This window comes from Myotis nattereri (assembly GCF_964212035.1).
Source record: "Myotis nattereri genome assembly, chromosome: 9".
Lineage (NCBI taxonomy): Eukaryota > Metazoa > Chordata > Mammalia > Chiroptera > Vespertilionidae > Myotis > Myotis nattereri.
In genome coordinates, this window is record NC_138084.1 from 9,142,194 (window position 1) to 9,285,885 (window position 143,692).

A 143,692-nucleotide genomic window follows, 5' to 3' on the forward strand; every position below is an offset into this window, starting at 1 on the left:
CAGTAAGCAGGAGAGGGGACTGTTTTTCCTAAACTTAGTTCTCAAACTATGAGAACTCCTACCCCCAGTATTTGCTAGTACTATTTTGTTCACAATTACTTTTCTTTTTTAGAACTGAAAACATTTGTGTCGAGTGTCTTTGAGGTTGGCGACACATTTGCACTTCTTTAAGTTCCCAGCTAATGGAAAGTTGGGAGCCACTGTGATTTTCTCAGGAAGCTTTAGCATGCCTCATTAGAACCACATTCCATATTAAGTGATATTTGACAATGTTGGGATTGAGAGTTTCAAAATACATATTAGTTTCTCAACAAAAGAAGTCATGATTAGATGTGTCATAGTTTTTCCCTTTTAAAAAATATTTTTATTGATTGCAGAGAGGAAGGGAGAAGGAGAAAGAGATAGAAACATCATCAATGATGAGAGAGAATCATTGATCGGCTTCCTCCTGCATGCTCCCTACTGGGGATCGAGCCTGCAACCCAGGCATGTACCCTTGACTGGAATCAAACCTGGGCCAATGCTCTATCCATTGAGCCAAACCAGTGAAGGCTCTTTTTGCTTTTCTGATGCCTGTGTTTAGAAGTGAAGTTCAACACCATGGCATTTGACTTCCATTAACATTCAGATTAACCAATTACTGATGTATCATTAGCTAACTTCCAAAAGTGACTCAAAGATAATCATTATTTCTTTTAGTAAACATGGAGTTACAAATGAAAGAATTTAAATATTAGTAATATTCTTCATTCTCTTGTTTGGACCTTTTGTTTAGTAGGTAGGAAAACTGTGTTTTCAAAGTTAAATAAGCCCGGCCAGTGTGGCTTAGTGGTTGAGCATCAATCTATGAACCAGGAGGTTGCAGTTCGATTCCAAGTCAGGGAACATGCCCGGGTTAGGGGCTCTATCCCCAGTGTAGAGTGTGCGGGAGGTGGTCGATCAATGATGTTTCCATCTCTCTCTCCCTCTCCCTTCCTCTCTGAAATCAATTAAAATCACCTTACTACTGGGAATGCCATTGAAAATTTATGATTTGTTGTAAAATTTGGGAGAATCAATACCGACTTTCTTTCATATAGGATTTATAAGATTTCAGGGCATTTCAAGTTTTCTTATGCCATAGCTGATCCTAAATACTTTTGAATTGATGATATGCTGTGATTCTGTGCTATTAGTTTTATGCAGTTTTTAGTATCATCAGTATTCGCAGTTTACAACACCTCCATTCCTGGAGGGGAGGCCCTGCTCCAGTTCCTATTTCACAGCGTGAGATTGGATCTGACTCTCCGCTGTGCTTTTGGTTCCTGCTGGCCAGCTCTGCCCCGCCCGAAGGAGATCCATCCAAAGCTTTATCAAATTGCTTGATTTAACTTCGACAGAAGGACTCCTGGGTGGTGTTTAATTCTCTGTTAGATCTGGATAATAGCTCCACATGGTTGGATGAATTACTGCTAGATGATGTTTGATACCCTAATATACCTCCAATATCCTACTATAGAATGGCGAAAAAGGAAAGAATCTATCTATCTATCTATCTATCTATCTATCTATCTATCTATCTAAAAGCCTAATATGCAAAATGTCCCCCTCGGGAGTTTGACTGACCTGGAGTTTGATTGCTCACTATGATGTGTGCTGACCATCAGGAGGCGGCGTGGAATGAAGGAAGGCCCCTGCCGGCAGCCGGCAACCACTAGGGACCCTACCTGTGCACAAATTTCGTGCACTGAGCCTCTAGTAACTACATAACAACAACTTAAACTCATTTAGAATAAGGCAACATAGGAAACATTACACAGCAGCTATGGTTCCATAGCACATGTTTCTCAACAGGCAGGAATAACAAGTTTCCTTTCCTTGCCAGAAGTGTGAGCTCCTGGGTCAGTCACTCTGGCTACCAATGGAGTATTTGGCCCTTGTCCATTGGCAAATGTGGCCATATTTAAAAAGGCTTTGAAGAGGAAGTTCTTGTGGGAGCTGTATCAATTTCAAGCCCATTTGATATCTCATGGGTTTAGGAGTCTGAGGTTGGCTTTAATGCCCAAGTAATCACAAGCTCTTATTGTTGGCCAGGCATGCGTTCTCTGGAAATACACCCATCTTTTCCTACCCAGCACTGAGCATTCAAAGCAAAGACAAGCGGTCTAACCTGAGGGCTTAATGGGGCCTTTGAAAAAATATTTTCAATCCTATTTCCATTTGCTTAGCTCCTAGGTCAAGTAACCAGGGATTAGTCAATCTTTAACTCCACAATCCTGAGAATGTCTTTCTTCTAAAAATAGGATGGGGCTCTGCCCGTCCCTCAGTCCTCAGTTGAACTTGGGTTCTGCCTCCTTGTTCTAGCACATGCCGTGAGGGCTAAGCTTGGTCCTCTTTAGACTCAGCTTTCACAGGGACCCATCTCAACCGAAGCTCTCCTACTTCTTACTGAAATTTGACTTACGGTTGGAAGACAAAAAAAAAAAGGCAAATAAATGCAAGAAATAGCCCTGACTGGTTTGGCTCAGCGGATAGAGCGTCGGCCTGCGGACTGAGGGTTCCCAGGTTTGATTCCGGTCAGAGGCATGTACCTGGGTTGCGGGCACATACCCAGTAGGGGGTGTGCAGGAGGCAGCTGAATCTATGTTTCTCATCGATTGCCGGGAGCCGGTCCATCCTTGCTGTTTCAAAGGACCTGGAATATATGGCATACTGTTCTTAATATGTTTGCTCCCCTTAGCGCTGTGTGTTTTAACCAAGGTCACCTCTCCGAGAAAGGTTGTTTCCCCAGGTAGGAATTTTTCCCTGAAGTCAGGGAGGGGATGAAACTCCTTAACTAAGTGCCAGGCGGGTAGTTAATCACTACAAACAATCATGCTTAAGCTACATAATCTTTACTCCCTGGAATGGAGATAAGAAACGCCCTAACCTTTGTAATAGAGATTGATAGGATTGAATCAACTGGTATAAATACAGTTGTAACAAGACAGAACTTAGAACACAGAACTTAGGAGACAGAGAGAGAGACAGAACCTAGGCACAGAACCTACAGAGAACGTTCTCTAGAGACAGAAGAACTTCGCTGGAGAGAACATGGCAAAAGATCCTGGACTGAACCTGACTACAGAAATTGGCAAGAGAACCTGACTAGAACCTGGTGACTGAACCTGGCTGGAGAACCTGGACAGAACCTGGCTGGAGAACCTAGCGAGGGAACATGGCTACAGAACCTGGCTGGAGAACCTGGAGAACCTGGCTGGAAAACCTAGCAAGAGACCATGGACACAGAACCTGGCTGGAGATCCTAAGCAGAACCTCTCTGGAGATTGAGACCAGAACTTGGCTGGAGATCCTGGCTAGGCTGCTGATCAACTGAACGCTGTCTCTGTGTCATTCCTTCTTCGCCGACTCCGTCCACACCTTTGGGGACCCCTGGACCTGCTGGGGTTGGACCCCAGCATATGGCGCCCGAACAGGGACCCGTAGGTAAGCACCCCACACTCGGGACGGATAGGACTCCACCTTTGGAAGAGGGTGGATAGTCTTCGCTGACTCTGTCCACACCTTTGGGAACCCCTGAAACAGGATTCCCATAGGTAAGCCCCCCCATTGAGAACCCCCACATTTAGGACGGATAAGACTCCACCAGGGTGCTGCAAACCCCCCTACAGAGGATAAGTAGGGTAAGAACGTGGATAGTACAGACCTTAGATTGAGAAGATGTGCCATACTGAGTCCAAAGAAAGAAGACTCTGTATTGATTCTTAGATTGAGAAGATGTGCCATACTGAGTCCAAAGAAAGAAGACTCTGTATTGATTCTTAGATTGAGAAGATGTGCCATACTGAGTCCAAAGAAAGAAGACTCTGTATTGATTCTTAGATTGAGAAGATGTGCCATACTGAGTCCAAAGAAAGAAGACTCTGTATTGATTCTTAGATTGAGAAGATGTGCCATACTGAGTCCAAAGAAAGAAGACTCTGTATTGATTCTTAGATTAAGAAGATGTGCCATACTGAGTCCAAAGAAAGAAGACTCTGTATTGATCTTTTAACACATATGCTTGCTAGCAGAGGAATTAAGGTTACTCCCAGTCAGATGGAACATTTTATACAAGAAATACATCCATGCTTTTCTGAGGAAGGAAAGGTGCCCGAAAGGTAAATGTAAAGGCATGGGAGAAGGTAGGCCCAAGGAGCCTTATTCTTAACCCCACTGCAGCCTTTCCACCCCGGGAAAGTGCAGGATTGGCAAGTTCTCCCTGGGGTAATCAGGACTCAGGTAATAGCAGAAAGCCCCAATCCTACTCTTAAAATGGATACAAGAGAGCATTTGGGGTTTTTCTTTTTAATGCCTGCTTTTAAAAAATAAAAAAGGGGGAATTTGCCGGGAGCCGGTCCATCCTTGCTGTTTCAAAGGACCTGGAATATATGGCATACTGTTCTTAATATGTTTGCTCCCCTTAGCGCTGTGTGTTTTAACCAAGGTCACCTCTCCGAGAAAGGTTGTTTCCCCAGGTAGGAATTTTTCCCTGAAGTCAGGGAGGGGATGCCTCTCCTAGAAAGGTTGTTTCCCCAGGTAGGAATTTTTCCCTGAAGTCAGGGAGGGGATGAAACTCCTTAACTAAGTGCCAGGCGGGTAGTTAATCACTACAAACAATCATGCTTAAGCTACATAATCTTTACTCCCTGGAATGGAGATAAGAAACGCCCTAACCTTTGTAATAGAGATTGATAGGATTGAATCAACTGGTATAAATACAGTTGTAACAAGACAGAACTTAGAACACAGAACTTAGGAGACAGAGAGAGAGACAGAACCTAGGCACAGAACCTACAGAGAACGTTCTCTAGAGACAGAAGAACTTCGCTGGAGAGAACATGGCAAAAGATCCTGGACTGAACCTGACTACAGAAATTGGCAAGAGAACCTGACTAGAACCTGGTGACTGAACCTGGCTGGAGAACCTGGACAGAACCTGGCTGGAGAACCTAGCGAGGGAACATGGCTACAGAACCTGGCTGGAGAACCTGGAGAACCTGGCTGGAAAACCTAGCAAGAGACCATGGACACAGAACCTGGCTGGAGATCCTAAGCAGAACCTCTCTGGAGATTGAGACCAGAACTTGGCTGGAGATCCTGGCTAGGCTGCTGATCAACTGAACGCTGTCTCTGTGTCATTCCTTCTTCGCCGACTCCATCCACACCTTTGGGGACCCCTGGACCCGCTGGGGTTGGACCCCGGCAATCGATGTTTCTAACTCTGTATTCCTCTTCCTCTCCCTTCCTCTCTGTAAAAAAATCAATAAAATATATTTTTTAAAAAAATGCAAGAAATAAATACAAAAAAACAGGTCAAGAGTCCAGCCCAGAAGAAATAGAGTAGTTTTCTCTCTTTTGATTCCATCTTTATCCCAGGGGAGAGGGCATTATTAAAAGGAGATTGCCTAACCCCGTGGTCGGCAAACCGCGGCTCGCGAGCCACATGCAGCTCTTTGGCCCCTTGAGTGTGGCTCTTCCACAAAATACCACATGCAGGCGTGCACGTACAGTGCGATTGAAACTTCGTGGCCCATGCGCAGAAGTCGGTATTTTGTGGAAGAGCCACACTCAAGGGGCCAAAGAGCCGCATGTGGCTCGTGAGCCGTGGTTTGCCGAGCCGCAGTTTGGCGACCACTGGCCTAACCATGCGGGTGGAGGAAATGGCCTGCAGTGAGGCTGTGACAAGCTTCTGAAATAGTGAAAGAAACAGGGGCTTTGGTGTCAGGGTGACCTGGCTTAGACCCCTGGGCCTCACCCACTACCCCGGGCAAGTCCCCTCCTAGCCCCTCCTAGTCACGGAGCCTCAGGTATATCATCTACCCGTCCCAGGATTGTTGCAAGGATTAACTGATTTGTGGTGCCAAAAAGAACCTGTCAACCTTCATGACCAACAGTGGGCACCAGTTCATCTGTTTGACACTTGGCCCCAAGTTGCCCCATGAAGAATCTGTCTGTTAGAAAAGAGAGTGCACTCAAGTTTGTCAAATATTTAGACATGTTTCCTACCCAGCATGAGCATTCAAAGCGAAGACGAGGCGTCAAACCTGAGACCTCAATGGGGCCTCTGAGAAGGCGCAGACGTCTACTTTAGGACTTAAAAGTGCCCGTTTTATTATTCGTCATTTCTCACAGCCTCTCTCTCAGGCCACCATTTTGAAATCCTGTTTCATACAGACAATACTTCTACTTTTTGCTCAGCCACATTCCATGCGTGTAACACGAGTGGCCTGTGAAACAAGCTGCCTCGCCTGAGACTAGCCAGTGGCAGGATGTGGACGAAAGTAGGTGGATGGGAGTGGGGGAGGGAAAGACTGGATGCCTGACTTTTAAGGCTGGTATGAGGAATGTCTGGCCAGTGTGGGAGTTTTATGCATAAGAGAGGGGAACTTTGCGATTCAGTTTCTAGGAATTTAAGCTACGGGAAGACATACAAAAGTACACAGAGTTGTTCACCCAGGATATCCGTGACAGCACTGCTTGTAAACACATTGGCGGCCACCCAACTGGTGGGATTTAGGATGATTTTTGGTTTTGGTTAAGTTTATATGATTTTCTCTGTTTTCCAAAGCATTTGAAATGAGCATATGTGGCTTTTACAAAACCCAGCAAATTAATGTCCATTTTGACTTTTTAAAAGCGAGCTTCTGGTGAGATTAAGAAACTTCTTGAAAGATTTTACTTCTTTCTTTTCAAGAAAGTTATCTGGAATAATCATTGTCTGGAAGTATCCCTACCATTTAGCATTTAGCATAACACGTTGGCAGATTTTCAAGTAAAAAAAAAAGCAGCATTCTGCAGGGTACCTTGGTGCACACATATTCGACAGTTGCAGTGAGTTATTGGTACAGGCCACAGCGCTCAGGTGAGACAGTGCGGGTCCTCCCAAACCAAAGGGCATTGGTGAGATGGCGAGATCTGGCCTGGAGGCCACCCTGTGGGGAGGCAGGATGGACACAGAACTGTCATGGAGAGTTGACTGAAGAGAGGAAGTCCCACTTCCCAGGGCTGCAGAGTTCCATCCGGGAAGTGAAGGGTTGCGAGTCTCTCCAGGGGCCCCGCAGGGCATTCAAAGTGGAGGAGAAAGCTGCCCCAGGGGTTTTTCTTAGGACAGAAATACGTGCCTGATTCCACTGTTCTCACCTTGAGGTCTAAGACACAAGATGGTGGTTGGTAGTGGCAGCTGTGGCCACTATGGTGGTAGGATGACACCTTGGTTTGCCTGGGACTTCCCCATTCTAGTGGCGCAAGTCCCACATTGAACCCCGGGAACCCCTCAGTCCCAGGCAAAACCAGATGGATGGTTGCTCTCCTTAGATGGTGGGCACATCAGCAGTGATCAGGGGAGGTACCAGGATGGGCAGCAAAAGATTGTGGAGGCCATGGCAACCAAACGAGAGAAGATGGCAGTTGCCGTAGTGACAGGGATGGGGTCTATTAGAAGAGATGTTAGGATACAGTGATGCCATTGGCAACAGGGAGCTGGGCTCCAAGTTATCAGCGGTGCTGACAGCTCCAGCAAGAAGGAAGGGGTTTCCAGGTTTCCCCTCTTGTCACCAGGAGATCGAAGGCATTGGGATGGAGGTGGAAGGCTGGTACTGGTGGCTAGGATTCCAGAAACGGCATTCACGGAGGCCACATATTCTTATCATTCTTATCTGCCTCTGTCTCTCCAGTTGTCCTCCTGCACAGGAACTGGAGCGCACTAGCTGGTTCTTTGCAGAGTTTATCTGGTTTTACTAGTCTTTTTGGGGCTACAGTCACCTTTAGGTCATGTACACATTACCACTTATCTTTCTTGTTCATGGCCCTGTGTAACAAAACAAACAAAAAATCCCTAGCATTTAAAAAAGTCCCTCCCTTCCCCCCACCTCCCTCCCTCCTTCCCTCCCTCCCTTTCTTTCTTTCTCTCTCTCTCTCTCTCTCTCTCTCTCTCTCTCTCTCTCTCTCTCTCTCTCCCTCTCTCTTTCTTTCTGTTGCCAGGCAATGGAGTGCACCTTAGACAATAATTCACTGAGTCGTTTTGCCAATGGGGATAAGTCAAGGGTTGGTAACTGCTCCAAAGTAAACATTGAAAACTAGCGCTTGGGTAGTAAACAAATCCACAGGCTCTTTGCTGGTTAAAACTAGGCCCCTGGTTCACTGGTGGGGAAACAGGTTCTAGTTAGATGCTCTGAGGGCCCCGCATACCTGGGGCACTCGAAGTTCATGGTCTTAACCAACTGCAGTGGCCGAGAACAGGTTTCGCAATGTTCCGTTTTGCTGTCTCCCAGGCAAGTGGCTCTAAGTGGGAATTTCTCTGAGTAGAAAGGTCTCCTATTTGCTTCCTCCGCTCTCCATGCTAGGCCCCTGCTGCAGCCACCATTCCCTGGGCCTTGCTGCAGCAAATAGTACTTCCCTCAGCATTTCCGAGTTGAGATCGAGTCTTGATCACCATTTCCTCCCCCTTTTTATTTGGTTAATAACATCACATAGGTTTCAAGTGTAGATTTCTATGCTCTGTATATTGTTGCATTGTGTGCCCACTACCCGAAGTCAAACCACCTTCCATCATTATATATTTGCCCCCCCTCCACATTAATTGCCATTTCTGTTTTTCTGTCCTCCCTCCCTCCCTCCCTCCCTCCCTCCCTCCTTCCCCCCTCCCCCTCTCCTTCCCTCCCCACCGTTTTTCCCTAATGAGGGCAGCTCTGTAATCTCCATCATCTCACCACCATCTCTTCAGTTCCTTCTATTCCTTTACAGCCCAGCCCCCACAGCTAAAGCTGTCTTCACAGCCAGTGTGTGGCTTGGGGCTCTCTCAGGGAGGCGTAGCCTTGCTCCCGAGATCTTTGTTTCTTTAGATCCACAAAAGTATAACACGCCTGGCCAGCGTGGCTCAGTGGTTGAGCATTGACCTAGGAACCAGGAGGTCAACATTCGGTTCAGGTCAGGGCACATGCCTGGGTTGCAGGCTTGGTCCTGGGGGTGGGGGTGGGGGTGTGTGTGTTCAAGAGGCAGCCAATCAATGATTCTCGCTCATCATTGATGTTTCTATCTATCTCTTCCTTTCCCTTCCTTTCTGAAATCAATAAAACATACTTTTTTAAAGAGTATAACATACTAGCACATCTGCATTTTTCTATGATTCAGCGTCCCTGGCTCCACATTCACAAATTTCGAATGCTCTGGAGGGAAGGGATGTTCGCTACAACATTGTCAACAATGACAATGCTTCAATGTACTTTTCATTCCCTAGATATAGTCACGAACAGAGGCAAGCGGCCGGCTGCAGTGGTTGGGCGTGGAATGTTTGGGCCATGGGCATGGTGTCGGGAAGGCTCCCGCATGTCTGTACTCATACTTGTTTTCTCCTTTTCAGTTTCTATCTTTGAAAGTGTGCTGTTCTTTTTCTTTTCTTTTTTTTTTTTAAACACTGGCATGGAACAAATAGAACTTTGACTTTGGTTTCACAATTTACATGGCTGATTTCATAAACTACCATGTTTCACATTACATAATGTTCTCACAGTTTACAAGTAATTTTTTTTTTCATTTTTAGGGCATAGGGCTTTCACGTTGGTATGCTTGGAGGGGCAAAGAGTAAAATACTGGAGGGGAATCTGATGTACGGGGATATGCACTTTCCTGGTGCAAACCACACACCTCCTCCCCTGCCCCCACAGTTTATGTTGAATGGCCGGTCCAGGCAGCCTGTGGTGAGCCTTCTCCCAACAGGGATGCTGCCAGTGGGTTCACTGTGGTGTGACAGATTTTTGGCACCTTTTGCTCATCTTGGGCTTCTGCTGCCTCAGCCCCATTCAGCCATCATGGTACTTTCCTTCGTTCAAGGTTTACTTTATGATTTGATTTTTGCTAGAGACCCTTGGATATCAGGAGCTCAGACTGCCTAAGGAATGCGTGTTGTTGTAAGTACTATGCTTTTCTCATGCTTAATTAACTTCAGACATAGACTTGTGTGGTAAGGGTTCCTGTCAACAGAACAACAAATAGGATAATCTCTAAACCACATGATCCAACAGCAAGATAGGTCATTGTTCTAAACACCATCAAAGGCGGCCATAAAATTGGTACCTATTTTGAAGATAATATCCAATATTTACTAAACTAATATCAACTAATTATACAGTAATAAACAAGCCAGGAACAAACATTTCTTACCCCGGGATAATAATATGAAGTAAGCTTACAATGCTTTTTGTCAGATGGCCTCAGGGTTTCATAAATGGGAATATGTTAAACTTTGTTATATATTTGAGAATTAAGAAAAGTCATTTCTCTGTATAGCCTGATTGTCTAACTGAGTTTATACCTTCTTATTTTTAACTTCTGTCTTTGTGTCTTAAAATTGTTCCTACAGCCCTACCAGTTTGGCTCAGTGTATAGAGCGTCGGCCTGCGAACTGAAAGGTCCCAGGTTCGATTCCGGTCAAGGGCATGTACCTTGGTTGCAGGCACATCCCCAGTAGGAGGTGTGCAGGAGGCAGCTGATGGATGTTTCTCTCTCATCGATGTTTCAAACTATCTCTCTCCCTTCCTCTCTGTAAAAATATCAATAAAATATATATATTTTTAAAATATTGTTCCTACAAAAAATCACACCACTTGGGTTCAAGGCAAAGCTATGACATAGGTGAAGTTTGAATTCAGTGGCTTCTACCTCCTCAGGTTTCTTTTCCTTGTTCCTGCTACTACTTCACTTCCTTATGTAGCCTAAACTGGGCCCCATTCAGGCTTTGTCTGAAGAACACCATAGAAAAAGAGTAAACCCCATTATGATTCCAAGGAAAATGGCAAGAAAGCACCAAATCAAAAAGCATAAGGAGAATATGAACAGGTACAAGCTAAGTGTACTGCTTAAGAAACAAGAATTTGAGAGAAAAGCTCAAAGACTCTACAAAAAGAAGAAAATAAAAATGTTCAAAATATTGAGCAAAAACACTAAAAAGGGCCAACCAAACTTGAATTTACAAATGAAGAACCTTCTTAAAACATATTTAAAAAAAATAAATCAGACATTTTGTGCTTAATCAAGGGTTAAACTACCTGCTGTCTGTTGAGTTCTTTGGCATATGTAATGCATGTCCTCACAACTAAAGTTGTCAGTGTAAACTGGATCACTAAGCTATACTACATATAAAACACCCAAATATTTTTGCTCCTGTAAAAGACAATTTTCTATATACGCCCTACACAATATAACGTGTCTCTCATTTATTTGCCTTGGAAGGGAGGTTGGCCTGAGAATGGAAAGAACCTTCTACTAGTACCTAGGTGACAGGTTCAAGTGGGTAACACTTTTGTACCACATGAAATTCAGGTGGAAGAAAATGTTTTGAAAATTTAAAAGAAGCAGGACACAAAATTACATATTTGTTATGACTGTCTCTCTAACACACACACACACACACACACACCCACACACACTACATATGCACGAGAGAACATATTGGTTAAGAAAGATATCTATTACCACAATAGATGATTATTTATTATATATACCAGTGGCCCAGTGCACGAAATTTGCACACTTGGTGGGAGTGGGTCCCCCCCGAGCCTGGCCTGTGCCTGTCACAGTGCGGGAGCTCCGCGATCCATCGCTCCAAAGAGGTAGGCCCTGCCCACCCATCCGGGGCTCCTCGATGGATTGTCCCAAAGAGGTAGGTCAGAGCCAGGGGAGGCCTGCGGACCTCCAGTGCAGGCACGTGGAGAGGCCTCTGCTGCGCCTTGCCCCTTCCCCGATGCTGTAAGTCCCGCCCACTCGCACCTGCTGCGCACGCAGCCTCCAGCTGATCGGTCGGTACATGCGAGGGCGTCCCGACTATTTGCATATTACCCTTTTATTAGTATAGATTATTCTGTATTTTCCAAGCCTCCACTAGTAAGCATACATTCCTTTTAAAAAAAAATAAAAAAGAAGTTAAGGTACTAACAAATTCTAAGTTCTTGTTTCTGTGTTTACTTTTTCTCAAATGCCCAGGTCAAATGGCATAGAATATTCGGCCTGGGGGAGAGAAGGCACATGTATCCACCCTCCTTCTTCCCCCCCCCCCGCCCCCCCCCCCCGCCCCCATCCCCCAGGACAGTTCCAACTGTGGCCATTACCAGACCCCAAGGGACATCTGGCCTACCTTCTTCTAAATAATTGTTCTTATTAAAGTAGGACTAAGATGTGAAGATATGGTAAAGTAAGATAGCTCAGCAGAGGGTTCATGCCACTGCTGCACCTTTAAATGCAAATGCCACCTCCTTCTCCTGCCTCCTCAGGCCCAGTCACAGTGGTTGAATCACACAGCGGTGGTGGCATCCACCTGCCCTTTCCTAAGGGCTTCTGAGTGGCAACACGCCTCTCTCTCTGACATTGTGTTCTTTTTTCCTCCTTCCTCCTGACTTTATCTCACAGGGACATTGGGAAGAGAATAAAATTGAATTACGTAGAATATTCTCAGCTCCTCTGAGGGTGAGTGGAATCTGAACAGAAATAAGAAATTATCTAGGTTTCTGTTGCCCCTCATTCTGCTTTATATACGTGTCATTCAACAAGACTTAGTTCATTCTCTCCATTTTTTTTCTTCCAAATGCTGGTGAAAGAAAATTTGTCTATAAAGGTTCCTAGTTGACTACCCAACCTTTTCTCTTAAACATTTATTATATGGCCTACTTTGTAAGCTTAGTTTTAGGTTTAGTGATATCAAGATTAATATTATCTTTTGTACCAGTACATTTTGTTTTATTAGGTTCTGAACAGAGAACAGAATTTTCTAAATAACAATTCCATTTAACACCAACAAAAATACTTATGTGTTTATATTAATAAAATATAAATATCTGGGACCAAATTTGTTTACTGAACCAATCATTTGGAATTGCCTTTAGAAGTTAAACAAATATGGTTTAATGTATTTTTAAACTAGGGCTGATTTTTAGAAGTGTTTACATTTAAACTATATGGAAATTATAGTCATAGAGCCAATGAATAGAATTCTACCTATGAAGCCATTATAAATTCATTGTCGTTACTTGTAAGCACATGCCTTATTTCAACATACAAGATATGACATGATCTGAGTGTCTTGCTCTCCATTTCTCATTCGCTGAAAATAATTCCTCAGGAACCCAAACCAACAGTAATGGAAACAGAGAAAACAAATAAAACACAGGACAATCTATAATAATACAAGTGTAATATGCTAATTAGACCAGACTTCCTTCCAGCCAGGGCTGCGAGGGAAGCCCAGGTCCTGGGTGCCTGCTGGCAGCCAGAGGGAAGCCCGGGTCCCAGAGGGAAGCCAGTGCCGACAGCTGGGGGAAGGAAGGCCTACTCTTGCATGAATTTCATGCATCGGGCCTCTAGTGTTTATATAAAGAACAAAGGTTAACACATGACTCCAGGTCACTTTTTATTTGTCGATATTTATCTTAGTTAATAAAGAAAATGATTAGCTTAATTCTTTCAATGTTTATTTATTAAACAAACCATGGACCCTGGAAATGAATGGACAATGCTAGAATCCTAGTTCTATCTCTTAATAATTGTGTAACCTTGGGCCAGTTATTTATTTAACTTTTCTATGCCTCATTTTCCTAATCTATGAAATGAGGCATAGAGAAGTTAATCCTAACTTATAGGATTGTTGGAAGGGTTAAGTGAACAAATGTATACAAGAAATTTAGAACAGTCCCTGGCATAGAGTATTCAATCAATTCTAGGTGTGCAGGAGGACGCCCATTGTCTTCACTAGCAGAGAAGTGCAGACAAGAATCCCAGAACGCTGGTGAACCTTGGACCCATGGCAAGGGCCTGAGTTATGCACCGATTGTCTGGTCCTGACAATGGGGGCTCAAGCTATTTCCTGATCAAATAGTCTCAGAGTAAATCCTTCTAATATTTACTGACCTTTAAGATAGTCTGTCTGCTACTGCAATTGCCTACCTGACTGAGGGCTTTATGTGTAACCAACGTTGAATAAAAGGCTGGCGAGGCCTGGGCACCGGTGGAAGTCCTTCCCCTTGAGTAGGACTTGCCCGCCTATCCCCCCAATACTTTCAAATTATCTCTTGTCTCTTCTCTTTCATTTGTGTGCGGCTCCTCTTCCAGATCCTGAACCCTGAACCACGCGGGATGTGGGGGAACACATACACATAGGTGCCCCGGAATACAACAGGGAACAAGTCAAGAGTCCCTCCTCTCATGGAGTCTCCACTCTAGTGGCAGTGTGGATGAGGTAGGTAGCAAAAGACATCACACAAATGACACAGCTAATAGCATCTTTACAATTGTGTTGAGTGTAATGAAGGAAAAATATAGGGCACTAAAGATCAATATGTAGGCTGCTTTTCCAATGAACCTCAGATGTTAAGCTTTTATGATTTAGATCAGCTATTTCATTCGGTGTGCCATGGCACACTGATGTGCCACAAGAATTTTCAAAACATGCAATGCCTATTTAGTCAGGGGCACTAACCTCTTTTCTCTAAGATTGTCAAATAAAAAAAAAATGACAACTTCCAACACCACAACAGCTGTCTGGTGTGAAGGAATCAAAGTATACCTATTTTTTTTTGTCAGATTGGCAAAAAAGATATCTTTTTTGGTGTATCACAGAATTTTAGTAATTAGTTTCTGTGTGCCATGAGATGAAATAGGTTGAAAATCACTGATTTAGAATCATGATATCACCCTTTGGTAAAATCAAGAACATCTGAAATTTACACTACTATTTATCCACCCATTATATGTAGTGTGATTTAAAAAAAATATATTTTATTGATTTTTTACAGAGAGAAAGGGAGAGAGATAGAGAGTTAGAAACATCGATGAGAGAGAAACATCGATCAGCTGCCTCCTGCACATCTCCCACTGGGGATATGCCCGCAACCCAGGTACATGCCCTTGACCGGAATCGAACCTGGGACCCTTCAGTCCGCAGGCTGACGCTCTATCCACTGAGCCAAACCGGTTTCGGCTAAAAAAAAAAAAAAAAAAATCAAACTTAAAAGTTGAGAACTTTTAATTTAAAGATGATAGTATATTTATATATCAAGATGTTTAAAGATAAATCTTAGCACCTGAGGGGAGAAAAAATTCAATCCATTTGACTTAGAAGACAAACTAGTCCATGACTTATTAAATATTTTACTTTTCAACTATATTGTTCCTTAAAGACACATAATAATCTTAGAAAGGCAGGCTACTGTAGTGATTTAGGTTCTGAAATCAGAAGACCAAGGATCTAGCGCTGACATTTGGTTAGCTTTTAAGCGTTAGGCAAGTTCCTCCACCTCTTTAGCACCAGATTTTTCATATTTAAAATGGGAACAACAAAGTTTACATCATGAGATTGTTAAGATCAAGTGATAGTCTGGCAACCATCTAGCAGCCTCTAGCACATAGCAGTCACTGAAAAAAGGGGAGCTGGGATTCTGCCAGCCTGGCTCAGGAGGTTCAGTTCCCGGTCAGGGCACATGCTCAGGTTCTGTCTTGATCCCCAGTTGGGGGTGTGCAAAAGGCAGCCAATGATTCTCTCTCATTATTGATGTTTTCATCTCTCTCTCTCCCCCTCTTCCTTCCTCTCTGAAATTAATAAAAGTATACACTGAGTGTCCAGATTATTATGACTACCTGACATTTGTAAGCAAATTAGCTATAATTTCACGCTGAAGTTGCTAGAAGGCCAGACCATTATAAATAGGGAAGCAGGTTGTTTACCACGACAGTAGAAGTGATTTTTTTCTGAAGATGTGGGTAAACAATGCGATTTAACAGCCTTTGAACGTGGGATATATTTGAACTCGAGTGGCCAGATTATTATGACCGCCCCATCAGTACTTCGTTGGGCCACCTTTTGCCTTCAATACTGCGGCGATTCTTCTTGGCATTGACTCCACGAGTTGTTGAAAGGTGATTCGAGGAATCTGACACCATGCCTGATGAATAGCACTGTCCAGTTCTGTGAGATTTGATGGTTGCGGAACCAGCTGCCTGATGGCTCTTTTAACTTCATTCCACAAATGCTCAACTGGATTGAGATCTGGTGATTGTGGGGGCCACCTCAGCAAGGTAAAGTCTCCCTCATGTTCTTGAAACCACTCCTGCACAATACGAGCACGGTGGCATGGCGCATTGTCTTGTTGGAAGAAGCCATCTCCACTGGGATACGCCATCAACATGATAGGATGAACTTGATCAGCAACGATACTTAGGTATATTGTGCTCTTCAGACGTTGTTCCACACGAATTAAAGGGCCCAAATCATGCCAGGAAAACATGCCCCAAACCATAACACTGCCCCCACCAGCTTGAAGGGTTGTACTCATGCATGTGGGGTACATACTTTCATGCTGTTTCTGCCAAATTCTCACTCTGCCATCTGCATGATGCAACTGGAAACGTGATTCATCGGACCACATGACTTTTTTCCAATGCTCGACTGTCCAATCCTTGTGTTCCTGTGCGAATTGGAGACGTTTTATCTTGGTAACTGCAGACAGCAAAGGTGTTCAAACAAGCCTTCGGCTTCCATATCCCATACGATGCAGTGTACGGGTAATTTGCTTACAAATGTCAGGTGGTCATAATAATATGGCCACTCACATTCAAATATATCCCACGTTCAAAGGCTGTTAAATTGCATTGTTTACCCATATCTTCAGAAAAAAATCACTTCTCCTGTTGTGGTAAACAACCTGCTTCCCTATTTATAATGGTCTGGCCCTTTAGCAACTTCAGCGCGAAATTATAGCTACTTTGCCTACAAATGTCAGGTAGTCATAATAATCTGGACACTCAGTGTAGATTAAAAAAAAGGGAACTGCTAATCCAAAGGGGACCCTAAAAGGCTGATCTTTCTTGCTATGATTTTAAACTATTAAGACCATCAAGACGCCGACCCGTGAGGCTCAGTGGATAGAGTGTGGGCCCAAGGACTGAAGGGTCCATCCATGTTTCTCTTTGTCTCTCCCCCTCCTTTCCACTCTCTCGACAGAAAAATATTCTCTGGTGAGAATTAACAACAACAAAAATAAATAAAGACCACGAAGAACTTGTCAATGTTTCATTTTCCTGTTTTTCAAAATGGTACGTTTTTCTGTGCATAGTCTGTCTCGAAGAAAAAGCAATGACACATCCGAAACTAAGATTACTAGAGGAGCCCAATTGCAGAATCAGTGTCGACATTTATTCTAAATTCCCATCAATCCTTCAGTTGCAGATAATACTAACATTAGGGTATGTATGTCAAAACCTCATTTTGCATGGGGGAATTCACCCCAGGATTTCTTAAACGCTGAGAGCCTACTGACAGAGTTCAAAGCTCCACCCAGCAGGGCCTCCCCAAAACTGGCAGGCCACCAGCAGCCGCGTCCCAGGGCGGCCTGCAAGACGCTGATAACCAGAGGTCACCCAGGTCCGCGTAGCGGGGGTCCGCCCAGGGCTCACTAATCCCGGGGTTTGGCGGCCGGAGGGGTGTGGCTCCCCTATTTTTCATACCGCTCCCCAGCCTGACCCAATCCTGGGGTCGCGGCCAGGCTCTAGAAGCCCCAACTCCTCACCCCGCTGCTCCCGCCCCTATTTGGCTGCCTGGCCAATCAGGAGGAGGCTCTCCCGAGGGGGCGGGACGAGGGGCGGAGCTGATTGGCCGAATCTGAAGTCTCGTACTTGAGCTCCGGGCAGTAGCCGCGTTGGCTGCAGAAGGTGGCGTGAGCCGAGGCCTCCTGCAACGTTCTGCAACCCAAGCCTGTCGCCATGGGGGACTCCCGGGACCCAGCCAGCGACCAGATGAAGCATTGGCAGGGGCAGCGGAACGCGCAGGTACACCCCGCGCCCTCCGAAAGCGGGGCGACCGCGAGTAACGGCCCCGAATTCCCGAGCGCGGCGATGTGCCGGGGCGGAACCCCTGATCGCGGCCTGGGGCCGGGGCCGGGGCCGGGGCCGGGGCCGGGGCCGGGGCCGGGGCCGGGGCCGGGGCCGGGGCAGCTTTTCCGTCCGGACCGAGTTGCGTTCGCGGGGCGGAGGGGAGAGGGTTCCCGCGGGCCTGCAGGGCTGGCTGGCTGGCTCTGGGTTTTGCACTTTTGCCAGGCAGGACAGAGGTCGCAGCTTCAGGGAGAAGTGGAGGCGCGTGGAGGGAGAGGCCGAGAGCTGCAGCTGCAAGGAAGGAAGTGGGGGTGGGGGTGGCGGGGCGCGGGGCCGGCTCTGTTTTGACCTTGCTCACGCAGTGATACAGGCTTTCGTGTTTGCGGGCTGCCGTGGGCTCAGGGACAGTGTTCTGTGCTCTCGCGGAACCCAGCACCCATGACGGTGACGGATACTTAGTACCGCACAGCATTTGAAGGACTAAAGGAAGGAATTTTACCTCCGTGATTTCATTTGCATCGGGAAAACATCGAGCCCAGCATTTGAGAGGTGGAAGCGACATTAGGGATTAATTCATGTGTGTTTTCACACGTATTCATTGAGAGCCTGCATGTGCCAGGCAGTGTGCTGGGAGGAGGCGTACAAATACCAGTGAAGCCAGAACTCTGACGTGGTGAAGCTCCAAGTCTCATCTGGGAGATAAGATAGACAATCAGACGATTATTTATTCCACTGTGGGGAGGGCTCTTATAAAGATAGTTATATAGGTATCTGTAAGGTGTAAAGGGAGAGGCTGACTTTGCCTGGCAGGCTTCCCAAAGCAGGTGACATCTGAATCAGACCTTCAAAGAAGAGTAGGATTTCACCCAATGGTGGTGGGTCAGGCATTCCTGGCCGGTACCCAGAGGCTTAAGGGGCATCTGTGAGGAGGTTGGATTACATGAGAGCACATCTGCTCTGAGCTTCCTTTTATCAACTTGGCCCAGAGAGTCTAAGGGACTTGCCCAGTTCTGGTGGTGGCTGGTGCATAGCAGAGAGAGGACTAGAGCTGAGCTTTCCCTCGCTCTTGCCTAGGGCTCTTTTTCAAAACTGGGTTACTAGTCCTGAAATGGGGTATTCATGCTGAGTGCTCATGGATTGCTTTATCGTTACTTTTCAGTTTGCGAGAAGGCTGCCCTTCTCCTCTAAGGGCCTGCATAATCTCTCGTCTCATCCTGGCCTTTATTGTATGCCAGTAGCTAGTTCAGTTTTTTTTTTTTTTAATTTATCTAGATTGTTGGAAGTATTACAGATGTCTCCCTCCCCCCCCCAGTTGACCCCCTTCACTCCGAACCTGTCTCCCCCCCCCCCCCCCGCCTTCACCACACTATTGTCTGTGCCCACGGGTTATGCATATATACATAAAAGTTCTTTACTTAATCTCTCCTCACCCACCCAACCAGTCTCCCTTCCCCTCTGAGATTCATCAGTCTGTTCCATGCTTCTATATCTCTGGATCTATTTTGTTAATCAGTTTATTTTGTTCATTAGGTTCCACATATGAGTGAGGTCATGTGAGTTTTTTATGAGCTTTTCATCAGAGCGAACCCGAGAGAGTTGGAGTCTTACTCATCAAGCACGTGCTCCTAGTTGTGGCAGAGTCAAGCCCACACCTCGGCTCTTGGAGACAGGACTCTCTCCATACCCAGTGGTTGCTACATCTTGGTTCACACAGAAGTTTGCATGAACACTCGGTGAACTGCAAAAGATACGGGCAATGTAATGAGTTTTACATAGAACAAAATTGACTCCTTTTGAAAGGATCCCCTTTATTCTGAGACTAGCTTGCCTCTGTCTTCATGGTTTGGGAGAATCATGAACTGTTTGTTAGATCATTGAGACGCTGCTGATGAGTTACCCTCCATGGTTTGCCCAGGTCAGACACAGCTGGCCCGCAAAGCACATCTGTACTTGGGGGACTCACGGTTGGAATGCTGCTGTCTCCTCTGCCCGTGGCATTGTAATACACTGTGTAATTGTCCCGATTGGAATGTCTTCGTACTCCTCCTTTTCGCTGCTCTGAGTGAAAACAGCTTATTTTTTTGAAATGGCCTTCACCCTGTGCCCCCCAAGAGGAATTTTGCATATGTCATAAAGCCTGTATAATTTTCCAGTGTTTTAGTATAAAAAAGTTTCTAACATTCAGAAAAGTTGAAAGAATTGTGCAGTGTATCTCCCTACCCTCTGGATTCTATACTGAACATACATGTTTTATTTCGTGTATTCTCTCTGTCTATCCCTCCATATACTCATTCTCCTACTTTTGGGGGGTGCATTTCAGAGTAAGTTGTAGATATCAGTAGACTTGACCCCATGAACACCAAGCATACACATGAACAGAATTCAATGTTAATGTTTTTAAGGTAAATACTTATACACAGAGAAATACACAAATATTAAGTGGATCATTCTGTGATATATACGCCTGTGAATCCTATTCCTTTATCAAGATATAGAAGATTATCACTGCCCTGGAAAGTTCCCTCATGCTGTTTCCCAGGCATTTCCTTCAATCCCTCTGCAGGCAACTACTGTTGATTTTCTTTTTTAACTTTCGATTTTTGTACTTTTTGTTAAAGCTTCATTCAGCAAAAGTGTTTTAAGACTGTGTTAGCTGGTTTGGCTCAGTGGATAGAGTGTTGGCCTGTGGACTGAAGGGTCCCAGGTTCGATTCCGGTCAAGGGCACATGCCTGGGTTGCGGGCTGGATCCTCAGTGAGGGGGTGGGAAGGAGGCAGCTGATCAATGATTCTCTCTCATCATTGATGTTTCGGTCTCTCTCTCCCTCTCCCTTCCTCTCTGAAATCAATAAAAATATTTTTTAAAAAAAGTGTTTTAAGACTAAAAAAGTGTTTTCAGATTCATTCATATTGTTGCATATATTAAACTTTATTTATTTATTTTTTTATTGCTGAGTAGTATTCTGTTGAATAATATACCATTTGTTTATCCTGGAGCTGGTTACCTGGGGTATTTTCAGTGTTTGGCTATTATGAATAAAACTGCTATGAAAAATCTTATGCAAGTCTTTTTGTGCACATATACTTTCATTTCTCTTAGGAAATACGTTGGCGTAGAGTTGCTGGGTCATAGAGTATGTGAATGTTTTAAAATATGTCTTTATTGATTTCAGAGAGGGGGAGGGAGAGAGAGAATAATCAGTGAGAGAGAACCATTGATCAGCTGCCACTAGCACAACCCCTAGTGGGGATCGAGCCCTGACTGGGAATCGAACCATGACCAGGAGGTTCACTGATTGACGCTCAACAATAATGAGCCACACTGGCCAGGCCAGGCTTTTCCTGCTAGCTATTCCGGTGGGTGTGAAGTGGTGTCCGAGTGCAGTTTTAATTTGCATTGTTCTGATGACTAGTGGTGCTGAGGAAAAGTAAACACAGAAACAAGAATTTGGAATTTGTTATTACCTTAACTTCTTTTTCCCCGAGTGGTTGTACCCTTTTATGCTTCCATCATCAGCGTGAGAGTTCTAGTTGCTCCACTTAATATTTGTGTATTTCTCTGTGTATTCTGTCGGCTTTTCGTGCCCATCTTTTTCTCTCTCTTACATGATGAGCCGGAGTGGTTTGAGGTTGAGGAGGGGGGTGAGTAGCTGCGGTCATTGAGGGCTTCGGGCTGAAGGAGGTCACCCCTTTGTGGACACATGACCTTTAAGAGTGCCCTGGGCATCGCTGTCTAGCTACAGAGGGTCAGGAGCATGGAGGAGTGTGTGTCAGAAGTGGTGCAGGTCACTTCTCATATTCCATTGGCCTGAACTCTGTCACATGACCACATCTAGCCCTGAGGGAGGCTGGGAAACATAGTCTACCTCTGTGTCCAGGTAGTTTACCCTATTGCATTATCCAAACCATACAAAACATGTTTGGTGAAAATCTATCCAGCCATTTTCTTGTGATGTGATGAAAGGCTGGATAGATTTTCATAATGTGTTTGTCTGCCTCTCCCTCCCTCCCTCCCTCCCTCCCTCCCTCCCTCCCTCCCTCCCTCCCTCCCCCTCTCTCTCTTCCTCTTTAAGGAAGGACATGATCTCTTTTTAAAGATTATGTCCTCTTTACTTTCTGACATGAAAATATTCTTTCTGTTAGAAAATTATGACAGTCATGGATTTTTAAAATCTCTCTTGCTTGGCCCACGCTTTTGCTCACATGGGCAGCGCTGTATCCGCATCCTCCTCCTCACTCCCCAGGCTGTGTTTACTTTTATTGGACTGTGCAAGCTTTACGTGTCGGAACTCCTGTCGGAGTGCACCATGCTGCCTTCTCCTCCTCCTTCAGGACCCAGGCGCAGAATGCCAAGCTGGGTGGATCCTCTGTTGGAACCAGAGTGTCAGCAAATGTGGAAGCAATTTATTGGGCGTCTTTCCTTGTGGTCAGATTTTGTTGCTGTGAAGTGAACTGGGAGTTTTGTAAACTTGAATAAGTGAGCGTCGAATCGGATATGTTCCTAGGTACGACTTGGACCGTCTTAAACATCTTTATTTCTCGTTCTCTCGGAATACATTGAGGGGAGGGAGGTGATGCTGCAGGGGTTCCCAGGCTCTTTGGTTGGAACTTAACCGGGAACTTCGTTGCTCACTGCTTAGAATGCCATGGGCTGGCTCTTCCACCGGGATACTTTGGCTTCCTTAGTGGCCTCTGCTCCCTTAAAGATGGGAGGCTTTGCATGTCTCAGGCCTTACCTTTTTAACCAGTTAACTGCCATGAGTCCAAAATGGAAACCATCCCACTTGCGTTTACAGCAGCTTAAAGGGTACAAAGGGTTAAGAAGTCTCCTTTTTTTACCTGGGAGAGAGGTTGGGTCTTAGCTCATTCTTTCCTGTCAGTGAGTCATAAGACAGTGCCTGCAGGGTCTCTGCATTTTTTTTTTTTTTTGAGTAATTGCATTGATGTGATGCTGCCGATATCTGGGATGGAGAAAGGGTAACTGATCATTTAATTCACTGTGCACATGTGCTTTCACTTCTCTTGGGAACTACCTAGGAATGGAATTGCTGGGTCATAGTGTCGGGGAGAGAGAGGGAGAGGGAGAGAGAGAGAGAGAGGCAGGCAGACACATGATGAGTAATGGAATAAACATTTCTAAGCTTCTATTTCTGTTTGTCGAAATCTAGAACACTTCATATGTTTTCTCCAGGTAAGAAAAGAGAGGCTGATTGCAAAAAATAAAATGAGCAATTCTGTGTGTTTTTTTTCCCACTTTATGTTTTGTTCTGTATTTTCTTTCTGAGTATTATGACCACTGTAGTTTCTATTACAAAAAGTAAAGGAATATTTTACATTTGTGGATCAATTATCCTTCATTTCTTGATCCTCTTTTTCTTTCTTCCTCTTATTCCCTACTTTTTTTTTTTAAAGGACCCTGCCAGTTCTCAGCGCTCCCAGACGTATTTAAGAAAGACAGTCTCAAGACAGAGAAAACCTCGTTTGCAATAGCTATTATTCCGTGCATTTTAACGATTTCATTTTCCAGAGTGTTATCCTAAATGCTTGCTGGTTATTGAAAACCACTAGCGATGTTGTGATCATTTCGTGTTGGCAACTCACCAAGAACAGAGGAAAAAAGTTCCCCTGGTGATTCCACGGATAGCTGGGGCTGAAAAATTAAGGTTTAAGTTTAAACTAAAGGTTAAATTGCACAAGTTCACTCCTTTTTCGGATTCATTTTTCTACTTTAAGTTTTAAATGGACGTGTACAGTGTCACATGTATTAGCACCTGTGTATCTGCAAAAGAGAGTGGTGCGATTGGCGGTGACTGTGGACCCTTAAACTGTTGTCCAGTTCGGAGGGTTTGCTGCTGGATGGGTAGGGAGAGGGCCTGACTGGATGCCTGCACGTCTGTCATGGCTGTGGGTCAGTTTCTCACAGCCAGTGAAGTGGTAACACACATGTGCTTCCACGTGTGCGGCCTGCATTTTGCAGACATTTAGCTCTTTTAATCCATGTATTTACTCTGGGAGGTAGTCATTTTTTTGTTCATTCTGCAGGTGAAAAGTTGCAACTCAGAAATAATAAGTCAGTAGCTAGTGGCTGCTCATCTGGTAACTGGCAGGGCTGGAAGTTGGGCCCAGGCTCTGTGGGGGCGGGACACAGGATTTCTCCATGGTGCCGAGTTGACCTCTTCCCATTTCACTGGGAGCAGAACGCTAGCAGCTAAGGGGATTGTATTAGTGGGTGTGAGGGTCTTCTTTATTAATTTTTCAAATTCCAAGATCTCTCTCTTTTTAAAAAATATATTTTTATTGATTTCAGGGAGGAAGGGAGAGGGAGAGAGTTAGAGAGAGAAACATCAGTGGTGAGAGAGAATCATTGCTCTGCTGTCTTCTGCACGCCCCCTAGTGAGGATCGAGCCCTCAACCCAGACATGTGCCCTAACCAGGAATCCAACTGTGACCTCCTGGTTCCTAGGTCTACACTCAACCACTGAGCCACGCCAGCTGGGCCCAAGATCACTTTTATTCGGTGCATTTTCCCGAAGAGCTCCCGGTACTATTATGGTTTAAGTGACTTCCCTCCCGTCTTGCCTTCTAGAGCAGAGGCAGATATTAACTGTATCTTAAGTTCAGGACGGATGCGCACTAAGTTATATTATCCGCTCCTGGTGGTGGAAATTCTGAGCGTAGTGCTTTTTGGGTAAGTGAGGTCGGTACCGTTAACTTTCCTCAGCAGACGGTTTTGAGTCGTTCTCCCGGGACAGAGGTGGTGTAGCTTTGTTTCACCCACACATCTCCCCTGCCTTCCTGTGAGGGGGCCGTGGAGAGGCGGTTGTCGGAGTCAGAGATGGAGCGTGTGACGATGGAACAAGGGTCATGTGGGGCTTAGAAAAACGCTGCTCCCACCCTAGAGAAGGGACAGCTTCGGATGTCGCTGAAATCGGAGAATTGAGTGGATTAAAACATGCTTGATTATGGTAAAATAACCTATTGTTCTTCAGAGACATTTGACATCTTTAGAAAATTACTACTGTTTTCCATCTTACCAGTAACAGTTTGTTTTCAGTGACAATGAAAGCTGTTGACCTTTCCTACTTGGGGAATGGAAAAGAAATGTTGCCAACCTGGTGAGGCCGAAACGGCCCTGGTGAAGTTGGGACGGCCCCGGTGAGGCCGAAAGGACCCTGGCGATGTACGGCACCGGCAGGGTCAAGACGGCCCCAGTGAGGTTGAAATGGCCCCGGTGGGGTAGGGATAGCCCCGATGAGGTCGGGACGGCCCCAGTGAGGTCAAGACGGCCCAGGTGAGGACGAAACGGCCCTGGTGAGGCTGGGATGGCTCCAGTGAGGTTAGGACAGATAATGGGGACCAGTATAGACTGATGAACAGGGTAGATGCAGAGGCAGAGCAGCATTGGACAGACTGTCAAACTACAGTGGGAAGCCTGGGGAGGGTTTGTGGGGGTGGTTAAGAGATCAACCTAAGGACTTATATGCATGCACATAAGAATAACCAATGGACACAAGACACTGGGGGGTAGGGGAGGCCGGGGGAATGTCAAGGGGGGGGGGGGAAGGAGACATATGTAATACTCTTTGTAATACTTCAAGCAATAAAAATTATTAAAAAAAAAGATTTAGGAAAAAAAAAAAGTGTTGCCGATAGCTGGGATACACACTGCTTGAGGGATATGGGCAGGGTGGCCCACTGTGACATCCGTAGTGTAATAAAGCATGTGTGAGTGCTGAGTACCGCGCTCACTGCCATGGCTTCTCAGAGACCACCTTCTCGCTCTTTGTTTGGACACTCGGTGTTAAGAACGTATGATCCCTTCTTTGGGGATCCTTAGCTGGGGGTGGAGCCTGATGACTGGATTTGCAACAGGAGCTGAGCAGGTTCGCAGGTTATTTATCTTCCTGTTCTTCAGAGCAGACTTCTTAGCAGATTGGGGTTGAGATTTCTCAAGGACTTCTGAGACCTGATTATAAATTCCAGGCAATGGCCTGACTTGTATTTTAGTACTTTGGACACAAGAAATGTAAAGAGTTTGGGTAGAAAGTATGAACATTGCAAAATGATGTACCTATGGCAGTGCAAATGACCGTCTTTTAAAATTATTATTATTATCACTTTTTATTTTGTACTGACTCGCCTGCACTCTTTTCCTTTCATGTTTGCTTAGAAACCTGATGTCCTCACCACCGGGGCCGGTATTCCAATAGGGGACAAACTTAATATTATGACAGCAGGGCCCCAGGGGCCCCTCCTGGTTCAGGATGTGGTTTTCACCGATGAAATGGCTCACTTTGACCGGGAGAGGATTCCTGAGAGAGTCGTGCATGCTAAAGGAGCAGGTGAGAGCTGTGTCCACTTGTTGTCAAAGGGTTGTTTCAGAACACTGGCGTTAAAAATGATTTCTCATTTCATACAAGTGCCAGATCTCCATCCCTGGGAGAAAGGAAAAGGTGTCCATCAAAATAGGAATTAGTAGTTACGTGATGCTCATTTCCCTGGATGGAACATTATGTATAAAATACTTTGTTTTATTGAAAACAAAAGTAATCTCCCTTTTCTGCCATTACGCAGTTTAGTGAAGAAATACAAATATGATATACAGACATGGACATAGCATAACTACGTTTAGATGTTGCACTAACTGAATAAACAATGGCACAGACTGTGCAGAATTGAGGATAGTTGGGTTAGGATGGTGGGTTTGTGGTGATTTTTCCTTTTTTGTTCAAAATATCTGTAAAACGTTTACCTTGCTTTTAATTACAGAAACAAAAGATGGAGGTGGTATTGAAAAGAAAGCTAAAAACTCAATAGGAAAAAGGAAGCTTGATAGAAAGGAAGAAACAGTCTTTCTCTTAGCTGCTTACTTGGACTTCCCTGATTTTTTTATTTCCTCTTCTTCCATCTTCTCTAGTTTTTTCATTTGTTTTTTTTGGCCTGGCTTTCCATGGTGACTTGGGTGTGTTGTGCGGTTTGTTGTTTGGCGCTGTGCTGTCCTTCCTAAGTGTTTATTCTTGCTTTCCCTGCGTTTTCTTCTCTTCTCCTGTTCTTTTCTCTTCTAGGTCCTCCCTGTACTTCAAGGCCCTCTCAGGCCCTGTGTCCTTGGGGCCACCTTGATCAGTTACTGCCAGCCCCACCCCTGTCTTCCTGCTCTTGGCTCCAGCTGCACAGCCCTCAGTTTAGCACTGTAATAGGGCTTTGACTTTTACTCCTGTCACTTTGTGTTTGGACACCTCCCCTTGGCCTAGCATCAGGAATGCCATATTGGTAGGTGATACAGGAGTTTGCGCTCTACAAATGCTGTTGGTTTAAATTGATTTCATATTGGAGGCTCCCAGAAGGCCCGTTTCAAGGCTAACCCATCAGTTTCTCTGGTCGCCCAGATGCCTGTTGAGGGCCTGATAGTCTGAGTGACGGGCTCATGAGAATGTCTGTGTCTTTCTCGTTAGGGGCCTTTGGCTACTTTGAGGTCACGCACGACATCACCAAATACTCCAAGGCGAAGGTGTTCGAGCATATTGGAAAGAGGACTCCCCTTGCAGTTCGATTCTCCACTGTTGGTAAGTCAGCCTGTTTGCGGGACTTGTATTCCCGCACCTTATTTGGGGCATTTGTAACGTAATTTCAAGAAAACCTTGTTAAGAAGACAGAAAACAGACACTTCTTCAAATTATTGCCACGTGTTACAGTAGAAAAAATACCGTGCAACATGTAGGAAGTTACTTATATATCTCTTTGTTGAGGTCTAAGGAAATCACACTTGATCCAGGAGGTCACGGTTTGATTCCCACGGTCATGGGTCAGTCCATGCAATGCTGTGCCATTTGGAAAGAACTTTGCCACAAGTGGTTGCCTCAGATGGAAGCATGGAGTTGGTGCTCCAGTAACCACGATGACAGCTGCCCTTTTTTGAGAATCAACTCCACACCACCTATGCTTTACGGACATTAGCTGTAATCTAATGTGTAGTTTTACTTTGCAGAGAGGGATTATTTCTGTTGCAGAGAGGTTAAGTGATTTTTCTCATGTCACGGAGCTAGTGAGAATTACATCTGCCAGGCTACATCTTAACACACCACAATGCTGTGATTCTGTTCAATCTGTTTAGCACTTTTAAAATTCTTTGGAATGCAAATCTAAATGAAATCAAGAATAAGAACCTATATGTCAGCTCATTTTCTTAATATGAAACTCGTAATTCTTCTAACTTGTGTTCTCTTTGCTCACCACCTTATCTTCATAATTATTCTCTCCCCTTATTTTAATTTAAATTTTAATTTCCTGTTCGAACAAAGCTTTCTCATTATGTTGGATGAATAATCTTTTCAGCTGTTATTACATACACGGGCAGACCTCCGGATATTGTGCTTTCGGTTCCAGGCCATCCCAATAAAGCAGTTATCACAATAAAGCCGGTCATAGTCTTTTTGCTGGTGGAGGGTCTTGCCTTCCATTTGTAAAAATCGAAACATCGGTGCTATAAAGTGCAATAAGGCGAAAGCGCAATAAAATGGGGTATGCCTGTCTTGCTCTCCATTAATTCTTTTGTTTAATTTGTAGACCAACTTAGCTGGTGGGTGGTAGAAATAATAACCTAGGCACTTCCACACCTAATTTACGTCTAGGAAATGGATTGGAAAGGCTAGGTATCAGCGTTTCTTTATGACTCTAGGCTTCTTGGGGGCAAAGTGCTCTGCTTCTGCTTTATTTTCCCCATTTGAATCTTCTAGCTGGAGAATCGGGCTCAGCCGACACCGTTCGTGACCCTCGTGGGTTTGCAGTGAAATTTTACACTGAGGATGGTAATTGGGATCTTGTTGGGAACAACACCCCCATTTTCTTCATCAGGGATGCCATATTGGTAGGTGATAGTGTATTTTGCACTCTACAAATGCTCGTTGGTTTAAATTGATTTCAAATCCTCTGTATAGATTGGCATTTGAGGGGCAGTCCTGGGAAAGACAGGAAGAAGAGAATTCGGTCGAAGGGATTGCCTTCTAAGACACATCTTTCTGTAGTTAATGTCTTATAAGATCAAATTATGACAGTTACCATTGGGCTTGGATTTGGCATTTTAGTCTTCACTGACTTAATGGGAATAGTCCAGTTTTCCTTGCAGAGCATGGAAGATTAATAAAAACATGCACTTTGCCCTAGAAACAGGAGGAGGGTAAATTTAATGTTAGGGTTTAGCAGTTTAAAATTCTAGGATGCTGTTCGGAATTATAATCCATAAACCTAGCAACAGGCATTGAATAATATTCGATACCATAATTCCTGTAAGCGTAATTTGTTTTTTATTCTCTCTCTCTTTTTCCATTTAGTTCCCGTCCTTCATCCACAGCCAAAAGAGAAACCCTCAAACGCACCTGAAGGACCCGGACATGGTCTGGGACTTCTGGAGCCTGCGTCCTGAGTCTCTGCATCAGGTGGGAACACTGCTTGTCCCTTAGGTCACAATATGGCGCCTGGGAGGGAACTGGGATCATGCCTCAGAGTGCGTTTCTCCAGTTTTGACTGTTTCATTGGAATTGGTTTCTGACTTTCTTTTTGGGAGGCTTACTCAGATTTCTTGATCTTGAATAATTTTATAATGACCGATCTTATTAATCTTGCCCTGATCATAGACCTTAAGTGATGCTAGAAACATTATCCATTGATATTTAGTAATATTAAGGATTAAAATCTCTAGTATGAAATATTAGGGAAATGAGGGGAAAGTAGTGCTAAACAAATTTACTATTAAAATAAATCTTAAATAGCAAGTTAGGCTAGTTTTCAGGTTTATTTTAGTGTTTCTTTGTAGAGGTTAATGATTTATCTGTCATTCTGCTTTAAAAGTCTTTTTTTAAAAAATAAATGATGGTAATGGTAACCCTTCTTGTGGGTACTTGGTTAGTATGTTTCACGCTAGGGACTTTCTGGACATGTAGGAGTGTCTTAGAAACCTAGGATGTTTTAATTTAAATGGAAAAATATTTTTGTTCCTTAGGTCTCCTTCTTGTTCAGTGACCGGGGGATTCCAGATGGACACAGGCACATGAATGGATATGGGTCTCATACTTTCAAGCTGGTTAATGCGAATGGAGAGGCAATTTATTGCAAATTCCATTATAAGGTACATGCTTTCCTTTGGGGCAAGGGATAAAAGGCTCCCACCACCCACATCTCGTTACTTCTGCGGGTTAGGCAGAGATGCAAAAGATCAAGGCCTCTCCAACCTTCCCCTTACTTCCACCCCCAAGGATGAGAAGTATTTATCTATTTGATTAGTACCCTGAATCTTTTGTTTTCTGCCACCTGTTCACCTGCTTAGTCAGAAGAACTGTGTGTAGTCTCCTTTTCATGTGGCTAGAAGACGACACAGCTGCTGTCCATTATCAAGCTTTCTTCTCCTTCTGGACCCTGGGCTTTCTGCCATACATATTTGGGAAAATGTTTTTTTTTGTGCTGGCTTTCTGGTATGGGCAGGTGCACATTGAAATTCTTTTCTCCCTGGAGAGGGGAGATCTAAGGTTTTTATTTGGGGTCAAAAGTAATAAGATATTACAGGCCTCCCGAGTAGGCCAATGGAGATTTCTATCTGGTTGAGCCTAGTTCTCTGGAGTGCTTTGTTGGAGTTTTAGAGTCAAGCCTTTGCAAACAGTGAAGTATCACGCTTTGCCTTTCCTAGCCCTTAGGCATTGTTCTGAACATAGATATATATTGGGGTCCAGTAGGGGACTACGGCAGAAGTGGGGCATTCTGTCGGCAATACCTAGCTCACCGTTACTTTCCAAATCCGATGCTATCTTTCCAAATACATTTCTCCTAACATTTTAATTCATCCATCCATGTATTTAGCATTTATTGAGGGTATATGGCGAACGAGGAAAATAAGTAAAATCAATTACAAACGTCAGAAAACAAAAATTCTGTTTTTTAAATTTACTTTCGTACGATCAGTTACCTTTGGGGAAGTTTTTGAGAACCTTTTAATTAACGGAAATGTTTTAAAGGGCTCTCTCTTAATCTTGCCATTTGTTAGAATAAGCAGTGTCCCATGAGAAATCCAGAAGGTTATTAGAAAACCTCTGGTTGTTTAAGAATTTGTTTCCAAAACTCCTGCTAAAATAAGAAGAGACAGAAGTGGACTCATGACAGATGGCGTCTCCCTGTTAATGACCTCACAAAGACCTGCTTTCTTCTGTCCTGTCTTAATATTTACCAGAACAACTTACTAGTATGTAGGTATATCAAACAGAAAAACCGTCACTCCTCTTTATACTTATGACTTGGATCTATAATCTTTGGCAAGGCATACGTTGGTTTGTGACTGGCTTGAACATGGCCCATGGGCTTGTCATTGCCAAAAGAAGTGTTAGAGTAGTACTAAATCCGTGGTCGGCAAACCATGGCTCGCAAGCCACATGCGGTTCTTTGGCCCCTTGAGTGTGGCTCTTCCACAAAATCCCGCATGCGGGTGTGCACATACAGTGTGACTGAAACTTTTTGGCCCATGCGCAGAAGTTGGTATTTTGTGGAAGAGCCGGTAGTTTTTGGAAGAGCCACACTCAAGGGGCCAAAGAGCCGCATGTGGCTCGCGAGCTACGGTTTGCCGACCACTGGACTAAATGATTGTATCTGGGACGGCTGGCATGGTTGGTGGCTTTGCAGTTAGACCAGTCCGAACTCAGATTTTCCTTCTTCTAGATAACTGTGACTTGGGCATGTTATTAAAACTTCTCTGAGCTCCAGTTTTGTATCTATAAAATTGGGATAATAATACCTGCTGTCCATGGTCCTGGAGAGATGGGCTTGCTTATGGGTCTGTTCAGCAGAGGGCCTGAGGTAACCTGAGAGCTACATAGATTCATGTCTTGGTGATTCTGAACTAAGAGAACTCATTATATATATATATATATATATATATATATATATATATATATATATATATTATTGATTTTTTACAGAGAAGAAGGGAGAGAGATAGAGAGTTAGAAACATCGATGAGAGAGAAACATCGATCAGCTGCCTCCTGCACATCTCCCTACTGGGGATGTGCCCGCAACCCAGGTACATGCCCTTGACTGGAATCAAACCTGGGACCCTTCAGTCCACAGGCCGACACTCTATCCACTGAGCCAAACCGGTTTCGGCCTAAGAGAACTCATTTCTAAGCCCAACAGATTTAATTAAAATCAGGAAGGTGTTGCAATATTATTGCACAATTTAATGTGTTAGCTCTCTGGATGATCTGCCGATGCGAACCTCCATTTTTTAAGTCCTGGCTTTATTTCTAATAGTAGGAAGGGTTCAAATCTTGCCTCTGGCTAGAGAGTTGGGATTTCTGTGGTCGTAATGGGTTAGTCTTTCAGAGTTGGTTTTTGCTAAGGAAGTCTTTCCATGGAGCTTGGCGTGATGGAGATCTTTAGATTAAGATACAGGTGGGAAATTTATTAAAGATCAGTATGGTATGAGATAATAGGAGCACTTGTGCAAGTGACTTAACTTCTTTGGATCTTGTTTGGAAAGTCAGAATACTAATTTTATCCACTCATAGTCAGAGAACTGCTTCAGAGTGGCTGTACTGAATGAAGTTCTTTCAGGTCTGTGAACTATGATTCTATAATTTCTTTAAAGAAAAAAAGGAAGAGTATGGGGGTGTAGGAATACTAGCTGAGTACAATCTCGTAATTGACTTGAGCTATTAAAAGAAAATTTAAAAATTTCTTCATGCAAAAAGAAAATTTTTTAATTTTCTTATTTGTTCATTTAAAAAATACATTTTGATTTTTTCTGACTTGAAAAGTAGCATGAGTATAAAAATTCAAATAGCAACCACTCTGGAAAACCGTTTTGAAGTTCCTCAAGAAATTAAATGTAGAATTACCATATGACCCAGCAACTCCATTTTGAGATATTTACTAAAAAAATCCACTGAATTGAACACTTTAAAATGATAAATTTTATGCCAAATGTTTTTATGGGGCTTGTCTGAAGACATTAATACAGCACTCTTTATATGGGAGAAAATTAAAAATAAACTGTATGTCAACAATTTAAAAAATTTAAATAGTATGGAATAATAAAGGGAAGGATATGACTAATTTTAATATGAATTGCAGAGATGGATTCCCTAGACATTTAAAAGAATCAGATTAAGTAGAATTTCTTGTTGAAAAATTCATATTTGTGTCAGATTTGAACAGTGGGATTCCAGTTAGAAGGGAAGGCCAGTCTCTGAGTAGTGTTACTCAGAATCCTACAATGAATTCCTGACTGACTAGAGTTCGCTAACTGTGCCAGTAAGTTTCAGTTTGAACGTTTTCTTTTGTTCTGTAGACGGACCAGGGCATCAAAAACCTTTCGGTTGAAGAGGCAGCAAGACTCTCCCACGAAGATCCTGACTATGGCCTCCGGGATCTCTTCAATGCCATCGCCACAGGCAACTACCCCTCCTGGACTTTTTACATCCAGGTGATGACCTTCAGTCAGGCAGAAAGTTGTCCATTTAATCCGTTCGATGTTACCAAGGTAAGTCAGTTAACAACTAAGCGGTTTTCTTCTTTAAGTCTCTTTGTACCTAATCTTAACAAATTTCCAGTCAAACACTCATCATGGCAGGGAAGTCTTTCCCAGCATCTTGCTTCTAGTTCCCGATTGTAAGCTCTTGAATTCGCCTAGGTCAGGGGTGGGCAACTTTTTTGTGAGTGCATGACAAAACCAGCAAAATCTCTGATTCAGAATTCTTCTGCGTGCCAGCCCTTATTTTTTGAGAACATGTTACACCTACTTGATATCTCTTAAGGTGTATGTATGTGAAGAACCTTGAAGAAATAATAAAATTCATTTGAGCGACAAAAACACTATATGGTGATGAAAAATACATTTATTTTTAATGTATACATGTACACTGATAGTCCGACAGAAAACTTTATGACTCCGTTTGATATTATCAGTGGGACTTTTGCTGCTGCATCACTGATGACAGAGATTTTACATCAGGTTTATATTTCATGGCCTTCAGAGATATGCACGAGCTACTACTTTCATCCGTCAGGCTACTCCTATTACGAGACTTAACAAAATTCATCACTGAAAACAAAGATTCACAATTGTAAATGGAAGATTATAAGAGAGGGTTTTGCGTGCCAGCAAAAGTTACTGGCGTGCCATGTTTGGCACGCGTACCAGGGGTTGCCCACCCCTGGCCTAGGTGGCTTGTGATACATTGTTGTTGTTTTTTATTCTCACCCGAGGATATGTGTTTATTGATGTTTAGAAAGAGGAAGAGGGAGAGAGAAACATCGATGTGAGAGAGAAATAGCGATTGGTTGCTTCCCATAGGTGCCCCAACCAGGGATCTAACCCGCAACCTAGGTATGTGCCCTGACCTGTAATTGGACCCACAACCTTTTGGTTTATGGGGTGATGCTCCAACTAATTAGCCACCTGGCCAGGGCTTGATATATTGCTATTAGCAGGGAGCAAGTTTTGAAAAGCTGATGTACTTTTGCCCAGGGAAAGTGTCAATATTTACTGTTCACTGTTGTGAAAGATTTAACCAATGCACTTATCTTAAGTTCTTATCATCTTATTGGATTAAACATTATTATTTTTACTTATCATCACTGGCTTCATTCTATTTGAAAGCTGTCATTTTTTGTGGGTGCTTTAATTTGCTTCAGTTGGTTGTCTGGTAATTGTGAATATCACATTATTTTTAGGTTTGGCCTCACAAGGACTACCCTCTTATCCCCGTTGGTAAAATGGTCTTAAATCGGAACCCAGTCAATTACTTTGCTGAGGTTGAGCAGCTGGCCTTCGACCCGAGCAACATGCCGCCTGGCATTGAGCCCAGCCCTGACAAGATGCTTCAGGTAAACCTGTGGATCGGGAGGTACTGAGGCAGGAGTACCTGCAGGTATACGCATGCGCACGGGTACACACACACACACACACACACACACACACACACACACTCAAACACACCCTGGAATTTGGTGTGATCTTTTGTATGAAGAATTAACTAGAACATCACTTAAACTTTAACCTGGGTCCTTAGCTTTTGTGGGACTGACTGGAACATTCTGAGATGGACATTACAGTATAAACTACATTTCATGGTAAAGTCCCTGAGTGTGCTAACACTGACATTTAGTCCCTTAATCTTCAAGAAGTTATGTTAGAAAATGCCACAGGTATTTGTAGGGTATAGAAAGCACTCGCTGTTCAGTCTGTAACTGAAAGTAGGGAGTATTTTTTAGTTGATTATAACACCTTGGTCACATTGATTTTATTCATTTCCTCTTCAATGGTGATGCTTGAAGAGACCCGGACATGGCTTTTCCATCTGTAAAAAGACCGGACATGGTTTTTCAAACTAAATTTATTGTTGTCAGTGGTGAAAGGCAGTGGGTTAATTTAACCATTCATCTTGGTAACGAACCTAGGCATTCGGTCCTTTTTCTTCACTCTCCGATATGCCCTTTTGAGTGTACAAAGAGTGAAAACTTTCCTGTGGGCTAGACATTATAGGAGAATAATTGACTTAACAGTTACTGAGTAAACCAGTCCTTTTGGATTTTGGACTGTGATCATGAAACAGAAGTGAAAGCTTGCACCCGGGTCAGACTGCAGTGACTGATGGCTGCTGCTGGACGCGTGTGGTTCCAGTTCAGGTGTCACTCTTTTTTTAAAAAAATATATGTTTATTGATTTCAGAGAAGAAGGGAGAGGGAGAGATAGAAACATCAATGATGAGAGAGAATCATTGATCGGTTGCCTCCTGCATGTCCCCTATTGGGAATTGAACCCGCAACTCGGTCATATGCCCTGACCAGGAATTGAACCTTGACCTCCTAGTTCATAGGTTGATGCTCAACCACTGAGCCACACAGGCTGAGCAGGCACCGCTCTTTGGAGGCACGCTAAGAGTTCCCTGTTCTATTGAATAATAACTTTTTTCACTTTGACATTGAGAACATCTGAGACTTTTATAGAAAATACGTTTTTCAATAGTTTTAGTTATATTAACTAATGTACATTGAATACCTACCGTCGTGTACAGTTGATTTTGTAGAATTTTGCTTCTTTTCGTTACTGCTCACAGTGTCCGTGTCATTTATGACTGCAGGGCCGCCTTTTTTCCTACCCTGACACTCACCGCCACCGCCTGGGACCCAACTACCTTCAGATCCCTGTGAACTGTCCCTACCGTGCTCGAGTGGCCAACTACCAGCGTGACGGCCCCATGTGCGTGGTCGACAACCAGGGTAGGCCTAAGACTCTCGGCTCCCTGGGAGGGCGAGGGGCACTGCTGAGCAGAGGGTGGGACAGTGGTTTCCAGCCTGGCCCCGCGGGACCTCCGGCTCTAGGAAGGGGCTCACAGAGGCACTCCTGCCAAACACATAATTTTTGCCCAGCAGCAAAGGTCTAAACTGTCTGAGGACTCTCCATACTGTTGTATGTTTTATTGAGAATTCCACCTCTGGCTTTCCTTGCTATCCATCCTGTGGTGAGAGGCAGGGAGGAAGAACTTGCACAGTGACTGTAGTAGAGTCACGTCTAACATAGGGGTTAGGTGTTAAAGACTCTTCAGAAGTGGACAATTCCTTACATTACCCTGGCTTTCATTTCTCTGAGCTTCTGCCGGGCTGTGGAGGAGAAGTCTAGCTAGAACTTGGAGGGGGTAGGGGGAGCTAGAAAATAGGGGATGCAGAGGAAAATGAAAGGGTTCTCCCCACTGTTTTTTGTCAAGTGAATATAGTTGAATTCATGTAAATCAACTGGTGAGATGAGACTCGGCTGCATTTTGGTTTTTGGAGCTCATTTGTCACATTTATGGGTTTTTTTCTCTTTAAGTTACACTTTTGGGTGCCATGTACAAATAGCATCTATTTCTAATTATTGTTCTAATTAGAGAATGCTTAGTGAATGTTTTTTCCTTTTAATGTTCCACAGTTTAGTAGAGATCGTGGTTTCCTTTTTTATTTTTATTTTTAGGACGTGTGTTTTAGTAATAGGCTGCTTACATTGATCTTTTCAGAAATTTTACTATTCAGTTATATCTATAGCCCTAGGTGTCTATATTCAAACAAAGTTAATTTTTTCTAAATAAGGATTTTACATGTGCCCTAAAGGAAATTTGGAAACTGTAAGATAAAAGGGAGAAGAAAGACCCACTTGCGGTCCCAACCCCCACAGGCCACAACGGTTCCATTTTGTTACATTTCTTGCCAGTCTTTTATGAATTTTTTTATACATTTACGATTGTTTTGCATATATAATTTTGGGCCTTGCACTTGTTACTATTATCACTAAGCCTTTTCCATTATTTAACAAGTTTATATGCTCACTAACCGATTACATTGGGGGGTTACCCTGTTTCTGCTCTCTGAGGTTTATAGAGGTATGGAGTGTGTTATCGCCCAAAGTAATTGATACTTCTTGTGTTTGTCTTGTGCATCTTTTTTCTAAAGTGATTTTTTTTATTTCATTCGTATCCTTTGGTCCTTTGTTATTGAGACTGGCTATTACTGAGAATTGTTCACTTGTGAAGAGTCAGAGAAGTTCATGCATGTTTTGGAACTTCATTAGTAAGTAATAGCTTCTTTCTCTCTCTCTCTCTCACCTGAGGATATTTTCCCATTGATTTTTAGGGAGAATGGGGGAGAGGGAAAGACAGAGAGAGACATCAATGTGAGAGAAACACATCGACTGGTTGCCTCCTGCACGAGCCCCGACAAGGGCCTGGGCCAGGGAGGAGCCTGCAACCTAGGTACGTGCCTTTGACCGGAATCGAACCTGGGACCCTCTGGTCCGCAGGCTGACGCTCTATCCACTGAGCCAGACCAGCTAGGGCAGTAATTGCTTCCTGTTTACCATTCTAGTGGTATACATGTGGAAAACAGTGTGTGTACAACCTTTGCCTCCTTGTTTTAAAAGTGTAACATTTGGGCTGTGCTCTTAAAGCTCAGTGAAAGTGCTTAATTGTTCCCAGGAGTCAATGACTTGAAGACAACTCCCACTTTGAGTAAAGGCCAGAGCTTATTTGGAAATAGAACTTAAACATTACTCAATTGGGCACATTTTGAAGAACTCGCACTTAATGCAGAAAACCACTGCGGTGGCTGGTTATTGGGGCACTTTGCTTTCCATGGAGATGTGGTTGGCCTGCAATGCATTTCTGGAGCTAATGACTGGGCTCCATAATCATGTGCTGTCCTCCCTCCTTCTGCATGCACTTGATCGATGTGAAAGGAGGCACCTCTTAATTATCCGCTCTGGGCAGTCAATGTATTCTGGCAATGTGCTGGGTAAAATCCCAGCCCCAGACTGGTTTGCTCAAGCCATTTAGCATGTTTCTAAGCCCCTCCTGTAGGCAGTTGTGTGCGCAGATAATTCAGGCTTCTGCTAATATCGGCTAAAGCAGAGTGGAGTTAGAAAAATAAATATGCCAAAATGGGAGGGTGGGGGGGGGGGGAGGGGAGCTTCATTTTTTTTTTCCAGAAGTCATAAAATTTTTTGATTATATTTTTCACTTCTTTTCCTATAAGTCCAGATAAATGATGCTGATATACTAGGAATATATCAAAGTTTTAAAAATTCCTATTTTATTTATCTTTGGAGAGAAGTCAGAGTGAAGTAGAATTGAATAAAGTCATAATAATACAGGAGAGATACTCGAGGATCCAAAAGCCTTAACGAAAAGCAAAGCAGAGCTGTGTCATGGGAGTATAGTGTGTGCTGGAATGGAGGAGACAAACGACCCAGAGTTCTAATCCCTGACCTACCACTAATTACTGCGTAGCTTTGCAGCGGTTAAGATCTCAGGGCTCAGTCATTGAAGGAGCGGAGCTGGAACTTGGAGTTGCTCCCAAGAATTCTGTGACTCAGTGTTGGAATCGAACCTGAGCCCGCATGAAATCCTAAAGTTTGGAACGTGTCCTTGGGTCTCATTTTCTATTGGGGGGGGGGGGGGGGGCGGCGGGGGTGTCAAATCAAACCTGAAGAAATGTATTTGTACTGACAAGCATCAGATTTCACAGATCCGATCATTGACGTGTTCAAGGGGAATTTGAGATCTCTTCATTAAGACCTAGAGCAGTAGTTCTCAACCTTCCTAATGCCGCGACCCTTTAATACAGTTCCCATGTTGTGGTGACCCCCAATTTCATTGTTACAAATTGAACATAATTAAAGCACCGTGATTAATCACAAAAACAATATGTAATTATATATGTATTTTCCGGTGGCCTTAGGCGACCCCTGTGGGGGTCGCGACCCACAGGTTGAGAACCACTGACCTAGAGTGAGGCAGCCCATGCGAACGTTTGGAAGATGGCAGTATTCTCTAAGAATCTGAGTATTGCCTGTGGGTAAATATGGTGCATTAAAAATAACATGTGCATGACAAGTAGATGTATGTGTATGCATGTATGTATGTATGTGCATGTGTGTATACATATACTGTACATGTAATTGAATGTATTTCATATTGCATTGTATGTGGACTCCCTTCATTTTTTCTCCCCTTAGTGAATCTGTGTGGTTTGCCTTTAAAGGTGGTGCTCCCAACTACTACCCCAACAGCTTCAGTGCCCCGGAGCATCAGCCGAGGCTGGCCCTGGAGAGCAGCACCCGCGTCTCCGGGGAGGCGCGGCGCTACAACACTGCCAACGATGATAACGTCTCTCAGGTAGCGCCTTCTTTGTCTGCTAGGGGAGTCTGCCAGTTCCCCCTCTCAACGTGTCTAACAGGTCTCCTGTCGAATCCAGGGAAGTCATCTCTAATCGTACACCAGTCCCTTTACTGGGCGGAGTGGGAGAGCTGTGTTACTCTGCTCTCTCAGTACGAGGGATGCTTCATTTCAGTTCTCCCAAATGTCACCTAAGGTACAGTGGGGGCCATTGGGGAAGAAGTGAGTCCATGGCAATCTAAGAAATGGGCAAGTTAAGCTTGAGGGTAGCAAATCTCAGAATCCGGGCAGGGCTGGCAGATTTAAGGGACTAGAGCTGGATTCAAAATAGCTCTGGGAGCCTCAGTAGCGGGAGTGGAGGTGTGGGGCGTCCCGTTCACATGACTCTCTTACTCTCCCTCCATCTGTTTTTGCTTTCGAAGCTTTTCTCCTCGTTGCCTCATAGCTTCTGTTGTGACATGGCTGCGGTTTTGCCACCACCGTGCTTGATTTCAGAAATGAGCAGAGGCTCTTAGAACTCATGCCTGGCACTTAGCTCCTGTTTTCAGTTTTAATCTATTACTATTAATTTTAGCGGCAAACCCAATAATCTAAGGAAAATATCACTTAACATCTATCTTCTCCAAGAAATCTTGGCTTTTGAATAACTAAGGATATAAATGAATGAGTTTCTTTTTTCCCTCTGGTTCTGGGTGAATTGAACAAAGGTTGTGCTAACTGGATATTTGATGATCATTTGCACAGTCTGGACTTCTCAGTATGAAGAGTGTGGTGCGATTTTTAACTGTAGGCTATGCCTTATACTTTATAAGCGATTTATTAGCAGTGACTACAAAAGACATTATTGAATAGCAGTTATGAGCTATTATCAACAACTGAATTCCTCCTAGTTTGCTTAAAATAAAACAAAAAGTGAAGAACTCAACACAAACGACAGTTTTAACTGTAATTTAAGATTATTCTTAACTTCTAAAAACTTCCATTCTTCCGCAAATGGAAAGTCTCACTTTTTCACCTAAAAGTGGCATCTGGGTGAGTTTTGCGTGGGATAACGCGGTGATTCCACTGCGCCCACCCTGTGTATGTTCGCTGGGCAGGTGCGGACGTTCTATACGAGTGTACTGAACGAGGAGCAGAGGAAACGGCTGTGTGAGAACATCGCGGGCCACCTGAAGGACGCCCAGCTGTTCATCCAGAGGAAAGCGGTGAGTGAGACCTTGGCAGCTGAAGGGCGGCCTCTGCTGGCTGGAGAAGAGAGTGCAGCTGCGAGAGAACCCGTAAAAGGAAGTGTCCTTTCTATTTTCTTTGAGCCAAATGGACTTAAGAAAATGGGAACTAAGCCCCACTCAGCCTCTGATTACTTTCTCTCCAGTGGATATGGCATATCTCCTGCGGAGAGCCAGACAGTTGCCCCGTGAGGTAGCTGGGGCAGGTTGGATCTTAACTTCTTGATGAGAATGACTTGGGCACAGCGTGTAAGGAGCAAACTCTTCGAGTTCTTCTCACATGTGCCGAAGCTGTAAGGCTTCCTGTGGATTTATGATGCCCCTTCTCATCCTGCTGCCTGCTGGGGCCCAGCCCAGCAGGGAATTCCTGCTTGAAGTGTGTGTGGAATTGCCCAGCACGTGGCCATGACTTTGTATATTTTAAATTCAGGCGGCGTCTGGGCCCGTTTCTGAATACAAATCTCTGTAACTTGTGTTCCCTGAGGTCGGCTCTCTGCACGCAGTCAGCGCAGCTTGCCTCCTGTGCGTTTTCTCACGGGCGTGTGTGAGGGAGGTGCACTATCTGACTCACCTTGTGGGCGGTGGGCACGCGCAGAAGAACGGCCTGTCTCAGGTTGTGCAGTGCCCGTCAGCGTTGGCACCGGACCCCAGCCTTACTCTGTGTTGTGGACCGCTGTGTGGTTCCACTTCCCGAGGAAGCATTCCTTCTCCCCGGAGTGAACGCCACGAACCAGACGCTGTCCTGGGGGGGACTAAGGTAATGTCTCCGTTTATTTTCAGGTCAAGAACTTCAGCGATGTCCATCCTGACTATGGGGCCCGCATCCAGGCTCTGTTGGACAAGTACAACGCCGAGAAGCCTAAGGTGAGCCCAGAGCGGGCCGGCTGAGGCAGAGCGTGTGTGCCTGGGCTAGACGAGGCATCGTGTGGTTTCCTTCTAGGATGGCTCTCCGCAGGCACAGCTATTAGATTTCTTAAAGCAGCTGTTCAGAAACTCACTTGAGATCTAAAGAACTCACCTGCAAAACACGTACTCTTTATTTTAGCTCTGGACAATATAAGGCAGTTTAAGGTGAATGAGTTCTGAATTGTTGTTATTTTTATTTGAGCACAAATGAAAGTTCAGATAAATACCAGGTTGCTGCTGCCCAGCGAGCTAATTAATCTGTTGGTCTTCTTTTAAAACAGAACGCGATTCACACCTTTATGCAGCACGGGTCTCACCTGGCTGCAAGGGAGAAAGCGAACCTGTGAAGGTCGGGGCCCTGGTCTGGAGCCGAGCTGCTCTCCGCCTGTGAAGCAAAACATGGAATTCACACCCATAATCCACTCACCCACTCACCGCTGGATAGATTCTGCTGTGCTAGATGTGCAAACGCAAGTCTCTCAGATGATGATCCTGTTTCCATAGCAAATAATGTAATAATGACTTTTAATGAAAATGAAGGGAGCGATGAAGATTAGGGCTTAAGAATCATTAAAAAAACAACAACATGTGTTTGCTTTGGACAATTGGTTGGATTCTTCACTTGAAATGATCAGAATGAAAGTTTCTAGCAGAAATATAACTTTGGTAAGAAAAAAACATCTTGGTGAAATTAGTATGTTTACATATCATCTCATGGCCTATTATTTAAAAATATGGTTGTTATATATATGAAGAAAAGATAAAGATAAGCCACTCAGAATTTTTAATTTTTCTGAGTTCCTAATAGGAAAAACACATTTTTAACACCTTGGTGGTGTCTTTTGAAGATAACCTCAACACCATCATGGCTTAATGCTTATTTCTGCTTGGAACTGATCAGATTTATAAAAACAACAACTTGGAATTACATTTATGCTAATACTGCATTGATTTTACAGCAGACCGATTTATAATTATTACATTTTTACAATAAAATAATCTGTTCATAAGACTAGAGGAGTGGTATTTGATTTCTTTCGGCTCCATATATAACTTGGGATGTCCCACCAAACTCTTTTTTATTTATTTATTTATTTATTTATTTATTTTTTATTAGTTAAGCAATTACAAATGTGTCCTCATCCCCCCCTTTAACCCCCAACCTCCCCCCCACACACAAACTCGTGCTCCCATCCCCCCGTTGTCCATGTCCATTGGTTTGGCTTATATACATGTATACAAGTCCTTCTGTTGATCTCTTCCCCTTACCCCCGCCCTCCCCTACTTTCCTTCTAGGGATTGATAGCCTGATCGCTGTTTCTCAGTCTTTGGGTCTGTCCTTTTTCATCAATCTATGTTGTTCTCTATAATCCACAAATGAGTGAGATCATGTGGTATTTATCTTTCTCTGACTGGCTTATTTCACTTAGCATAATGCTCTCCAGTTCCATCCATGCTGTTGCAAAAGGCAAGAGTTCCTTTTTTTTTACCGCAGCATAGTATTCCATTGTGTATATGTACCACAGTTTTCTAATCCACTCATCTGCTGATGGGCACTTAGGCTGTTTCCAAATCTTAGCTATGGTGAATTGTGCTGCTATGAACATAGGGGTGCATATATCCTTTCTAATTGGCGTTTCTGGTTTCTTGGGATATATTCCTAGGAGTGGGATCACAGGGTCAAATGGGAGTTCCATTTTTAGTCTTCTGAGGTAGCTCCATACTGTTCTCCACAGTGGCTGCACCAGTCTGCATTCCCACCAGCAGTGCAGAAGGGTTCCTTTTTCTCCACATCCTCTCCAACACTTGTTGTTTGTTGATTTGTTGATGATAGCCATTCTGACAGGTGTGAGATGATAACGCATTGTTGTTTTGATTTGCATCTCTCGTATAATTAGTGACTTTGAGCAGGTTTTCATATGTCTTTCTGCCTTCTGTATGTCCTCTTTCGAAAAGTGTCTATCTAGGTCCGTTGCCCATTTTTTTATTGGATTGTTTATCTTCCTTTTGTTAAGTTTCATGAGATCCCTGTATATGTTGGAAATTAAACCCTTATCGGGTCCCACCAAACTCTTAATCTGAATATCATCTGTTATCAGATGCTTACCTTTAAAATTGGAAACACCAATATCATGAGGATACTATGTTATTTGCCTTAAGACCCTGTGGACCAGAACTTTAATTATATTATAAAAATAGCAAACTGCCCACCTTTGAAAATTACTTCGATCTCTTGTTCATTAGCTTACTTCCCCATCTGCTTATGAGTTTTTAAAATAAGGGCTCAGAACCTCAAGTTCTTTTCTTAAAACCCATGTTTGCTCGAAAGTCAAGTGGAATACTTCAAAGGTAAATTCTGAATACTAAGTGAAAACCTATTTTCCTTAAATACTCATTCCCTTCATCTCAGATCTTCAAAACTGGTTTGTACCACTCTTAGGAATGCCCTGAGACCTTCGGCTTTCATGAGACCTCTAGCAATACAAATTCTCAGTCTTTGAGCTCAAAGTTCTTTATTCTTCTATCAGACTCTCCTGCCTGAATTCCTCCGATGTTTGAGTGCACTTGGAAACTGTTGTATTTTTACACATAGAAAGTAAATGTATCCATTTGTACCCACTTTCCAAGTATTGGTGAGTACTTTCAATATAGTAGCTTCACTATAGTTATATCTCTCTATAGTATGAAATATAATATATAAGATAAACTGATAAAAATTCATATAACTTGACTATGGGAAAGAGGTTATTGACTTAAATATTGGTTATAAACAAAGACAGAAATTTTGAGATAAGTTTCTGCTTTGTTCTATTCTGTGGTGTAAAAATAAGTCCATAGTTAAAATCACATGTATCTACCATGTTTCTTGTATGTAAAAGTCTGACACATGGGAGTGCCTCGAATTTTATTGTAGAGACCTCTTTTGTGACTTTCAAAGATAAATACTGGTGAGGTTAACTTCCCCAGGTAACTTTTACTTCCTAGGAAGCACTATCTAATTATATCCCTTTTAAGTGACATTAAGATACATGCCATGGTGATGGCTAGCCAGCAACGATGGCAAAAGTGCAAGAATGCAAGAAAAGGAAACCTACAGTTTTTCCTTTCTCGGGAAATTGGGATGACAGTTGCACAGGTGTTTCAAGCCTTGATTTTAAAAAAATATATATATTTTATTGATTTTTTTACAGAGAGAAAGGAAGAGGGATAGAGAGTTAGAAACATTGATGAGAGAGAAACATCGATCAGCTGCCTCCTGCACACCCCCTACTGGGGATGTGCCTGCAACCAAGGTGCATGCCCTTGACCGGAATCGAACCTGCGACCCTTGAGTCCACAGGCTGATGCTCTATCCACTGAGCCAAACCAGTTAGGGCTCAAGCCTTGATTTTTATGATGCTCACCGACCTTGGCCAACACAAGTCATATGGCTAAGCCCAAAGTCAAAGGGTGAGGAAGTGTACTCTGCCCATGGAGCTGATTGTTGTGTGCATGTGTGTGAACATATCTGAACAATTTAGCACAGATTTCCCCTCCCATCAGTTTTCCACACTCCCGGAAACTTCACTGGTCATCACCCTCTTCATGCCATTACTTTCCCTTCTGACTGTGTTTACATTTTATACTTTAAAGTCCTAGTTACTCCAGACGCAGCCTGGTAAAATACGCCTCTTCCTGGGCTGAGATGACTGTGGCTGGAGCCAAACACAGCCCTGCTGCCTGGGCTTTTACACACGTGACCACAAACCTCAAGTGGGCCCTCGGCGCTGTGCGGAAGTTAGTCTCTCTGTCCTCAGCAAGCTCTCCACGTGTCCCCCTGCCCTCTCAGCTCCTTATTCACCAAGGATAGAGTAACTCCCCCATCTGTCCCTCCACCCGAATCCCCAGCTTGCCAGCATCGACAGCCACGTGCTCTTCTTTCCTTCCCGTTGACAGAGGGGAACTGTGCTCCCACCGGAGGTCAGACCCACACACGCACCGTCCTCTGCCTCCTCAGGAGTTACCCCTGCCCTCTCTCGAATCACCAGTTCTTCCCTTCTTTCCGTGTCAGTCCTCTTGCTGTGCAGACCTGCTGTCACGCATCCACTCAGATCTTCTCCATCTCCCAGGCTTCTCCTGTCATTGCCCCCTTTATTGAAAAGTATCTGAAAAGAGTTGCCTTTACTTCGCTATCTCCACCATCTTCTCTCCTAGTAACATAGGGGAAGTTTGCTATGGAACGCTCTATGGTGATCCTTTTTACGGAGGGGATCTGTATTCTCTCATTTGACTGTTTGCTAAGCGAATTTTGCATTTTCTGTTGTTTTTAGTTATTTGGTATTGCTTGCTTAAAGTGTGCTATTTTAAACAGTCCGTTGTATTTTCTGTTCTTGGATGAATTGTCTTATGAAACTCTCTGTTTAAGTAAAACCCTCATTTTTTTTTTTTTTTTCGAATTAAAGAGTCACATTTATTGCAATCCGGGACTATGAGGGGCCATTTTGCTTTCCCAAATCTCATAGTGATAAGATGGTGGCAGAGCCAGACTTATATAGACAAAGATCACAAAGGTATTGATTACATCTCAAGGTTTGGAATGAGGAACCTGGTTTGCAAAAAAGCAGTTTACAGAAGCAGAAGCAGCATGTTAATTATAGTTTTGGGTCTGGGGGTCACTGAATTGACAGAAACACTTTATCTAGAGCCCTCGGGTCTGGAATGAGGAACCTGGGTTAAACTTAGGCATGTGATCTAAATGACAGTTTTGGGTCTCTGGAACACTGACTGAGTCAACAGGGACCCCTTAACTGGAGCCCTCTGACCTTGGGATAACTGTGCTGTCCTTCCCAGATAAGGGAAAATGTGCTTTCTAAGACCAGTATGGCCACTACAAATGGGATTTCACATTACAATCAATAGGGTATTTAATCGAATGGGATGATTTATATAATTCAGAAAACCAAAATAACTTTTCTATTGTTAAACAAAGCAAATAAGTACAGAAGCCAAACAGCGGGGTTAAAGTTAAACTATCTACCATACTTCATTCCCCTCATTTTAAAGGGCAGAGCGGGCTGAATGATGGCCCCCACCCAAAGGACATGTCCATGTCCCAACGTCCGGGACGTGTGAAGGCGACCTGCTTTGGAAAAATGGTCTTTTCAGGTCATTAAGCTAAGGGTCTTGAGATGAGCTGGGCCCTAAAACCAATGATAAGCGTCCTCAGAGAGCAAAGGGAGGAGGAGGGGCGGGCCGTATGGAGAGGGAGGCTGAGATGGGAGCTTTAGCCACAAGCTACCGAAGCCTCCAGGAGCTGGAATAGGCCAGGAGGACCCATCCCGAGAGCCTGTGGCGGGAGCCTGGCTCTGCCAACACCAGACTTGCAGCTTCCAGAACTGTGAGAAAATAAATTTCTAGGTTTTTAACGGAATTTTTAAAGATTTTTAAATTGATTTTTGAGAGAGGAAGGGAGGAGGAGGAGAGAGTGAAACATCGATGTGAAAGCAAAACATGGATTGGCTGCCTCCTGCATGTCCCCTACCGGAGGCTGAGCCCACAACCCAGGCGTGTACCCTGACCAGGAATCGAACCAGCAACCCCTTCAGTGCACCAAACAAACGCCCAGCCAACTAAGCCACACCGGCCAGGGCAATTTCTGATGTTTTAAGCCACCAAATTTGGTGATTTGTCTTGGTCAGCCTTAGGAAACTAATACAAAAAGGATTTAATGGTTTTATAAAGCGACAACTTCTGGAGTAGCAGAGGGATTCATTGTTTGAGTTCTCTGAGTTGCCTGATGCCCCCTCTGGGGGTAGGACAGCATCTCCTAGGTTGGACGTTGCTCCCCAGTCCTGTTCAGTGCTGCCTCCTCTGCCCCCACCCCAGTCCCTGCCGTCCTCTGAGCTACTTGGTTCTGCCAAGCTCTTTGCCCGAAAGCTCCCAGTGCCCCTCTTGTTCCCTCCGTTCCAGTTTCCTGGACACTCTCAGCCGGACTGTGGACTCTGATCCAGAGCATTAATATGGTACCTACCTTTTTAGGTGGCCAGGACAGGGAACCCAAGTTAAACATGTGCAAGCTCTCTGTATGCATGAAACTAACAAACCAACCACAGTAGTGCAAGAGCAAGGCTGGAAGGCGGAGGGAGGCGGTGCCTGGAGGCTCTGCCCAAAGGGAGAGTTCCACGCAGCTCCAGACACCGGGAAACCAGTGCTGCCAGGTCTGGCTTTTTAAGAAATGGGAAAAGTGGATTTTTCTGTAAATCTCCTGATTTATAATCAAGGAAACTAATTCACAGTAAGACACAGAATAAAAATCAGAATAACAAGCAAAAAGGAGTTTTTGTGTATGTGTGCACCACACAAAAATGTATCTAGGCCTCACTAGCCCCTGCGTGTGTTTTGTTTGTTTGTTTGTTTTTTAAATCCTCACCTGAGAATATTTTTCCATTGATTTTTAGGGAGAGTGGAAAAGAGAGGGAAAGACAGAGAGAGAGATATCGATGTGAGAGAAACACATCGATTGGTTGCCTCCTGCACACACCATGACCAGGACCCAAGTTGGGGAGAAGCCTGTAACTGAGGTATATGCCCTTGACTGAAACCAAACCTGGAACCCTTTGGTCCACAGGCCGACGTTCTATCCACTTAGCCATACTGGCTAGGGCTGTTTTTTGAGGAGACCTCTGTCTTATGGAGGTAGGATTACTCCATGTATTTCTTGCATATCTTGGGGCACTTTAAAAATCCCCATCTCCTATGCTACGAAACCAACGGAAGGGTCCTCAAAAGGTTAGGCTGCCAGTATGTACCTTAGCTGGGTATGTCCAGCTGAAGTTAACAAACAGAGACAGTTTAACATGTTAAATATTTTATTCACATTGTTTACAAACTATATCCACCTGGGAAACACATGAGTCCAAAAACAGATTATTTTACAGTCATTCACATTTTTTTAAAAACAAGTTCCTTTTTATTTTTTTAAAGCCTCACCCGAGGACATGCTGAGAGAGAGAGAGAGAGAAAGAGAGAGAGAGAGAAAACATCAATGTGAGAGAGAAACATCCATTGGTTGCCTCCCATATGTGCCCTGACCGGGGATGGAACCTGAAACCCTGGTATGTGCCCTGGCTTGGAATTGAACTGGTGACCTTTAGGTGCACAGGACAACACTGAACAAACTGAGCCACTCTGGCTGGGCTCACACAAGTTGCTTTTGAAGTTAAACTGTAAGCATGGAGGTCCTCAGCGCAGGACTGTGGTGCAGTGCCTCGCCACACGAAGCTTCCTGCTCTGGTGACATAGAAGTCCCGGCCGTCCACCTAGTTGGAGGTCACTAATGGCGTCCCTACCAGTGGCCCATGAGACTGTCAGAGCACCCTGTAACCTGTGAGCGTTCAGTCGCCATTTCTGTCAAGGAAATATGTTTTGGAGCTTGAGGACACATCAGGTAGGAAGGCAACACAGAAGAGACTCAATTTCATTGGCTGTGACTGAGCTGTCAGGACCTTTCCATTGGGCACAGACAGAATCAACGAATTACGATTTCATCGTGTTGACAGCTCGAGTCATAGAACCAGCCGTGATTTGGAAATTGATGCAAGTGCCTTTGCCTGTCGGATGCCCCCCCCCCCCAACCCCCTCCAGGCCGCCCCAAGCAGGAGAAGAGGGGAAATAAACTCAGCAAGAATGAAGAATGTGTCTAATGGTAGGTGTGTTATTCGGTAAGGATGCTGTGGGAGGGTTGATGAGTGGCCATGAAGATGTGCTGGTTGAGAAACGTCTTGTTAACCTACGCTCAGCTGGATGGCTTAGCCCTTCCACTAATTAAGAAGCTTTTCTATGGAATTTTAACGATGTAAAACCTACAGCATGTTTGTCTTAGCACGTCACCCCTTCCTGTTACATTAAATACGAACGAATCGCTTCTTCCCTTTGTGAGCTGCCACAGCTCAGTGTGTGGAAACTTTGGAGCTTTGGGGATGGGAGCACCAGGTGAGTCTAAAGGCAGAGCTGGGTCCTTTCCTCTGAGCTACACCCGTGGCTCTGGCTGCTGAGGTTCTGCGCCTCTCGAATAGGGAAGCCATGTTTGCTCAAGGTACCAGGAAAGATACCCCCGCCCCCCCCCGGGAAAAAAAAAAGCAGTGGGATTTCTTAAGGGTTGCTGCCATCACCCGTGAGGAGACAACAACAACTCTGAATCCAAATGTAAGCGGAGATGTGGAGAAACTTTATCAGCATGTTTGCACGTTTAAAAAACAAACAAACCGAAAACCAAGACTTGCAAATGTCTATTGCGGCGTGATTGCTTTAAAACAGAAATCCATCAGCAGGAGCCAGACGATGGAGCCGGTCATAGCTTGTCTTCCTGCCACCCGTGTGCGTTTTTTCCAAATTTGTACACTAACCTTCGGTCGACCCGTTCCAGAATTCCCGTTTTATAGTAGTACCTGAGAAAGACAGCAGACGAGAACCAGGGGGTGGGGGTGGGGGGGGGGAGGAGGGCGTGCACCCCAGGCCAGCACCGGAACATAAACACTCTCCCCATTCTTCTCAGGGGACAGCCTGGGCTCTGGTTACCCTGGTATTTTCACACCCTGGTCTCAGCTTACACTGAAACCTTTCCCAGACACCTCAACTACAGAACCTCCCACATTCAGCTCCCAACGTGTTCTGTGTGTGTGTGTGTGTGTGTGTGGTGGCCGGATTCACAGTGATCCCCGGGAACACCGCCAAGAATGGAAAGGACGGCGTGTCCGTTTACAGACCATAATCCCACCTGGAACTAAGAAGGGGAGTGTTGTCTCATGACCTTTGGATCATCACACACACACACACACACACACACACACACACACACACACACACACGGCTGCAAAAGCAGTTTACCGTCCTAGGGCTGGCCATTTGATGCAACCGCCCGGGGGCTCGTGGCATTTCGTGGCCGTTAACTCACCTCAGAGCTCTGCTCAGCTTCTCGTACGTCATTCTGTCGTTTTTCTTCCTTTGTCCCCACATCTTGGCCAGGGCCTCGGATTTCACCACCCGGAAAATGCCCTGCTCCCTGTCTTCCCACTCCAGGATGCCGCAGTTTTCTTCGGGAGACAGGAGCAGGTCGCGCACAAATTCCCAGAGGTGAGAACTTTGGAGGCCTTCGGAAGGAAAGGAAGTGACTTACTTTTTTTTTTTTTTAAATTTTAAGAGAGTTGTGCCACTTCTCATGAACCCATGAGAACATGAGAATTGCTGCCTTGTGGGGTTAGGACGGAACCTCGCCGAGCTGGGAAACATCTGTCTCAAAACTGACATTTGGGGACGCACGGATGAGCAGTACCGTGGCCTTGCCCCTGCTCTGTGGCACCACGGGGCCATCCTTAGGGAATTCATGAAATGACCGTCAAATAATCTTTTCATTCTTTCTGACAGGCGGTGGGCTGTATCAGGCTCCCACAGCCACAACTGTCCGGGTGGACCAATCCTACAATTATATTTTTTCACAAAAAGCTGGTATTTCCCTTGTTCCACTGTACTGTGGCTTCGGCTGGTTCTGGAGTCCAGCTGCCTGGGATTGGGGCGTGGACTGACCTCTTCCTAGCTCTGTCATTGCCACCTCTCTCCTCACCTGTAGAATGGGATAATAAGAGTGCCTACTTCATAGTGGAGGTAGAGGGTTAGGATTTAATACAGATCAAGTGGCCGGAAGCAAGCTCAGCAGGCGGGTGGCACTGGGTAGGTGTCTCAGTTCTGGGAAAGGCTAACAGGACTGCCAACTCCTGGTGTTTTTTTCTGCTGCTGCCCCCGAGCACTTCAGTGTGAAGACCTCCCCCCTAGCCCTCCCACCAATAGACCAGGACAAATAAACCTTTCCTCTTCATGGTTAGACACTGTCTTTACTTCCTCATTTTAATTCTTATAGTACCATTCCCAAGTGAGAAAGAAATAAACGTGAATTTGACAGCATTCATCAAAATCCTTGTCAATTTCTGTCCTGACTCCTAAGCGGGAAATAACGGGTCCCACGTAAACAGCCAGTTTCAAAGCCTATGAGCCTAGGTGGCCTTGCCTCGTGAATGGCTTTAGGAAGTTAGAAATGAAAAGGGTGTCTCCGCACTTACTCGTTCGACTGTGACTGTGACAGTCTTGACTTTTGATGCCACTTGTTTTCAGGCAGCTGGACTCAGCATCTGGAACAGAAGGAGTCACAGCTGTAGGAAGGAAGGGAGAGGCCACATGCAGGCCTCAAGTCACACCCGAGTGGGCACATGGATTGAACACCTCTCTGGGAGGCGGCACCACGCTAGGCGCTTTGGGGGTGATTAATAGGCGGGAGGTGCAAAGATGCCGAAGACTCAGTATTCGTCTTTCAGGAGAGTTTGCACCCAACACTAGGGACCTAAGCGAAGCACAGCTCATATCATGCTCATAGTAGGTGATCAATAGATGTTTATCGAATGAATGAATGAAAGAAAAGAAAGAGATGGACGAGGAAGCAAAGCAATTCAGGGCTTCAGATTTAGACACACCCGGGTCATCTGTCACCTTCTAACTTTGTCACCTCAACCTACTGAGCGTTCGTTTCTACCCCTGTGAAAAGGCTATGGTACTAGGACTTGCCTTATAGGGTTATAGGAAAGATGACCCGAAACAATGTCTGTAAAGATTCTAGCACAGGGTTTGGCTCACAGTAAGCACTCAATAAAAGCTAGCTGCTATTGTTAGTATTCTTGTCCTGACTCTAGTTATGGCTAGTTATATATTCAGTATATATTCTAAAGAACTTATGGGACACAGTGTTCCTTCCTAGCCCCTCCTCCTCCTATGCTGTGAGGAAGGCAGGCTGACAAATAGACACCCCTTTATATAGTGGAGACCTGACCCTGAGAAAGGAGTGGTCAGGTCAAACTCACGGCTGCTTAGAAAAGAGAGCAGGGGCCTGCCCTGGGCTCCAGCCTTGGGCCTCAGACTCAGGAATGGCCCCTGGGCCTCGGTAGGATTGGGCTGGGTGGTGAAAGCTGGGGTTCGATGGCTGCAAATGGGTGAGAAGGGGCTCCACCAGCACCAGGGAGCTCTGTGGAAGCTTTGTTCACTGGGAATGCAGAGCTGCTCTTGTGAGGGCTCCGTGTTCCGTGGGGCACAGGGCGCCTGCCTAAACCCACAGCACGTGGTGCCTGCACCTGGCTGCCTGCACTCAAACTGAAGAAAAAGCCCTTCATCAACCAGACCATCTGAATCCTCAGGTGACTGCTTGGGACTTTCAGGAGAGAAAAAAATAAATTATAAGAAACGATCTGTCCGTCTGCCCCTCAGCGTGCACCTCTCTGGAGTCACCATACGCCCTGTCTTTTTGCGGATGAATGAGCTGAAGTCCGGGAGGGGAGGGGCCTGCCCAGGGCCTACATCCTGGTGCCCAGGCCAGAGCCTTTGCGTGGGCTCAGCAACTAACAGCAACCACCACTGTCATCATCATTGTCATCGTCTTAAAAAATCAAAGCCACAAAATTGTCTTTCCTGAACCTCCATCTGCAAGAGCAAAACAGCGAGTCTAATTTTCAGAATGAACCAAACCATTTGAGGTCCTCCATCACCTTATTATTATATACTCGGCCTGCTAAGCGAGCTCGGATTCAACCACAGGCCTCTAGTGGTCAGTCATTAGGATGATTGTTGCTCGCGGACACCAGTTTTGGAGCATCTATGCTGCTGGCGCATGCCAGGCGCTCTGTATGCACTGTTTCTGGATCTTACGCACCATGTTCAGACAGGGAAACTGAGTCTGGGGTAGGCTAGGAGATCACAGGCCCCAGCCCCAGGCTCTGTCCACCCCATTTTTTCCTGCTTCTCCTGGGCTGGGGTTGTCTCAGGCCGTCACCCTCTCAGGGTGGTCCTGAAGAAGCGATCAGGCCCCTGCCCAACAGCAGCCGCAGCAGAGCCCCGGGCAGCTGGGCCTGGGCTACTCACAGTCTTTGATGCCGGCCTTGGTCTCTTCAGCATCATTGAAGAAGGAGTAACCTGGGAAGGAAAAAGCAAAGCACAGCTCATATCATGCAATCCCGGTTTCCCCTGGCCAGGCCCCAGAGACGCCAGGAAGAAGGGGAGGGATTGTCCCCTCTGTGGGATCTCGGAGACCACCTGGTTTTTATAGGGCCACGGGAAGCCAGCCCTGAGAGGTGACAACCTTGTCTGTAAAGGCCACCTGGAGAGAGCCCCCTGGTGGTCAGTGCGCTCCCAGCAGCCTCTGAGATTTTCCCAGTGGGCACTGGGGAGTGAGTCCTAGCTTGAGTCCAGGAGGCCCGGGCTCTGAGCTGGGCTGGGCCACTGACCCCTGTGAGGCCTTGCCCAGCCACAGTCTCCGGGCTCGTGGTCCTCATTGGCAAAGCCACCGCAGAACGCCCGTTTGGCTCTAAGAGTCTGTGGGCTATGACTTGGCTCTAATTCCCCGGGGATTGGGATGCGTGTTGGGTGCTGGTCAAAGGGGGAAAATGGACGTAGGAGGCCACGAGAAGAGCACAACCTGCTCTGTGGATTGAATGAGGATTCGGGACACTGCCGGGCCTGTTTGCTTGTCTGAAAAATGGGTGGGTTGGGGGTGGATTAGGAGTTTCAGACCATGTTTTCATGAAGCTGCATAGGCCAAAGCACTCCTGCTTTCTGGCTGGGGGATCGATGTGAGGACTACCTTCCGTTCACGAAGGTGACTGGCACAGGGAGGGCACATCTGTGACTGTGCATTGCTAGTGCCGCTCTCTGATTGGTTCTGGTCAGCCACGTGCCTCAGCTCACTCTGCCCAAGGGGCTGCCGAGACCAGAGGGGGACTGGTGAGGGGCTGCTCCTCTCCTCCACCCTCCACCCTGCTGCCTGCTGACCTCGCCTGCCAGTGACCCGTGTCCCATGTTTCCGGGCCCTTCGGTCCTCCTGAACCGACTGAGCCAGGCAGCACGTGGGGCCCCGGAGCTCCCTGTGGCTGCTTTCCCGTTGAGGAGCATTTGTTTTGTGTCCTTGTCTGCCAGAGCCCTAATCTACGGGGTAAGATAAGGCCTAAACCAGGTAACAAGCAGTTCTCCCTGTAATTTACTGTCCAAAATGGAGAATGAAACATAGCACTAATAGTAAGTGTTCCAGGATAACAGGTAAAAACAATGTACCCTGGGCAGACTGGGACGTGGTAAAGGTCGGCCACGGTGCATGTATTTCAATACACAGCAGTGCTCCTGTCGGAGGAGCATTGAAGGAGGAATCCGAGAGGGGGGCAGGGCGGTGGAGCCAAGGGCTTTGCTGCCCAGCATGATAACTGCCCTGGCCCCGTGTGCCTGAACCCCACCGTTCCAGGTGGCCCCCTGGCTCCAGACATTTCTTAGAATGAGAAGAGGCCTGTTTCAAAAAGAGTTGGTTCTTAGCTTATTTGTTCTGCTCAGACCCTGAGGTAATGGGACCAGGTTTGTGTGTGTTTGTTTTTATGTAACAAGTGCCAGGACAGGGGGGTGTCCGAGCTGGGAGACCTCAGCACAGGGCTGCTGGGGCCTGGAGATGAACTTGATCGACCTGACGTTTGGCTACGGCTGGCAATGCCGGCCGCGCTCACCTCTAGGATGGCATACCCTCTCCCTGGCCTGGGATCCGTGTGCCAGGCCGCCCCTCAGGCAGGTTCCTCCCTGAGCCGCTGTGACCTGCTGACTTGCCCCTGTGCAGGGAGGGCTTACTCTAAGTGCAGCCTCTGCTCCCGGCTCCTGGCAGGTCACTGTCACGGGCGATAGTGAGGCAGAGGCTGGACAACGATGGACGGCAGGTCTGCGTGTCCTTTCCACGCTCCTGGTGGGCCGTGGCTCTCAGGGCAGAAGCTTAGCAGTGCCCAACGGCCACCATCCTTAGCTCCCCTGCCCTCGGACAGGCGTGATGGGAGACAATCAAGGCGGAGGGCAAAGTCCCCCGACCCCGAAGGTCTCTGTGGGTTTCTGTTCAAGCAGGAATCCTGCCACAGCAGCCCCACCATGCAGGGGGCTGCGAGGCTGCTTGATTATCTCCAGGGACAGGGAGCTTCCTACCTTTGGTATCTTCTGAAGCAGCTTTTCCAAAAGAAGGTGCTAACTTTCAGAAAGGACTTTTCCTCAAGTTGAGCTGAGATGTGTTTCCTTTATTTGTAAAACTGTCTGCCTCTTGGTTTTATTCACACGGACAAGGACAAGCTGTCATTTACCCGGCTGGCGCCCCTGTCTGCTGCGCCAGGTAACGTTTCCCCAGCTCCTGTCTAGGGGCCTGTGGAGGTGTGTACCATCCATCATACAGACTAGGTTTGAGATCTTCCTGATCCCAAAGCCCTGGCTTTGTACTGACTTCCCATGAATCAGCCCCCTTTGCTGCGTGACCTTGGAGAAGCCACATGACCGCTCGGGACCTCTGTTCCTTTATCTGCCACACGGGGACACAGAATTATATGTGCTCAAAACCCCTGTCCGCTTGCGGAGCAGGCTGGAGCGGTGAGTCATGCGCCTAGAGCCACCTTCGGGCTGTTTGGTCCTGGACCATTAGGAATGGGATCAAATAAAACAACCGTCTGACTCCCCCGGAAATGGGAAGGAGAAGGGTCTAGTTGGTTTTCTTCTCTTTCTGTGTAATGAAAGGTCAAGCAGAAACCTCTTTGTGTCCACCCTTTATAGCTGCCAATCTTTAATATATATATATATTTCAGAGAGGAAGAGAGAGGGAGAGAGCAATAGAAACATCAATGATGAGAGAGAATCACTGACCGGCTGCCTCCTGCACGCCCCCTCCTGAGGATCAAGCTGGCAACCTGGCCATGTGCCCTGTGACCGGAACCATGACCTCCTGGCTCATAGGTCAACATTCATAGGTCGAGCCACGCCAGCCAGGCGATAGCTGCCAGTCTTTATGAACATAATACATTATTTTGTTGTATAGCCCGGGTGGTCCCTGAATGCTATTTTCAATTTCCCTTTTTCTTTTGAAAAATGTACCCAACTTGCCTTCCCGTATCCTGCTCCCTTTCACCTACAACCTCTGATCCTGTCATTCTAGAGCTTCCAGTTTTCAAGAGGTTTTGGTTAATGGGATTTGGCCGAACAGAAAGTGCCAGTGAGGGAGGTTTGCTCTGGGAGTCCCAGGGCAGGGAGGGACCTGACGGGTCCTGTGGTCCCGGCTGCCACCCCACCCTCCAGGCACCGACCTTGGGAGCGGATGTTCTGGAGGATGAAGTACAGGTACTCCCCGCAGAGGCCCGCCGCCTCCACGAACTCCTCCTGGGTCATGCTGCACAGCTGCAGGCCGCTGACGTTGAAGTGGCAGAAGGAGATGCAGTTGGTGTCCAGTTTGTACTGGTCGCAGCAGAACTGGAGCCATTCCCAGACGTGGCGCTTCGTCCAGTACTCGGGGTGGACGGACGTCCAGTAGGAGTCGCAGGCTGCGCCGGAGGAGAGAGAAGTGAGGGACGACGCCCCTGGGAGAGCCTTGGGAAGGTCCCCGAAGGCGGCCCCGGGTACATCAGCATCCACATCCCTTGCCCACGAGTTGAAAGTGGCTCCAGCCCTGGGGTGGTGGGGAGTGAGAATGGGTTCTGCTGGGGCCCAGGCCACCTTCCATTCCGCAGTAAAAACCAGAGGGGACTGCATCCTGCGGGTGGACATGAGGGCAGAAGAGCGAGTGACAGGGGCACTGTGGCCTTGGAGTGTCCAGGCCTAGTTGGGTGCCTAGAAAGAGGGGAGTTAGAGGGGAAGGAAAGATCAAGGCCCTTCAGTGATTCCGTGTCAGACGACATGGTGTCAAGATGACAGGCTTTGGAGCCTGACAGGCCTGGTCCGAATCCTGGTTCTGTCGCTTCCCACTGGGGCCAGGTCCACAGCAACTTAAGCCTCAGTGTCCTCATCAGTAAAATGAGGATTATGTGCCCAACACACAGGGCTGTTTGCAGGCGGGGCTAACACATAGAGGCTGTGTGGCACACAGGAAACTATCCGTCCGTTCGATAGTTGCTAAATGCCTCCTGTGTGCCGGGCACCCTCTGAAGCTGATTGGATTCGCTCTGCTCTTATGCACAGTTGCCAACACTCACTCCTGGTCTGGGCACCGCCTCTGGCCACCTGGAGGCAGGCGCCGAGGGCTGGCGCGACGTTGCCCAGAGACCAGCAGACTGTGGGTCTCCATAACAGCTTTCTCTGGAGGAACGGGGGCACTGGTTGCAGTATTGTTTCACGGTGGTTCTCAACCTTCCTAATGCCGCGACCCTTTAATACAGTTCCTCATGTTGTGGTGACCCCCCAACCATAACATTATTTTCGTTGCTACGTCATCACTGTAATTTTGCTACTGTTATGCATCGTAATGTAAATATCTGATATGCAGGATGTATTTTTTCCAGGGGTCGCGACCCACAGGTTGAGAACCGCTGCTAGGGTGTTTTAAAGAAATTCTATCCTAAGACCAGTGCCCCTTCCCTCCTTCAGAGGACCCCCTGTACACACTCAGACAGAGGGGGCGCCATCCTCTCTGGGAGGCCGTGTTGCCTGGCCTGGGGTACAATGCGGGAGAAACAGAAAGGATGGTGGACACAGGATACGGAGGAGGTGAGGTACCAGTACCCAGCCAGGCTCTTGGACATAAATAATTCTCGCGATCGCCATCGTACTCATTCATGCGGCCCTTCATTCCACAACAAGCCCCGGCTTCCTCACTGGTAAGATGGGGAGAATGGCGGCGCCTGCATCCTAGAGCTGTTCTGTGGATCAGATGAGTGAATCTATATCAAAGCACTTAGAACGGAGCCCGGGAGAGTTTAGTGCCTCTATTAAGATGATCATCGAACACCTGCTCTATGCAAAGCAAGAACTCATGTTGGAAGGAGTCAGGGTAAAGAAGAGTTTGGTCGCCGAAACCGGTTTGGCTCAGTGGATAGAGCGTCGGCCTGCGGACTGAAAGGTCCCAGGTTCGAGTCCGGTCAAGGGCATGTACCTGGGTTGCGGGCATATCCCCAGTGGGAGATGTGCAGGAGGCAGCTGATCGATGTTTCTCTCTCATCGATGTTTCTAACTCTCTATCTCTCTCCCTTCCTCTCTGTAGAAAATCAATAAAATATATTAAAAAAAAAAAAAAAAAAAAAAAGAAGAGTTTGGTCCCTGTCCCCTGGGAGGTCACAGATGAGAAAGCGGACGGTCGCGGAGGACGTGCCTGCGATCCCACAGCCAGTGTGTGGCGGAGCTGGGGTTTGAACCCCAGTCTGAACTTGAAAGCCATTACTCTTCCCATTCCATCACCCTGGTCCTCAGAGGCTCAGTGCAGAGAAGAGATGAAACAGGGAGCGAGGGGGGGGGGGCAGTTGGGGAGCCAGAGAGATAAGAAGGCCCGTGGAGAGAGGCGGGGAGCAGAGTACAACACCACTGACGTCCCAGGTCACGGGGACGACAGAAAGGGTTACTCACGAGTTAGTCTGCAGAGCTAATGGCAGTGAGGGTGTCTGATCCCCCCCTTAAATGCTGCGTTGGCTGCCACTGTCCCCAGGGGATGGTTCTCTGCCCTGGGAGGTGTACCGCTCCCCGACACCCCCATGCCAGCTTCCCAAGTTCCTCAAATCCCCCCAAATAGGTAGGATTGGGCATTTCAGAAGACGGAAATGGAAGCTCCCCTTAAAGCTCCGAGTCCTTCCAGAAGTTGATTTTCCTCCCCTAGAGTGGATTGAGGGGCAGTCAAACTTAATAAATTTTTTTAATGTATTTATAATTTTTCATCTGAATTCGATGTGCACGTGGCTCAAAGGCTCGATACCGTGCCAGGTGGCTGAGGCCAATGTCACTGCCTCTATGCCCGCTATGCCTTGGTGGGGAGAGTGAGGGGCCTGCTGGCACTGCCTCTCTGGCCCCCTGGCCGCTGGCTGGAGCTGGCCTCCTGGCCAGGGGGGTGTGCCTGGCGGCCAGCAGGGTCTCCTGGGACAATGGTGCGGCCACTCCTGAGTCTCTGTGTGCTTTCTGTCCGCTGATTTCTGACTTGAGACAACCTAAGAAGGGCCCTTTTCTTGCCTGGTGTTCTGACGAGAGATTTTTATGAGCCTGACATTCTCCCGTCCTGGTTCCGAGCTGAGAGCTGACAGAGGTGCCCTGCAGGTGGAGGGCACAGCTTGCTGCTTCTTTTCATGGAAAGGGTTCTCCGAGCCTCCATGCCCTCCCCTCTCCGCCTCCACCCCCTCATTATTTTCTTTGGCCCTTGGAGAGGGCCATGTTGTTTCTGGAAGCCAAGCTAGAGGGTTCGGAGAAATGCCTGGGTGGGGTGGGTGGGCACCGACACCCGGGAGGTGCTGCTGGCAGGGCTCCCTCCTCAGCTCTCCCCTGCATCTGGCCACAGAGCCGGCTTTGTGTGCTGCTCGGCCTGGAGGGAAGCCAGGACCAGGACAGCCCCGGAGCGGAGAGGAAAAAGCTCTTCTCGGGGGCCTGGGGCGCTTCTGGGCTGTGGTGTGCCTCGCGGTCCTGTCCTGGCAATGCTGAGGCCGCAGCGGTGAGGCTGGCAGGGGTGAGGAGGCCCCGTTGCTCCCTCAGGTTGCCTCCAGCTCAGCACCTTTCCACAGGCGCCTCCCTTGCTCAGGACGAGGCCCCCATCTGCCTTCTTCTACTTCCTGCTCCTCCTCAAGGCCACAGCGCAGGCCCCCTCTCAGCCAGGCTTCCCTCCCTGCACAGCCCCCTCAGGTGCCCTTCTCATTCGGACACCCCCCTCGCTCTCTCTCCAGACCGTGGTGAGCCCCAGGAGGCGGGGCCACCTCTGCTTGCCTCACCTCTGCTTGGCTCTCCCAGGATCAGAGGTGTGGGGGCCCGCCCTGGCCCACTGTGGGTGCTCAGTGAGGGCAACCGGCTGGCCGAACGACCGGTGGTTAATACCTCCACTTTCCGGTGGGGACACTGAGGCTCTGGGAGGTTCGATGGCTTTGAATACACCCGCACAGCTGGTCAGGAAGGGAGCCAGCCCCCACGCTAACCCTGACCTCCTTGGCTGTGGGCATTCTGCATCCTATCACTTTGGTTGAGGAGGACCAAACTGGATACACACCTTGAAGTCTAACTAAGAAGGATTTGGATGATGGCAGGTATCAGATATATCATCTAGGTTTGAAAAATCAGAAAAAGGGTGGAGAGACTGGTGATGACAATATTTGCAACCCAAGGGAAGGACCTGAAGCAGACGCTTTGCCCTTTGGTTACTTGGAAGAGATAAACTCAGGGCCAAAAAAAAAAGGGGGGGGGGGTAATACACTCACAGAACATGTTATCTTTAATAAGTTGTATCTTTTGAAAATATAAAGTGTTTTCCTTCATGCGTCTGCCATTCATAAAATAATCTAAACTGTTTGGAGAAGCTGAGGTCTGAGGCCCTTTGCATACATCTACCGGTTAGAGATGGATGGCATCCAGTGCCCGGTAGACTTCATCCAAATGTCCACAGGCCACTGCTGAGCAGCAGGCTGGCCAGCTCCTTGGAAGTCAGAGGCAGGCCAGGACACTTGTGTAAGGGCCAGCTGTGTTGGGAAGAAGAACTCGGGACGTAACAGGGACAATTCTGGAGGGATTCCGACCAGGATGTGATAGCCTGGGATGCACATGCATTTAGAAGGAGGATTCGAGCTTTCGGAGCGGGGCTGGCACGCTCAGATGCCCACAGAGCCAGCAGGTAATGTCCATGCCCGAAGAGCCCCCCGTGGGGAGGTTGAGACATGCCATGCGGGAAGGTGGGCCCTGTGGTGCCAGGTCCAGATTGTTATGTGAAATCGCATGATTTTTTTTAAGTGCTGGCAAGTGATTTCATTTTTAACAAACACCCTGAAGGCCGAGGAAGACTCGTTCACAGGCTGGGCCTCCCTGGAAGTCACTTTGTGGTGGAGAACTTCACCTGCTTTGGGACAGTCCTCTCCTTGGAGATCATTGTTTAGAGTGGGCGTGCTAAGAGTGTCAACTTTTGTAAGTTGAGTAGCATTTCCTTCCAATTAAAAGTTATTTGGAAGAAAAGTAGCGCTGCTTTGCTGGGAGTTGAGGTGAAGGGATGAGACAACGTCCCCTCCATAGCACCACAAGGCAGCGTGGAAACCCTGCTCTAGAACACGAAACTGGGTCTCCTGCTGTTTGGATTCCCCGAGAAGGTATGTGGTCTCACACTTAGTGGTCCTGACTTCTTGGGATTTATCTGCAAAATAGGAATAACAGGACCTCCTTCTCCTGCCCTTGAGAGGATTAAGTGAATCAAAACACAGAAAGAACTTACAACAGGGGCAGGCATGCAGTAAATGCTCATTAAATGCCACCCATTTATACTTGCTAACATTCCGGCTACCCATACCACTACTCTAATTGCATTTCCCCAAATACTTCTGACATGTTCTCTCTCTCTCTCTCTCTCTCTCTCTCTCTCTCTCTCTCTCTCTCTCTCTCTCTCCTCTCTCTCTGTAGGCCAGCACCTCTGTTCCCTTCCAGAGCTTTGGGTTCATTTTCTTTATGAAATAAGGCTATTATATTATTAACCATGCTAATCCGTCCTTGTACTGCTAACATGAGTAAGGTAGCCAGTGCTGTTCAATACATGGGGCACAGGTGAGTCTGTGTGACTTTGTAAATGCTCCATGATCAGGACATACCCCGGGCCCTTGCTTCTGACACGGGTGGGAAGGCAGGGCTAAGCCCCCGGTGGACAGCAGGTGACGGGGTGAGCAGGCCATATGTGCATCTTTAGCGGAAATGCCAGAGAGTGGGCCCACTAATCCCCCACCTCCATCTTTTGTTATGCAAGTCCCCTCGCCTTCTCCTCCATAGGGATTGCTGCCCCTGTGCCCTTCCTATGTAGACATTTTGGAGCCAATGCTGCTTATTTTCTTGAAGACTTTCTTGGAGCCTCACTTGAAACAAAAATGTGGGGGGAGATTCTGACTCTTTAGAAATGACAACGAAATAGATACGCAGCAGAATGCCAAGTCTGTGCATTGCAAAAGTAGTGTGAGCTTAGAGATTTATGGTCCCTGGATCCTCTGCCGGAGAGCTTGACCTTTCTCCTTTGCTGATGGGGAGCACGGGTGGGAAAGTTGGTGAAGCCACGTGAACCTGCGGACTCTGGTTCCCACCGTCCACTCTGAGCCTCTGCCAACTGACCTGGAGAGAACGGGACCTTCCGATGGGAGGAGCAGGACGGTGTGGAGTCACTGAGCTGGGGCTGTGGGGAGGGCCCTTCCTGATGTGCAGTCCTGGCTCTTCAGCTTATTAGCTGTGCAATCCTAACAGAGTTTCCTAACCTCCCTGGACCTCAGCTTCCTTCCTGTGTAAAGAGGAATCACGATAGCGCCCAGCTCTTAGGAAGTTTGCTGGGAAAAGGAGAAGAAACGATGAATGTCAAGAACTTGGCTCTGTTCATCTGGACGATAGTAAGCTTTTGATATGCCGCCTGAGATTCGTTGTTATTTTGGGGCTACATTTGTTGTCAGGGAAACGAGGCCTTCCCTACCCGGGCCTCAGTCTCGCCGCGGGACAACAGAACAAAGTGAGCCCAGGGGCCGGGAGGGGGAGACAGACAGCCGGGGTCAGAGGAGGCCGAGGTAGGCGGCTGGACCACGATTAGCATGATTGATGAGCAAAGGGAGCTGGGGGAGTTTCTGGCCCAGGGCAGCCGGTGCGTGAACTGGGCGGCTCAGGCACCATCAACTGCGGCTTTGTCACCGAAAGGAAGGACCTTCTGCGGGGAAACCTGAAATGATAAATTGCTTCCAGGTTTTCTCCCGGAGCTGGTCTAGCCCCGTCCGAGAGCCCTTCTTGGCTTTCCTTCTAAGCCTGTGGAATGATTTAGATGAGGAGATGGGGAAAAAAATACACAAGAAACGAAAAACCTGGGCAGTGTAAGGACCTGGATGGAGAAAAGAGGAGAAGGGATGGTGGGGTGTCAGCAAAGGGCTGTGGTCGGAGGTGTGTGCGGAGTTAGGAGGTGGGACAGGGAACGCCAAGCCGCGAGTGGTCCCGGGGCCACGGCTGCCCAGAAGGCTCAGACTTGTGTAGGATAGGGGAGCAGTGGCGAACGTGAGGCCTCCCCCTGGGGGTCCTCTGGGGTGTCCAGTCACTTTGTATTTATTTATCTGCTTTTGATTTAGAAATCATTACTCTTTCTTTCGCATGTGCTCTCAAACTTCTATACCCAGCACGTGAATCTTGCTTAGAAAAGCCCCCATGGAACCCAAATGCCTTTCTCCCTGATCACCTGGGAGGAAGCTGATAGCTAAGATCAGTGGGTTTAGCACCTTTCTTCAAATAAAATGTCCCATTGGGTTACAATCGCTAACATGTTTACGGAGCGCTCAGTGTGTGCCAATTACTGCTCCACTCTGCGTTTTCTCATGCTGTCCTCAACACCACGCTGCGAGGTCTTAGATTAGCGGTTCTCAACCTGTGGGTCGCGACCCCTTTGGCGGTCGAACGGCCCTTTCACAGGGGTCGCCTAAGACTATCCTGCATATCAGAGATTTATGTTACGATTCATAACAGTAGCAGCATTACAGTTATGAAGTAGCAACGAAAATAATTTTATGGTTGGGGGACACCACAACATGAGGAACTGTATTTAAAGGGCCAGAAGGTTGAGAAGCACTGTCTTAGATCCTGCCACCCATTTTACAAAGTAAATGAGGAAAGTAAGGCACGGGAGGGTGAAGTCCCTACTCCAGGTCACACATGAGCAAGAGGCAGAGCTAAGGTCATAGAGGTCTCCTCCCGCTCCTGCAGCCACGCCCTGATAACCGCTGTGCCGTACTGTCTTCGGAATGAAAGCACGGCAGCCTTCCCGGAGGGTGGGGATGGAGAGGAAGGAGCTGGAAGCCGGTCTTCTCAGCTGTCACTCCAGGTTGCCAAGGGACCTCCCAGGAACCCCCAGAGCTGCCCAACCTAGAAACCTCTACTGCAGACTATAATCCAGATTCCAGAGCACAGGGGGTACCACATGTGGAGTGGCCACCTTGGCAATCGGGGGAGAGAGAGTGTGTGTGCGTGTGTGTGTAGGTTGAGGATGGAACTCTAGCACGTAGGGGTGAGGCCAGGAGACTTCATGACTCGTTTGATGCTTGGCCGCTGGAATTTGCTTGGAGAAGTGATCTTTTGAAAATATCCTATGCTTGTGAAATATTTGCAGCATCCCTTTGATAAAATTTTCCAGTATTTGCAATTCTTTTCTTCTAAGAGCCGAAGGGAGGGCCAGGGTGCGTTCATGAAATTCTAAGCATTTTGCAATCTGATGGTCCAGTCCCAGCCCGCAGTCCGGCGACACCAGAAGTCCTGCTTCAAAGAGCAGGTCACCTTTTGGTTCGCGCCGACCCCGCTGCCCTCTGCTAAAGCCGTGTGGGGAGGCTGTGAAGACCGCGGGCTTCCCGACGGGGCTGAGGGTCCCTCCCTGCCCTCTCGTGGACACCACCCATCTGCTGGGCACTCCATTTCTTTCTCCCTTTGGTCTCAGAGCATCTAGCCCGTCAAAGATTCCGCATTGGAAAGGGTGGGACCGGTGTTGCTTTTGTTCAACGTGAAAAAGGAAGAGAGATGAGAAAAAGCTGTTTTTCCATGAGCCGGGAGCGCCTACCCGGTGCCAGGTGCTATGCTACACGCTCGCTGGGTGGGATCTGCCGGTGCTGTTCCAGCTGGGAGAGCGATGTTAGAGAAAATGTGGGGCCACGGGCTGGGGAGTGGCAGAAGCTAACAGGAAGCTGCCCTGGGACAACTCTGAATTCAAGATGAACTTCCCGTGAGGCAGGAGATGACCTCTGAGCACGTAAGGTCTGCAGAGCCGTGTCCAGAGGTGGAGCTGGCTGGCTCCTGACACATCCCTCTCGGCGGGGGCATGTGCAGACACTTAAAGCCGTGTGTCGTCTGTCTGGGTGAGAACCTGACGGAAGCACCCCCTGGCCCTCCGCCCTCCTCCGCAGATGGGGCTCGCCCAGCGCGCCAGGCGCTCACTGGGACCACCAGCCTCGGCCTGTGGGAGGTCTGACATCCCACTGAGCTCCGCAGCTGGCTGCTCCCTCGGGGAACACCAGGAAGCCGGATCGCTCCTGCAGGCCGTTTCATTTCCACTGGCCTCCTGCCTTGGCGGTCTCCTTCCTATTCTCTCGATGGGTGACGGAGGACGAAGGCTACGTCTGTGATACCGCCTGATGCGGGAATCAGAGAAGCTTCTGGAAGGGATCCTAGAAATGACCTGGTCTAACCCCTCATTGCATGATGGGAATGAAGAGTCCTCAGACAGGAGAGAGCTGAGCCAGCATCTAAGACTGCTGGGTCTTAGCAGCACTGGCAATCCCATTGGTGATCACTTAGGTTAACTCTTTTTTAAAAAAAATTGCAGTAAAATATTCATACTGTAAAATCTACCATTTTTTGAGTGTACAGCTTAATGGCATTAAATACATCCACACTGGTGTGCAACCGTATCACCACTCTCCATCTCTAGAACCTTTTCATCCCTCCTTTTTAAACAACCACATGTGCTTGTCATGTGCCCGACTGTGTCCCATCCACTTCGTTCTCTGTGAGAGGCACCATTACAACCCCGTTTCACAGATGAGAAGACTGAGGCTTGAGAGGTAAAGGTGGTGCCTGGCTCCAATGACTACAGAAGCTGCTGCGGAGACGTCCACAATTGCAGAACAGGCAGGGCAGGGCCTCCAGGATGGCAGGTCTGCGATGTGCATGGGTGAGAGAAGGACAGGACCTGGCCTACCATCGTGCCACAGGTGGGGAGGGGACAGCGCCCTGAAAGCCTTCATGTTCCTCCTTCAAATTTAGCCTCTTCACCAAATATTGAGGAGAGAAAATCAGACACATTTCCCAGCACCTTTCTGAGAAACCAGGTGCTTCTTAGGCCCAAAGGAGAATTGCAATATGTATCTGAGTGAATCAGGTTCAAATGCAATGACCTGGACCCTGCCGACGAGGGTGCAAGATGTCATGGGTGCACTTGTGCGCATGGGGCCGGGGTTGGGAGTGGGTGCAGGACTGAATTAGGTAGGTAAGTGCCTCCAGGCTGTCTGTGCAGCCCTGGCATCTGGCCTGCAGGCAGGGGCTTCCTTGGGGTGGCGGACATTTCACAGCAGCCTCAGAGGCTGGGCCTCCCCTGGCCTCCCCTCTCAGGGAGTGTAGCCCCCTGACCCTGTCTCCTGACCCTGAGTGGGGACCTGCTGGGCAGGGCACACAGGGTTAAGGACCTTTGAGGGCTGACAGCTGATCAGCAATTGCGTCACCGCCCTCCCCAGCAGGGTGTGCACCTGCCGGGCTAGCAGTCAGCCAGGTTTGCTGTGAGGTGCAGTCACCCGAGCACCTGGGGACAGAGGCCCTAGAGGGTTTCTGGGGCAAAGCTCAGCTGGCCTCCCTTTGGCATGGGATTTGCACAAGGACCCATCCTTGCATCCCAGTGGGGAAAACCAGCTGAGAGAGGAGGAAGGGTGCAGAGGGCAGCCTGGGGGACCACCGCAGGACTCATATTTGCTGAGCACTTGCTTGTGCCAGGCTATGCATTTTACACACTTTGGCTTCTTGATCCTTACAGTAACTCTCATCACCCTTGCTTTAGGGATAAAGGAGATAGAATCTCAGAGAACAACAACAGGGTTAATATCAACGACCCAGCGTGATGTCATTCATGAGCTGACCGAGTGGGATAGTTAAGACTACAGTTGCTCCAGTAAATGTGCATGAAACCCAACAAGCCGTGAGCCAGTGGGAAAGTCACCTAACCTCTCCGTGCCTCAGTTTCCTCATCTCTAAAGTGGGGATCACAATTGTTTGTTTCTCATAGGGCTTCTCTTTGATGCAGGTAGCGTTCAGCCAATGTTAGCTAGAACCACGAGGCTGGAACCATCACAATACACTAGGCTCCAGGCTAAGGGTTCCTTTCTACTACAGTGTTTAAATACAGTGACTCCAGGAGATTGGCCATTACCCCCTGCATGTTACTTAATAGCAAAATGAGGCTCCGAGAGTTGAGCAGAGCCCCAAGGCCCCTGAACTGGGCAGGTCGGGGTGAGGTTCCAGTGCTTTCCTTCCTTCCACTCAGGCCTCCCCTGGCCCCCTGCCCTCGACACGGGTGAGGGGTGGCATTTCCAGGCCCCTAGCATGGTCTTGTCACCAGCCCAGGCCAGCACCACCTCCTGCCCCAGCCCATCCCAGCTCAGATGGCCCTCCCCAGGTGTACCTACCTGTCTGGTGCTCAAAGGCAGGATAATACTCTTCATTGCTGAACAGGTCAGTCCAGGACATCAGGGGGTCGCAGAAGGACGCGTTGGGCAGGAAGGTGCTGTGTGTCACTGAGTCCAACATCACCCTGCAATGACAGGAGAGGATGTGAGGAGGCGGTGACTGCTGGAATCCACTGCAGGACCCCAGCGGGCCACGGTGGCTTAACAAGGACAGCAAAGACTCGCAACCGGCAGCCTCCTGGGAGCCAAGCCCCCCTCTACGTGCTTTCCACGATTGACCATTTCTAGATGAGGAAACTGAGGCAGAAGGATTGAGACAATTGCCCATAGAATATGACCCGCAAGTGGCAAAATGGGGATTTGAGGATGGGAGCTCTTATTAGCCAATACTGCCTCTTTCGTTACTTCTCGTATTCACTCACATCTGACCTCTGAACTCTGGCTTATAATGTCTAATAATGTGCTTCTGGAAACACGGCCAGAGTTGCTATCAATGAGCGCACTCACACACCCTTATCTACAATTCTGAAATCCCAGAGCTCTGAGACCAAAAGTGTGTGTGTGTGTGTGTGTGTGTGTGTGTGTGTGTGTGTCTTTGGTGCAAACGTTTCTGAGCAAAAAACAGTTGTGAATTGATCTTATGTAGTTTTATATACTGTTACAGAAATGTTACATCTATATGTATATAAACTATACACTATACATATGCAGACCATGTATAAAAATTACACACTATAGACATATATAAATGAGATATGTGCTATATAGTTTTGTAACCCTAGTTGCAGTGTGTTATTCTGCCTGATCAATGTTCATGTGGTGTGCTGCAGGAACGTCGATGGGGTTAAGTGGAGCCAGAAGAGACACCTGGAGAGGGGTGGACTGTCTTCTGCTGCATGCACACCGTCACCTTCCGGTGTCTGAACCAGAGTGAGTTCTGCAGCACACCCGGCCCAGGGGTTTGGGTAAGAGAGTGAGCACCAGTGACTGTAACACACAATCGCGTTGGACTCCAGGCTGAGTACTTCAGGACTTCCATCCATTCCTCATGGGCTCCTCAGAACGTGAGCTCTGAGGCGGGGCCTGTATCATGGATGAGGAGGGGACTCTCTGACATTCCCGCTAACGTGCCCACACCACCCAGCTGGCAGGGGTGGAGTCTGAGTGACAACTCAGGTTTGTGTATGTGACGTCAAGACCTGGTGGCTATGCTCTCGTCCCTGCTCACACTGGCAGAGGGGACACTGGGGAGACGGTGTCTGGTCGAGGCTGGGGTGGGGGCAGAAGAGATGGGCCTGGGGCCCCCCACTCTCGTGCACTCTTGCCCACCAGTCTCATCTCTCGAGTTTCTCTTTGCTGCTTCCCATGTCCCCACAATTCAGACAAAAAAGAATTCGTACCTGGTGGATTAAAAATATGTGTTGGCCCCACTTCTCTTTTCTTCTTATGGAAGTAATGTTGATGAGATATGGGGGTTCTACCCCCATTTTGTGAAGGGGACCCTGCAGCTCAAGACCACACAGCTGGTAAGTGTCAGAGCAGAGACTGGGCTCTGGGTCTCAGGGAATTTAAGATGGGCAGTAGCTTATCAGTCATCTAGCCCAGTGTTTCCTGACGCGAGTCATGTGTCTTCCATCACCATAATTTACTTAATACATTCAACAAAATCACCCCTTTTTTGTTTGAACATAAATACGTTTACTTAAAAAGAAAACTTGATATTACCATTATCCACCAAAAGTCACTATTCCTGAACATACGTAAAAATGGAGACATAAGCACTTAAATAAAAATTGTTCATCCATGCACCACCTAAGTCAGAGGTTAGCAAAGGACAACTTGCAGGCCCAGTCCAGCTCACCTCCTGCTTTTGAATGGCCTGCAGCTAAAAATGATTTTACATTTTTAAATGGTTACGTATTAAAGGGGTATGTAGGTGCTTACACAATAGCCTGGATTTTGCCTGTTGGCTCACCAATCCTATAATAGGTACTCTCTGCCTCTTCACGTGAGAGTGTGCCTACCTTCGACCAGATTCACCTCCTGTAGGTACCATGAGTGCTGGAAAGTACTGAGTTAGTGCATCGCTCCCCTCGCTCTGTCATCCAGAACTGAGAAAGCTTAGGCCCAGGGAGCTTGTGTTGCTTGCTTCAGGTCACAGGGCCAGTCGGTGGCAATGTTACCTTGCATGTAGAGAGTTCTTAAGTTTTCCAATCCTCCACTCTCAGCCCATCAGCTTCCCTTTCTAAAAACACAGTCACGTCGCCCTCAGGACATCCCACGCATTCTTACGTACCAAGTAGGACCTCAGTACTGAGAGGGGCAGGGATTGTGTGGTTCCAGAACCAAAGACCGATTCTTTGGGGGCGTTGGCAAATCTATCATCATCATCATCATCATCATCATCATCATCATCATCATCAAATGTTCATGAGAACCATGCTCCTGACATAGATAAGCAACCAAGTTCAAAGCCTCACATGCAGGTCCCTTTCTGTGCCATCCATGAAGAGTTGCCAGACCCCACGGGGAACCTCCTTCCGAGGCCCACAGAGGGTTAATGCTGCAGGCGGATTATCGTGCCCATGGATCTCCCCCTGGGAGCCATATCAAACAGAGGTCAAGGCTGCCTGCGTTCGGACTCTGATTTTCCCACGGATTGGCTGGCTTTATACCCTGAACAGGAGGCAGGCTGAAAAGGGATAGGGGTTATGAGAAAGAAAAGAGCCCCTGGAGCCCAAAGCCCCTTCCATTTCCTGGAATCCACATTGGGAATTCTCCTAAGTGAGGGCTCAAGGGGAAAAAGGATCCCTGCCTTTCTGGGCCAGAGGCTCAGAAAACGGAGGAAGAGGATGGCACACCTCTGACCTGACTTCATGGTGGGTTTGGAGAAAGGCCAGGTGGGCTCCACATAGAAGAACAGAGAAAACCATCCCCAGGCCTGCAAAGTCAGTTAGAAACCCTCCAGCTACAAAATACGACAGTAGGAGTGAGCGGTCCATCTACACCTGACAAACAGCTCTCAAAAGTCGACCATTAAATTCAGTTGAGTCATATAAAAATTAGGGCTATGTTTGATCAATAGGACATTTACCTCCTTTAAGTATTTTTCTCCCCTTACACCAGTCCACTCACTTGCTCTGTAATTTCCCTAGTTTTGGACACAGGGCTGTATCTGATTCCCTTTGGTAACTCCTTCTATGGCCAATTACATCCTTTAAGTTTCCTTAAAGGGCTCTCTCACGTGAACACTGTGTTATTTTTCTTCTGTAATCATTTCTTACTTTGGGGGAAAATGCCTTTTATAAAAGCAGCAGAAGTTGTTTGTTTTAGGAGAGGGTTTCATTAACTCTGGGCTCTCCACAAAAGACCTTGGCCCCTTCGCCAGCGTGCTCCAGGTGTGAGTTCAGGAATAATGGCTGCTTTGTGCCCAGTAGCTCAGCTTCCTCGGCCCTCTAGGGTCCTTGCGGTAATTGAGCATTTTAGCTCTTAAGATTTTTTTTTTTTTTTAGGATTTTTAAAATCGTCACTCGAGTATATGTTTATTGATTTTACTGAGAGAGAGGAAGCAAAAGAGAGAGAAGGAGAAAGGGAGAGAGGGAGAGAGAGGAAGAGAAAGGAGGAGAGGGACACATCGATGTGAGAGAGAAATATTGATCAGTGGCCTCCCCTGCACACCCTGACTAGGGATAGAACCCACAGCCTAGGCATGTATCCTGATGGGGAATCGAACCCACAACATTCTGGAGCCCCATTTCTCAGTGAGAACATTGAGACCCAGGGACAGGTAGGCCCCACCCTGAAGGTAGCCCATACATCCCCAACAGGGGGTGACATTGACCCCAGGGGGGAAACATTTGGTCTATGGCGGGGGTGGGGTGGGGGAGTTGGTGTCAAAAAATCTTCGATGTTATTATGTTTCATGAGCCTCCAAAGGGCCACAGCATATTAAGGACTTACAGCATTTCTGTGGCATTAACATTTCATGGAGGGGGGAGACGACTAAGAAAAATTATCTCAAAAAGCTCCTTAGTGGGGGCAATAACGAAAAAAAAAAAAAAAAAAAAGGTTGAGCAGCACTGGGCTAGACTTAGAGTCCGCAGCTCGACAAGGAGGGCGTGCAGGGCGGGTCCTGGGCCTGCTGCCCCGGCCGGCCGCGCGTGTTTGTTCTCCCAGAGGCTGGCGGCCGTGTGATCTTGGAGAGAGCACTGGGCTGGGAGTCACGATTATGCCTCGTGCACCTCTCCAAGCCTCAGTTCCTCTTCTGCTACATGAACTCACGGAGGCGGTGGACTCCACGCCGGGCCCTGGCTCCATGGCTTCTTCAGGCACCCACCCGACCGGTCGACACCCAAACACATGCCCGCACCCACAGATGCATAGGTGCGGGTGCTCTTTCAGTCAAGCAAGCTCATCAGACTACTGCAAACAGAGGTTAAAAGTTTATCTCTGAGAAGGCCCCCTGCTTTCCTCTTCTCCCTTCCCTCCTGTGCCCGCTGCTTCCAGCAGTGGGTCCTGGGTTTGGAGCCAGGCCCTGTGGGTACTCTGGTCCCTCACTTACTGCCCGTCATCAGACCCACAGCTGTGAGAGTCCGCTCCCCCCACATGTTGTCCCCATGCTGGCTGCCTTGGAAGTAGAGAAAGTTCAAATACATCCACACAGGGGTGGTTCCCTGCCAGGCACGAGGAAGGCTGGCCGCAGGTACCTTTCAAAGTGAGACCTTGAAGGCAGGGAGGCTGAAGTCCCCGCTGACTCCAGGGGCTTCCTCGCCCTCCCGAGAGCCGGCTCACTCACCACGTCCGCCCGGGGAGGGTCCGTGCAGCCAGAGGGACTTCTTGCCCTGCACGAGTCAGAGGCAGCAGCGGCAGGTGCGGTGCCCATGGCCTGCGCAACCAGCACCTCTGCCCAGCCTTCCGGAGCGAGAGGGGAAGGAGCAAACCACCCAGCCTTGGCCAGTTTGTCAGAGGAGGAAAATTCCTGCCTGACCCTGGCAGAGATCATCAACTTCACTCTGGGCATGTGACCAAACATTTTACCCATTTAAGCATCGACGCATTGGCTGTTTATGCACCAAAACATCACCGGGCAGAACCAGGCCGTCGGGATATAGCCTATGGGAAAGGGGGCCACGAAGGGCCTTCGCTGAGCCCATCCTCTGAGCAGTCTCATCGGGAAGCAAAATTGTTTTCCTCCTTCGATGCTTCCGTGACCCCAGAGTGCCCACTGGGTCCCCAGCCCTGCGGGCCCGGCAGGTCCATTTCCCACTCTTCGGATGCCCCCAAGAAGGGACCCATGAAAGGAAACCCAATGGACTGTGTCGACACTTTCTATTAAAGGATCGTGGGTGGGGTGCTTGAGTGTTTGCTCTTCTGGGAGAAACCAGAGCGGCTGAGAACTGCCTTGCTGACGTCTTGCCAAAGTCCTCGTTTTCCCCCGGCTTGCTCAGGGAGTTCGCCAGGGGGTGGGTGTTGGGTTGCTTTTCTGAAGGTGCAGCAGAGACCCATAGGAGGTCTGCCGTATGGTTTACGAGGGGCTCCAATGCGAAGCTCGTTGGTTTTGGATCACACCCATGGTGGGGCTCAATGTTACTTCTGCCCGCACAAGCAAAGAAACATGGGACCCCGTCTTAGGGCTCAGCCAGCCAAAATGATTTTTGTTTCATACGAGGTGTGGTGCATACAAATCCACGACCCTCTCTGAGCTCATCTCTAAAACGGGATCCTCAGGCTTTCCTGAGGATTTAATTAAATTAGTTAAATATGCAGAGGACACAACACATATATTCCCTGGGCACAACACATATATTCATTTCCGGGGGGGATCAGTCATCATCAACGCGTCTAAAAGTTTGTTATACAGGGGGCTTGTGAGAAAACCAGACAGCCAAACTTCACAAACTCCTGTGGAGAACACCTTGAATCACGAAAAACATTGTCGCAGAGAACACGAGGCCACAGAGGTAAGCCTTCACTCTGCGGGGCAAACCGCCCCTCTCCACGGGGCCTCTAGACTAAAACACGAAGCAGTCTCTCTAAAACACGCTAACTGTCTAGGCCTCACTTTCCCCATCTGTAAAACGAAGAGGTTGTACCTAAGGGTCTCTGACATCCTCTCCAGTTCGTAAAATGCTTAGCACAATCAAAGGTGGGTCCCCAGCCGCCAGTTAGAGAGGGAGCATGTGCCACCAGTGGCCGCCAGCAGGGGGCGGACGAACAAGAACCCTCTCACAGCAGAGTCTGAAAAGGTCTGAGAACACAGTGGAAAAACCCTAATCACTGCTTTTCTGGAAAGATTCTCTATATACGAAGGTGGCGTGAGAGGGCAAAATGGGTTTCTTTTAAGCTGTTACATACACATGAATTCCTGAAAAAAAAAAAAAATCCCCAAATTGTAATAAGGCAGCGCATTTTCTCTGTATCAAGAGGCAACTGAGCTGGCCAATGGGGAAAGGAGGAGTTTGGCCAGCGGGAGGTGGGCTCTCCTTGAAGCTGAATATTTTTGGGGTGTAAAACCCAGGCTTCCTTCCTAAAGATAGCTTTAGGAGGCGTAGGGCAGTGAGTGCCTGTCTGCGTTCTCTTGGTTCCCCTTGGTGTAGTCAAGTGATCCCAGAGGCGTGGGGGCTGTGGAGAAGGGGGTGGGTGGCTCCACAGCCTGTGGGGGCAGAAGTGTCCCCCCCTGCTCCCCCAGACAAGCAGTTAAATCCCAGTCACACAGCTCCCGGGAGGCACTGTGACTGATGGGACCTGCAGGGGAGCTGGCAACCTGGAGCTGGAGACCGACCCACCGACCCGGGCCCCCAGCCCCAGCCTCTAAGCCCTGACACCCCTTACAATTCATCCAAAAAAGCAAAGAAAGGGTGCTTACGTGAGGACAGCGCTGACTAGGTCCGAAGAGGAGGCTTTCAAGGCAAGAGAAAGCAGGTGCTCCCGGCACCGGCGCCCGGTGGAAATAAAGGCACCTGCAGCCTTGTGATATAAGTAACACCTACAGACAGGTCCGTTTGGTTTTTCAGGTTCACGCACAGCCCCTTTGATGACGGTGACATACAGTGTGACACGGCTCCTCGGAGGGGCGGGGGGATGGTTCTCACGTGCGGAAAGTTTACCTTTATCCTGCTTTTGTGCCCAGCTCACCACCCTCCCTCGTGGCCCAGGGGATTCAGTAAACAAGCCCAGAATTCTTGCCCCTGTGCTCTGCCCAGCCCTGCGTTGGCTGGGGATTCTCACTCATGCAAGCCGTGGGGGGGAGCTCTCAGAGGCAGCCAGCCTTCCCCCTGGTTTGGTGGAGCCTCGCGATTTTGAGTAGGAGTTCATTTCCCTTTTCCCTTGTGTGGCCAGGAGGAAGGGCAGGATGGGGCAGTGGTTAAGAACACAGGCTTTGTAGCTAGATGGCTTTGGATTCAAAGTCTAGGTGCATCATTTTCTAGCTGTGTCGCCATGGATAACTTAATCAGCCTGTCTGAGCCTCATCACTCTGGTTCAAAGAATAGTACTACCCACTGGGCTGCTCTGAGGGTCACAGCAGGTAATGCAGGTGAAGCCCCGAATAAGCTCTTTGTTAGCGATGATGATCATCGCCTTTTCCTAGATGGAGCACAGGACCCCTGCTCTACCATGTCCTCCAATCTGTGCCTTTGGACCAGGCGAGGGGAACCAGCTTGCAGAACCATTGTTGGGTCTTTCTTCCACTTTTTCGCTCATCAACAGGGCATTGGACACATGAACTTATTCAACTTCTAACATCTCTGGATGTGATGAGCCACGTGATGGCTTTCTCCCTCGTTCCAACCCCGCGCCCCGCCTTTGCCCCCCGCCTTACCGATGGAGAATTGAAGAGATTTAGGGAGCCAGTCAAGTGTCACGAGGTGGGACCTGGCTTGGATGCCAGCTCTCAGGTGTCTAGCTAAGGACTACCTGATTTTGGGGATTTCCCTGAGAAAGTAGAAACCCCACCTAATTTAGGCTGTGAAATAATGTCCCTGGTCAGCTACGGGACAGAATTTATGACCCTATGCCTTTCTGCTCTGGGCTTCCAGCTCTCTTGGGCAGTCAAGACATGTGTCCGACGTGCAGACTCTAAGCTTTAGAGTAAAAGCGGGGACTGGTTTGTTAGGTTTTCTTTGGAACACCGGGCACTGGGACAAACATGCAAATACAAAAACACGTACAGTCCGGAGAAACAAAAGGGAGTTCATCTGAGAACTCAGGTGTCATCATGGAAAAATAGTTGAAGGAAGATAGCAGCCTAGGCTGCTGACTTGCTGTGTAACCTCAGCCAAGTCACGTAGCTTCTCTGGGCTTCATTTTCCCCAGCGATAAAAGGAGGAGGTTGGATAAGAATAGTGATTTTCAAACTGTGCTCCAAGGAACCCCCAGAGGTTCCCCAGAGCCCCCATCAGGGCTGTTGGGCGCGGGGTGGGTGAGGGGGGCCGGGGGGGGGGGGGGGTGAGGATGAGAGTGGAGTGGATTAGGCTCTAGGCCTCTCCTCCCTGCTTCAATAAGAGCATCTCATCTTTTATACAAATCTTCAGGATGAGATTTCATTTGAACAAAAGAATTTGTACTTAAAAGAATTTGCAATGAACTAGATTAGATGGCCTTTGAGAAAGAACTAGATTAGCTGGAAAATTCTGTGATCTGCCTCTTCCTCTTCTGTGTCTCGGGGACCCTGATGGTCCTATAACCACGTTCACTGTTGTTGGGCATCTTCCCATCTTGTCACAGGCTTCTGAAATGCTTCTCATGTTTGTACTGTGCATGCACGCAAGCATTCTTCTCAGTAGAGAGATGTGCAAGGAAAACATATTCTTCCATTGTTTTTAGAAAAGAGTCTTTTGGAGAAATTACACTTTTTTCTACACTGTCGCGGCTGAAAAGTTTCAGAGTGAAAAGTTTTCTGGCATTGAATGTGTATGACAACAAACTGTCTCATGGGTCTGAATGTATAGTACGGCATCTCTGAGTCTGGGAAATTACAGGCCTGTGGACAGTGGAGGGAAGGGGTGATTAAGATAAAACCAAAATAAAAGAGGAATTTGACTCTAATTAAGTCTAATTACCATACAGAACCTAAATTTGATTGTAGTGGAGATCTTGGATGATATCAAACACTAAGCTTGTAAAAAACTTGTATTATGGATGTCAATCAAAGACAAGAGATGGGGGTTGGGGACAGGGAGGAGGCGGGCAGAAGAAAAGGAGCATTTTAGAATTTCCAGCGGACCCTCCTTCTGGTATCTCAGCCACACAGTAATGACAGGTAACACTAGGCTTATGAGAGCTACTGGCGACTAAGACCAGATTCCGGGGGGGGAGACTTCTTAAGTTCGAATCCCTGCCTTGCCATTTGCTGACTGGGTGAGACTGGAAAGTTTGTTATTTAACATCCTTGCATTCCAGTTCCCTCTTCTAAAAATGAAGAAAAGGAATACATCTCTTCCAGGGTTGTTGGGTGAATTAAATGAGCTCACACCTGGCATGTGTTGAGAACTCTTATGCTCTTTATTACCTTGTGCTGGCCTGTGACACTTGTTACCGTGACCAAACAAGGAGGCCATTAGTCTCTGCTGGTTCTAATGCCTTGGTAGCCTATGCAAGCAAACTGAGACCCAAGCCAGAGTCGATTGTAAATGCACTTGTATCCGGAAAAAAGGGAATTTAAAAACAACCAATCACAATGAACTAGGCTTTCCAAAATTAGGCAATGGCTTAAAGCTATAGCCAACCCAGCAGTTTCCTTGCATTGCTTTCGTGTCTGCTCTATAAAAGTCTTTCCCCTATCAGTGGCCAAGCCGGTGGAACTCAGGCCTGCCCAATGTTAAAAACACACCATAGACACTGGCGCTTGATCCAGTTGGCCCCTCTCCTTTTGCTCTGGCCTCAGAAAGGACCCTTCCCTCTCTGTTGCTTCAAGATCAGTGGCCATCACAGGCACAGTCTGCCTTTCAGTGCAGAGGGGGAATTCTGGCACTTCCTTGACTCTCCCTGGTGTCCAGTATGGTTCTTGGGACAAAGAAGACACTCCATCCATGCATGTACCGCAGAGTGAACGAAAAGACAAGTCACCTGGGAGGGCCCAAGGTTCCTATCCAATTCTTATCTATGTTATAAAAACCCAGTGGCCCTAATGCTGTAACGACCAAAGACTGGCACGGGTAGGCAGGGCTGCGTGATTTCATGTGCTGGGCTTCTAGTTAGATATAATAGATTCCATGCTTTTCAAACCTGCCCTCTTTAAGCTAAGCCAATTTTTAAAAGTCATTTCTTCTCTCCTCCAGTCTGCCATCTTCACCACCACCCCAGCAGGCAGCAGAGGTTGAGGACAAAAGTGAGTTAAAAAAATACATTTAGGTAAAAACTTCATAGATGATGGCATTAAGCAGGAAAGATTTGCAGGGTGGTAGTGAGACATATGACCTTGAATTAGGCCCCCTGTTCCCATTATCCTGATACTATTAGAATTACAGTTGTTGCAGAAATTACATTTTTCTATGCTCCCTTCATCCAGATGTTTAAGAATAAAAAGCTTTCTAACAGTGCCTGCGTGTAACAACAAACTCCTGGCACCTGCCACCTGGAAGCCACTAGATGCGGCATCAGCTTTTCAGGGCCTCGTTTCCTCATCTGGAAGGGCTTACTGTGATCTCTGGTGCATTGTAAGTTCTCACCAAATGGCAATTATTGTGGTTGATGGAGAGACATGCAGATATTGACTGAGACGCCACCTTTCAGCATTACCATAGGAAGTAGGATAATGGTGTCCTTCTACAATCAATAACCATAACTGCTACTCTACATCGATCATTTAGTAGGTGCCAAGTACTGTTTAGGCATGCTATGTGTATTAAGACATTTAATCCTTATATAATTTCTCTGAGGTAGGTGCCATTATTATTATCTAACATTTACCAATGAGAAAACAGGCATAGGGAGTTTAAGTAACTTGCCCCAAATCACACATCTTATAGAACTCAGCAGGATTTGAGCCTAGGCAGCTGGCATTAGAATCCACAAGCCTCACCATTAGGTTGTCATGTGGTACCTCTGAAGGAATCAGAATCTAAGTTGAAGAGATATCAATTTTCTTAGGCGTCTCAAGTTGCTGGCAAGGATAAGTTATAAACCTATTGTCTCCTAAACCACGTAACCACGGACCAAAGCACAAATAAGTACTCAAGCAATTCTTGTTGGCTGATTGTGTGTTTGCTTTATTTCCTATTTGGGTTTATTTTCCCAGTCTCCTATATCCAACTCATCATTTAGCTGCTCGTGCTGTCTGTTCTCCTAACCAGGAACCCTAATTCAGTATACAGCAACAGTGAGGTGGCCCCCCTGATAATTCCTTCTTGGCTATGAGTCTCATGGAAGTAATGGAACTTTGTGAGATTTCCAGCACTAAGATAATTGTGGTGGGTCAGCATGGCAAAGTCAATGGTTGGCAGAAACATAATGAAAAGGAGGATAAGAATACTGATTTTGTTGTTACTAGGTTAAATGATCATAACACTCATGAAAGAGCAGACACAAGGACATGACTATTTCTAGACTCCCTTCTTCCTGTAAGGGTTCTGGAAGTTAACCGAATCAAAGCATTTGTGTTTTGGGTCAGCTTGAATAAATCTGAAGCAATGTGGTTGTACAAAGGCACAGATTTTGAGAGACTCGAATGGAGGGGTTTTGAAGACAGAATTTTCTCTAGTTGTTTTCCTGCTAAACACCAGTCCCTTGGCAGGCACGAGGGTTTGCTTCCAGAGGGAGTTGCAGGGGGTGAGGAATAGATGACATGGACTCATGCGATCGGTGCTAATGGTGCTGCCCATGGAAATCTTGGGTATTGAACAACCCAGTCCCTCCAGCCATGGCTAATTAGCTTGGTTAATCTGGAAATCACACTAACGAAGGTCAGGCTGTCAGTAGATAATTGATCAGTCTTTAGTTAAAGACAGTCTTCTTATGGGTGAGCTGACATTGGACTTGCTGGGTGAGCTTAACTATTGGAACCTCAGTTTTCTCACCCATCAGTGGGAGCGCTCACACGTGCATTTTGACAATGTGTGCGGCCGCATTGACTTCCATGTCTCCAGACTGAGCGCCCGCCTTCTGCCAGCTAAATACACATGGAATTATATATATATATGAGAGGCCGGTACTGCCAGGTATATAAAAAAAAAGACGAAGACCTAGTTGTGGCCTTTAAGTAAGAGACATTTTAACAGAGAATTCATGAGGAAACATTTAGAGGTAGTTTATGATTCCAAGCCAAATTTCGAGTTAGGGGCTATAGGATTTCATGAGAAGGAGGTCAGTAAGGGCCGGAGCAGCCAGAAAAAACTTCCCGTGAAATATGGCACTTGACTGGGCCATGAAAAATTGGAATGACTTGCTAAAAATGGTTGGTTATTATGTGCCAAGCACAACAACTGTCGGAATAGGAGCTGTTATTATCCCCATTTTACAGAAGGGGAAACTGAGGTTCAAAGAATTTCAATAATTTGCCTAAGGGCACACAGCTAACAAATAGCCGAGTCTGGATTCCATCCTAGGATTGACGCAAAGGCCACCCCACTGCCCACTATGCTCTGTGACGTCTGGGATGACCAGAAGGAGATGCTCTTTCAAAATAAGAGGAAACCTGGGGGTGTGTGGGAGGAGGGAAAGAGAGTGGGGTAGCCCAAGACTGCTCATGTGTCACCCAGGCTGCCCTGGAGTTTTGAATTGTGGTGCCTTGGGTATCAGCCCTTATGAACAAGGAAGGTCTCCGAGTTTGAGGAGGCCTCAGATCTTGTCTGCTCTTCAGGGGCGCGTGTACAGGGCAGCAAGATGAGACACGGTGAGAAACACAGATTTTGCTCTCTCTCTTTGCCTATATATTTTCCCAGGATCATACTGTTGTTTCTTAATGGAGGTTGTGGCTGGGTTTTCTTCTTCCACCAACTGTAAAATAATATTGTTACTATTGTTAGCCTGCCTTCTTGTACTATCTGCCACAGTTTAATCTGCCATTACAAAGTATAAAGATCTGACGCACTTACTGAATTGCCCTGAGTTTGGTTCTGTGCAGGAACTAATTTAGAGAAACAGTCTTGGTTGTAAACACAAGATGGTCTAAGAATCTAGGCCTTATGCTTTGTATAAAACTCCAGTCTGTCACTATTACGAAGTTTTCTGCTTTACCACTTTATTCCAGAGGTTGTCATCAAATCCTATCAGAAATCCTGGTACTTATAAATCTGAGGGCAGAACCCTCAAATTTGGGAAGCTGCCATTCTCACTAAAAGGTCACATCCACACGGACTCACCTGAGCCTTAAACTTGCAAACATGGGGAGGTTCCAACTAGGAAGTTTCACTCCCCAAGGTGACATTGTCACTGAACTATTGGAGTTAAAGTGAAGACAACTGTCTTCTTTGGTCCTGGACGTCACTCTCCCCTGTGTCTCTTTTCATAAAATTGTGTTTTAATCCCTTTTTAGCGTGGGAATGGAGATGGAGGAGGTCGGTTTCATTCTATGCTGACAACTATCTCTTTGGTTCCACGAACAGTGAGATATGGGACTTAGCTGAATGTCCTCAGGTGGGGCAGTAGTGAAACAGGTAACCATGATGTGCTCTAAGAGCAAAAGCCAGACGAGGCAGTAGCTAAAGAAAAACCAGTGTTGGAAAGAGCACTGGGTTTTGAGTCTGATGGATGTGGGTTCAAATGTCTGTCACATGGTAGCCATCTAATTATCTCCTTGAGTCACAGTTTCTTCACCTAAAAACCTGGGTAAATAAATTGTGACTTCATAGAGTTGTGGTGAGGATTAAATGAGATAATGTAATATAAAAAGTACTTAGCTCAATGCCTGGCATATATTAAATTCTCAAGAATAATGGCTATTCTTCTTTTTCTTCTTCTGATTCTGATTATTATTATTAAACTCATTCAAGTCTCGCTTTTCTAATCAGCAAAATGAGAATAATATTAGCTGCTCACTAGGTTAATGGAAATAATACAGGCGTATGCACTTGGCACATAGTAGACATTCATCCATCCATTTGTTCACTTTCAGTCTATTATCTGGTATCTATCAAAAGTTTATCAACCTTGGGAGTTAGGAGAAGGACACTCTGTTTGACCAACAGACCTTAATCATCTTAAATGGAGCAATGCTTTTGTGACATGCTCATTCCGTCATCCACACCTGTTTTCTGAGCTCCAATATGTCCTTCTGGGAGCCAAGAAGATCCAGGAATGTCAACAGCCCACTTTGTAGAGTGGCCGACAGACCTGCCACATGACCATAGAGATCTCAGCTGGCCCACTCTGCATCTTTCCACAGAGCTCTATGAGTGGGGCTTTGGCGAGTTCACCTCTCTGTAGCACCCATGGGAGCGTGGGCGTCACCTGCCTCTGTGGGAAGGAAACAGCTGCTGGGTTTTTCTGGGGTGCAGCTGTCACTTTGGGCAAAGTTCAGGCAGTACCTCTGTGTTGAGGCAGAGGGCAGGTTTTTCACAAGGCCTCCCGAAGGAGGAAATAATCAATTGGGGTCAAGTGTTTCAGTAGAGCAAGCAGTGAGTTGCACAATCGGCCAGCAGATACGGGCTGTGCCGAGAGAGGGCTGGTCCGGGTATCAAATGCTGCCAGTAGACGGGGGGCACGGACAGGGAGGACCAGGCTGGCTCTGTGCCTGTTGCCCAGTCTCTGGGCAGTTGCTCACCTCTCTCTGTAGAGGAACCAACTGAGCCTTGACCACTAATATTGAGTGAAGTTTAAATCAGAACTGGTGACTTTGCAGGGGATACCTTTAGTGTCTGGGCCCCAAGGAGTTCATTTCTCCTGCCTTCAGGTGAGTGGCATTGACGTCAAGTCAGGCCAAACAGTACTCAGGAGGGGCACTACCCTTGTAGGATCCCTTACAGCTGACAAACTGGTTTATGGTCATGGACATTTAAGATAAGCCAAGATAGGTCTGGAGTGAGATTCCAAAATTTAGCTGACAATTCGTGGCTAAAGTGGGCACTGTGATTGGAATCTCCATAGACTCCAGCTAAGTACAAATATAAAAAGTCTATTTTTAAAAATATATAGTTAAATTTGTTTTTATTGATTTCAGAGAGGGAGACAGAAACATCCATGATGAGAGAGAACCATTAATTGGCTGTTTCCTGCACACCCCACACTGTGGATCGAGCCCGCCAACCCAGGCAGGGACCCTGACAGGGAATCGAACCATGACCTCCTGGTTCATAGGTCAATGCCCAACCACCGAGCCATGCCGGGCGGGCAAGGAAAAGTCTATATTAAAAAAAAAAAAAGAATTATGACAAATTCAAGGGATAGAGGAAAAACAGGGATAATTTCAATTCCAGTTGCATGAACCTGAGCAAACACATGCGCGCACCGGCCAACAATGCTCCCACAAAGACTTCCATCCGTCATGCACAGAACTCCTAGACATACTCTCAGCCACTCTCCTTCCCTAGACTCGCCTCCCTGCAGACCCACTGCACACAGCACAGACCCCCCACACCCCCACTGTCCTGTACAGCCATCAGATAAACAGTCCCCTTAGGAAGCTGATTAATAAAACTATTTTATCTATAATTACACTTGACTGATAATAATGTCCTCAGAGCCTGCATGGTTAGATGGACTCAGATTGTAACGTCCAGATTAGGCCTGAACTCCCTTTGAACTCCGGCCACGCTGCTGGTCTCTCCAGCTCAGAGATCACTAATGGCTCCAGCTGGATTCGCCCCGTGGAACCGGGCGGGTAAGGAGAATTCCAGCTCCCCGTGGCTCTCTGTTCTGCCCGACGCTGTACAGATGGTATCTGTGGACACACTGGCTAACACGAGGAGGGAGGCCCAAGTCAAATGACCGCCTCCTGGGAGCCCACCGCTGCGTACCTTGGTGGGTCTGTTTTCACACCAATGCCAAGCTCAGAGTCCAAGGAGGAAGTCGCTGTGGATGAACGCTGCCTCGAAGATGGACACTTGAAAAGACACCGTGTTTAATTCCTGGGTCTTGGGCTCTTGGGGTCAGGCTCCAGGGAGCCATAATTAACTCTTTAAAGAGTTCCCGGTGTCCTGCAGGTAGTAAAATGCCTGATTCTTTATGATGTAACGCTCAATGGAGGCAGCAAGGAGGCCTTTTAGGCTAATTACACGTTAGAATGAGGTTAATGACATGCCAGGGATTCTTTGCAGGGCTCCTCTCTCATTGACAAGTCACTTAGACACACACTAGGGCTAAAGGCAGTGATGGCTTTAAAAGACGGCGGAGGGTGGGGGGTCAGGGTGAGGGTTGGCGGGGGGTTGGGGGGGTGCGGGGGGCTGGAAACAGAGCTGGACGAGCCACGGACATCATTCCCTAAATCTCATCTCTTCCTTGGGACTAGATCCCCAATTTCCAGGAATTAAGAGGTCTACATTTTTAAAAAATCCTCACCTGAGGATATATTTACTGATTTTTAGAGAGAAAGGGAACGAGAGAGGGGGAGGGATGTGAGAGAGAAACATCGATTGGTGGCCTCCCACACGCGCCCTGACTGGGCATCGAGCCCGCAACCTCCTTTTGGTATACGGGACGACTCTCCAACCAACTGAGCTACTCGGCTGGGGCAAAAGGTATACATTTGAAACTGAGATTCCACAGCATGGGCCTGGAGGCGTGGGTCTCAACACGCTCCTATGCGTTTTATATCCTTGAGTCAAGGACGATAGAAAAAGCCTGCTACCTAAGGGGATACTGTACTTCCGGAAGGAGCAGACAGCATGGCGGCACAAATTCCATAACCCAGATGTGGATTAAAAGGAACAACAGGTTTACAGGGGAATGTCCAACGCGCAGGGGTGAGTTCCGGTAGCAGCCGCCGGCAGGAGCGGAGCTCTGCTGTGAGCCCATTTCGCAGGCGACCACCTGGCGATGACAATCACACAGGGAGGCCCAGCAACTACCCCTCAGGCCTCTGTTCAGGGCCAGGCCGGCGCTTGGCCCGCTGCACAGCTGTCCCGTGGACGCAGCCTGGACTCCAGGGTTACTTTACTGACTCCCCAGCAGCACGGAGCGGAGCCTCAGGGTCACCTTGGCACTTGAAAGAAGGTACCCTTTTCCTCCTGGCGGAAGGATTGGGGCAAGGCCAGCTCTGCCCACCGGATGCCAGTGTCTGCTCTCCCACCGGGTGCCCTTTTCCCTCCGCACACGCAGTCGCTCAGCACCTACCTCCGCTCACCGGTTCCTCCCGACTGGGCTGGGCGCGGGTCCTCTGCCGTGGTCATCGCTCTGCTCAGAGAAGGCCCCGGCTGAGGGGACCCCCCTTCCTCAGCGAGGACACTGCATGGCTGCCTCCAGGCCGGGGACCCCTCCTCTGGGTGTCCCAGCCCCGAGGAGGCTCCCAGATGCAGCCGGGTCCCAGGTTGGCAGCCGGCAGGTGGGGCGCCCACCTCCACAGTGCCCACGCGGTGGCAGAAGGCTAGGTGAGCCTCCTGTTCCGATGGGAGCTACCAGAGGTGGCGGCGGAGACCCGGGGAGACACCTGCTCGCTCCCCGAATGCTGCCGAGGGCTGAGCCAGCTGCCGGGGCCGTGGTCTCCCGTGGAGGCCGGCCGGCGTGGTGTCTGGAGAAGCCACAGAGAAATGTGTCAGACAGAGCTTGTCAGCACCTCAGCGCCCTGCCAAGCAGTAATTAGCAGCGCCTGGTGCCACCCCGGAGAGCGAGGGTAATCGCTGCTCCCTCACTTTATAGAAGGGTAAGTGGAGGCCCCGGGAGGTCAGGGAACCACCTTAGCCAGTCAGAGGCTACCCTGGGCCCTGAGAGAGGCTGACTCAGAGGTTACCCTGGAGCTTGGGTGAAGCCAGGCCCGTGGGGACACCCCAGGCAGCTCTTCCCCAGAGAGATTGTGGGCCCCAACAGTTGGGGAGCCTTCTGTCTTCCTCGGGGCTCCCTCTCTCTCTCAGCTCGGCCTCCCCGTCACCCTGTCTGACTCTGCTTTCTACACTGGCCCGGTGGGCCTTTGTCTAGAGCGCAGCCCTCCTCTTGGGGGGGACGCTAGTCCCGTGCGAAGAAGGGAAACATCTCCCAGCAGCTCATGCCCGGCGGGCTGCCGCCTGCATTTCCCGTGTGAGGTTCACAGAGCACATTAGCCTAGTCCAGTGATGGCGAACCTATGACACGCGTGTCAGAGCTGACACATGAACTCATTTTTTCGGTTGATTTTTCTTTGTTAAATGGCATTTAAATATATAAAATAAATATCAAAAATATAAATCTTTGTTTTACTATGGTTGCAAATATAAAAAAATTTCTCTATGTGACACAGCACCAGAGTTAAGTTAGGGTTTTTCAAAATGGTGACACGCCGAGCTCAAAAGGTTCGCCGTCACTGGCCTAGTAGGAGCTCCAAGACGTCGTCCAGGAAAGAAACGTGTTTGGTTCTGCTTACCCAACGTTGCCCAAACCTGGGAGCCACTTTTTCCAGTAATATCCATTAGCGTAGCACGCGGCTCATGTTCCACCAGACACGCCCTGGGAAATCCTGGGGAGACGGTCAGTTCCCCAGGAGAGGGGACTCAGCCTCTTTCTCAGGGGGGTTCCCTGTGCCACTGCTCGGGCAGGCTCAGTAAGTTGGGCAGAATTGAGCGGCGCCATCATTTCCCTAGTTCCTCAGGCAGGAAAGCCTGAAGTCATCTTTAATACTCATCCCTCAGAGCCCTTGCCCCAAGCCAGCCACCACGTCCCGTGGACCCCTCCCCTCCTGTGATGCTTCGCTCATATCTCTTCCTCTCTTCTTACCCCTCCATAGGCGAGGTCTTCCCTGGCCACCCTCTCCCACATCGCACTTCCTGGCAGAGTGGCCCGTGTGGCTCACTCCATAGACCACAGTACCCCCAGTGACTGCTGCAATTATGCAATATGGCCGCCCCCCCCCCCCACTTCACATTAGTTTCCTTTATCTAGTACTTTCTACGAGTTAACATTGTGTTTACTTATATATTTCTTTGCTTGTGGATTACCTCCAGGACATCAACTAAGAGCCATGCAGGTTGCCCACTGCACAAGGAACCTGGGCCAGATGTGACCTTGTGCCTGTTGGTGTCATTCCGAATCCACAGGTTGATGGCAAATCCCAGGGTACAGCAAGGGGGACGAGGTGGAAATCCAGCCAGAGTCTGCCTTCTAAGCTGAGTTTCCTGGAAGGGCCCACACTTCCCATGAAGATGCCATTACCCAGGTAGCACTCTGGGGAGGTCTCCCTGACCAACTAGCACTCGTGGGCTGTGTCCACCCAGCGGGGACCCTTTGTGTAATTTTCACAAAGGCACGCTGTGGGCCAGTCCCTCTTCTATAGAATGTAAGCTCCATGAGTTGGGTCAGGCAGACCCATGAGAGGGTGACATTTGAGCTTCAAGTCACCAGAATGACCTTGGTGACATGATTTGATCTCTGTTCCCTGAAGACAGCACATGCATTCCTAAGGGTCCCCATCTTTAGATCATACTCTCCTTCAAGTTTGAATTTTTGTCTCGTCTTTCTCCACTTATATACATTCTGTTTTCCCTTCGGTGTTTCCCTGGAGTCTGATTTCCTCCAGCAGCCTTCTCAGGGCCACCAGCTTCTTCACTGACATCTATGCACCTCCAACACGCACCCATCCTGTGCTCGGCCCTTAGCACTGCCTTGTAACCTGGCATTGCCTTGTAACCCTTTGCTGTATCTTTCCTGAATCCTCACCTAGACTGTAAACCCTTGTACACATTATGAGCACAATAGATGTTTGTTGATGACAAAGATATATCCTCTAACACAGGCTAGACGAGGACCGGAAAATCGCTTTTATCTCACATACCAAATTAAACTGATGACTGTGGCTGCCTGAAGAGCTGTGTTTAGAAGGATTCTGATGTTATGTAGAAAGAGGGCCATGATCTCTTAGCAATGTTTTCTGTGTGTATGTGGGTAGTGGGGGTGGGGAATAGGGGGCAGGCAGAGCATAGGCACATCTATTTGCTATTCCTGAGCTAGACTTTGCAGAGGATCATGGTATGAACTCAAATGACTAAGCAGCGTGTAGGATTGGAGGAATTCTTAGGTGGTAAATTTCACCTTTAGCTGCCCAACCTCTGCCGGGTTCCCACCAACTTCCCCCGTGCCAGAAGGGAGAAGGGCAAGTGGTCAGGAAGAACCTCTCGTAAAACGCCATCGCTGGTTCTACGTTGCCTTGGGTGGCAGCAGAATAGAAACTGCTCAGAAGGAGGCCAAGAGGAGTGGGATTCTCCAAACCAAGCAAACCTGACTCCCCGCTCCTGTTCTACAATATTGGGCTATAGTGGGGTTTTAGCTCCCTCGCTTTAGAGGGACAACGCTTAGAGTATGGCTAAAAAAAGGGAAAAAAAGAAAATGGTATCTGAAAACCGTAGTAACAAAAAAAGAAAAAAAGAAAGAAGTCACCTACAGGTTCTCATCCTGAACACACCGTCTGCTCTGGGTAGTGTGCTTGTTCCTTCAGCAAATACTTGGTGTCTATCATGAACCGGGCACCGGGCTCTGGGCTATACGAACACACAAAGGAGTGACTATCTAAAAGGAAAACAGAACATTTGTTTTTGTTGATTATAAAGTGGAATAGGCCCAAAGGTAGCTCCCCAAAAGATATGTTTACGCCCAAAGCCCCCAGAGCTGTGCCTGTTACAGCATGTGGTTAGCAGTGAATACGATGCGATGTGATTAAGTTAGGGGGCTCGACAGGCAGAGCTTCTCCTGGATTTTCTGGGTGGTGGGTGGGATGGGTGGGCCCTAAATGCAGCCACAGGTGTCCTGACAAGGGAGAGGCAGGGGGCTTTAGAGACAGACTCACAGAGGCAGACACACAGAGGAGAAGGACATGTGGTCAGCGGGGACTCCAGCCAAGCAAGGCTGGAAGCCACCCGAAGCGGGAAGAGGCGAGGAAGGGAGCGTGGCCCCACTGACAGCCTTGATTTCAGACTTCAGGCCGCCAGACTGTGAGAGAATACATTTCTGAGGTAAGCCATCCAGTTTGTGGTAATTTGTTCTGGCAGCTCTAGGAATCAAATATACAAAGTAATATGTATTTTTTTTAAATATATTTTATTGATTTTTTACAGAGAGGAAGGGAGAGGGATAGAGAGTTAGAAACATCGATGAGAGAGAAACATCGATCAGCTGCCTCCTGCACATCTCCTACTGGGGATATGCCTGCAACCCAGGTACATGCCCTTGACCGGAATCGAACCTGGGACCTTTCAGTCCGCAGGCCGACGCTCTATCCACTGAGCCAAACCGGTTTCGGCAATAATATGTATTTTTTTTGTGTGTGTAGAAAATGCAGGCAAATCCCCAAAAGAAGAAAAATCATAGTAAGACCAGACCACAATGAAGTAATCCTATAGTTAACCCCCCCCCCACACACACACACACTGGAATTGTTCTGAACACCTTTCCGTGTCTTGTTCTTCAGCATGATGTCCATGGCCTCCATCCTATTCTGCCTTATGCATTTGCTATAATTTATTTAACTAACTCCCGTGTGTTTGATGTTTTGGTGGTTTCTGGTTTCCCACTGCTACACACACCACTGCAGATCTTTTGGATGGTGGCAGCTGGGGTAGGGGTAGGGTAGGCACCTTCCCACTGCCTGGAGTAGAGCGAGCCTCCCGGAGCCCAGCGAGGGAGCCGTGATTGGCAGGAGTCTCAGGCCAAGCCTTTTAGCACAAGGGAGCAGCTCCCACACCCACAGCAACAATTTTTAATTTTTTTGAATGAAGAGGATTTAGGAAAGATTTATGAGCCAACTGTTTTCAACTTTGCATTCAGAGGAAGACAGGTGATGGGGTAAGTGTAGATGTACGGCTGTGCAGTGGTGCTGCCTGTTGCTTCAGCCCCCCCATGGGGTGCAAAGGTTAACAGGGTAATTTTCTGCATGAAATACACCCCTCCTCCAAGGGGCAGGGGGTGAGATGAATTTGTAGCTTTCACCAAAGGTCCCACAGGAAAGAATAGGCGTTACATTTGCAATCAGAAAAAAGGCATTTTGTGTTTCCTTTGAGGTGGTCACTGTCATGTGCATTGTTGTGTCCCCATGCTCCCATTTCAGGGGAGCGTGTCCTCCATTGGAGGCAGGACCAACATGTGGACTTGACCTTGAAAAGAAACGGTCAGGGAGTAAAATTCTGATACATGCCACAATTGTGAAACAGGAAGATGAACCTTGAACTCGTTAGTCTGAGGGAGATAAGTCAGCTACAGAAGGACCCCTAGGGTATGATTCTACTGACAGGAGGTACCTAGAGCAGTTGAATTCATAGAGAGAGAAGGAGGAATGGTGGTTGCCAGGAGAGGCAGGGAGAGGTGGAATGAGGACTTCTTATATTAAATAAGAACTTAATGGACGGACGCACAGGATTAGTTTGTGAAGGTGAAAATGTCTGGAGATGGATGTGGTGAGAGTTACACAGCATCGTGAATATGCTCAATGCCACTGAGCTGTACATCTAAAAATGGTTAAAATGATAAATGTTATGTGAAAAAAAGAGAGCTCTTCTAGGAGCCCTGGTCAAGATGGTGGGAAAAAAACAGAGTCATAGGGCAGTGTAGACAGGAAGACTAGAGCAACCGCTCACACTGCATGTAAGGGACTGTGCTGAGCCCTGTAATACCCATGCCCTGAATTGTCACACAGCTCTAGGAGGTGGGTGACGACTTTCCCTGTGTTACAGAGGTGGGAACTGAGATCTAATGAGGTCTGGTAGCTCCCCAAGGCGGCCCTAGAGCAGACTTAGAATTCAAACCCAGGTCCAGAGTGTCCAGAATCTGCTCTCATTACAATCACGGAGACTCGGCCACTGTAACAGGATGTACATTGCATATTTGTTGCACTTCATCCACATAATAACCGGGTCCATTTGTTATTATCATCCCATTTTATAGAAAACCAAACGAAGACTTGGGAGTTAAGAGTCTTGCCTACCTGTGCCCAGCGAATGAGTACCAGAGGCTGGATTTGAACCCAGGTCTGCTGGCCTTGGAGCCCAGGTGAGGTTTGTCTATGGCTTCCTGGCTTTGACCAAGCTGCAGGGCGGAGCTTCTCCGACAGTCTCCTTTCTGTCGGCCTCTCTGCTGCAGCAGGAAGGGGCAGAGTGTTTGCTGCTGTTCTCTTATGTTAAAGTTTAGGATTTTAAGATGGCCCTTGGCTCGTAGGTTCTCTTCTCCAACTTCTTAGAAGTTGTGCGAGTCCTTGCTTGCCTGCCTTCATTACACTTCTAAGAACTCCTGACACCAAGACAGTCTGCACTCGAGACACTGCCATACAAAGATTTATGGACCCATCTGTCTTGTCTACCAGGTTCGAAGCTTTCAGAGGGTGTGGACTCTGATTTATCTGTTTCCTCAGTGTCTGGCACTGCACTCACTCACCGGAGGGACTCATTAAATATTTGTTGAGTGAATGAAGCCAGAGTGGCCAATGAAAAGCTTTCTTTTCTTATTAACTGGTCAACGATCAGCCGTATCTGGTTCATAAGTGAAATAATCCACGGAAAAGAGTGGTCAGCATTTGCCCCTGACCTTGCTGTTCATCTGAGAGATAGTGATGGAGCCCCTGGCTAAATGAGTTGGGAAAACAGAAATAAATATGATAAATCCCTGCTTTTCAGGAGCTCACAGTCTAGAAGGTGGAACAAAATCACACACAAACCGCTGGCCCAGTGGCCACAAGGTAAGCATGGAAGAGCAGTTTTCTGGAAAAGGACAAGAATGGAGACAGAGTGAAGATCCCAGGCGCTAGCATCTAGTCTGCTTGGGGCGTGTGACAGGTTACGTAAATCCTGTTAGGCTCCGTTTCCTCGTGTAATAAAAATGGTGGGATGTCATGGGCTGAACTATGTCCCCTCAAAAGATGTTGAAAGTCCTAACCCCCAGGACCTGTGAATGTAGCCTTATTTGGTCAAGTTAAGATGAGGCTGATGAGGGCGGGACTTCATGCCATGTGTCTTCATAAAAGGGAAAGTTTGGACATAGAGACAGACTCTTACAGCAGGAAGACAATGTGAAGATAGAAGGAAAATGCCAGCTACAAACCAAGGGGTCCCGGGGGCTCCCAGGAGATGGAAGAGAGGCACGGGACAGATGCTCCCTCCGAGATTTCAGAAGGACTCACTCCATCAACATCAAGATCTCAGATTCCTAGCCCCAGAGCTGAGATGGTACATTTCTGTGGTTTAAGTCACATTGTTTGTGGTATTTTGTTATGGCAACCCTAGCAACTAAGACGGGGCAACAAGTGCTTATCTCATGCAGACGAGAAGATTAGATGAGATGATATCAGCGAAGTGCTTAGCAAAGTTCTTGCTACATAGTGCTAGCCAGTGGGTACTGTGGGGGATTTCTGGTGTGTGTGTGTGTGTGTGTGTGTGTGTGTGTGTGTGTGTTTGCCCACCCAGCATTCCTTTTCTCTTCTTTTGGTAACAGCCCCTCAGCATTCCTTTGGTAAAGTCACCCCCTTCCTGTTCCAGTCATGGCTCTGCCCTGTCCCAGCCTGGCTAGTCACAGGGTCCAGCTCCTGGCCCTTGCAATGATGCCAGGAGGGGGCACAGGCCCCAAACAGGGTGATCAGAGTTCTCACGAGGGATGGGTATGGTCCTGAGGAAGGGAGGATCTCTGTTCCTCTTGGAGGAAGAACAGGAAGGACAATGAACCTGGAGCTTCTTGGGGCCATTTTTCCTGACCTGGTGGAGAAAAACGTCTTCAGGATAAGGCAGCGGTTCTCAACCTGTGGGTCACGACCCCTTTGGCGGTTGAACGACCCTTTCACAGGGGTTGCCTAAGACCATCCTGCATATCAGATATTTACATTACAATTCATAACAGTAGCAACATTACAGTTATGAAGTAGCAACGAAAATAATTTTATGGTTGGGTCACAACATGAGGAGCTGTATTTAAAGGGCCAGAAGGTTGAGAACCACTGGGATAAGGGAAGGAGGCTAATGTGAAAACAGAAGTAAATCTGAGTTGGAAAATGTGTGTGTGTGTGTGTGTGAGAGAGAGAGAGAGAGAGAGAGAGAGAGAGAGAGAGAGAGAGAGAGTGTTTAAGCCCCAGGAAAGAGCACTCCTGAATCCAGTACCCATGGACCTTGAAGTTACGGAAACCAGCACAGTTCTTACACTGATTTGCGTTGGACTTGATCACATGCGTCTAGAAGAGCCCTGCCCTGGTCATTACCTTTGATGCCTGCCTTTCCTCAAGGACATGCCGCTCTGGCTGAGAACAGTCACGCGGGGGGCGGTGATGGCTGTGTGCATGCAGATGGAGGTGTGCATCACAGTCCCGTGGACCACAGAAGGCTGGGAGGACTTCCCCTGCAATGGCCCCTCAGGGCTGGCTTCTCTCTGACTCTCCCTCATGTTTTCCTCATGCTGTGACAGATACTTGGGTCCTTCTCTTTTGAGCAAAATCGTCTGTGGGGAATAAGGCTAGTCCTGTACAGCATTTTAGAGGATTTAAGAACTCTTCTCAGATTAAATGGAGAATTCCAGGGGTCCGTGTTGGGAGACCCTTTGGGATGGCTGTGGAGAGGCATCCCCTGTCTTTTGAAGCACCGAAGAACTAGCTCTTTGTAGTTGGCATTTCTGCCGAAACTTGATTTTGAGTCTTCTTGATGCGGCCATCTCCCTGATGATGGAGCTGCTTTTCTCATCCAGAGGGATCCCGAGAAGCTCTTGGGCTCAGATTTCACTGTTGACCTTCACCCAACTATGTGCCAATACTCCGATGCAGAAGACAGATGACCCCTGCACGTCTCTTGCTAATAATTCACTATATATTTAGCCTTCTCGTGTAAAGGGGACTGGGGAATGTACATGGTCATTAGAAGAATTGGATAGTTTCAAAAATTTATTACTCAGTAACTAGATTGTGTGGGAACACATAGTGCCTACGACATTGTGGAGTTAGATTTATATTTATCAGTTTCCTGCCAGGAGGCCGGAAGAAATGATGAATGCATTGTGGCTGCCTGTCAACCATCAAAGATGCTACGCTACCCACCATAGGGAATCTATCCAGCAACCTGGTAGTGACTATGTTTGGTGTCAGATGGGCACTAGAGTTACTAGGGCGATCACTTTGTAAGGTCTAATGATTATGTTGCAAACCTGAAAGTCAGATAATATCATATGTCAACTCTAATGAAAAAAAAAATGTACATAAAAACGATGCTGTGCTCCCAGGCCTCTGGGGAGAAACAGATGAGGGAAAAGAGGCTATTTCTTAGAACATATCCCATGTTTCCATACTTGCTGCGCATATGCTATAAGTGAGGCATTGGTTTTTCGATGGATGGACATATTAGGAACTTTGGGAAGCAAAGTACCAAACGCACAGAGAGCCTAACGTTGGTATTGCGCAGGGCTTCTCCAACTGGAATGTGCAAGCCAGGAACTTGTGGGCTGTATTTTCCAGAGATGGCTCCATGCGATACCCCAGCTCACATGCTCTTCTTACGCTGTAACTTCGGCATTTTCCACCCCTTGAGTCTGGGTGGGACCGTCGCTGAAGGAGAAATGACACCACGGGACTTTTGGGAGTGTTTGCTGTTGGAAATCAGCCAACAGGCTGCGGAAAGACTCAACCTCAGGATCTTTGTTGGAGCAATGGAAAAGAATTTCTCTCTCCTGGATGTGTCAGCTTGGAGCTGCTGAGGGTCCGTCACATGGCAGCAGACGGTTCGAGAGTGAGATCCACACAGAGATCAAATCCTGGTAACTACCGGAGCCCCTGGATCCAGCAATGCCTGAATCTCCGTGTGAGCTTTTAGTTCGACGAACCAGGAACTCTTCCTTCCTTTTTTTTTTTTTTTTTTTTGTTTCAAGCTAGTTTGAGTTGGATTTCTCTCACCTGCCTCAGAAGAGTCATGGCCCATATAGTGGACAATACTGTTGGCAGCACAGAGTCCATCAGCCTTGTCTTTGAAAACTGTTCAGGGCTATAAAAACATCCTGTATATGGCTCATCCTACTGCCATAAGAATATGCTAGAGGAGCCTTATCCCTCAGTTAACTCTTAATGAGCACATCCCAAATGCCAGCCTTTTGATGCTCTAGGCCAGTGATGGCGAACCTTTTGAGCTTGCGTGTCAGCATTTTGAAAAACCCTAACTTAAATCTGGTGCCGTGTCACATATAGAAATTTTTTGATATTTGCAACCATAGTAAAACAAAGAGCCCTAACCGGTTTGGCTCAGTGGATAGAGCATTGGCCTGCGGACTCAAGGGTCCCAGGTTCGATTCCGGTCAAGGGCATGTACCTTGGTTGCGGGCACATCCCCAGTAGGGAGTGTGCAGGAGGCAGCTGATGGATGTTTCTCTCTCATCGATGTTTCTAACTCTCTATCCCTCTCCCTTCCTCTCTGTAAAAAATCAATAAAATATATAAAAAATTTAAAAAAACAACAACAAAAAACCCAAAGATTTATATTTTTGGTATTTATTTTATATATTTAAATGCCATTTAACAAAGAAAAATCAACGAAAAAAATGAGCTCGGGTGTCACCTCTGACACGCGTGTCATAGGTTCGCCTCATCAGGTGTTCCACCCTCTTTCCCCCAGGACCCCCGACATTTCCCGGGCTGCCCTGACTCGGGGACACACACCGTGCACCTGTTTTCAGTATGCCTTGCTGCGAACTGGCTGAACTTGGGGGGATGCCTTGGAGCTCAGGAGCGACTCATCTTCAACAGAGCCCCACGCTTGCCTGGGACCGTCACGGGAGGTGCGTGAGAAACTGTGAAACACACATGAGTAAGTAAGTCGGGACTCGGTGCCCATTTGGAGCCATTAAAGCATCCTGTGAAAGCCGAACCTCTGGAGAGAGGTCCCTGATAGAATCCTCCAAACTGAAAGGGCAGAGGAGTAGCCGCCTCTGATCCGTGCACCTGTGCACACTCACGCCTGGCCCCTGGGTTCTTGATTGGAGCAAAATTCGTGTTCCCATGGCGGCCAGCCCCAGGCTCTTTCCTATCACCCCAGAGATGCCTGCTCGAGCATTCCTGCGGAGATTTGGTTCTGTGCTGATTATTCCTGGTATTTTCAGCCATGGCCCCTGGGTCTTCACAGCAGGGAGGAGTCGCCAGAAGGATGCATTCTTCCCTGGGGACAGTTCACCGGAAGCCGTGTGTTCCTCCCTACGTGCTGGTCCTCTCGGAACCCTTACCTGGGGGATGCGTCCCTGACTTCACCCTTGCCCTCAGGCCTTGGCATTTTAGAGCCTTGGAGCTATGGGAACTGACAACACACACTTTTTACTCCCATCTCCTTTTACTTAGCAAATTTTTGGGATACTGCTCCTTAAGGGTTGGGTGGGGTGCTCCGGGATTTAGAAGCAGCTTCTTGAACTCCCCCTTTTAGAAACAGCCTCCAAACACTGCCCCGTGGGCCATGTTGGAATCCTAAGGCCGTGGTCGGCAAAGCGCGGCTCACGAGCCACATGCGGCTCTTTGGCCCCTGGAGTGTGGCTCTTCCACAAAATACCACGTGTGGGCGCGCACGTACAAGAAACTTTGTGGCCCATGCGCAGAAGTCGGTATTTTGTGGAAGAGCCACACTCAAGGGGCCAAAGAGCCACATGTGGCTCGCGAGCCACGGTTTGCCGAGCCGCAGTTTGCCGACCACTGTCCTAAGGGATCCAGCTAATGCAGCCTCAGTACCTTGCTTTCCCTTGTCTCCGGAGAGCGGGGCAGCTACCTTCTGGGGAGAAGGTGCTAGCGCTGGAAAGCTGCCCCATCCCTTTGCAGCCGTGTGATCTCAGGCATGCAGCTCAACGTGTTGCCCTCACTTTCCTTATCTGTGTAATGGAGATAATGAGGAGCCTCCGGCTGAGCACTGCTGAGATAATTAAAGCGACCCGGGCAGCGCATTGAGTACAGTGCTCGGCGCGTAAGAGCTCAGCAACAGCTGATGTTAATGTACCCAAATCAATGAAAACGCATTTAACATTTAATAGGAGACAGGGCACAGCGTTAGGCTGCAGCCTCTGAGCCTCCCTGGAATGGACGTCTTGGTGTATTGAGGAGTGTGGTGAGTGTGGTGAGTGTGGTGAGTGTCCAGACCTGGCTGTGACCAATCGCACCTTTTGCTCAGCATTTTCTTTATTCACGCAACAATATCCACTGTCCGTCTTACTCTGTGTCCACTGTACGTAAGCGATGGCTCCCACGGTCATGTTATGGGAATCAGGATCCACGCCAGGGATATAGTTTGCAGTTTTGGCTGAACGATGGATTAGCGTCCGAGATACTTACTTCCTCACTAGAATTTATTCGGCCGTGTCCCAACTCTGCGGACAGGGACAAGAGATGTTTGCTTTACCTTAGGGGGAATGCCAAGCCTGAAAATAATACCTTTGTTGCTGCTGTTTCTTAGACCGAGGCAACTTAAAGGAAGCTTAAGTGTGCAATGTATGCGTTGAGACAATGCTCTCTGGCTGGTAAGAAAGGAAACCGCAAGGATTAGGAGGTATATTGCTCATTTTTTTTTTTTTAAAAAAAAACAGGGACAAGAAAGGGACTTGACTCTTTGTGTACTGGGCTGGCTAGTGGTAGGACATGAATTCATTCCTATGTGGACTCATGGGTCCCAGGTGAGTCTCACATGCAGCCAGGATTGCAAACCCCTCCCCTAGGGCCGGCTGAAGAGGAGAAAGCTTTCCCATTGGTCCCACCTCCATGTGATCAGAGTGTTTTTAAAGTGATCACGAGATATAGGAAGCTAGAGAAAATCTCAAGTTGCTTCTGTGGAGAAATAAAACCAAAAATCGATGGAGGGAGTGTGTCCTGGGTGGGGTTTGTAAACCAACGCAGAAGCTGACATTGGGCCTGCTGGGTCGGGTGGTGTCTGATAGTCCTCTGGTGGGTGTGCAGGCCCTCAGATATGAGGCTGGAGTGAGCAGATCAGGGCGATGACCCAGGGCTGGTGAGAGAGATCAGGTCCAGCCAGATGACTAGGGGGACGAGGCGGAGGATGGAGGGTGGGGGCTAAACAAGGCACACCCAATCGTTGGCTCTTCCAGAGCCAGGGGAGACCAGAGCCAGGGGAGACCAGAGACGTGGGTTTTGAGGAAATCCATCAACAACAGCACGAAAACATTCAAGAAGAGGACGTGAGCCTCAGTGTCCGTTATTCCATCTTAAGTCGCCAAAAGCAAACGGGGCAGGAAACTGGGGAAGGAGCTGCATGAACGAAGTGAACTTGGCAACCTGGTGAACTTGGCAACCTTGTGAGGAACACAGATGGCACGCGACCCACTGAAACCAGACGTGTGACTGTGCTGGACAGAGAGTCAGAATCTCGTGGGGTGGTCATGGTGGCTCTATCGCTGCCCGTGGCCATGTGGTCGTTCCAGTCTGCCCAGTGAAGGGCCACCCGCTCTGACACCTGCTGAGGATGGACAAAAGCTCGGTATCCTCTCCATACACGGCAGCTGCTCTCAATACATGCCCCCAAACGCTCTGAAAAAAAGTTTGTAAGCATATTCATATCCATTTATTATTTTTTGGTTCTGTGGGGATTGTGTTCACAACATGGAACCCTTAGCCTGACTCTGCATGGAGGAGCATCGTTTATACGCAACACCTTGTCTGACCGTAGAGTACAATTCTGTAAACAGAACTTTGCCCCTTAAATTCTGTTTGCCCCTTGACCTTTAGTGGATTCTTACACATCTGCACCGGGCTCATTAGATAGTACAGCATTCATTTCTGGTAACGTAGTCAAACTGAACTGCAGAGTGTTTTGTAAACTAGGGAGAGAGTCCAATTATTTTAGAAACGGTACTTGTGCAAGCGCGGATGGGATCAGAACGTACCCTGGGAGTCTGGCGGTCCCTGGCTGGAATGGGTAGCAGGGAAGCAGGGCACCACGAGGGGACAGTGTGCACTTTTGTCAACCAGATTTTAACAGCCAACAAGCCAACACTAGAAGATGCTCCTGAAATCATCAGAGTCGCCATTATGTGTACACAGCCTGTTTGCAGGACACACTGCTGGCTATCCCTTCATTGACCATATATTGTGAACTTTCTTTACAAAACATTTTCCTCTGGCTCCCAGCCTTTCCTCACTTATTTTTTCCCCCCAGAAGTCTCCCTTCTCTTTGCTTAGTCGGTGACAGTCCACTTTCTTCAAGAAAAGAGCGAGCAAGAACATTGGGGTTCCTCTTCTATTTCACAAATGCAACCCGGAGGCAAATGCCCGTTCCTCAGGGGCTGGGCCAATGTTTACTCCACTAACAGCTCCTTCTAACCAGTGGTTCTCAACCTTCTGGCCCTTTCAATACAGTTCCTCATGTTGTGACCCAACCATAAAATTATTTTTGTTGCTACTTCATAACTGTAATGGTGCTACTGTTATGAATCGTCATGTAAATATCTAATATGCAGGATGGTCTTAGGCGACCCCTGTGAAAGGGTCGTTTGACCCCCAAAGGGGTCGCGACCCACAGGTTGAGAACCGCTTGCTCCTGCTCTCGAAGCCCTACCACTTATTTCAGGCCAGTCCCCTAGACTTCTAGTCTCCAGACCGTGACTGAGCAACGGACCCCGTAGAAACGCAGGGATGGTGACAAACGTTTGGATACCAGGACATCAGGAGACCAGATTTTGGTCCTGCCTCTTCCCTTACCAGGTGGGTAATTTTAGGCAAAGAGAGAAAAATCACACACTTATGTTGAGTATCTGTGAGAGAATCACTTAGCCCCTCAGCTTCATCAGCTGCACAAGGAAGGGTCTGTACCAGCTGCTCTCTACAGCTCTCCCAGCTCAGACTCCTCTGGCCCCACCTGCTCTGATGTCTCCAGGTTGTGGAGGTGGAAGTCTTGTCCATGCTTCGGCCCCACGCCCACTACTCAGGCTGCTGGTCAGCTCTTTCCTCACCTGTGTGGCTGGTAGCCTTGGGCCTCAGCCATGGGAATCCAGCCTTTGTCCACTCTCCCTTGGCGTGGGCCAAAGGGTCTCTAGGTGGAGTCTCCAGCCCTAGACCTTTGCTCAGAGGGCCTCCCACAGGAAACCATGGCCATGACGTCCTCTTTCCTCCTCCACGTCCACCCCTGCACGTCTCTCTCTTGCTCACTCCCACTCACGCTCTTGCTCTTTCTTTCTCCATTCTCCCTCCTTCTCCCATCTCCTTTCCTTCCCACACGCTCAGTCCTGGACCTCATCAGCTCACCTGCTTCAATTCCAAGGCCACTGAGCTACCGATGCTCCACCACTGCAGGCAGACTGCGCTTTCTCACTCTGGGTCCCTGGGAACACACCGAGCCTCTGCTTGCCTCAGTCTCCTCGTTTATAAATGTGATGTTGGTTCCCAGCTCACAGGGTTGTTGGGACAATGCAATGAGGTTATATGTGTAAAGTGCTAGCCGTGCCTGGCAAAGGGGAATTGCTCAATGTTAGCTAGGGTGTGTTTTTTTCCCCCCTGCAGCCAGTTGACTTGGCTCATTGAATACATATGGGTGTGATAAACTGAGCTATTAATGTGCCCTTAAAACTTTGCGTCATCTTTCCTTCAAGCATTTAAAATATATGAGCAATTTACTTCCCAAGCCTTCTTATTCCATTCAGCTAACCGCCCTATTCCTTTCTGCAAACACACGCATGCTTCAGCTTGACTGAGCTGTTTGGACTTTCAAAACTCACGGGGCTTTCTCATCTTTTCTTGTCTTTGCATTTGGCCTGTGTGCCCTTTCCCCTGTCTATCGTCTTTGGCTGTTGTGGTGGGACAGGTTGACTTTTTCTTGAGAGATGCTTCAGGAATTAGCTCACATGCCACCTCCTCCAGGAAGACTTCCCTGACTGCTGCCACTCCTCAAGGCAGAGATAAGTGCGTTTTAAATACTTTCTGAATATCATTGTTACAAGGCTCATACCATGTCAGTATTATTATTTCTGTTTACTTGTCTCTCTTTCTAAACTGGCAAGTCCTTAAAGACAGGCTCCATGCTTTATCCACTTTCTTGTCCTCAGCATCCAGCGCAATTTTTTTTTTTTTTTTGCATATAATGTGTACTTAGTAAATATCAAATGAATGAAGAGAAGGGGAAAACGCCTCCTAAGAACTCACTACAGAATCTGCAAAGTCACTGACCTAAAGGGCCTTCGTTTTACTATTTCGGTTCCTATTTCTTTTCAGACATATGCTCCTACTGTGGGCACAGTGGTGACAAGTTTGATGTTTACAAAATCCATAGCTGCTAGAAGGAGCCGATTAGGAGGGGTGGGGGAAGAGGCTGTTTGAGATAAGACCACAACGCAGAAGTGACCCCTGACACCCTGATAGTGATAGGATCAGAAAAAGCCCAACACACAGGACTGGGGGCTCAAGTGCGGGCTCGTTTAGAGAGTGGGAAAATAGCTCTAAGTAGCACAGATATTCCCACACAGCCCAACTGACATCCAGCGGGGATGCCCTGAGTTATGGAAAGGTTAACATACTCGGCTTAAGAAAACAAAGTGTTGAGCCCTGGCCAGGTTGCTCAGTGGTTAGAGCATCAGCCCGAGGACCCAAGGGTGGGAAGGTTTGCTCCCCGGCAACCAATCGATGTGTCGCTCTCACATTGATATTACTCCCCCCTCTCTTCCCCTCTCTGTCCCCCTCCTCCCTCCCTTCTATTCCCTCTAAAAAGTCAATGGAAAAAAATATGCTCCCATGAGGATAAAGGGCTGAAACCTATGGAGTTTTCAGCCACATGGAAACAGCGTGGGAGCCTTCAGTCATTAAGATGCGACGTGGACATTTCAAGACAGAAACTGTGTGGCTGGTCTGCAGACATTCCTGCAGTCTCATAACGATGTCTGGCTACGGAGGGGTCTTGTCAAAAAACCACAGAATGGCACAGAAACGCTGTCTTAGGACATTGCTTTTCAAACTCTTCTCCTCGGAACACTGCGGGTTCCTCAGCATCCTCTCCAATACTGATTGTGACATGGGGAGCGTGGGGCCTACATTCTCTCTACTTACTATCTGCAGCCCCCTATGTTCTGTGCAGGAGTTTGGGCGTCGGTCTAGGGTTTTATTTGAAGCAGTGTCCTCAGTTAAAAAATGTGGTGACAGTTTTCTCATGGCAGGTAAACGGGTATCCAGATACATGCTCTTAGGAGGCGGCCATGAAGAGCATCGTCTGAGGGAGTGCAAGTCCCAGCTGCTGCGCTTCACCACGCTGTGCCTCAGTCTACCTATTTCTAAAATCGGGATCAGTGTAGTCCCTGTCTCACCGGCTGCTGTGAGCATGAAATTAGTTGAAACAGGCAAGGTAATTAGGGACGTGCGCAGCTTGTAACAAATCTATGCCGGTGTCTGCTGTTTACTATTTAAGGAGCCCCTTGATCAAGCACGCCCTGAAGCCGGCAGGGGAGAGCTTAAAAGCCAGTGCGACCCGAGCTCTGAGGAGTGAGCGGGTGTTTGCCACGTAGAGAGGAGCAGGGCGTTTCAGTCGGAAGAACAGGGCAGGAGGGAACGACCATTGCTGGGCCTGTGCTCAGGACCTAGCACCGCGGAGAGGCAGAGCGTAGATAGATACGTGCTGTGCAGGATCCAGGCACTAGAAGGGAAGACAAGGATGAAGCCAGCGGTTGCTTTAGAGGTAAACTCCCGGGGTCGGGTGTGAGGCAAGCGGGAGGGAGCGGTGGAAGAAGATTCCAGTTTCCTGGTTTGGCAACTGGGTGGATGGGATGCTGTCCATCAAGATAGGGACGCCAGGAGGAGGAGCAGGTCAGGGTGAGGAAGGGAGCGAGTTCACTCCTGGGGCAGCTGGATTTGAGGTGCCTCGGGGAGGTGGAGGTGGAGGCGGAGCTACCCATTAGGCACCGGGGGACGCTGGCTCTAGAGTCTGAAAGGCAGGGGCAGGCTAGAGACACTGATTCGGGGTCACCTACCGACCAATCCTAACTCGCACCGAAGCTTTGGGAGTGGTTCTGTTCCCTCAGGGAATGAGCCTAAAGCAGTGGTTCTCAACCTTCTGGCCCTTTCAATACAGTTCCTCATGTTGTGACCCAACCATAAAATTATTTTCGTTGCTACTTCATAACTGTAATGTTGCTACTGTTATGAATCGTCATGTAAATATCTGATATGCAGGATGGTCTTAGGCGACCCCTGTGAAAGGGTTGTTCGACCGCCAAAGGGGTCGCGACCCACAGGTTGAGAACCGCTGGCCTAAAGTGACAGGTGAACAGACTGGAACCCTGGGGAGCATCGACAGGCAGGGGCAGGCTGAGGTAGGAGGCAGCACCGGAGGCCAGGACGGGCTGCAGGGAACCAAGGGGCTTGGCTGGAGCAGGTGGGGTGCAGAGCAGCCTGCAGAGGGGCCCTTCCTGGGATGTGTCCACCCTGATAATTTATCCCCCAAATATGATCGTTCTCAAAGGGCACGCAGGGATTTACGGCCTTGGAATCACTGTTGGAAAGAATCTCAGAGATTTTATGGTCCAGTGGTTTTTTCAAAGAAGTGTTTAAGGCAGACGATCTTAAAATAAAAAGAGAAAGGAAAGAAACCTTGTGCCAAATCCCAATAGATGAGAGAGCGATAGCACAAAGCCGCCGTCAGCAAGGCTGCAGCTGCCAGCTTCTCCCAAAGTCCTGGCGCAGCCCAGGCGCCCATTCATCCCTCAGCTATGGACGGGTCAGCAGGCCCTGTGCTCCGTCTGGATACAGCTGTGGGCAAAACAGTTTCTGCCCCTGGGGCTCACTGGTTCCCAGTCTTGGCTGCACCTTCACCTCACCCGGGGAGCTCTGAAACATTCCCAATGCCCAGGCCCTGCCCCACACCAATGCAATCTGACTCCCCACCTCCGCCCCCTCCTCCCCCCTCCTCCTCCTTGCCCCCACGCTGGGACTAAGAAAGCGCTCCAGGTGATTTCCCTGAGCAGCCACGTCTCAGAACTGGCTTAGGTGAGACCGCCCAGGGCACGGAGGCCCTTCTACCGACCCCCATGGGCAGAGCCTTGAGCCAGTCCAGCCGCTTGACTCAGCGCCAGGGCAGGGTTTAAGGGGGCCGAGGTGGCCAGTGCAGGGCTGGGCCTGGAGCCTGCATCCTGTCCCGACTCCCGGGCCAGAGTTCCCTCTTCTTGTGCTCAGGCCTGTGTGGCCTCAGCCGGCTCCCTGCTGTGTGGCGCTTAACCCCTTTGGTCACCCAGCTTTGATGTTAAGTAAAAAATCAAGTGAAAGATCTGCATTGTTCTCACTTTTTTCCCCACCTGGGCTGTCTTCTTTCTCTGTGAAAGACCAGTTGAATTCTTTCTCTAAATGGGGTATTCTTCATTGAGAGGACGCACAATGGGTCTCTTTCACGGCAATCCAGTCTCCAGTAACAGAGTCCCTGGGCCTGCCAGCAAAATCTCCTTGTGAAACTGGCATGCACCCGGCTTCTGAAAATGAACCGTGGGCACTGACGCCCGGGGCAACGGGGCCCCACGGCATGTGTGGGGCTCCCCGAGAGCCAGGGGTGGCCTTGATGCTGGCAGGGAGAGGGCTGCTGACAGGGCTCTGAGCCCACATTGGGGTCCCCTGGACTGGCTCTCCACAAAGGACAGCCAGGCGCTTTCTCCATGTGGCTCACCACAAACCTGTCTGGCCACCACTGTGTAAGCTAGCCACAGCACCTGTGTGAATTTGGTTTAGTGCCATAACCTCTCTGGGCCTTTGTTTCAGGCTGGAACATTGGGAACGTAGGGTTACTGTGAGGAGTAGATGACAGGATGAATGCAAAATGTGGGGTAGCCACACTTATGTGCCAGGTGCTAACTTAAGGCCCCTTTCTATATAATTAATGCTTGAACCCATAGAACTAAGTCAGCAAACTAGCTGTTGTAGATTGTTATCCCTCGTGTATAAATGAGGATACTGAAGCCCAGAGAAGCAAAGAAACATGTGTGTGTCTGATGTTACCCAGTCATCAAAGGAGCTGGACTTTGAACTTGGGCCTCCCACACGGGGAGGTCAGTAGTGGGTGAGCTGTTACTGTATTACCAGAGGTCGTGTAGAATTCAGAGGGGAGGAAGAAACGATGGCAGGGCACATGGGGAAGACTTCTCTTCTTACCTTAGAGGTTGTATCCATAACTGTGATATTTAAGCCGGAAGCTGAGGAGTTTTCTACTGAGAACGGGGGAAAAAGAAACCAATATTTGCTGGGATCAACCAGGTGCTGGGCACCACGCAAAATCTCCTTTGTGTGCATTTCTGCATCATTTTATCCACAGGAGTAAATTTGCCAAGGTGGCGTGGTGGGTTTTTATCCCTGTTTTGGGAATGAGGATTCAGAAGCTCAGAGAAGTTAAGCAACATGCCCGAAGTCACAGAGCGTTTAAGCTGGACTTGGAACCACCGTCGGTTTGGCCTAAGAAGGAGCTGCCTTTTTGCTTGGCCTTCCTGAATGGACTCTGAGAATTGAGGTCACCTATGTCTTTTCAGTCCACTCCTTTTTTTAAAAAATTATATTTTTATTGATATATTTTTTTTAGGCAGAGAGGAAGGGAGAGGGATAGAGATGGAAACATTGATGAGAAGGAAACATCGACTGCATGCTCCTGACTGGGGATTGAGCCTGCAGCCTGGACATGTGCCCTGACCGGGAATTGAACCGGTGAACTCTTGGTTCATGGGTTGATGCTCAACCACTGAGCCACACCAGCTGAGCCACTAACTTCTTTATGGATTCCCTTCCAATTTCCTAGGCCCTGCAACAGTCAGAAAGGGTGGTTTCCTAGGCTGTTTCCTTGACAGCCACAATGGGAGGAGAGCAGCACAGATACTAATATTAATAACTAGAGGCCTGGTGCATGGATTCGTGCACTGGTGGGTGCCTCGGCCTGGCCTGTGCCCTCTTACAATCCGGGACCCCTTAGGGGATGTCAGACTGCTGGTTTCGGCCTGATCCCCACAGGCCAGGCTGAGGAACCCACCAGTGCATGAATCTGTGCACCAGGCTTCTAGTATGCGTATAATATCTTTGGTTAATCTCTTCCTGCCCTTCCCCCTCCCCACTTCCCTCTGAGATTCATCAGTCTGTTCCGTTTCCATGCCTGTGCATTGAGCGTCTGACCCCTGGTGGTCAGTGAGGGTCATAGCTACCGGTCAAACGGTCACTTAGGCTCTTATATATATAGACTAGAGGCCTGGTGCATGAAATTCCTGCACTGGGTGGGTGTCCCTCAGCCCAGCCTGACCCCTCTCACAGTCTGGGAGCCCTCAGGGGATGTCCTACTGATGGCTTAGCCTCCCCCCCCCCCCGCTCCCTGGAGCAGGGGGGGGGGTAGGGGTAGGGGGCCTAAGTCAGTCTGGCTGCAGCGGCTCGGAGTACACCCCACTGGCTGGGTCCACGGGTCTGCTGGGTGCCTTGGTCCTGCCATGGCGCAGCTCAGAGCACACTCCCCTGGGCGGGTCCATAGGTCCACTGGGGGTCTTGCTCCCAGGGCAGGTGGCACAGCGTGCCTGCCCACGAACCCCCAGCAGGAGTGGCCTTAGAGTTGGGCAGCACCGCTCACCCGCAGGGGTCCTTGCTCCCAGGGCAGGAAGGCTCCCAGGGCAGGCGGTGTGGCGTGCCTGCCCACAAACCCCCGGCGGGAGTGGCCTTGGAGCTGGGTGGTACTGCACTCCCACCAGGGGCCTTGCTCCTAGGGCAGGCTTTGCGGCCAGGGCTGGGGGCGGGCTCTGAGCTGTGCTGCAGTGACTCAGAGCCCACCCCCAGCCCTGGTGTGTGGTGGGTGTCCGCTGGGGTGGGGGGCGTGCTCTGAGCTGGTTGTGATGCAGCCTCCTGAGCTGGTAGTGATGTCCCGGCCTATTTGCATATTTCTCTCTTATTATATAGGATAATCACAATAATTATGACTAACATTGAACACTGTGTTCTACATGCTCAGTATGTTCTGGACACTGTTGTAAGAACTCAATAGACCTTATCTCATTGGTCCTCACAGCACTCCTGTATGGTTGGGATTATCACTCTCCCCGTTTTTGCCAATGGGAAACTGGCACAGATCAGCTCTGAAACTTGCCTCAGGCCACACAGCTTGCCACTGTGGAGCTGGGATTTGAACCCTGTGGCCAAACCCAGGAGCCACTTGGCAGAACTTGCTGGAAGCTGATGTTGGGGTCTTTATGTCTCTTGACCTGGCTTCTGATTGGCAGCTGCCACAGAGGTGTTCCACGGGGGAATCAATCGCTGGGACTCATTCTTCCACTTCCTTTTGAGGGAACAGTTGTTCCTGGGGTGTGGAATTGCACAATGAACTTGAGAGGGCTCTTGCTCTTTTCAGCCTGTAGGTTTCCGTGGACTCGGCTCCTGTTCTACTTGGCCCTGACCTGCTCACTCAGCTGGGATCTCAAGCCTACCAGGTCCTTCTCTCCCCCTCTTTAATGAGGGGAGCTCCCCTCATAGGAGGTGGGGCTCCTGTGCGTTCTCACCTTGTTCTCAGGCCACACCCTCCTCTGTGGGCTACCTCTGTGTCCCCAAACCTTGGATCCAGAGCTGGACCCAGGTCCTATGGTTGGGTGGCTGGGTCAACCGGAGCCACCAGCCCAGCTCTGGCCCTGGGAAACGTGGCTACAGTGGGCACAGCACCCCACCCCAGGGCTCGGTGCTATGCCATGGCAACAACTCCATACCTGGATTTACATCACTGGGAAGGGAGATGGCTTTTTCCTTAAAGGGATTTAATTCAGTCCCCCCACTTTCAAGGGGATGCAAATATAGTAGCATTCTTCCTGCCCTTTATATTCCCTACTTTAAAAAAAAACACAACAAAACCAAACACTGCCTTAATCACATTATGAACAGCAGTGATTTATTGAGAACGTACTATGTGCCAAACACTTGACATCTTTTAATCCTCTTAAAAATTTTGGAGGGAAAGGCCTTGTTGATCCTGTTTTTACGGTTGAACAAACTGAATGTGGAGAGATTAATGTGCTCCAAGGCACACAGTGAGAAGTGGCCAGGATGTGAGGAGTTGAACCTAGGTCAGCCTGACACCAAAGCTCTTAGCCACTAGCCATGCAACTTTCCACCTGTCTCCTCACCTGTCTTCCCCTTCCTCCGGAAGTCCTGAGTGTCTCATGGATGGGCGAGCACTTGGGCAGTTTGGGTGATACGGAGAGCTGTTCTAGCTGCTATTTGCTGCCTGCCCACGTGGTGTGCCTGTGATTTCTTAAACCTGGGACCAGGGGGACCTTGTACGGTGCGTTTGGGGCAGAGAAAGACAAATCACTTGTCTTTCTCTCTCAGGCCGGCAAGCACAGCCCTGTCATGTGTGAATGTGCATGTGCGCTCGCCTGTTCCACCCTTACTTGCTCCTCCTGACAGATAGCTGGTCCTGTGCCCGAGTTTGATTCCCTTCTAGTGAAAAACAACCCCGACCTGAAGATAAGAATTCACTCAAGCAAGATTGGAGGGTGAGATAATGTGAAGCTTGCAATGAGTTCATTTTAACTGGTAACTTATTCCACCCAAGCGTTCTCCTGTGTGAGGAGTGCGCCTGGGTCTGGGCAGGCGTGCAGGGGAAGCTGGGAAAGCAGCTGAGCTCTCCAGGAGCGCCACGGGGTTCCTTATGCAGATATTTGGGAGTCCAGGCCTTGGGCCAGAGGCGGAGGCTGGGGGACAGGGCTGGTGCAGGCCTGTAGGGGTCATTCATTCTGTAGGAGGCACCCATCCTTTTTGCACATCTCTTTAGGTTTGTTTCTGCATTCTGAGCCTTGATTCCCCAGTGGAGGACCTACATGCCAGCTTTCTCAGCCCCCTCTTGAAGCTGAGGGGGCAGTCATGACGTAGGCTCCTTCACTGAGACACCCCCAAAGCAGGCTTTGATCTTGAAAGGGTAATACGAGGAGGGGGACACTGCAAAGGAGCTATTGTCAGTGGCAGCAGGGGTTGTGCTGGCAGAGCCAGTGTGTGGCACAGTCATGGAGGTGGCAGGGGCATCTCTGCAGAAGCGCCTCTGCCTCTCTCCCTGGGGCGAACTTGAGTCGTACTCTTGTTCCTCCTGTGGCAGAGCTTCCGTGTCCGACTCTGACCCGCCAGGAGATTTGAACTTCTCAGTATCCTGGAGATTTGTTGAGGTTTGCTGAGTGGCCCACATAGGGTCTATCTGTGTGTGTTCCATGCATGCTTGCGTGTGTATTCTGCTGCTGCTGGGTAGTGCTCTATACATGTTGATTAGCTTCTTTAGGTTGATGGTGTCGTTGAGTTCTTGCATGTTTCTGTTGATAGTCTCTTTAGCCATTGTATGAATAGTTGAAAGAGGAGTGTTGTAGTTTCCAACTATAATGTGGGATTTGTCTATTTCTCCTTTCAAGTTTTGGTGGCAAAATATTTTGCAGCTCCGTTTGATGAATGCTCCTTTAGGATTACTACGTCTTTCTTGTGAATCAATTCTTTCAAAATTATGTAATGTCCTCTGTTTCTGGTAATTTTCTTTGCTCTGAAATGTACTTTATCATATAATTATATTCCTTGCTTTCTTTTGATTAAAGTTTGCATCACATAGCTTTTCCTGTTCGTTTTTTCTTCCAACTTACCTATATCATTATATTTGAAGTCAGACAGCATATAGCTGAGCCATGTTTTTAAATCCACTCTGACAATCTATCTCATTTAATCTCTATATTTAGACTATTTGCATTTAATGTAATTATTGGTATTACAGCCTTAAGTATATTGTTTTATTTTTTATTTTCTATTTGGTCTCTGTTTTTTGTTTCTCTATTTAGTCTGTCTTCCTGTGGATTACTTGAATATTTTTTAGAATTACATTTAATTTATCTGTCATGTTTTCAACTGTATCATTTTGATAGCTCTTTTAGTGGTTGATCTAATATGACATTATATATACATTAGAGTCCCAGTGCATGAAAATCGTGCACTCGGGAGGGGGGCGGGGTTGGGTCCCTCAGCCCAGCCTGCACCCTCTCGCAGTCCAGGAGCCCTCTGGGGATGTCCGACTGACGGCTTAGGCCTGCTCCCCTAAGCCGTCAGTCAGACATCCCTAGTGCTGCCCCGGAGGTAGAAGAGGTTCCTGCCACCGCCGTTGCGCTCGCCAGCTGTGAGCCCAGCTTCTGGCTGAGCAGAGTTCCCCTGTGGGAGGACACTGACCACCAGGGGGCAGCTCCTGCATTGAGTGTTTGCCCCTTGGTGGTCAGTGCACCTCATAGCAAACAGTCATTCCGTTCAGTTGATTTGCATATTAGCCTTTTATTAATATAGGATAACTTATCACAGTCTAGTGCAGGGGTGGGCAAACTTTTTGACTCGAGGGCCACAATGGGTTCTTAAACTGGACCGGAGGGCCGGAGCAAAAGCATGGATGGAGTGTTTGTGTGAACTAATATAAATTCAAAGTAAACATCATTACATAAAAGGGTACGGTCTTTTTTTTTTTTAGTTTTGTTCATTTCAAACGGGCCGGATCCGGCCTGCGGGCCGTAGTTTGCCCACGGCTGGTCTAGTGCTATTGACATTTACCAATTCAAGTAAAGAAGCTTATTTCCCATTTAAGCCTCATTAGCCTCTGCCATTTATAATACAACTAGGGGCCCAGTGCACGAATTCGTGCACCTTGAAAGGAACTGTGGGCTGCGAGGCTCCATAGGCACAGAGGCAGGTCTCAGTCTATCCTCCACACCCCCGCCGCAGCCCCCAGCCCCCTGTCTGCTGGCAGTTCTGCTCCCACTGCCACTGCTCCCACGTGCTGATGGCACCAGCCCCACTCGCACCGTGTAATGGCGTGGAGTGATCGGGGCTGGTGTGGTCAGATGGTGTGAGCGGTGGCTGCTGCCCTGATTGCCCCTCGTGTGCAGGGGAATGTGGAGAAGCCCTCAGGGGCGATCGGGGCCAGCAGCCTCCACTTGCACCCACTGATGGCGCTGAGTGATTGGGACCAGTGGCAGCGCATGGAAGCAAAGAATTTTCAATAACCACCAGAGGCTTGCCCTGATGATAGTGACTGGCACCTCGCCTTGGTCTGGTGCCCCCACTCACCTGCTTCACCATCCCACCGTGGCCAATGCCCGCCATGTTCTGCAACACCCCCTGGTGGTCAGCGCATGTCATAGCCACTGGTTGTTCGGTTGTTTCGCTATTTGGTCTATTTGCATATTAGCCTTTTATTATACAGAGAATTGCCTTAAATATTTCCTCTACATACATTTAGAACTACATCAGACAATATTATACTTTTTGCTATAACCATCAAGCACACACAATTTAGAAAACTGAAGAGAAGGACTGTTCTTTTATGCCAAATTTTACTCTCACCATGTTCTTTCTTTCTTCCTAATGTCCCAAGATTCCTTCTTTCGACATTTTTTTCTGTTTAGAGAACTGTTGTTAGCTATTATTTTAGGATAGACCCACTGGTGACAAATTCTCTTCGTTTCCTGCATCTGAGAGTGTCTCTGACTTCTCATTCATTCCTGAAGAATATTGCTGCTGGATTCTGAGTTGACAGTTCTTTTCTTCCAGCATGTGAATAATGCTGTGCCACTCCTTCTGGCCTCCCCAGTTTTTAATGAGAAATCCACTGTAATTAAATTTTTTTCTCCCCAGAAGTTTGACTATGATGTATCCTGGAATGGCTTTCTTTGGTCTTATTCTGTTTGGGGCTTGCTGCTCAGCTTCTTGAATCTGAGGTTTAAGTCTTTTGCCAAATTGGGGAAGTTTTCAGCTATTATTTAATTGAATGCTCTTCTAACCCTACCTTCCTCCTCCTCTCCTTCTGGCTCTCTGGTGGCATGAATGTTAAATCTTTTGTTTGACCGGCCCCAGAGGCTCTGTTGATTTTTTTTTCCATTTCATTGTGTTGTTCACACAGAGTTATTTCTATCATTCTATCTTCAAGTCTACTATTTCTTTTCTTTGTTTCCTCCATCCCACGGTTGAGCCCATCCATTCAGTTTGTTTTTTAAAAATTTTCAGTTACTATATTTTTAAGTCCTATAATTCCATTTCTGTTTTTTACTTGTTTCAAACATGTTCACCATTGCACGTTGAAACATTTGTGTGATATCTTCTTGGAAATCCTTGTCAGATGATTCTGTTTCTGTCATTTTGATGTTGGCCTCAAACATTTTGATGTCTGTCTCTTTCACATTCCAGCTGAAATTAATTCTTGTTCTTTGTGGAGAATTTAGAAAATACAGATGAGTAAAACAGAAAGCATCTCCGAACAGAATAACTATTGCTAATATTTATATACCTTATGTATATATAATAAGAATGTAGTTATGCTCTACTTCTTGCCTAGTAACCTGCTTTTCACATAACCAGAGATCTTTATATCTATCCATTCCAATAAGTATAGTTTAGATCATAACTTTTAAATGGTTGCATGATATTCCATTGCAAGCATAGTTGCTTGCATATCTGTTCCCTATTGTTGAACATGGAGATTATTTCCAAGATTTTTTCCATTGTAAACAATTCTGCATGGAACATCCTTGTAGATAATCATCGTGAGCTCATCTGGTTACCTTGAGATAACCCCCTAGAAATGAAACTGCTGGGCTGTAGGGGATGCACATTTTTTAAAAAAAAAATTTTTTTTGATACATATCTTGACAGTCTTCCCATCCTGCTTCTAGTACTAGTGTCATTGCTTGGCTCTCACTCTGCTCCAGAGTGTCCTCATTCCCAGAGGCTGTCCCACCTTCAGGCTGCCCTCTCCTTCTCTATGTCCACTAGTGCTAGTTTGTGGCAGGATGGCATGTGACAAATTAACTCATCTCAGCTGAGTTACCTCCACTTTCCACTTGCTCACATCTTGAGGACCTTTTCTCGTTCTGGGCATGATGGAACTTCCAAACTGATGTGGCACAGTTTTAAGTTCAAGTGCTGAGGGTTCCGATGGAAGATTTCAGAAGCAGATGTGATCCGCCATTTCCTTCCCTCACTACTAACCTCTGGTCCTCAGGGAAGAAGAGAGGTGGAGATGATATAACTGGGTAAGGCGTGAGTGCTAATGGCCCTGTCTCTGTGGTCGGCAAACTGCGGCTCGTGAGCTACATGCGGCTCTTTGGCCCCTTGAGTGTGGCTCTTCCTAAGCCTTCGGAGTACCCTAACTAAGTTAATAACAATGTACCTACCTATATAGTTTAAGTTTAAAAAATTTGGCTCTCAAAAGAAATTTCAATCGTTGTACTGTTGATATTTGGCTCTGTTGACTAATGAGTTTGCCGACCACTGGCCTATCTCATGTCTCCCTCCATCTTGCAAGATGAGTCTTGGCAGGGGGGCATGATAGAATCTGCCTGGAGGTCACGAGGACCCGTGACAAGCATGCCAGAGTATAGTCTGGGGAGCCATTAAGGAACAGGTAAGTTCTCTATTTATCAGAGAAAGGCTGCCATAGAGTAGAAATGTATAGTATAGTACGTCTACTGGGGAGAAAAGGGTGTAAGGACAGAACTCCAATTTCCCCCAGGCCTAAGAGTATTGAGGATTAGGCATCTGAATGTCCCTGTGGCATCAAGTTGGGGTACAGAGGAGAAGAGAGAGGAGGAAAAGGAGAGGAAGATGAGAATATAGAAGAGAGAGAAATGAGAAATGAGAGCTGGGAGGCCTACACGTGCCCCTGACCGAATGTGTGTGGACCCCATGGCAGAGGTTGGAACGTGGGTCATGCTTCCAGGCATCTGAAGAGGACATGGTTGCACCTCAGAAAATTTGCTTACATGGGACACAGGTAAGGACCAGCTGAGATGAGTTACATTTGGAGCCAAAGGCCAACATGGGACCAAGACATTTGCAGATAGCGAGGTAACTGTACACAGGGTGACATTCACACACACACACACACACACACACACACACACACACACACTCTTATTTAAAAACACTAATTTTGACTTAGTTTACTTGAGAGTAATTAGATTAATTATTCTATTTGACCGGAATAGGGATCCCAGGTAGAAAGTATACTCATTTGAGAAAGAGCAGGGTAGGGGGGGGGGGGGGAGAATTTTGAGTTCTTGGTGATTGACAATTCTTAGCAACTCAACTTATTTCTTTAAACTATGTCCAAAGAAAATGTTTTTCAGATTTGAGCCTCAACATATCTCCAAACAAAAGCTCCTTTTGTTTATTTCTATGTTTTATATGCACAGTAGTTATCAAACTTTTCAAAGTCCCAGTTTGTTCAAACAAAAAGTTTTATGGGTGGCCAATATTTTATAAAGCAAGTACAAATCAGCTGGTGGGGTGGTGGTGGGGGGGTGGGGGTGATTTTCATCAATCATTTGAGGTTCGCCAGGGGGATCTATAGAACCCTGAGGAATCAACAGAGCCAGAGCTGCCGTGTATGGCTGTGCAATGTGTATACTGCAAAAACCTGGTGGCCAAAACCTGTATGACGAGGCAGCTTAGTGCTACAAAGGCCATTGGCACAGAGACTGTACATTGGTACAGAGACTGTAAATCCAGTCCATGTTCCACTCCTCAAGACGTGGGCTCTGGCACGGGGCTGTACGTACCTGGGGGGAGGAATGCATTTTCTTTGCACAGAGTAGAGTCTGCTTATACGCCATGTGTCCACAGAGCCTGGTGCATGCACAGGAGGTTTATTTTCAAATTCATCCACCCAGATGGGGCACCTCTTGCACACAGGCCACATACAGGCACATGGTGGTCTTGCACGAGCATGCTTTGAAAACCACAATAAGTGTTCACTGGTACATAGACTTTGAATTTGTAATTTTGAGTCTCCAGTTTGCTGGTAAATGTTAAAACAAGTTCAGTACACTTCCTTATCGCAGACTTAGAACATTACCGCGAGCGTGTGGGCGAGGGGACCACAGCCTGTTGGAAGAGCCGTGACTGGCACTGTCATTGAACTGTGGAGAAATGTGTCAGGCAAGATTTTCTCTGGGAAGAATCCCTTGCTGTGATTTTTAGGGTAACCGTAAAAATCAGAACTAGGAGACCAACAGATCACTTTAGTGAAACATCCTTATTTTATAATCAGGGAATGGGGGGCCTGAGAAATTATGACTCATGCTCAAGGCCACAAGATTCTAGGTGGTGGAGCTGGGACTCAAATCCAAAGCTTTCTGGCTATGGTCCCAGGGCTCCTTAATTGGGGTCCTGCTCACTGGCCTCCTCTTCCGAAGACAGATATTTACCTCTTGGAGATGCTCTGGGCATGGTCCTACGCTGAGGGAGGAGAATGCCTCCCACCCCAAGGGGAGCCTAGCGAGGTGCTATCGTGTGGTGTCGATGAAATGGGTGGTCTCTGTACCAATGGCCTTTGTAGCGCTAAGCTGCCTCGTCATTCACCCCTGGTGCTGAAGGCAGCCCTGTTTCCTGGGCTGCACCAGGGCTACCTCAAACAACAATAATAACAACAAACTAATGATGGCGAGCACCATCATCATCATGCTTGTCTGGGCAGAGGACCTTTGATCTGGGGATCTCTAAGCATGTTGCCAACATAATCCAGCAGCTAGTGTCATTATACCCTTTTTACAGACAGAGAAAATAAGGCACACAATGTTTAAGCGAGAGGCTCAAGGTCACACGGGGCATCATTAGTGGAGACATGTGAGGAACTCAGGTTAACTCTGAAATAAAATCTCTAGGCACTTAACAAGCTTTGGTTGGCAAAGGCTGCTCTTTATGAGGGCTGTATATGTTTATAAACCACGCCGTAAAAGCGAATACTGATCATTAGATTTTATTGAAAGGGTGTCTTTCACAATCTTAAATGCTGTGAGCATGCGGCAGACGCTGCCCTGCTCCCAGCAGCCAGTGCCACATGTAGTCCTCTGGGATCCTCAGGTGGGTCCCCAGTGGATCAGGAAGGGGAGCTTTCTCTAGCAAGACTCAAAGCTGGCATCGTACGACAGAAGGACCATTGGTCAGAGTCTCCGGGGACCTCAATTTGTTTTCTCCTCCCCCTCAGCTTTAATGAGGTATAACTGACAAATAAAATTGTATTTATTTAGAGTGTTCAATGTGATGATTTGACATACTTTGCGAAATGGTTACCACAATCCTGTTAATTAGCTCATCCATCGCCTCACAGTTACCTTTGTGTGTGTGTGTGGTTTGAATGCTGAAGGTCTACTGTCTTAGCAAATTTCACAATATTAGCACAATATTATTAACTGTCCATCAGATCCCCAGAGATTATTCATTTTATACTTGAAGCTTATAATCCTTCGACTAGCTTCTGCCCATCTGCTTTGCTTTCCAGCCCCCGGTAACCATCATTCTACTTTCTGTTTCTGAGTTGGACTTTAAAAAAAAAAAAAAATCCACATATAAGTGAGATTATATGTATTTTTCTCTGTCTAGCTCAGGGGCAGGCAAACTTTTTGACTCGAGGGCCACAATGTGTTCTTAAACTGGACGGGAGGGCCGGAACAAAAGCATGGATGGAGTGTTTGTGTGAACTAATATAAATTCAAAGTAAACATCATTACATAAAAGGGTACGGTCTTTTTTTTTTTTTTTTTAGTTTTATTCATTTCAAACGGGCCAGATCCGGCCCGCGGGCTGTAGTTTGCCCACAGCTGGTCTAGCTAGTTTTATGTAGCATAATGTCCTCTAGGTTTATCCATTTTGTTGCAAATGGCAGAATTTCCTTCTTTCTTATGGTTGAATAAGATTAAAAAATAAGATTGTTTTCTAAATTTCTCTTTTCAATAGTTCATTGTTAGTGTGTAGAAATGCAATAGAGTTTTATAAATTGACTAGAGGCCCAGTGCATGAATTTGTGCATGGGTGGGGTCCCTCGGTCTGGCGGGCAATCGGGACCTATTGGGGCCATCTGGGGGTGGTGGGGGGTTGGGGGGGAGGGACTGCGGGAGGTTGGCCAGCCATGGGAGGTTGGCTGTGGGAGTGCACTGACCACCAGGGGGCAGCTCCTGCACTGAGTGCCTGCCCCCTGGTGGTCAGTGCACATCATTAGCTACCTGTTGACAGGGTCGTTTGGTCATTCAGTTGTTTGGTTGCTTAGGCTTTTATATATATAGATTTTGTATCCTGCAACTTAACTGAATTTGTTTATTCTAACTGTGTTTTGGTGGAGCCTTAATGGTTTTCTATATGTAAGATTATGCCAAATGCAAACAGATATAACTTTACTTCTTCCTTTCTGACTGAATAACTTTTATTTCCTTTTCTTGCCTGATTCCTCTGGCTAGGACTTCTAGTACTATGTTGATAGAGGTGGCAAAAGTGTACATACTTGTCTTGTTCCTGATCTTAGAGGAAAAGTTTTTAGTTATTAACCATTGAGTATGTTATTACCTGTGGGCTTGTCATATATTGCCTCTATTATGTTGAGTTACATTCCTTTTATACTTAATTTGTTAAGAGTTCTTACTATGAAAGAATGTTGAATTTTGTCACTTGCTTTTTCTGCATCTATTGATGATCATACAACTTTTATTCTTCGTTGTTTTAATATGATGTATCACATTTATTAATTTGCATATGTTGAATTGTCCTTGCATTCCAAGGATAAATCAAACTTGATAATGATGTACGATTCTTTTAATGTGCTGTTGAATTCTGGAAGCTAGTGTTTTGTTGAGGATTTTTGCATCTATATTCATCAGGGATATTGGAATGTAATTTTCTTTTCTTGTAGCATTCTTATCTGGCTTTGGTATCAGGGTCATGCTGGCCTTGTAAAATGAGATTGCAAGTGGTCCCTCAGGTTGTAACTTTTGGAAGGTTTTAAGAGGAATGAGTAGTAATTGTTCTTATAATGATAGAATTCATCAGTAAATCTGTCAGGTTATAGCCATCATATACGTTTCATTGTTCAGCAGGTATCTGTGAAGAAACTGCTATGCGGATTCCATTTGGTCCTTACAACAACCCTGGTGAATGGGAAGTAAAGGGTGCTAGTAAGAGATGGCTGCACACCTGGGGACCTGCAAGAGTGAGAAGTTTCTTTCCACCCCTAGGCAGTATTTTGACCCCATGTGAACTTTGGGGCCATGCGATAGGGACTGCTACATGGGAACTGTGACTATACTCAGGGGACATGGCTACTGCCACAGTAGGAAGGGAGTGGGGGAAATAGATCGCCTGCCTCTCTCTCCGCTGTCTCCCAGTCTCCTCCTAGCACTGCCCATGGGCCGAGTGTAACTAGAGGGCAGAGGGCAAAGGAGGCTGGTAATGCAGTACATAGTGGCTGCCTGTTGAGGCTCAGAGCAGGAGAGTTTTCAGAGCTGGAAAGCAGAGCAGAATCAATACCAAGCAAGAGGCTCTTCACCTGCAGAGCCTGGGGACCAGGAATCAAAGTCCCCACCAGGGATTTGCTTAGACACCTGCCCCTGGCCTCTCTGACTGTCTCTCCCACAGCAGCAGTAAAAGACCCAAGGACCAAGGGCTGGTGGGCAGAGAAATGCCTGCCAGGAGCCTGATTTCTTTGACCTGTATTTCCCAGAAGATGAGGGGGCAGGCACGGACCAGCCCTTTCTCCCAAGACAAATATATCTTTCCATTCGAGGGAAGGGCAGGGTGGACAGACATTTGTCAGATGTCCATTACATGCGGGGCACGGAGTTTGCCTGTGTGCATTCAGGTTGCCTCTGAATCCTTTGGTGATTAACTTAAGAAAATCACCAGCTACAGAGACAGCTGCCTTTGGAGGAAGCAGGCAGGTCGAGCTCTAGGAAAGTTGGTGACGCTAACGCAATTTGCCTGGGAAGCCTTCCCTGCTCTTTCACTCCTGTGAGGCCCAACCCAACACCATGGGCCAAGCACCCACACATCTCTCCCATGAGGAGAAAAAACAAATGTCTGATGAAGTTATTCACTCCAGGTGTTAGGAACTTAATGTGTTACCCCTCCCAGGAGAATCCGTGGTTTCCAGCATGGCCAGAGCGTGGGTGGTGCTGAGCCCAAAGGAGTGAATCACTAATAGTGGAATCCCAGGCATTTGAGGAGGTCATCTTTCTGGGGTGGGTTCCTTCCTGACATTGTTCATCTTATACAAAGACGGCAGCCACACATATTGTCCTCCAAGAAGATATTGTCCCTGTGGGTGTAGTGATGGTGGTCTGGCTTTCAAAACCAAATCCATCCCTTTGAATGAGAGGTCGCTTAAACATCCACACGGCCTGCCCCAGAGTAGAGGCGAGTCCCTGCCCTCCTCTCTGAAACTGGGTTCCTGTCACCCGGAACCCCACGCTGTTGTTATGCAACAGCCCTGTTGGCAGCAGTGTTTGGGCCCCTTGTTTTCAGGGCCAGGACATTTCCAAGAAAGAGCTGTGGCCTTTGAGTAGGACTGGGCCACTGAATAGGGACCCTGGTGCCAAGGGAAGGAGCCAAGAAAAGGCAGAGAGGAGGAAAGTCCTGATTTTTACACGAAGATGAGACAGCTGCCCCGGTGGCAGCCAGATGGCACCCCTGTGTCCTGCAGCAACCCTGGGGTCAGACTGGGGCCGGGGAGGGCTGCGAGCAGGACAGAAGAGCAAAGTCTCCAGCATCTCGGTGGGAGGGTTCTGAGAAAAGCCACCCTCATCAGGGGCTGGAGGCTTGGGAGAGAATGCCCCTTGGCATTCAAGTCCAGCACCCCATGGATTTCTAAAAGCCAGGCTCATGGGAAAGGTTTTTCCTATTATATTCAGCAACATCATCAAGAACAATAATCACTACTCCCATTTATTGAGCACTTACTCCAAAGCCTTCACCTATTTACATAAGTTCTTACAAAGGTCTTATTCATTCACCCAACACATATTTATTGAGTTCCTACTTGGAGTCACGCACAAATCTAAGCACTTAAGGCAGATCAAGGGACGGTGCGGACAGAATCCCTATCCTCATGGCAAGAACATCATGTGCAATTAGCAATGCACAACTCTAGGCTATTTTAGGAATTGGGGTGCCCTGACATTGGGCAGCCTGGCAACCCCTCTCTGTGGCGCTCCCATTCTAGTGGAGGTCACAGAATACCAGTGAGGTAGGTGTTACTTCCCTCTGGTTACAGTGTGAGACATAGAGGGGGTAAGCAACTTGCTGAATTTTTCAGCCAAAAATGACTGAGCCATGATTTATTCCCCAAGTCAGCCTGACCTAAAGCTCTTGTAATGTACCCATGTCGTGTACGTGCCATTCTCTCCCTGGGGGTACAAGAATGGGGCAAACACTTCGTAAAGCACGCGATTGTCTAACCACTCTGCCGTGCAGTGTGAAATGAATACAAAATAATATTGAATGTAAATGGTAACTGAAAAATTAAAATAAATTAACTAAAGAAAAATACAAGAAATGAGTACAACCTTAAGACGGTTTGTCATAAGCTCCCTGAAGGAAATGGAGGGCTGAAATACTAGTGAGGGAAGAGAGAGCTATTTGGGTACTGGAGACGGGGCTGGGGGGCAGTGGGGGGGGAGCGGTGGCGGGGGGGGGGGGAGCAGGGAGATGTCAGAGGAAAGCTTGGTTTGCTCCCGGCAAGTTTCACCTTCCTCTCCATGTTGCCTTAGACTGAGTTTACCTACGCAGCCTCCCTTTTTTTGGAAAAATAATTTTCATGACAGTTTGGGCAAGGGATGGCAAATGCCTGGCACAGTTACTGCCACCCCCCTTGTCCCCACACGTTCGCACAGACACAGCTTTTCCTGCTTGGTGGGAGTGTAGCCTCAGATCCTCCTCAAGGCAGCATTCCGTGCAGCCGCTGCCAATCGGAGCTGACATTGGAGATAAAGCCCGTTCCCTCTGCTGGTTCAGACATTTCGCTGACTCCTGTATAGTTGCTCATGCCCGAGGCAGCCCATCTCATTGCGGAGACCTCCACAGAACTTGGGAACTCAGAGCACAGTTCTGTGTTGATTCCCTGAGTGTCCCCTGGATCGATGGCTTTCAGTGTGGACTACCCTTGACTGACTCATGGTATCTATTTGTCTCCTCCACTCACCAAGCTGGTTCTCAGGGCTCTGCCGAGATCTCTCATTGCTCCACGTTCTATTACTAATGAGGCGTTGCTCCTTAATTACTAGGTGTTGGATACCAGCATTAATTTCCTTTATTTCAGTGCATTTAACAAAGAACTCATGAGTAGTTCCGCGCTTCACACGAACTGCCTGATTTTTCATTTCCAGGAGTGCGAAGGTCCCATGGCAATCAGGGCAAACGAAAGATAGCTGGGAATCAGAGTGGCGGGAGACTAGGCGAAGGGACGCTACAGCAACAGCAGATGTGAAACCCATCTTCATCCTGGAAGCACTCGGACTCTTTGATACAAGGGCTCTCCGCTGCCTTATTTAAAGTGGAAATCAACCAGGATGTGGGAGTAGCAGGTGCTGCGGGTAACACCATATTCTAATGGGTGAAAATGAGCAAAACTATGATATTAAATGGCTAATAGCTCTCCTATAAAAAGTCATTCCAACCTAGATGAGTCTAAATTTTCTACCCGAGGCTGTTCCACCTCCCAAGCATAGCTGAGCCCTTAATGATTCAGAGTTTCAAGGCCCCAGGGTCCCAATTCTGAGAAGCGCAGAGTGGGGAATGTTTGCTGCAATGTGTTTTCTGGTTACAAAATCCACCAAGAAATTGTCTGTTTGGATTAAATCCAAGATTTAAAAACAAAACTAAAATGAATGGTTTCTTTCCCATGAAAGCCAAAAAGTTAAGGAAGGTAGAGACTCGTGGGATGCTAGTGAATGAAAGGGCTCTTTCTCTCCGCCTTGGAGAAACTCTGCTCTTGGTGATTAGCGTTGGGCACGTTCAGCATAAAGAGCCCGAGGCTGCGGTGGTCATTATCATCGATACTCTCAGTGATCCTGAGAGGCCACTGCACCTCTCTGAGCCTCAGTTTCCCCCTCTATAAAATGGGCAGAGATATCAGGCAAGGTAGAGTATTAACCTAAGTGTATCATTGTTACCCTACACATCTTTAGAAAGACATTGAACACGCTTTTTATTCAATCACATGTTTACATTTGTTTTTTTAAAATGTGGTTTATTGGATTTTCCATGGTGGACTAACTATATTCATTGTATACATTTTAGAGAATACAAAAAAGTAGAAATAAGAAAAGTCACACAAAGTTCTTCCGCCCATATACAGCTTCTCTTAAATTGTAGTTTATCTCCTTCTAGCCATATTTTTGTGTATTTTTATTGCAGTAAAATTTACATACCATCAAACTTACCATTTTAACTGTTACTAAGTATATACAGTTCAGTGGCATTAAGTACATCACATTGTTATGCAACCATTAGCACCATCCGTCTCCAGAATGTTTTCATCCCAAAATGAAACTCTGCACCCACTAACCAATAACTCTCCATTACCCCCGTCCCTTGCCCCTGATGTCCACTATTGTAATTTTTGTCTCTATAACTTGGACAATTCTAGATGCCTCCGACAAATAGGATCATTTCCAGTAATTTTAAGAATAGGTCTTCTTAAAAGATATGAATTGAACATAATAAATATGGAATTCAGTGTCCCAATTTCTTAACATTTTTAATATTATAAACATCTTTTTGTATTGCTTCATTCTTGATACGAAAATATTTTTAATGGCTGAGCATTATCAAATCGAGTGAATGCCTTACCCATCATTAATCTTCCACAATTTCCAATCGTTGGCCATTTGAAAGAATGTTGTGGAAACATGGTTTTGAGTAGAACTTTTATCATAGCGAGGGTAACCTTCTTTGTGAAGATTCAAGGAATTCATCGCTGGCTTCAGCAGAATGAGAATGTTTTCAGGCTCACGGTCTCTAGTACCAAATGGCTAGGGAGAGCTTTTCAGGCGGTGCCATTCACAGCTGGCGTGGGCTTTCTCCCGGGACTTAGGGATGCTGATCTCTTCATCGGGGCTGACTAGCGTTTTCCTTGAAGCAGCATTTGCAGAGAAAGCCTTGTTTTCCCTTTAGATTGTGTGTTTACTTGGGGTGACCTGGATGTTTGCTGATGAAGGTTATGAAGTGCTAAAGCCACCCCCCTAAACCACACTTTGACTCCTCCATCAGGGCACCAGGGACCTTTGAAACCTCTCCCACCTGAGTTTCTGTGATTGCAGGGCTCTGCCACCACACAGCCCACCAGCTGGACCCAACAACTTCAGCTTTCTCACATCAGCCTGGCTCATCCATACCTCCCAGAGTCAGGGAGCATGGACCCGTGCTCGCCCTTCCCGGGGAAACCCATGTCGCAATGAGCACTGCTGTGCATCCCCCCAATGCTTTCTTGGTAGCACCATCTAACACTGCTCCCTCCCGTGCCCTCAGCTGCTCTCCAAGAAGACATCACGGAGGCCAGAGATCCCAATCTGCCCCGTTCTCCCTGCGGCACTGTGTGCTCCGGCCCTGCCAGAAAGCCGGCCTATTTTTACCTATCATTCTGATACCATCTCGGGGTGTAATTGGAATTGAGCTCTCTGTGTGGAAACTCTTAGTCAGAACACAAAGGATTGAAGAGCGCTCGGAGGCTGAACTCCGGGAGGACTCTTGCTGGAGGCCACTTGGCAGGGGCGGCTCTGGTTTCTTGGAGCCACAGTATGGCCCACAGGTGGATGTTTCCCTCGGGAGAGATTTCCTGGTGTCTCAGTAGCTATGGGCCATGGCGAGCATGGCCACCTCCTGCCTTCTCTGCATTATTTGATGACTATGTGGGTGGGCTGTCCTGTGGTTTAATTCCAGTGGCAGAGCACTCACCGTATGTTGGTTCTTCTTGTCCCCGTGGGAGCCCTGGTCTGCATGGCACTGTGTTTCCCTGGAGATGTTGTCTGGGGTCCTTCAAACTGCATCAGGCCCCTCTGACTGAGGACACCCAGATGTCAACCAGATTCTAAGTCCACGGTCTTACCCTGGAGGGCCACCTGGGTGTGAAAAGTTTTATGAGTTTTACCCACACCAGTAACATCCGCTCAAAGTTGTTCTCTAAGAATATTTATTTCAATGATTCAGGAGGTTTCTTTCCTGAGTTTTTCCCTGCACAGTACATATGCAATGATTTTTAAAATCAGATCCAGTGTAGTCCTCCTCTTAATTGTATTTCTCCTGTGAGGTTGATTCCAGCACAATAGCGAACAAATGGATGCTCATTTACTGGACAACGAGTGATTTCACGGATGGAAGGGAACACTGTGATTTCTACGGATCCACATTGGATCCGTCTTTTCATTTCTCAGGTGAGATGTCAGTTCTGACAGTGCTCAGTAGAAAAAATCAAGTCGTGACTTTTCTTTTTCTTTTTTCTTTTTACATTTAACTATGATGGAACTAGAGCATGCACAGAAGTTGGCAGAAAAACAAATAGAGTTCTATCTTTGAGCTTCAGGAATGATCACTCCTCGGCCAACGGGGCCCCTTTTCTGAGCTTCTCCCTGACAGTGTCTGATCCCCAATCCACTCCCTGACTGCAGATTCTTCTGAAGCATATCTTAGACATCGTGTCATTTCACACTTAGGTATTACATTACTATCTCGAAGAGGTAAGCATTACCTTTAAAAATAGATATACTGGTATCTACTTTGTAAATGAAGAAAAATTCGAGACATTTCACAGAAGACTCAGGAAGGGATGGGACTCTATTTCTTTCATTAAAACATGTATGAGACAGCGAATCTATGTTTATTGTTTCCAACCTACGTGCCTTTGTAATTTGTTAGATAAAATTAAAGTGGGGCTGTTATAAAAGGCATTATTATAATTTTTGTTGAAACCAAGAATTTAATTCTGCAGAACACAATTATTATCATGATTCAGAATTATACACATGAAATATATTTTCCCAGAGGTAAGCTCAGATCTGGCCGATTTAATTTTCCATTTGCCCAGCTGGGTGGTTAACCATGTTAGTTTGGTCCAGATGGGTGGTCTCTAAGATTTTTTGACTGCACATTTTTTTCAATCAAAAAATGAAGTGTGTATTCATAATATGAACTATTTATTTTTAAATTGAATATAAACTCTATTATGGTGGTAAATGAAGTTTACTATAGAACATAAAGTAGAAACTAAAGGATAAAATGATAAGCAAAAATGAATAGCAGTTCTAACATTTTCTTCCTGCTCTCAATGAAAGTATCCCAATTTGAAAACCACTGGGAAAAGCAGTGAGAGGCAACATACACCACACAGAGGTATCATCACAAAACTGGACTGTCTGGGTTCAAATCCTGCTTCACCACACCTTAGCTGTGTGATCTTAGGCACATCGCTTAACCTCTCTAAATCTGTCTTCCTGTCAGTCATATGAGGGCGTTAATACCTCACAGGGTTTTGTAAGGCTTAATCCTTACGCAGGGCCTGGTACATGGTAAGCATTTGATTCATTGTAGTTAATGATAATTATGATCGTAATAATGACAATAGTAGAAGGCTGGGCTGTATCTAAGTTTTTATTGATTTTTGAAAAAGTTATCTTTATTGTTGAGAGTATTACAGATGTCCTCCCCTTCCCTCCCACCACACACACACTGACTCCCTTCATCCCACTATTTTCTGTGTCCGTATATTGGTTATGCATATATGTATATACGTTCTTTGTAGGTTTTTATTGATTTTTATAGGGTACACAGCATGATGCACACATTGGCACTTATTCAAGTGTTGTGGTGCTGGTGATGCTGTGATGATCGGTACAGGGCTGGTCATGCTGAGTGTGATCAATAGCACAGTGCACATATCGTCACTCACTCAGTTTTATTTGTGCTGATGATAGAGGTGACAGTGTGATGACGGTTGCAGGGATGGTCACATTGGGGTGGATGAATATGACCAAGAGGAAGTCAGTCCCTACCGGATCTACGTCATCAAACTTGCACCCGCCTTCCCTAAGAACCCTTCCCTTAGCCACCCGACAAATATGCTGACTAACTTGTTTGGCCGTGTCTCCCTTCCTGGCCTCTGGTTCTTGCTGATCTGTTTTGCTGCTGGGCCCTCCTGCTGTGTTCCTGTGTCTCTGTCTTTCTCTGCTGCGCTTGCCTGGACACAGGCTTCATAGATGGAGCGGAGCTCTGCGCACCGCAGGGCCATTCATCAGCCAGTGGCTATTTGGTACTCACGTGGAGGAGCCTGCCTCTCCAACCCTCAGGACGGTGGGTAGAGAGCCGGAAACCTGCCCTGTATGGCCCTCTGTGGCCTCATGCAAATTGTGGCTCATGTCTTTCCTGTTGAGAGAGAGAGCAGACATTGTCGGGAGCAAACTCATATACTTGGGCAAATGCCCAAACCTGGTCAGGCGGGAGCACCTGGAATGCACTTGTCCAGGGAATCTGCCACTCAGCTCTGCAGCTTCCACTGCCCAGGGGTCTCAGGGGCCTCCTGGGAGGGGCTGCATCCCCAGTGATATGGATCCCTAGAAAGCTTTCTCCTTTCCAAAATCGGGACAAAGGAAGGCTAGTGTTGTGCCCAGTGGTGCCAAAAGGTAAGGCTGAATTAAAATAAAAATGCACCTTCAGCTCTTTGTCTAGGGACGTGCGTTGTTCCGTTAACCCTGCCTGCTGGGCTTTAGGGAAGTGTACCCCCGCCTTCTCCAGACTGTATATTTTGAAGAAACTTAAGAGTCTGAGGTTGATCCATCAGCGGAAGCACCCAAACTCTTTTGTTCTAGACATTGATTTGGGAATTAATCTCTTTAGCAAATTCCAACCCAGTGGCACCTCATGACCTCTTATTTTTTATTTTTACTTTTCTGTAGACCACCTTGTGTCCACCCAGGGTGTCTGAAAATGAGCTGTGACACGTAACAATATATGCTTATTTCTTCAAGTCAATTTTACAACTGGGGTGTTGCCCAAGCCTCAAAATTACCAGGTTCCAATTCTAGGGGATGGAGTAGCCATTCTATAGAATGAGATGACATGTTCTTAGAATTCTAACTGTACACGGATTATTCTTTAACACAAAAATATTATTCTATGGATTTTAAATAGTTTATCAGTTCTATACTTAACTCTAAATATTCTTGGGGCTAAAACACACCTATCTAATAATAATCAAACAGTCATGTGATTCCAAACAAGTTGGAATTGCCTTCCCAAACTTTTTTGTGGGGGGTGGGAGGGTTGGGGCGGGGGGGTCCCTCAGCTGGCTGAGAGACCCCAGGCAAGGGAAGAGGGAGAAATTTCTTTTTGTGACTCTAATGGAATGGACTACATCATTTTTTTAAAAAAAATATTTTTATTGATTTCAGAGAGGAAGAGAGAGGGAGAGAGAGTTAGAAACATCAAGCATGAGAGAGAATCATTGATCAGCTGCCTCCTGCACGCCCTTACTGGGGGTTGAGCCTACAACCTGGGCATGTGCCCTGACCAGGAATTGAACCATGACCTATGAACCATGGTTCATAGGTTGATGCTCAACCACTGAGCCACACCGGCTGGGCACAGAGCTTATTTTTTAAACTGAGGTAAGAACGAGTGCCAGGCTGCTGCCTGGCTGGTGAGCTGGATCTTCCACCAGGATTTAGTGGCATTGTTTTGGCTAAACGTGCTCGCCTCTGGGAACAGGACCTGAGCTGTTTTGGTTGGTTGGTTTGCCTCTTTGTAGTTATTGTAAGCCTTTTAGTCCCAGGAACTGCTTTGAACAATGTTGAAAAGAAAAATATCAGTTAAAGACAAAAACGAGTTAAAAACGTGCCCGTGTGGAGTGCGTCGATGGCATGCGTGTGTGCCGAGACTGACCGGTTGTGGTGACCTTTCCATATTCACGCCACAAACGAGTGCAGGTCCTCAAAGTTGTTGCTGGGCATTGGACATGCAGTGTGTGCCAGGAGCCCTGCGTTATCTCAGGGAACCTTCACAACAACCCGGTGATGGAGGCTCTTAACCTGCTCTTTGCAGACAAGTAAACAGAGAGGGAAGTGCCCTGCCCGGGTCCTGCAGCCAGCCAGCAGCTCGTAGGTGTGGAGCGAGGACTCAGAGCGGTCTACGAGACTCAGCAGCTCACGTGCATCACCTGACAGGTTTACTGCCTTTCCTCTGCATCTTCATTAGGTATTTTTAGCTCTAATTGCCCCTGCCCTGAGCTGGGTGCTGTGAAGGGGAGTTACACAGGCGCGCGGGCCCTGTGACTGTGAGGTCACCCACTGACTCAGCCCTGGGACACAGCGAGGCAGAGGTGCAGAGAGTCCCCAAGGTCCTATGGTTGGGGGGACCTGGATGCTAACGTGCTTCAGGGATGGGGGGCTGGTGGGCAGGGATGGAGAGGAAGGAAGGGGCTCCGCTGGACCAAGCAGAACCCTCCATCACCATGGAAAGCTTTCTCCTTCTAACATTCTCTTCAAGCCAGGCTTTTCCATTCCTCTTCCTGTTCAAGCCTGGTGTTCTTCTTTAGGTCTCAAAAGCTGATTTTGTTTTTCTTTTGTATGAAAGAGCCAGGTGGACACCCAGAACCATTTGAGAAATATAGAAATAGAAAAAATAAATGACTCCAACACTGCTGGCCATTTCTCAGCCTTGGTTACTTTCAATGTATTGTTATTTGTTTTACCAAACACATACGTGTTCATAGTTTAAGACGTTCAAATAGTACTTCCTATAGGCCAGTGGTTCTCAACCTTCCTAATGCCACAGCCCTTTAATACAGTTCCTCATGTTGTGGTGACCCCCAACCATAAAATTATTTTCATTGCTACTTCATAACTATAATTTTGCTACTGTTATGAATCGTAATGTAAATATCTGATATGCTATATGTGTTTTCCGATGGTCGCGACTCACAGGTTGAGAACCGCTGCTATAGGCTTAGAATGGCCAACAGTGGCCCGAACTCTCTTTCTTCCCTCCCTGTACCCTTCAGCCTCTCAGGTGCTGTTCTGGATTTGTACCTCCATGTTTCTAAAAAAAAAAAAATGCTTAAATGGCTTTATTAATTTAGTTTATTTATTTTATTGAGTCTGTTGAGTTTTGCCATTAAAAATGAGGACTTAGATCCTTTCCAGTGCCCTCTTCCCCCTGTGCCCACTCTCACCACTAAACATATAATCCCCCTTCCCCATCCTCCAGGTAGTAATGGCCCCATTTTGGGGTGAGTCTGGGGTCAGTGTTTACATAATAACTACACAAATAGTGCTCATAGCTGAGCCACATAATGTGCTAGGAGTATATATATTTTCTTTTACAACTCCTCCTCTCCTCCCTCACTCCCATCTCACCGTGGCATTCACAACTATCTCATTTTCCCTTCATTTCATTTTCTAAATATCTCTCCTCAACTCTTTTTAAAAAATAGGTTTTATTGATTTTGGAGAGAGGAAGGGAGAGGGATAGAGAGATGGAAATATGATTGACTGCCTCCTGTATGACCCACAGAGGATCGAGCGAGCCCACAACCCAGGCATGTACCCTAACCGGGAATCAAATGACGTTCAACCACTCAGCCACATTGGCTGAGCTTCTCCCATCTCTTTTCTTCCACTCTTCTCTCTGTACAGTCCTCCCATCAGATAGTCTAGTAGCTGTATCATCTCCCCTGGTGCAATCTCTCCCAGAATCCTCCACCCTGATCAGTGGCCCTTCCTGCCAGCTGCTCCACTGTCTTCCTGGGTTTTCCCATCTCCTCTCTGTCTCCCCAGCAATTTCAGTCGCCCAGTTTCTGTGTTGGAACAACTGGGTCCATATCCCATGCCGTTCTGTTCCTTGCTTTGGTTGAACTCACCATCTACAAACTTCCTGAGAAAGAGCAAGAGGTAAATTATTAGAGTCCTGGACTGAGTTTTGAAGTCACCAGCCTAGAAGCATCATTGTGCCTTTCTTTGTATACCAGGACTCCCCTGGCACTTCCCAACCAAAGAGAACCCCCCTTCTTGCCCGCCTCCCAGCTCTTGGTGAACCCATCCCCTAGGACAACAGTACTGCATGTCCTCAGCTGGCATGAGGCCACGGCCCATGCCTGACAAGTGCCAATCAACAGCACTGTCTTAATAATACCTTAGCCTCAACACCCAAGGTTTATGCTGCATTAATCACCTAATAAAGAAACCTTCACAGGTTTCTAATTACCAGCCTCGTCTTCACACTAGGCCCATTTCAAGAGGTGCCATTTTATATGCTGGAGTGCTTATAGTCACTCAACAAACATTTATTGTCTACCGTATACAAGACACCATGGCAGGGCTTTACCATGGTGTTTCTGATTCAGTCTTTACGGCAATCCTGTGAAGTGGGCATTATTGCCGTTTGTAAATGAGGAGACAGTTTCAGAGATTAAAGCTTCTCCGGCGATTCATTCAACGCACTTCCTGAGCACCTACTGTGTGCTAGGTGCTGGGGATCCTGCAGGGGCAGACACACATGTCCCTGGCCTCGCCAAGTGTCTGGTCCAGCCAAGAGCAACAGGCATGAAACACATGATTTTGTAACTAGTTTATGAAATACATTTGAGACAGTGCTGTGAAAAAGAAGTGTGAGCTGCCGTGTCCCAGGCTGAGGAGTCAGAGGCGAATTTTGGGAGGTCCTGCCTTAGGACTGAAGATCAGTCGGAAGGGAGAGAGGAGGAAGAGCACAAGCGAAGGCTCAGAGGCAGAGAGGGGCTCTGAGTAAGGGAGAGACAGAAGGGCAGGTGTGGCCAGAGCCGCGTGTGAGGCAGGCAGCTGGACGGGCCCCAGGTCAGGAAGCAGGTCACGGAGGGCCTGTGTGCTCCGTATGGAGCCTGCACATGACCTCCAAGAACACGAGGGCGCGATGGACTGAAAGGATGAGATTTGCTGTGTCAAAACACATTCTGGTTGTTGTGGGGGCACGACTGCGGAGGGGATGGAAGTGGACACAGGCAAAGCCAAGAGGAGGCTGCTCCAGACATTACACCCGAGGTGATGGCTGCTTCGCACGAGGGGTACAGGTGGGGATGGGGGAAAAGTGGGGGGGGGGGGGGGGCGGGCCAGGAGGCGTTTGGCAAGAGGGCTTGCTCAAGGTCATGGGGAGCAGAGCCGGGGTCTGAAGCCAGCTCTGGTGGTGACAGAGCTAACACAAAGCTGCGTTTTCCTCTGTGCCAGGGCGCCTCTTCTCTCCCAGCGCGGTGGCTGGGATGCGAAGCCACCACCCAATAATTACGAAGAATCTCTGTCTTCCCGGTGCCATGCTCGCTCCTACAACACACGAGCAGTATGTCAGTCATTTGGGATGTGAGAAGGAAACGCAGCCACTGCCTTTGAGGGCTCACAGCCTAATAAAGACAGTAGGAAGGTAAACAAGGCCCCAAACCAAAATGAAACTCGAGGAAGTCATAGAAGCTCTGGAAGCATATCCAGTTCTCCCCGACTCCAGGGCTGCAGTTCTTGACTATTTGACTCCAACCCCCCTTCCCACCCCCACCCCCAGCCCCAAGCAAGGCCTTTAATGGTCCTAGAACTAGGCTGCATTTTCCTAAAACAGACTTAGATTCACCCCATTCTCATCCTGGCCAGACATTGTCTTTCTCAGGAGCAATAGAAACGCATTTGAAATTATTTTTATTATTTTTTCAGTCCAAATAATCTGTCCGAATAAGTAATTGATCTTCATGAATTTTATCGGTCAATGTTTTTAAACCTTCTCACGAATGAACTTCTTGGTCCTGGGGGCAGACGTTACGCAGTTGGAGAATATGACCTACATTTCCTGCAACATTATTAGTTTCCATGTGTACCAACATTGTGTGACCATGTACCCAGATTTGGTTTGAAAATAGGATTTGCCTCCCACGAGGGGTAGGTAGGGACTTGAGGATGCATGTCTCCAAGGGAAGCTCTGAGGCTCAGTTTGCAAAGGGGATTCAGGGATCTGCAGATCCCGTGGCTTCTAGACAAGGGACTCCCTTGGGAATGCGGGCTGTGTTCCTTGGGGACCTTCTCTGAGCTGCCATCGGGAGAGGGCTAGGGTAAGTGGGGGTGGGGGCGAGGGGGAAGAACAACTGTTGCTTATGGCACATTGTTCTCAAAGGTTGCAAAATCCCGTGTTCCCTCGTCCAGATTTTAACAAATAGTTTGAAGTACATAAAGAAAGTGGTGTTCAGGTAAGTATTTATTTCACATAAATAATGTGTAAACACAATTTACAAATAACTCCAGATGATAAAATATTCTTTATTGTAAATTCCTGATAGCCATTGGATTCCCACAGAATGCTCTTTTTTGCTCTGGGCTCTTATATCCGGAGTGTAGCCAGTCTATGATTTCAATCCATGAAGAAGTGTAGTTTTTCACATGAGTTTAAGTTGATATTTCCCTTTGTAACGAAGTAAGAGAAAAGTGAAACGGGAAAGCTGTAGGTCAGGCCTTCAATCATTTGTCTGTGACATGAGCAATGTCTTTGCTGAACGGAAAGACAGTTTTCGAATATCAGGATTTTGGGCACTCAATTGCCTGCGCTATTCACAACAGGTTGATTATAGACACAGGTTAAAATTTAATCTGAATTTTTAACATTTCTCCATCACTGTGTTAAAAGTCTCGACCAGGGGTCAATAATCCATGGTCCGTGGGCCCGATCTGTTGTTGTGAGTAAAGTTTATTGGCATGTAGCCTGCCCATTGGCTTCCTGTGTTGCCTATGGTTATTTTTGCACATCTGCAAGTTAGACACAGACTGTATGAACGCAAAGCTGAAAACATTCATTATCTGGCTCTTTACAGAATAACGTTTGCCAGCCCTAGGTCAACAAAACAATAAACCAAGCCTTGATCTGCGGTGCTTGGTTTGTAATGTTTGCTGATTTGTAGTGTTTGGGGAAAACCCAGAGTTTTGAAGTGGACATGCTAGTTTGATGCCCGAGACGTTGGGGTGTGGAGTAGACAGCTGCATATATGAGTCCGAAATGCATATGGAGAGGTTAGGTTGTGGGTGCATATTTAGGAATCACCAGTAGGTAGATGGCATTTGAAGGCATGAGACTGGATTACCCCATTGTTGAGGGAGATCAGATACAGAGGAGAAGTGCCCGAGGATTAGGTTTTGGTGTATTTATAAAATGAGGAGGCATAGCCCTGGCCGGTTTGGCTCAGTGGGTAGAGCGTCGGCCTGCGGACTGAAGGGTCCCGGGTTTGATTCTAGTCAAGGGCACATGCCCGGGTTTCGGGCTTGATCCCCAGTAGGGGGAGGGCTGGAGGCAGCCGAGCAATGATTCTCATCCTTGATGTTCCTATCTCTCTCTCCCTCTCCCTCCCTGAAATCAATAAAAATATTTTTAAACAGCGAGGAGGCACAAAGACTCTTCTTTGTCGGGGCATTTATAAAAGCATTACTTGAAATGGTTTGGGTAGTAAATGACAAAAAGCCCTCTTACTAGTCCCATGGACACAGGCTCGTGGCCGCTGCTACAGTGAGTGCTTCTTGCTGTGTCACTCTTTCTCAGAGAAGCCATGGTGATATTTGGCAAACTTTCTTCACACCAGTTTTAAATTAAAATGTAAGTCATATGACTTTCTAGTGCAGTGATGGCGAACCTTTTGAGCTTGGCGCGTCAGCATTTTGAAAAACCCTAACTTAACTCTGGTGCCGTGTCACATAGAGAAATTTTTTGATATATGCAACCATAGTAAGACAAAGACTTATATTTTTGATATTTACTTTATATATTTAAATGCCATTTAACAAAGAAAAATCAAAAAAATGAGTTCGCGTGTCACCTCTGACACGTGTCATAGGTTCGCCATCACTGTTCTAGTGTGTTCTACAGCCAAGCAAATAGCAATGGCGGCCACGGGAACACTGGGTGCTTCTGCAATGGCCAGGCTGGAAGAACAAGAACCGAGTGAACTTGCTCCTCCCCAGCGGAGAGCCCTGGAGAGCTGTGTCACAAGCACCACGGTAGCTTCAATGTAAGTGTCTTCCCTTCTTTCGAGTGTCAGTGTTCTCACTGGTAGCTGTGTGGCCTCAGGAAAATTGCTTAACTTCTCTGAGCCTCCATTTCCTTATCAGTAATGACTAGTTATTCCCACCATAGGGTGTTTATAAAGATTAAATAATTTTAAATAGATTAAAGCAAAGTGAGATGCAAATATAGAAGCGGAAATGACCGCGCCGATAATAAGATGGCTTCATTGGCACAATAATGGATGTTCACCCTCTGCATAAACAGTCAGGATTTCTATTCATACTCAACGCCCTTACTACCTTCAGGACCCCCACATTCCAAACAGACGTGAGAGCATCTCCCACGATGATGTCATACGCTTCCTGTTGGCCTGAAGAATTAGGAGGACGAGCTGACTGATCAAGCACATGAAGCTGATGAACAGCAAGCGGGAACGTGCAGGGTGAAAACGATTATGACCATGCTAGTCTTTATTCTGAATTCATTTTAGGCTAACGCATGGGGTAAGTGTCTGTTGAGGCGGTTACAGAGATGGGAGAGGGCTGGATTTCTCACAGGGTCCGTGGATCTGGGTTCTAGCCTTGACATTCACAGACCATCTCTGTACAACACTTCCATTACTCAGTAAAGAAGTGGGATCCAAGCTCCACGGAGCCTTCTAGCTCTTTCTTGATGGGATTCTGTGACTTCACCTTTTTGGAGACTAGAAAGCCATTGGTCTCAGTCGAATTATTTCAATGTCATTCCACCAGGTGGCGATGTTTCCTAAACCCCAAAGCAAGCTTTCACTGTGGGGGAGGGGGTGGGAGCCAAGTTTTATTGCCCGAACCTGAAAAAGAATGATTCTCCAACGCTGTGGAGTAAAAAAGGAAAATTGTTTTCCGAACAACGTGGGCAGTTTCTGCTGGAAACCGACAGGTACCTTGTTTAGAGATTTCTCCTCTCTTCAGGGAACACCAGGAGGAATTTTATCTCCTGTGGTTACATTCTAGTACATAGGGAGCTGGGAGAGGTTGGAACTGGTGGGCCCTAGGAAGGCTTAGTGGGTAGTGCAGATGTACCCTAGCCGGTGGGCATGCATGAGTCCCGCAAAATCCATCCAGAGAGGGGCACCAGGCGTTCCCAGGCCACGCAGGACTAGGAGTTGCTGGGGGAACGCATGAGCAAAGATGGCTCTGTCAGAATCAGATTGCTTTACCTGAAGGTCAGAGATGCAAGAGAGCAGCATGTGGGCCCAGCGCCCTTCTCACGCAGACAGGGAAACTGAGGCTCAGGGTGAGTCAGTTCTCCTGATTCTACCTCCTTGCCAAATTACTTTTTACTTGCACATTTCAAATCGGCTTTCCCAATGCCTCATCTCACGTTCCGGGCTAGCACACCTTGTTTAAACTGCTGGCCTTGGGGTGCCAAGCCCCTGCACGTATGCACACCGGACACGCTCGCTGAACAAGACTCCAAGAGCTGACTGATTTGTTAAAGACAGCAGGGAAGAAAAGTCTTTTAAGATAATTGTTTATTCCTATAAGACAAATCTCATAGTAGGGATTGCTGTTTTTATTTTTTTATTTTTGCATGTAATAATAATAATGAGCATTTAGTATTTCCTATGGACTAGGCTCTGTGTTAAGCTCTTGACATCATTATATCATATAGTAATCCTCCTAACGAAGCTGTGAAGTAGCTATTACTATTCAGTTATTTATACAGGCCCAGAGAGGTTAAGTAGCCCTCCCAAGGTCACACAGCTGGAAAGGGCAGAGCTAACCTTCACACCCTGATTTACCTAACGCCAAATTCGCCTCCACGTTGTATTTCATGACGCTGTCTCCTGGATAGGACCTGAGATAGAAACTTATTGGCGTTTCTTACTGAAACACCAGTCGCTATCTCATCATTTTCCTGTTGTGGCATGAAGGCTTGGTGATAGTGAGCCAGCTCAGAGCCTGGAGACTTGGTGACATCAGTGACACGCCCACAGGACACTCCGAACATGGACACCTGGGTGATGAGAGATACTCCTGAAAGCTGTCAGCTTCAGAATCGAGGACTCAATTAGAATCAGTTTGTTTGGAAATTCTGGAGGCATGATCTCATTTGGTCCCCATGACTACTGTGTCCCCACCTCACAGGGGAGGACAACATAGCAAATACAGGAAATTGTCCTAAAGACATGGATGCCAGACACAAATGGTCTTCTGAAATCGAGGTTCCTGATTTCCCTCCACAGGGTGTGAAATGGAAATAAGATGTAGAGGAACTTAACAGTCAGCGCCGTAGCAGTGCTTACTGTCACAGAAGAAGAGACCAGGATTTCCAGTCTGACAGAGTTGGATTCCCGAACCAATCCCATCCCCTTATAACCATGGGGCCTCAGGCAAATTACCTCACCTCTTCTGAGGCTCAATTTCATCATCTTCCAGAAGGGGACGATTTTATACAGTACATCCCAGGGCTGCTGTGACATTAAATGACATCGTGTATGTCGAGGCCTGGCGTAGTTTCGGCAGCATAGTCCGCGTTCAGTAAATACCCGTGATGACGAGGAAGGTGGCTGCTCTCAATGCTCTTCCAGCTCACGGCCCAGCCTTAACCCAGATCCTTCTTTATGAACACCGGGAGCCCCTTTCGAATCTCTGAACCCATTTAAAGGCCAATTACCTCGAAGGCCCTTCTGTGTCTGCTTGTTGAGAGCTCATTTGTCTCTGGAAGACCTTCATCCTCCACGTTTCTGTTCCATTTAAAAAATTTTTTACACCCTGGTGGGTGGGGCTCAGTTGGTTGGACATGGTCCTGTGCACTGAAAGGTCGCCAGTTTGATTCCTGGTTGGGGCACATGCCAGTGTTGCAGGCTCTGTCCCCAGTAGGGGGCGTGCAGGAGGTAACCGATCAATGATTCTCTCTCATCATTGATGTTTCTATCTCTCCCTCTTCCTCAATTTAATGAAAAAGATTTAAATTTTACTATTTATTCATTCATTTATTTAATTTTTATTAAATTGATTGGGGCAACATTGGTTAATAACATTATATACATTTCAGGGGTACAAATTTATAATACAACATCTGTATATGGTTTTGCCAGACTCTAGAATTGAGGTAGTGAATTCTCAGGGCGTCAGCAGCCACGGTCTATGATGCATTTATTCCCCATGCCCAATAAATGTTCAATGAATAAATAAGAGACAATAACACTATAAAAGCCAAGAGTAGAAATAAGTATCCTTACATGTGCTTTAGATCTTAAATTTATATTCAGGCTGCTGAGAGCCAAATGTGTGTCTGAGAAAGATTTTACAAAGGACTGGCGTGGTGTGACCGAAGGAAAGGGGAAGTATCCATAACGGGGAGGCCGGGTGGACAGCCACCTGGGTCAAAAGGCAGCTCCATTTTCCATTTTTTGAGGAAACCACCAGCTCGCATTCCCACCAACAGTGCACCAGGGTTTCCTTTTCTCCACATCCTCGCCACCACTTGTTTGTTGATTTTATTTATGATAGCCGTTCTGGCAGGTGTGAGGTGACGTCTCATTGTGATTTTAATTTGCATCTCTGATAATTAGTAATGTTTAGCAGTTTTTCATATGTCCATTGGCCATCTGTATGTTCTCTGTGAAGAAGTGTCTATTCAGGTCTTTTACCCATTTTTTAATGGGATTGCTTGTCTTCCTGGTGTTGTATGAGTTCTTTATAAATTTTGGAAATCAACCCTTTATCAGATGCATCATTGGCATATATGTTCCCCCCTATGGTGGGCTCTCTTTCCATTTGGTTGATGGTTTCTTTTGCTGTGCAGAAGCTTTTTAGTTTGATGTAGTCCCATTGTTCCTTTTTCTTACCCAAGGAGACATATCAGAAAAAATACTGCTATGAGACATGTCTGAGATTTTAATGCCCATAGTTTCTTCTAGGATTTTTATGGTTTTGCGACTTATATTTATGTCTTTTATCCATTTTGAGTTTATTCTTGTGTATGGTGTCAGTTGGTGGTCTAGTTTCATATTTTTTTCCATGTACCTGCCCAATTCTTTCAACATCATCTATTTTTTTATGTTTTATTTTTTTAATTAAATCTTTATTGTTCAGATTATTACAATTGTTCCTCTTTTTTCCCCCCATAGCTCCCCTCCACCCGGTTCCCACCCCACCCTCTGCCCTAACCCCACCACCCCCCCACCCCCTGCCACTGTCCTCATCCATAGGTGTACGATTTTGGCCAGTCTTTTCCTGCACCCCCCACACCCCTTTCCCCCCGAGAATAGTCAGTCCACTCCCTTTCTATGCCCCTGATTCTATTATATTCACCAGTTTATTCTGTTCATCAGATTATTTATTAACACCATCTATTGAAGAGACTCTTCATCCCATTATATGTTCTTGCCACCTTTGTTAAGTATGAATTGATCTGGGTTGATTTCTGGGCTCTATGTTCTGTTTGATTGATCTATATGCCTGTTCTTAAGCTAATACCCAGCTGTTTTGACCACTAGGGCCTTGTATTATAGTTTGATATCATGTATTGTGCTATCTCTAATGTTATTCTTGCTCAAGATTGGTGAGACTATTTGGGATCTTTTTGGGTTCCATATAAATTTTTGCAATATTAGTTCTAGATCCGTGAAATATGCCATTGTATTTTAATGGGAATTGTGTTGAATCTATGGTTTGCTTTGGGTAGTAGGAACATTTCATTGATGTTAATTCTTCCAATCCATGAACATGGTATATGCTTGCACTTACTTGTATCTCCCTCAATTTCTTTCTTCAATGTACTATAGTTTTTTGAATGCAGGTCTTTTACCTTCTCAGTTAAATATATTCCTAGGTACATTATTCTTTTTTGCACAGCATCAGTAAATTGTATTGTTTTCTTACTTTCTCTTGCTGATAGTTTATTATTGGTGTATAGAAATGCCTCTGATTTCTGAATATTAATTTTGTATCCTGCTATCTTGCCAGAATTATTTCTTAGATCTGGTACTTTGTTTTGGTGGTGTCTTTAGGGTTTTCTATGTACAATATCATGTCATCTGTGAATAGTGACAGTTATATTTCCTCCCTTCCAATTTGGATGCCTTTTATTTCTTCTTCTTGTCTGATGGCTGTGGATAGGATTTCCACTTCTTTGTTAAATAAGAGTGGTGAAAGCGGACATCCATGTTTTGGTCCTAATCTTAAGGGAAACACTTTTACTTTTTGCCCATTGAGTATGATGTTTGCTGTGGTTTTGTCACATATGGCATTTATTACATTTATTACAATATGCCCTCTATTCCCAATGGCATATTCCCACTTTGCTGAGTTTTTATCATAAATGGGTGCTGGATTTTATTAAGTATTTTTCTGCATCTACTGATATGCTCATGTGGTTTTTATTTTCCATTTTGTTTATGTGGTGCATCACGTTTCTTGATTTGCAGATATTTTACCAATCTTGCCTCCCCAGAATAAATCTCACTTGGTCATGGTATATGATCTTCATATATATATATATATTTGATTTTTTACAGAGAGGAAGGGAGAGCGATAGAGAGTTAGAAATATTGATGAGAGAGAAGCATCGATCAGTTGCCTCCTGCACACCCCCCACTGGGGATGTGCCTGCAACCAAGGTACATGCCCTTGACTGGAATCGAACCTGGGACCCTTCAGTCCCCAGCCTGACGCTCTATCCAGTGAGCCAAACTGGCCAGGGCATGATCTTTTTAATGTATTGCTAGATCTGGTTTGCTAACATTTTGCTGAGAATTTTAGCAGCTATATTCATCAGGGATATTGGTTTATAATTTTCTTTCTTTGTAGTGTATTTATCTTGTTTTGGAATTAGGGTAATTCTGGCCTCATAAAATGAGCTTGGGAGTTGTCCCTCCTCTTGGATTTTCTGAAATAGTTTGAGAAAAATAAGTGTTAGTTGGTCTTTGAATGTTTGATGAAATTCACCGGTGACGCCATCCAGTCCAGAACTTTTATTTGTTGGGAGTTTTTAAATTACTGTTTCAATTTCACTAGTTGTAATCTGCCCATTCAGATTCTCTGATTCTTCCTGATTCAGTTTCAAAAGATTATGCTTGTAGGAATTTATCCATTTCCTCTCTATTGTCAAATTTGTTGGCATATAGTTCTTTTTAATATTTTCTTAAAATCCTTTGTATTTATCTGGTGTCAATGGTTACTTCTCTCTCATTTCTGATTTTATCTATTTGGGTCCTCTTCCCCCCACCCCGAGGTGTCTGGTTAAAGGTTTGTCAATCTTATTTAAATTTTTAAAAAACCTGTTCTTGGTTTCATTGATCTTTTGTATTTCTTTTAAACTCTATTTATTTCTGCTCTAATGTAATAAATAGGGAGTCACTATGGTCTCCCGCCTCCAAATCCTTTAAGTATAAAATTAAAGTGCTATTTGAGATTTTTCTTGTTTCTTGAGGTAGGCCTGTAATGCTGTGACGTCCTCCTAGGACGTCTTTCGCAGTGTCCCATAGATTTGGGGTTGTTGTGTTCTCATTTTTATTTGTTTCAAGGTAATTTCTGATTTCTGTCTTGATCTCATTGTTAACCCATTCATTGTTTAGTAACATGTTATTTAGTCTCCATGACTTTGTGTCTTTTTCAATAATTTTCTTTGGTTGATTTCTAGTTTTGTTCCATTATGGTCAGAGAAGATGCTTGATGTGATTTTAATCTTCTTAAATTTATTGAGGCTTGTTTTGTGTCCTAACATGTGGTCTATCCTGGAAAACATTCCATGTACACTTGAATAGAATGTATATTCTGCTGCTTTGGGGTGAAATGCTCTGAAGATATCAATTACTAGAAAATCCATTTGATCTAGTGTGTCATTTAAGGCTGCTGTCTCCTCCTTAATTTTGTCTGGGAGATCTATCCATTGATGTCAATGGGGTGTTAAAATTCCGTACTATGACTGTGTTACTGTCAATATCTCCCTTTATGTCCATCAGGATTTGCTTTACATATTAAGTGCTCCTACATTGGCTGCATGAAAGTTTATAGTTATATCCTCTTGTGAGATTGCTCTTTTTATCATTACGTAGTGTCCTTTTTTGTCTCTTACTATAGCCTTTGTTTTAAAGTCTATTTTGTCAGATATAAGTATTGCTACCCAAACTTTTAAAAAAATTTCCATTTGCATGAAATATCTTTTTTCCATCCTTTTACTTTTAGTCTTTGTGTATCTTTCCTTCTGTGGTGGGTCTCTTATAGACAACATATAAATGGGTCTTGCTTTCTTATTCATTCAGCTACCCTATGTCTTTTGATTGGAGGATTTAAGCCATTTATATTTAAAATGATTATTGACAGGTACATATTTCTTGGCATTTTTTTAAACTATGTTTTTCTTCTTCCTCTTCTTTTTTTTTTCTTCTTCTTAAAGCAAGCCCTATAACATTTCTTATAATACTGGTTTGGTGGTACCAAACTCCTTCAGCCCCCTGGGAAGCTCCCCCCCTCCCTGCCCCCTGGGAAGCTTTTTATTTCTCCTTCAATTTTAAATGATAGCCTTGCTGGGTTAGGGGTTAGGGTTAGAGTTATAAGGCCCCCTAAAAATGAAGCAGACATCAGGGCCCACCATGTTCCCCATTGATCTTAGTTGTCCAGATTTGGACCCACCATGCTCCCCAGGTATCCTAGTTGTCCATACTGGGGACTGTCATGACCCATTGACAATATCATAAAGGGTGAAGAGACTGTAGACAGATAAAAACCACCACTGAGGCTGAAGATATGCTCTTGAACTGAACATTCATGACAGTTTAGCCAAATACATGAAATGCTCTCATTTCCTTAAAGCTTTATAAATGACCAACAGAGAACATATATTATTTTTAAGCCTATATTTCAAGTATTAAGAAAAAGTAACCATGATGTGATTATAAAGTACCAGCCCTAAGTAAATCCCCAGTTCCCGCTGCCAAAAGGGATATTCAGTGATGTCACAAGGGAATTTCCTATAGGACTCAAAGTGCGCTCTCTCTGTGGTACAGGCAAGGCCAGAGGTCTGCAGGGGGCAGGAGGAGGAAGGCAGGGCATACTCTGAAAAAGTGAATAGGTATAGAACTCACTAGGAATATCAGAAAAGACTGCTTATGAGCACAATTTACAATAGCCGAGATCTGGAAATAGCTCAAATGCCCATCAGTAGATGAGTGGATAAAAAAAAGCTGTGGTACATTTATACCATGGAATACGAGGCAGCAGTAAAAAAGGAAAATCTCTTACCTTTTAAGACAGCATGGAGAGACCTTGAGAGTATCATGCTAAGTGAAATAAGTCAGAGAAAGGCATGTATCACATGATGGCACTCAAATGTGGAACCTAAGTAACAAAATAAACTGATGAATGGAGTGGATCCAGAGACATGGAAGCATGGAACAGAGTGAGGAATCTCAGAGGGAAGGCGGGAGAGGGTGGGTGGGTGGGAGGTAATCAACCAAAGACCTTGTATGTATATATGGATAACCCATGGGCACAGACAATAGGGTGCTGAAGGCCTGGGGCGGGGTGGGGGGTGGATTGAAGGGGGTTACTGGGGGGTAAGGAGGGCCTGTGTAATAGTTTCAACAATAAATATTTAAAAAGAAAAAAAAGAAAGGACTGCTTAAGACTAGACTCCCACCCAAGCCTTTGTCCCCCAGTCCCAATGCCCACTCCTAAGATCAGAACTTGACCACCACTAACCCATTCCTGGCTTCTGGGTGTAACATACATGCTTCTAACTTCTGGAGAATGGAGACTGTCTATTTGGGGCACATAGAACAGATAGGGTCAAGACAAAACATAAAAGATTTAAAGAAAATGAGGAAGTGCTTAATTCTTGAGTGTGAAACTACTGAACTGGTCTGTCAAAATGTGTGTGTGCCATGTATGTGTGTGTATGTGTAGACGGCATGTATCATAAGTCTGTGAAGTTTTTCTAACTTTAGAAGTGTAAATGCTATTATAAAACATATCATTTGGAGCTTTAATTTTTATATTTTTATTATACTTATTTCATTTTGTGAATTTTAAATAACAAATCATTATTTCCAAGGGAAAACGGCAAAAGTTGATGAAAACAATAATAAATTATAGAGACAAATTTAAATACTTAGATAAGTATAAAGTAAGGGTCTACTTCTGCATGATGAAAGTAAAACTTATTACCAGGGGAAAATAGGTTGAGATTGTAACAACGTGGATGAAACTGAAGGGCATTATGCTAAGTGAAATAAGCCAGACAGACAAAGACAAATAGTGCATATTGTCACTTACATGGGGAAGTAAAACACACACACAAATGTGAACTCACAGAAAGAATAAAAAGTGCCTGCCAGAGGCTGGGGCTGGTGGAATCAGCAGAGAGAGGCTGGTCACAGGGTACACATTTTCAGTTACAAGATGAAGAAGACCTGGGGATCTAATAGTTGATCACACTGCATCATATCTGAAATCTGCTGAGAGTAGAACTTAAATATTCCCCCCACAAAAAAATAAATAAATAAAAGTAAATTTGTGCAGTGAAAAAAAAAATGGAGTTGAGGACAGAGGAGATTCTGAGAGTATCAATCCCTGTGAAATAGCCCAAATTCCCAAGGGAACTTCAGACTTTCAAAAGCTATGAAATTGCCAAAACCGGTTTGGCTCAGTGGATAGAGCGTCGGCCTGCAGACTGAAAGGTCCCAGGTTCGATTCCGGTCAGGGGCATGTACCTGGGTTGCGGGCATATCCCCAGTGGGAGATGTGCAGGAGGCAGCTGATCGATGTTTCTCTCTCATCGATGTTTCTAACTATCTCTCTCCCTTCCTCTCTGTAAAAAATCAATAAAATATACTAAAAAAAAAAAAAAAAAAAAAAAGCTATGAATTTGGAGTTTGGTGGATTCCAGCCAAGAGCGCCAAGAGACACAGAAACCAGGCAATACCTGGCTTCCAAGTGGAATACATAGAAATTGATGAAGGTCTAGAACAGTGGTTCTCAACCTTCCTAATGCCGCGACTCTTTCATACAGTTCTTCATGTTGTGGTGACCCCCAACCATAAAATTATTTTCGTTGCTACTTCATAACTTGCTACTGTTCTGAATCGTAATGTAAATATCTGATATGCAGGAT

General features: G+C 46.9%; 2 protein-coding genes across 5 annotated transcripts; one reads left to right on the forward strand and one right to left on the reverse strand.

Moving 5' to 3' along the window:
* The first annotated feature begins 17,679 nt into the window (after positions 1–17,679).
* Positions 17,680–42,700, forward strand: CAT (catalase). The gene is made up of 13 exons (XM_081099909.1): positions 17,680–17,826; positions 26,037–26,208; positions 27,319–27,429; positions 28,600–28,730; positions 29,194–29,298; positions 29,862–29,987; positions 33,194–33,385; positions 34,579–34,731; positions 35,988–36,126; positions 39,418–39,551; positions 40,649–40,756; positions 41,558–41,641; positions 41,965–42,700. The coding sequence occupies exons 1-13, from the start codon at positions 17,761–17,763 to the stop codon at positions 42,028–42,030; spliced, it is 1,587 nt and encodes a 528-aa protein (XP_080956035.1). The 5' UTR covers positions 17,680–17,760; the 3' UTR covers positions 42,031–42,700.
* Positions 42,701–50,012: 7,312 nt separating this feature from the next.
* ELF5 (E74 like ETS transcription factor 5) lies at positions 50,013–85,130 on the reverse strand (the record flags this gene model as incomplete). Of its 4 annotated transcripts, none has more annotated exons than XM_081100206.1 (7): positions 50,013–50,109; positions 50,616–50,811; positions 51,775–51,843; positions 53,618–53,668; positions 56,839–57,072; positions 67,849–67,973; positions 85,054–85,130. In XM_081100206.1, the coding sequence occupies 7 exons, from the start codon at positions 85,107–85,109 to the stop codon at positions 50,013–50,015; spliced, it is 828 nt and encodes a 275-aa protein (XP_080956332.1). The 4 variants fall into 4 exon arrangements, with proteins under 4 accessions (XP_080956332.1, XP_080956330.1, XP_080956333.1 ...); XM_081100204.1 differs by lacking the exon at positions 85,054–85,130 and adding an exon at positions 72,555–72,730; XM_081100207.1 differs by lacking the exons at positions 56,839–57,072; positions 85,054–85,130 and having other exon boundaries at positions 67,849–67,969.
* Positions 85,131–143,692: the final 58,562 nt, after the last annotated feature.

What these genes read in the sequence shown, in the direction of transcription:
- CAT (XM_081099909.1), top strand. Translation starts at nt 17,761, where the DNA reads ATGGGGGACTCCCGGGACCCAGCCAGCGACCAGATGAAGCATTGGCAG. An exon ending in AGGGGCAGCGGAACGCGCAG is followed by an intron (nt 17,827 to 26,036) that starts GTACACCCCGCG and finishes ATGTTTGCTTAG; the next exon opens with AAACCTGATGTCCTCACCAC. An exon ending in ATTGCAAATTCCATTATAAG is followed by an intron (nt 29,988 to 33,193) that starts GTACATGCTTTC and finishes TTTGTTCTGTAG; the next exon opens with ACGGACCAGGGCATCAAAAA.